The sequence below is a fragment of the Rutilus rutilus genome (genome assembly GCF_951802725.1).
Source record: "Rutilus rutilus genome assembly, chromosome: 7".
NCBI lineage: Eukaryota > Metazoa > Chordata > Actinopteri > Cypriniformes > Leuciscidae > Rutilus > Rutilus rutilus.
Window position 1 is genome coordinate 41,201,651 of NC_140221.1, and position 104,213 is coordinate 41,305,863.

Consider the following 104,213-nt stretch of genomic DNA (forward strand, 5'->3'; position numbering starts at 1 on the left):
GTGTTCTGTTAATGTCCCCCTGCTGGAGACTATGAAGAATATTCAATAATTCATACAGAAATGTGAATATATAAAATATGTTTTTTTTTTACCTTTTAAATACATTAGTTCAATTATTGCTTCCATTTCCAGAGCTCAAATAGATTTTTTAAAGAATGTTGAGTATTGTTGAGTATTACTAAATAAATAAGAAAAACTTTATTTATTTATTTATAAAATATTATTTTAATATATGAGTAATATATAAATAAACAAACATTATTCATACATAAAGTGTTTTTATTTGTTTGTTGATAGTTGTAAAAAAAAAAATCATTATTATTTTATCTTAATTGTTAATTTAACCCCCGGTTACACAGATGTGGTAAATGTAGTAAAATATTTTGGACAAAACTCGGGGCTTTTATTTTGACAAAACACGAACAACCCGGAAGTTAACATGCCTGAAGTAGTGGCTGCAGCATATACCGGTGTGTTATTATCTCGGTTATTGGTTTTATTAAGTTTATTTGTATTATTTTAGCTTTAGTTATTAACTTTGAAATAAGATATTTACTTTTGTTATTTCATTGTCAGGTCCCGTTGGTGTTTATGACAGATAAGTACAACCAGCAGCGATGAGGACTGTGTTTATGGTGGCCGAGAAGCCCTCTCTGGCTCAATCCATTGCCAAAATCCTCTCTAAAGGTGAGTCTGTATTATATTTATATACATTAAATCTACTGCACGTAATGATGCTACTGCATGCAGAATGGTTTGGTTTGGTTTGGTTTGGTAGTTGATTAATACAACAGCACCCTCATATCCTGTTTGATCTGATGAGTTACTCTTTCATTTATTAATGTTACGTCTAACGTTATACCTGTTTAACAAGTTGAGTAGTTAACATGACAAACACCTGCAATGTGAGATGCTTGACTAAAGCTGTTTGGAATAGCATGTTTCGTTTCTAATTCTTTTAAAATTATAATACATGCCGTTCTGGCCACATATTAATTTAGAGACTACTTTAAATATTTGTAATTTTATTAAACTCCAGGAAAAGCAGGGTGGATTTTTTTTTTTTAACATGAGTGTTTCTAAATAAATACGAATCTTTTTTTGGTACAAAACAAATAAAATACAATCTATTTATTCACATTTACAAGCATTCGGCAACTTAAGACATCAATATTGCAGTATATGCGTTGTGGTGGTAAGATAATAATCATTATTATTCAGTAGACTTCTTTGTGGTTGACATTCAATTAAAGTAAATTACACAATTATAATAATTGAAAAGGAATCTAGTGCATGAATTTTCAGACCCATCTCTAATTCTGTCTGGATGTTGCACATATACAGGCGATGTTGACATCCTCGAATTCCAGTGCGTAAGTTGGGCATCTTGGGTTTTTTCTGAGAAAGGGCATTTTGATTGCAATGGGGATGCTCTCCAGACTGGAAGAGCTGTCGACCCCCTTACAGGAGTGACTGTTCAGGCAGTTTGCTTCATAGATGATCTGTGGCACACGGTCCAGGTCGAGGTTCTCCCTGTTATTGGTGCAGAAGAATTTATGTTCATATATAGGCCTACCACATTTCAGTGTCTTTCAGATTACATTTTCTGCAATTTGATGCCAATTAGGACAAATATAGAGCGTCACATTCTGAATTGTAGCAAAATGTACACGATTGCATGCATGCATCCTGTATTATATACTTTCACTGTTATTGGCTATAAATCTGTATTTTAAAAGGGCTCAAACATCTGCTCAACTCACTCGTAGCTCCATGCGGCGACGCTGCGTTCGTTGATCCTGCTGGGCAGGCTGATGAGCTGTGTGTGGTACTCATTCAGCGTGGAGGAGCAGTAGGTGTGCTCCACACACTGGGCCGTGATCGGATTGCACTGGCTGGGGTCCAAGACCAGCAGGAAAATGCTCAGGAGTCCTAGAATCTGAGTGAGAGAATGAGAAGTAGGCATCAGCACCTATGAGTTTGCACCTGTCATGTGGGCTTCTTTATTTGTGTTTTGTGGATGATATTTGCACCAGCCATTAGCATATATTCAGTCCTTACATTGTGGACACCTTCTTAGATTGAAGCTAATGCCAAATTATACAGCCTACATTCACAGATCCAGTGCAATTTAGTGATGAATCTGAATCGTCAGTGATGAAGAATAAATGACTAGGCTTTAGTTTATTAAAACATTGTCATGGGCTATCGGTTATAGCAATTTTAGGTTTGTGGCTCTTTTTTAACCAATTTATAATACATTTATCGGCTAGCTTTCAGGCTTGAATCCCCATTTTTAGTTTAGCTATAGACCTAAATCGTCCAGGCCTCTTAAGATTAGCGGTATTGGCTGATAATTGTGCTAGCTTGGCCAATGACAGGTAAAATGTTAGTTCTTCCTTATGGTAAAACCAGAATCTATTAATAAATGATTTTACTCTGCAAGGATGCATTAAATCAATCAAAAGTGACTGTAAAGACATAATATGCTGTTTTCTATTCATCAAAGAATCCACAAATATATTTAGGAACACAACTGTTTCCTACATGTGATGAAATACATCAAATAAGCATATTACAATGATTTCTGAAGGATCATGTGACAGACTGGAGTAATGATGCATAAAATTTAGCTTTGCATCAGATTTTCTGTTATATTGTTGTTATTTTTGCTGTATTTTTAATCAGATAAATGCAGATTTGGTGAGAAAAAAAGAAATCTTACTGAAGTCTTGTGTGAATGGTGTTGGTGACTTACCTGTAGCTGTTGCATGCTGTATCGTGGGCGAACGGAAGAGAGGAGGGGAATGAGATGCTGGAGGCTTGCTGTTGCCTGCAGGGGTAAATCTGCTGGTCCAAATGTGTCCATCCCCTCGTTTCGGGCCTATATTTATGTGCCACAGTCTCAATGGAGACCTCCAAAGGACCGTAGCGTCAGCCGGTGCTCAAGGTTCATCATCAACATCATCATCATGCTTTTTTTTAGGCTCATTCACTCCGTCCGGATATGAGAGTTCAGCCTTGGGAACAACATCTCATTAGCTAACGGCGACCGTCGGCGTCATTCACGTTTGAGTCTGGTTGAGGACAAAATTTAAAAAAATGAATGAAAAGAATAATGCATAATCAGCTCTTTGCTCTCTCATTTCACTTTATGATGGATCGCTCAATGCCAGCACCAGATTCTCTCAGCCTGATTTCGTCAATGTCCACCATTAATGTTTATGTAAGAATGCTTATGCATTAGTCAAGCAGACTTTGACATTAGTCAATTAGACAATTACAGACTTTGGAAAGAGTCTCAATGCAAATATTCTGGGATCAATGGAATAAGCAAAGTGTAAGGTTGTGTTTGAATGATTACTTGAATTGAAGTGCACCTAAAGGTGTATCTTTAAGGTTAAGTGTTGTTTTTATGATAAAAAAACAACAACTTTTACTTTTATTCCAGTTAAATGTGCAATAAGCCATTTGCAATTGACAGGTGCAGTTAAGTCAAAAGTTGTATGAGCATTTCATTTATTTCCTTTTGTTTATAGGTAGCTGTTCAACCCGAAAAGGCCTGAATGGAGCGTGCTCAGTCCATGAGTACACAGGAAGCTTTGTGGGCCAAAATGTGAGGTTTAAGATGACGTCAGTGTGTGGACACGTCATGAGTCTGGACTTTATCGGCAAGTGTCTCGTCTTCAGTCGGGCTGCTTTTTAAAATGCTGGAAAATTCTGTAATGTGCAAGAGTCAAGACGATGCAAACTTGAGTGTGATTTTTCCCTATCCTTAATGTTTTACAGGAAAGTATAACAACTGGGATAAAGTCGATCCAGCTGAGTTGTTCAGCAAGGCTCCGACTGAGAAGAAGGAAGCAAACCCCAAACTAAATATGGTCAAATTCCTTCAGGTGGCTTTACCTTTCATTACCTGACTGCTTTTGGTGTATCTATTGTCTAAAAGAATTAAACATTCAGACAAACTGTATTTAAAGACTACATAAAATCAGCTTTATTTGCTGTTCCAAGCATGTTAAAGAAAGTATTCAATTTATATATTAAATAACATAGTATATATAGAATAAAATATGATTATCATGACATTCATCTTCCAAAATTCATTGCTTCTTCAATAATGTTTTTATTTAAATCTGTGACCCCTTCTAAAGCTTATTTTTTGTAAGAAGTCTCTTATGTTCACCAAGGCTACATTTATTCAATCAAAAATACATTAAAAACAGTAATATTGGGAAATATTATTACAAATTAAAATAATTGTTTTCTTTTTTTTTAATACATTTAAAAATGTAATTTATTCCTCTGATGCAAATCTGAATTTTCAGTGTCACATGATCATTCAGAAATCATTCTAATATGCTGATTTGATTATCATTATCAATGTTGAGAACAGTTTTTGCTGCTTAACATTTTTGTGGAAACAATGATACCATTCAAACATTTGTGGTCAAATTTAAAAAAAGAGAGAAATTAATACTTTTATTTTTCAAGGATGCATTAAATTGGCCAAGTGACAGAGAAGACATTTATAATGTTACAAAAGATTTCTGTTTAATACATGTTTTAATAAATCAATTTAATAAATGCTGTTCGTTGAACTTTCTATTCATCAAAGTATCCTAAGAAAAATATCACAATTTCCACACAAAAAAATGTTAACCAGCGCAACTGTTTTCAACATTGATAATTATAAGAAATGTTTCTTGAGCATAAAATCAGCATATTAAAATGATTTCTGAAGACTGGAGTGATGATACTAAAAATATATTCAAATAGAAAACCTTTATTTTAATTTGTAATAATATTTTGCAATATTATTGTTTTTACTGTATTTTCTATTAAATAAATGCAGCCTTGGTGAGCATAAGAGGCTTCTTTCAAAAACAGTTAAAAAAAAGGTATATTATGTTACATTACATTATATTATATTTTAAAAAGTCATATTTAAAATTCCTTCCATAAATTTTAAAATACCAAAGTTGCTGTTGTTGACAGGTTGAAGCAAAAGGTTGTGACTTTGTCGTCCTGTGGTTGGACTGTGACAAAGAAGGAGAGAACATTTGTTTTGAGGTGAGTCTGAATCGACAGAAAGAAAATACAACTAAAGTTTGTCCAGATAACTGGGGCTGAGGTGTTTGGCCTTGTTTTTTTTAGCGTGTTTTCTCCACTTGTGTGTGTTGTACCATATCAGGTGTTGGATGCCATTCAGCCTGGGATGAATAAGCCTTACGGTAATGAGCGCACAGTGTATCGGGCCAAGTTCAGCTCCATCACAGACACCGATATCTGTAACGCCATGGCTCGACTCGGAGAACCCAACAAGAACGAGGCTCTGTCCGTAGATGCTCGTCAGGAACTGGACCTCAGGATCGGGTGTGCTTTCACACGGTATGAAAGAGGTCATTTGGGTAGAGCAGACCTGCTTTGAATGTATATTTTTATACCAGGTCCGTTACAATGCAATCTTGTTTTGTGCAATATACACTGCTGTTGAATAGTTTGGGGTCTCTAGGGTTTTTGAAAATTCACTTATGCTCACCAATTCTTCTGTTATTTTAGCAAAAATATAGTAATATTGTGAAATATTATTACAATTTAAAAGAACTTTTTTTTTTTCTATTTTAGTATATTATTTCAAAATATACTGCTTAATATATTCTTGGAAGCCATGATAAAAAAAAAATCTGGATATTTCATGAATATATATAAATGAATAACAGCATTTATTTGAAATAGAAATCTTTTGTAACATTATAAATGACTTTACTGTCACTTTTGATCAATTTTATGCATCCTTGCTGAATAAAATGATTAATTTCTTTGATTTTTATTTATTACATTTTTTTTACTTACCCCAAAACTTTTGAACAGTAGTGCAAACTGTTCTGATGTCTGATTATTCAGTAGGTCATTTATCACACCTAACCATTGTCTCTGGATTTTAGTTTCCAAACCAAATACTTCCAGGGGAAATATGGGAATTTGGACTCCTCCTTGATTTCTTTCGGTCCCTGTCAGACTCCCACACTGGGGTTCTGTGTGGAACGTCACGACAAGATCCAGTCCTTCAAACCTGAAGCATACTGGGTCGTACAAGCAAAGGTAGGTTCTGGTCTTTACCACTTGAATGACAAAATCCAATTTTAGAAATTTGTTTACAGAATAGCTGTATATCATATCGCATTGCATACTTGCTTTTCTGTATTTTCCTTTTTTTTTTTTTGTGGTGCAAACAGGTTTTTAAAGGAAAGGACAGCCCACTCACCTTGGACTGGGACCGCGTTAGAGTTTTTGACCGAGATATTGGTCAAATGTTTGTCAACATGGCAAAGATTGCTAAGGAGGCTAAAGTATGTATTTGTATCTCAGTTATATGTCATTTCCTATTTCAGTGATGGCATATGTGCTAAAGCACTTCAAGTGTGACTGCATGAGTTACTATGTGTCTTTTCTTTGCAGGTTGAATCTGTGACTAAGAAAGAGAAAGCCAAGCAGAGACCTCTCGCATTGAATACAGTGGAGATGTTAAGAGTGGCCAGCTCTGCTTTGGGTGGGCTGCTTCCCTTGAGATATTAAATTTGCAAATCAAAAAGCATAAGAAATAGGGTTTGAATGAGGAAAGAAAGACCAAGCTTTACACAGACTTCTTAAAGGGATAGTTCACCCAAAAACAAAAGTTCTGTCATAATTTACTCACACTTCCAAGTTCCAAACCGGTATGAGTTTGTTTCATCTGCTGAACACAAAAGAAGATATTTTGAAGAATGTTGATGATAATCAAACATTTGACATTAGCCATTGACTTCCAAAGTAAGAAAAAAATACTATGGAAGTCAATGGCTGGTTACCAACATTCTTCAAAATATCTTCTGTGTTCAACAGAAGAAAGAAACTCGTACAGGTTTGGAACAATTTGAGGGTGAGTAAATGATAACAGAATTTTAATTTTGGGGTGAACTATCCCTTTAAGTGTATTCATCCAAGGAGGCAATAAAACCAACCAATACATTTTGGCAAGTAATGACTGGTCATTAAATTAAATTTAGATTATATGGTCAAGAACCTTATATGGTTAACTTTTTGGCAAATAAATAACGACAATTCTATAGCATTGTAGTATTATTCACAAAGGAATAATTAGACTGAAAATGGTAAACATTCTACCGTTAAAAAGTTTAGGGTCAAAGAAGTTTTTCAAACAGTAAAAACTGTAATATTGTGAAATACTGTATTATTATAATTTAAAATTGCTGTTACTACTGTTTTCTATATTAATATATTTTAAATGTAATTTATTCCTGTGATGCGAAGCTGAATTTTCAGCATCATTACTCCAGGCTTCAGTGTCACATGATCCTTCAGAAATCATTCTAATATGCAGATTTGCTGCTCAAGAAACATTTCTGATTATTATCAATGTTAAAACCATTTGTGTTGCCATTTATCTGTGTATTTCTCAGGAATGGGTCCCCAGCATACCATGCAGATAGCAGAGCGTCTCTACACACAGGGTTATATCAGCTATCCTCGCACAGAGACGACACATTACCCTGAAAACTTTGACCTGAAGGGCACCCTCAAACAACAGGCCAACAGCTCCTTCTGGGGTGATTCGGTGAGCTTGTGCCCTTTCCAACGCCCTGATGAGATCATCAAAAGAAGAACTATTTTTACACCTATTTGATAAGCTTTGTTTTGTGTCTGTAAAAAAAACTCTGAGCAATTAAATAAATAATTAAAAGTGATTAATATTGTCTTATATGTGTGTGTTTGTGTATACAGGTAAAAGCACTTCTCTCTGAGGGCATTAATAAGCCAAGGAAAGGATCGGACGCAGGAGACCATCCGCCAATCACACCCATGAGAGCCGCCTCTGAGAGCGAGCTGGGTACGACCGTCAGACTGCATATTTTCACATTTAATGTGTTACATCATGTGTGATATTGAAAGGTCAAGCAGAGAGATATTAGGGAACACAACCAGGTCATTCTATGATTCATATCTGGTGTTGCAGGGCAAGATCCATGATCCTGTTTCTAATTATTGAATAAAAGAAGAGAAAATATAGACTAAAATATCTTCATTTTAATTTGTCAAGTTGAGCTTAATTAGCTAAACACTACTGTTCAAAAGTTTGGGGTCAGTAAGGGTTTCTTTTTAAAGATATGAATACATTTTAGGATGCATTAAATTGATCAAAAGTGACAATAAATCTACTAAAATATTAAGCAGCACAGCTGTTTGCAACATTGATAATAATAAGAAATGTTTCTTAAGCAGCAAATCAGCATATTAGAAGGATTTCTGAAGGATCAGAAATCCTTCTAATCCTGAAAAAACTTCTGAATTTTTTTTTTTTTTTCACAATATTTAATTTTGTTAAAATAAATGCAAGCTTGGTGAGCATAAGAGACTTTTTTTTCAAAAACATTTTTCACAATCTTACCGACCCCAAACCTTTTAACGGTAGCGTAACTATGGCTGCGTCCGAAAGCGCATACTTTCTTGACTAGGTACTTATTTTGAATAAGTAATTACCTCACGTCTACTAAAAAAAGTATGCACTACATTTGCCATACTGTCATTATCATGTGACCTACAAGCATCAGTTACGTCGCTTCACTGTCAATCTTAAATCCTCTCCTGTGGCCTCATGGGATTGTAAATTGTCCATCTTAAGCACACTTCAGAATCTCGCTGGGAGATGTAGGTCATCCAGGAATTTTTCAGCCTATTTTAATGTGTACTGTGAATTCAGACTTCTTTATCACATACTGTTTTTCGGCTACTATATAGTAGGGAAGTATGTGATTTTGGATGCAGCCCGTGAATCTAATCATTGCAGAAACATCTTAACACTAGAATCCAATCTTTAAAAGATCTAAGACAACAGAGCTATAAAAGGCCATCTATCTTTTTTCCTCTGCAGGCAGCGATGGCTGGCGTCTGTATGATTACATCACACGGCACTTCATAGCGACGGTCAGCCCTGACTGTAAATACCTGCAGACCACGATTTCCTTCAGCATCGCCACAGAGAGCTTCACATGCAGCGGCAAGACGCTCATCTCTCCTGGTACGTGCATCATCAGATTAACTTTCTTTTTACTTTTGCCATTTTTTTTTTACATGATATTCTAGTGGAGAGGTGATACTTATTTATATCTCTCTCTATCTCAGGTTACACTGAAGTGATGCCCTGGCAAGGTATTCCGCTGGAAGAGGCCTTGCCGGTGTGTGAGAGAGGAGACACATTCACGGTGGACGAGATCAAACTACTGGAGAAACAGACCAATCCACCAGACTACCTCACTGAGGCCGAGCTCATCACACTCATGGAGAAACACGGCATTGGTGAGATCCGTTTCATTAATGCTTAATGCTTAACAGATGTTTTAGAAAACAAGCTCACAGAAGAGAGGAAAATTCACTTATTTACCTAATCCTCTTCATCCCGTGTGAGACATAAGGCCACAGAGTAAATTTAAACGGGTCATATCATGCATTTTATCCCTGACGTGCACTTTATTATATTCGTTTTTCACTCCCTCTTGGTCCGTTTATTGCCACTGTACACCTTTGGGTAACTTAAGTATCATAAACACACTGCTAAATTAATCACAGTTAATTTAAAATGCATAAAGAATTCACAGCACAATGAATTCTAAAAAGTGTTTTCAATCATTTTTATGCTGTCATTTCATTTTCACATCAAGGACTATTTTCACATTTCTTTTTTATCAATATGCTATTTTATATGTTTTTACAAGTTTTAGTGCATGAATGAATAAACATACAGTTTAAAATTTTGGGGTCGGTAAGATTTTAGTAAAAAGAAAAGTCTCTTGTCACCAAGGCTACATTTATTTGATCCAAAGTGCAGTTAACCACTAATATTGTGAAATATTTAGGGCTGTTGATTTAATGTGTTCATTTAGTTAATTAGTTTTGGGGAAGAAATAACACGTTAAAATTAACGGATTTAACACACCCGCCCCACCCAAGACCTACGTAAACTTTCATAAAGTTGATTAGTGACGAACATGATGCAGGGCAACAACTCACTACGTGATGTAGCCTATAGAATGCAGTTAGCCCCTAAAATTAAAGATAAGTCCCTGTATGAGTTGTTGTCTCATATTTATATCATGATATAGTTAAGCAATAGGTATCGCATGAGTAACGAGCACAATATTAGACGAGTGCTGTTTTTGTCCAGAATAGCATGCACACAAATGTGATGATTTTTTTACAACAGTTCAATGAATAAGAAGTTAAAGGGATAGTTCACCCAAAATTTGTAATTCTATCATCATTTACTCACTCTCAAGTTGTTCCAAACCTGTATGAATGTCTTTCTTCAGTTCAACACAAAAGAAAGATATTTCGAAGAATGTTTGTAACCAAACAGTTGACGGCACCGTTGACTTCCATAGTATTTTTTAGAAGTCAGTGGTGCCCCACAACTGTTTGGTTGTGTGAACTGTATTAAAAATGTTTTTCCCACTAGGTACGGATGCCAGTATCCCCGTCCACATTAACAACATCTGCCAGAGGAACTATGTGACGGTTGAAAGTGGCCGCAAACTCAAACCCACCAACCTGGGGATTGTTCTGGTTCACGGTTACTATAAGATTGGTAAGGGGAAAATTTTCAACCACAAGTATTTCATTAGTGTGTGTCAGTAGCCTAGTAGTTAAAAATTTGGCCTGGTAACTGAAACCCCAAAAGTGGCTGTTCATGAACGGGCACTTAAAGGGATACTCCACTTTTTTTGGAAATAGGCTCATTTTACAACTCCCCCAGAGTTAAACAATTAAACCGTTTTCGAATCCATTCAGCCGATCTCCGGGTCTGGCGGTACCACTTTTAGCATAGCTTAGCATAGATCATTGAATCGGACAGGACCATTAGCATCTCTCTCAAAAAAATGACCAAAGAGTTTCGATATTTTTCCTATTTAAAACTTGACTCTTCTGTAGTTACATCGTGTACTAAGACCGACGGAAAATGAAAAGTTGCGATTTTCTAGGCTGATATGGCTAGGAACTATACTCTCATTCCTGCGTAATAATCAAGAAACTTTGCTGCCGTACCATGAGTGCAGCAGGAGTAATGATATGACGCAGTGCCTGAAAATAGTCTACCCTATAGTCTACCGAGCTGGGGACTAATTTCAGGCGCTGCGTCATATCATTACGCCTGCTGCACTCATGGTACGGCAGCAAAGTTTCTTGATTATTGAGAGAGATGCTAATGGTCCTGTCCGATTCAATGATCTATGCTAAGCTATGCTAAAAGTGGTATCGCCAGACCCGGAGATTGGCTGAATGGATTCGAAAACGGTAAAACTCAACTGTTTAACTCTGGGGGAGTTGTAAAATTAGCCTATTTCCAAAAAAAGTGGAGTATCCCTTTAACAGAGATGAATCTGTAATAGGTGTGCAATAATTTACTTTGAAACAAAGCGTTGGATTAATGACTCATTTGTATTTGCTTATCCTTTTCCTTGTGCATTTGTGTGTGTGTGTTAGATGCAGATTTGGTTCTTCCCACAATCCGGAGTGCTGTGGAAAAGCAGCTCACTCTGATCGCTTTAGGAAAGGCAAACTTCCAACAGGTCTTACAGCATACTCTGGACATCTTCAAGAGGAAGTTCCACTACTTCGTGGACTCCATTGCAGGTAATGTCACATACATTGAACCTATGAAAAGAATTGAATTACTTTCTTATTTCGGTGTTAAATTAAAAATTTGTTCTGAGAGTGCTCTGTTCGGACAGGAAATTACGCATTCTGCGAAGCCCCTAAAGGGACATGGTGATGAAATAAAAATATGAGATGGGAAGAAAAAATATATTGCCATGCTTTTGCGTGCTCTCGCATTTTGAAAAAAAGTTGGGTAATTATATTGCATTATCATGGGGAATTGAAATTGCTTTTGAATGCATGCTCACTTTTTACTTTTCTAGTTCGCGATGACGTATACTCTGTGTATAGAGAGCGGTGGTACTGACCACACATTTTACAAGATAAGATATTTGTCAGTAATGTTCACGATCTGTTATGCATCATCCTGTCAGTCATATCTTCTTACTATCTTCAGTGATCAGTGAAATCATGATGTACTGTAATGTTGCCGACCACTGCAGCAAGTCTAACCACATCCCTTTAGTTATATTTTGTGCCTTTCCAAATTCAGATTTAGGCTTCGGGCACATACCTTAACGAGATGCTATTATAGTTTTTGAATTCATTTTTATTTTAGTTTTAGTTAAAGTAATTCTGTTGTGTTTTTGTCATTTTTACTAATATTCTTTTTGTAAATGTGACTAATTTGTGGATTTTTTTTCAGTTTTTGTTATTTTAGTACATCAAGTTGAACTAAATGGAAAAAAAAGAAATGTTGCCTCGGCAACTAGCTGAAATAAAAATTATTTTAATTTGTATTGGTTTAGTTTGTTAACTCTAATAACCCTGGTCTTGAACTGTTCTTTGATGCATTGAGACCCATTTTATTAGGGATTGGCTTAAACTGTTTCTCAATCTATTTAGATAAGTTAAAGGAATAGGTCGCTTAAAAATGATAATTCTGTCATTATTTACTCACCCTCAAATTGTTTCAAACCTGTATGAGTTTCTGAACACAAAGGAAGATATTTTGAAGAATGTCGGTAAACAGAAAGTTGATGGTCCCCATTGACTTCCATAAATGTATCTTCTTTTGTGTTCAGCAGAAGAAAGAAACTCATACAGGTTTTAAACAATTTTAGGGTGAGTAAATGATATAATTTTTATTTTTAAGTGAACTGTTCCTTTAAGGCCGCTCTGTGCCTTCTTAAAGTTTAGTTTAAATATGCAGTTTTTTTGCCTAAATTATGTTTGCTCTGAGGTTTTGCTAATTATTCACTCTTTAAATGTTTATTTAAAAGGCATGGATGAACTGATGGAGGTGTCCTTCTCTCCCATCGCTGCTACTGGGAAACCACTCTCTCGCTGCGGCAAATGCCGTCGCTTCATGAAGTACATCCAGGTGTGTAAGGACTCACACTGCCCTAACAGACTTAAAATGCTGGCTTTCTTATTCTAGAGATTTTAACATGTAAATGCATGCAATTGATCAAAAGTTACAGTAAAAATGTTTATAGTACTATTTATAATATGCTTATGAACTTTTTGTTCATCAGAGAATCCTGAAGAAAAAAAACATTAGCACAGTTTGCACAAAAATATGAAGCAGCACAGCAGTTTTTAACATTGATAATAATCAGATATTTTTCTTGAGCAGCAAATCAGAATATTAGAATGATTTCTGAAGGATCATGTGACACTGAAGACTATGGAAGCTTGTTTCCGCCACTGAATAATAAATAAATAATAATAATTGCGACTTTTTATCTCACAATTCTGACTTTTTTTCTCACAATTGCGATATATCAAGTCAGAATTGTGACTTTTTTTCTCAGAATTGCGAGATATAAAGTCAAGAATTGTGAGAAATAAAGTCGCAATTCTGAGAAATAAAGTCGCAATTGCAAGATATAAAGTCGCAATTGCGAGATATAAAGTCGCAATTCTGAGAAATAAAATCGCAATTCTGAGAAATAAAGTCGCAGTTGGGAGATATAAAGTCAGAATTGCATGATATAAAGTCGCAATTGCGTGTTATAAAGTCAGAATTGTGAGATATAAACTATTCTGAGGTAAAAAAAAAAAATGAATTGGACTGAATGAAATGAATTCCCCTTAGAATTGGACTTTATATCTCACAATTCTGAGAAAAGATGTCAGAATTGCGAGATAGGCTAAACTCGCAATTATGTGATATAAAGTCAGAATTGCGTGATATAAAGTCCCAATTGCGAGAAAAAAAGTCCGAATTCTGACTTTATAACACGCAATTGCGACTTTATATCTCGCAATTCTGACTTTATAACACGCAATTGCGACTTTATTTCACGCAATTCTGACTTTATATCTCACAATTCTGAGAAATAAAGTCAGAATTGCGAGATGTAAACTCGCAATTATGAGATTAAAAAGTCGCAATTATCTTTTTTTTTTTTTTTTTGTGGCGGAAACAAGCTTCCATAGAAGACTGGAGTAATGATGCTAAAAATTCAGCTTTGCGTCACAGGAATAAATAACATTTTAAAATATATTCGAATAGAAATCAGTCATTTCACAATATTACTGTTTTGCTGTTTTTGATCAAATAAATGCAGCCTTGGTGAGCAGAAAAGACTTCTTTCAAAAAGCGGTAACACTTTACAATAAGGTTTCATTAGTTAGCATTGGTTAACTACTTTAGTTAACATGAACTAAGAATGAACAATACTTCTATGGCATTTATTAATCTGTGTTAATGTTAATTTATTTATTTTTTTATACATTATTAAAATCAAAATTGTATTTGTTAACATTAGTTAATGCACTATGAACAAACAATGAATGACAGTATTTTTAAGTAACATTAACAAAAATGAATAAATACAGTAACAATTGTATTGCTCATTGTTAGTTCATGATAGTTATAACATTATAGTTAATAAAACATTAACTAATGTTAACAAAGAGACCTTATTATAAAGTGTCACCAAAAAATCTTACCGACTTTTGAATAGTAGTGTATGAATTTGGCTGATGTCATGAAAATCATAGTGCATCGAACTCTTTTAATTCAAAAGATCAAAGAAAAGCCCATTTCCCTTTGCATGACTCTTTTATGGTTTCATCTTTTTGTTTTCACAGTAGACAGATCATAACTAGCATGTACAGACATTGTGTTTTAGCTACTTTCTTTGCCAACATTGACCTTAGTTTGAACTGTGGACTGTAGGGTAAAATGGAAGAATGTTAGATATTTAACAAAACACGCTTGTCTCAATATGGTACAAAGTTCAGTTCTGCCCACTCAATTAAAGGATTGCAACACTATGTCTTGGGCTTTGATCCATGACCCTGACCCAAACTGATTGACCTATGTTAGCATTGTGACACATCACAGAGGGCTTTGGCCTTCTGATGACAAGCCTAAAACTTTGACCTCTCAACTACCACCACACCTTAGTTTCTAGTAACCATTTAACTCTACAGTTCACGAGTTTGGGTCGCTTTTTTATATTTTTATAACGTCTCATCCTCACCAAGGCTGCATTTATTTGATAAAAAAATACAGTAAATATTCTGAATAATATTACAATTTAAAATAACAGTTTTCTCTTATAATATATTTTAAATGTAATTTATTCCTGTGATGAAAAGCTGAATTTTCAGCATCATTACTCAGTGTCACATGATCCTTCAGAAATCATTCTGATTTGATGCTCAAGAAACATTTCTTATTATTATCAATGTTGAAAACAGTTGTGATACTGTGAAACAATGATACATTTTTTTCAGGATTCTCTAAATAGGACGTTCAAAAGAACAGCTTTGATTTGAAATAGAAATGTATAAATTATAAATGCCTTTATCAATTGAATGCATTCTTGCTGAATAACAGTATTTTATTGTAAGTATTTAATGCTTTGTACACCAAAAATACCTTGTTTAAAAATCTGACGTCAGGTTGAGAGGTCAGTGATGTTGAATATGCGCAGTGAGTAATGCAGCCAAACTTCAAGCTTTTCCATCCCAGAGCATTTACATCTACACTAACTTTGATCCTAATTACCATCCGTATAGCCGTTTGCGTAAATCACATGGTTTATATATTTTTCCGCTGTGACGCACTCTGGGCTTTTAGACAGACTCTCATCTCTCTCTCTTGTTCTCTCCGCCTATACCCGTGCACCTGAAAATGACCTTCAGCGAGGAAGCTTTTTATCTGAATGTTCTCCTGCGTCAATCTGAATGTGATATGACTCAAATTATTCATCAATGTCCCTCATCATTCAACTACAACCTTAGACTGTCTAATGTTCCCGTCAAATGGACTGCATGTCCAATGCTTGCATGCTGATTTTCTCGATCCAAATGTCCTGAATGAAGTCTTTACACAGTATAGAGGTTTTTGCTGCTGCTACTTCATTGTGGACAGTAAAATCTGTGGAAAATTAAGTTAGAAAAACTTAAATATATTGGTAAATCATGATGTAGTATCAAATGTGGTCTAAACTGTCATTTGTAATCACCCTAGGCTAAGCCCAGTCGTCTGCACTGCTCTCACTGCGACGAGACGTACAGTTTACCTCAGAACGGAGCCATTAAGCTGTACAAAGAGCTCAAGTGTCCTCTGGATGAGTTTGAGCTGGTGCTCTGGACCTCGGGGTCTCGTGGAAAAAGCTACCCTGTGTGTCCATACTGCTTTGGGAACCCTCCCTTCAGAGACATGAAGAAAGGTAGGAGAGACTAAAAAGCTCTGCTTCTCAAACCAAATTGTTTTTGGCTGGTTCTTCAGTTAGGATTCTTTCAAACATATATATATATATAAAAAATTCCCCCACATATTCAGTAATCAAGATCTGATTATGCCCTTGATAAACTTTTGTATTTTCATATAAAGTGATGAAGATATTTTTTTTACATACTGGTTGGATAAACAATCTTTCAAGTTAATGAAAATAAAAAGGAAGGGATTGGAGACGTTGCCGCAGTTCTTCTGTGTTTCTGTTTCTTCAAGTAATCCCACATGGACTCGATGTTTGTGAGATCGGATCTCCGTGTGTTGTAAAAATCATACTGGATTATACAATAATGGCAAAAGGAATGTTTGGAAATGTAAACTGATATTTCCTACTGACACACTACAGCAAAAGATATAAATAACTGGCTTAACTTTTTTTGGGTGAAAATACTAACGTGCCTAAGACTTTCACACAGTACTAATATATGTACAGGGTGGGCCATTTATATGGATAGACAGTAATAACATGGGAATGGTTGGTGATATTAAAGTCCTGTTTGTGGCTTCTAAATGGCCACCATGGTCACCACCCATCTTGAGGAGTTTGCCCCCTCACATATACTAATGTGCCACAAACAGGACTTTAATATCACCAACCATTCCCATGTTATTACGGTGTATCCATATAAATGGCCCACCCTGTATGTGTATATATATATATATATATATATATATATATATATATATATATATATATATATATATATATATATGTATATATATATGTGTGTATGTATATTTATTTATTTATTTTAATATAACATATACATTTTATATTATTAAAATATTGTGGTCAGTAGGATTTGTTTAAAATAAATGCATATTTTTAAAAAGAAATATCAAAAGTGATGGTAAAGACTTTTACAGTTTTACAAATGAAACAAAGAATTCTGAAAAACTGTATCACGGTTTCCACAACAATGTTAAGCAGTACAACTTATTTTTTTAACATTGATAATAATACAAATAAAAATGTTTTGCAGCAAATCAGCATATTAGAATGATTTCTGAAGGATCATGTGTCATTGAGTAATGATACTGAAAATTCAGCTTTGCATCACAGGAATAAAATACATTTGAAAATATATTCAAATAGCAAAAGCTTATTTTAAATTGTAATAATATTTTACAATATTACTGTTTTTGCTGTCATTTTTTATCAAATAAATGCAACCTTGGTGAACATAAGAGACTTCTTTTAAAAACATTCGAAAATCCTACTGACCCTAAACTTTTAAACAGTAGTGTATTTAAAATAAACACGTAAAATATAAAAATGTAAGCTTTTTATAAATTTATTATAGAGGTAAAGTAAAAACATCTGGGTGGGGGAAAGGTCCAAGATTCTTCTAGACTCCAAAAAATTCTGGCAAATGTAACCTTTTAACACTTGTGTTGAAACAAGAACAACACTCTTAAAAACAAGAAAAGATAAGAGTTCTCCTAAAAGAATAGCCCTTATGTAATTTCTCTTTTTCTTTCCCTCAGGGATGGGCTGTAACGAGTGCACCCACCCTTCCTGTCAGCACTCCCTCAACTCTCTTGGCATAGGTCAGTGCGTTGAATGTGAGACGGGTGTCCTGGTCTTCGATCCCACCTCGGGCCCAAAGTGGCGCATGGCCTGCAACAAATGCAACGTGGTGGTGCATTTCTTCGAGCACGCCCATAAAGTGCAGGTGTCCCAGGACAGCTGTGATTCCTGCGAAGCCTCTCTGGTTATAGTGGACTTCAACAAGACGCGCTCGCCATTGCCTGATGGTGAAACGCAGCACACTGGCTGCGTGTTTTGCGATCCTGTGTTCCAGGATCTGGTGGAGCTGAAACATGCGACCATGCGGCATCCCATGCACCGGGCCGGAGGAGCCCGCAGAGGGAGAGGGAAGGGGAGAGGGAGGAGGCCTATGGGGAGAGGGAATCCTAAAAAGCCTAAAGACAAAATGGCAGCCTTGGCAGCGTATTTTGTATAAACTGTTTTGTAAAGCTTATTTGTCTTGCAGGGGAAAATTAACGCCAGCTTAATTAGTCTCAATGTGCAAACTAAAAAGATGAAAATGGCAATAAAGTTTTTAGTTAAACAGAGTCTGTGATGTTTTGTGTGTGTGTGTCTGCTTATACAGTTATTTAGCAGTCGCTTTTATCCAAAGCGACTTAGTCACCATGAAATCAAAATTGACAAATCTTGTTTTTTATGGAATATTTCAGTGTTTATTATATATTATTTATCTATGCTCATCATAATTTTTTGATAATATTTAATCAACTTCCCCTCCCACTTGCAGCGACATCTCTTCTCTGATGACGTGTTTAGTGGTGCGAGGGCGGGACAACCTGTCACTCACATGAGATCCACCAATAGCAAACCACAACCATGATCCAGTCAATGCGTGATGGACTAAATCAAGTCCCGCCGCACATTCCCCCCCACCCTCGTTTCACTCAGATATATCAATATCTCAATAGATAAGAAAAGACTATTGCAACTTCCGTTGCATGCCGATTTTAAAAATAAAGTTGCGTAATTTATATTCAATGCATCATTTGAAAAACAAAATGATATTTAAACACCTTCCTCTGAATTGTCTATACATGTAGCTTCTTATTTTGGCCAACACACATCTATATGCAACAATATGCAACATTAATTTTATAGATAGAATATAAATCACTGTACATAAACTTCACCGAAACATATTAAACATGTTTTTTTTTAGAGTTTAATAAAACAAAAAGAGTAAAGGTGCCACTTTCACTTGTCTATCAATTTCATGTTTAGTAATAATATTACATTGAGTTTGAATTTGTTCATCTTAGTATATACAATGTAAATAATTTATGAAAAGCTTGTTGCTATTACAGAAATTACCTTCCATTTCTTTCCATATTGAGCAGTAGACCTTGGCTTATGAATATTAATTAAGTTAAGCGAATGACTGGACGCTCATTGGCTGGTCCGTTAAAGGGAATGTATTAATATTCATAAGATAGATTTATCTCCGCCCAGGCAGCCAACTCGATCTGACAACCAAACGGATTGACTTCGTCCAGTTCTAACAAGTCCTCACACGTCTGTTCTTATCATTTGTATATCGCCATGTTTGTACTTCCTCTCGGTCACAGGGACTTCCGCAGATGGACTGGCTTTTGTTGTGTAGTGGCTGAAAGGGCGTGCGTTCATGCACGAGCTCTTCAATACGCACTCGTCAGGGAAAAAGGGAGTGTCGACGCATAAAGCAACCGCAACCATCCGTAAAGGTAAATACAGCACGTTTATGCACGTCTATGTTCTCTTTTATGTTGTTAATTAGACTAACCAGTTCCTATTTGTAGTTGAAGGCCCGGTTGTTCTGCTTCCAAATGGCGACAGTACGTGCAATCTTTTTCGTAAGGAGTCATGTTTAAGTTAAACCATGAATCCTTGCAGTTGTGAACTAACCAAAGTTTCCTGCATGTAATGCACTGCAGTTTGCAAGAAGTTCAGTTTTGCTGAGTTTGTAATGTTTGTGCGAAAACGTGAAAATCTGGGGGTAGTATGAATTTAGTGTACTGCATACTGGATACATTCTGTGAGGTGTATCACAATGCATATGTTTCCTTTCGTTATTATGTAAATAATCATAAAGCATAAACTTAAAAAAGAAAAAAAAAAGTTTCTCTGTCAAACAGTTAACCCCTTCCCAAACCAACGCCATTGGTCGAGGATGACAGAGGGCCACTTCCGATTGTTCTGATTGGCTAACTGTCATTTATCTATATATTATTCTGTACTATTACCTTTAGCAACATAATTGCTTTTAGACCTGATAGAGGCAAGTACATTTACAAGTAGCCTAGGTGATTATGAATGGTTATATTGTGTTAATTTAATTTAATTTATTTATTTGATGTATAGAGTCAAACATCCAAGTTGCTTTGAACATCCCTGACTTCCTACCTTGGTAGAGGTTGCAATTCCATACAATGAGTTGTGCGAATCAAGGTGATGCTGCAAAGTTTCTCAAGAGTTTTCTGGAGGAGTTTCCAAACCCACTCGGCCCTGAAGACCCTCTCCCCGTCAGTCCGCTTAGCCGCAAAGTCTCTCTGCAGGAGGTGAAGGGAGAGAGTCTGGATCTTGGCCTCCGCCTGCTCTCAGACAGGTTTGTCATCTGAATGTCATCTAGGTCAGGGGTTTTCAATCTTTTAGATGCCATGGACACCCATGCGAGGGACCCCAATCCTATAATTTAAAACGCAGCTAAATATTTTCATGTATAAAGATGCCATTTATACTGTGAAAAATGTATATTATAAATATGTGTAAATATGTGTAAAACATTGTTTGGAAAATATTTAGTTTCTGTTATGTTACTGTACTGTACTGTTATATATTAATTATGTGAATAATTATCATTTTTTATTTTACTTTTTTTATTATTGATTGATTAAATACATATTTGAATCTTTAGTTAGATGTTGTTTTATTTTTTTAATTTTTTTTTCTAACCTTTCCACAATTTATTTTTTTAAATCTATTTATTTTGTTAGTTAGTTAGATGTTCTGTTTTATTATTATTATTATTATTATTAATAATTTGTTTTACAATGCTTTCCACAGACCCCCAGCACTCCCTTGCAGGCCCCCGAGGGTTCTCTAATATTTTTTTTATTTTAATATTTTATTTTAATCATGTTTAATTATTTTAATAATTGTATTTATTTATTTATTTAGATCTTCTGTTATATTATGTATTTCTTTATTTTTATACAGTTTTTCTCTAAATGCCCCCTTGTGGCCCCCTGATTGAAAACCCCTGATGTAGGTTTTTTGCATTTATATTTTCTGTTGGATGGCAGACTCTTCTCTCAGCTATGAATACGGCTTTATATTTGCTTTATATATGTCCTGAATTTACTTAATTTAAAAAAAAACATGCACAGGATTTTTAAAAGGCCCACAAGCAGGCCTGAAATGTTGCGCCACCTGTCCTCTTTAACCAGAGGAGCCTGTCATTCCTCTCATTCCTCTCATTCCTGTCTCTCTCTCCCACTTGCTTTCTCTCTGTAATTTGCGGACAGTATTTGTCCCAGATCAGCATGTTGCACTATGCATGAGCTGATTAAGAGATTTGGTGCTTTTTTCCCCCCCCCAGTGTACTATCGGTGGCTATCCAAGCATTAAGTGAAAGCGTTGGTGCAGAAGTTTTAAAGTTTAAATTAACAATGGAGTTTTTGTTGAATCTCTTTCTGTATCCTTTTCCCTCTCTCTCCCCTGACGCATTTCTCAGGGCAGACTTCCTGTCTGTGGAATCACTATTGTTATACCCACTTCCTGACATTTAGACTTCATTTCCTCTTTGTCGGAAGCTGTGCCGAATGTAGATGTCTGCACAGTGCAGATTTGTCAGGCTTAACCCTTTTCGTGATATGATATAGGTCAGAGATGCATGACGTTACCGCATTTCTTGTCAAGTAGGACAAAAGGGAGTTTCTTTTCTCACATCTTATGTCATTAGATAACATTTCACGCAGCCAAATGCTTCTCGTGTTGTGTTATGAGTGGGTGGTCGGGCCATTTGCCAATTGTAGCTCAAGCAGGCAAAGTGCTAAATCTAATCTAAAAACAGAGCAAATTCACTAGTGCAAGATGTGCTTTTTACTCCAGTTTGTGAGAATCCACAAGTATGATTTAGAGAAAAATGAACTTATCACATTTGTCAGTCAAATTTTTACTTTACCTAAGCATGCTCTGACCGTGTACACTGCTATTCAAATTATTATTATTTTTTCTCCAAAGAATATATACTTTTATTCGGGAAGGATTCATTAAATTAAATTGATCAAAAGTGACAGTAAAGGCATTTATAATGTTACAAATGAATCTATTCTACTTCAAATAAATGCTTTCTATTTATCAAAGGTTATCATTTTTTATCATGGTTTGTTTCAACAAAAATATTAAGCAGCACAGCTTTTTAATAATAAGAAATGCTTATAGAGCAGCAAATCAGCATATTAGAATGATTTCTGGAGGATCATGTGACACTGAAGACTGGAGTAATGATGCTGAAAAATTAAGATTTGCCATCAGATGAATAAATTACACTTTCTTATATTTAAATAGGATTCTGTTACTTTAAATTGTAATAATATTTCACAATATTACTGTCTTTTATTTTGATGAAATAAATGCAGCCTTGGTGAGCATGAGAGGCTTTTTTTTCAAAAAAATAAATAAAAATAGTTCCGACCTCAAACCTTTGAACGGTAATACAAGTTACTTGAGTGTGTGTGTTATTGTCACACTGGTGAGATTATTATTATTTTTTTTTAAAGAAATGCCCCATCCTGGCTGGCTGCAGCGATGTGCAATGCTGCTGTCACCGAATTGCTTAAAGATGACCTTTCACCTCACCACTGCCCCAAAGATCTTGAACAGCAACCGGAGGATGAACAGGGAGTTGTTTGTGAGTGATTCACTTGATTTGATTCTTGTTCTTTTCTGTTTATGACATTTTGGATTATTGTATTTTGTGTGTGTGATTGATGAATATTATTATATATATATATATACAGTTGTGGTCATAATTAGTGGCACCCATGGTAAATATAATCAAAAATGGCTGTAAATTTTTATTTTTTTATCTGCATTGTTTATCCTTTTGATCTTTCATTTAAAAAAAAAAAAGCAAAAATCTAACCTTTCATTGAAGTAAAAGAATTGAAAGTGGGGGGGAAATCACATTATGAAATAAATGTTTTTCTCCAAAACACATTGGCCACAATTATTGGCACCCTTTTATTAAATACTTTTTGCAATCTCTTTTTGCTAAGATAACAGCTCTGAGTCTTCTCCTATAATGCCTAACAATGCAGATTTATTTTTTACAGCCATTTTTGATCATATTTACCAGGGGTGCCATTAATTCTGACCACAACTGTATATATACATATACACACACAAATAAAAATATATACAAAAAAAAGAAGCAGCATATTTTGCCCCAAACTGAAGTCTTCAGAGGCCATGCATTATTATTTTTCCATCTTGACATGAAGTTATCTTTAGAAAACAAGATTGGACCTTTGAAACATAAACATCAGTGACTAATAGACAGCAAATCATAATCCAAATGAATTAATAAATATTAGTAATTTACAATAAAAATGTAAAGGTGCAGAAGCGATTTCTGAGAAATACTGTTGATATTTGAAATCAACCCGAACAAACACAATAACGAACCCCTTACTATAGCTAACATTACAACAACAGCAAAACCAATGTTACTCACGTATGGAGCAGAAACAACATAACCTCGCCGTCCGTTTTCAGGCCTTCACGCTTAGGTATTTTAGCGCTGGAATGCTTTTATTATATTAACACGGGTCCTAAAGCTCTTGCCTGATCATAACCCTTCTTTTCCCAGTGATATTCCTCTGACCTTTTCTCTTTTATAATGTCTCTCAGCCACCTCTCTTTCTACAGTCTTTCTTCAAATCAGAGTAATGAGAAGTGCCGTAAACCTGTCGCACAATTGTCCTTGACTTCTCTTATAAAACAGCTTCTTTTTTTTTTTGGTGTAAACTCTAAAAATAGATCAATCCAAAAAGAATGTTTAAGAGCAAACATGTTGAAGATTAGCCGATGGGCTGTCGATCTGTTAAATAATAAGCTATTTCCTCACAAAAGCGGTTTGTTCAGCGTAGTGAAGCCTCTCCTCCATTGACATCCATTAAAAAAATGTTTAGCTAGCTGACTTGCCTTCACAAGTGGCTTTGCTTGATCAACAGCATTTTTTCCAGAAATCGCTTACTGCACCTGTAATGCTCTCAGTGGCATCGTCGCCCTCTAGTGTTCAAACAAAAGTAGTACATGAAGGTGCAGTTTTTACATTAAGTTTGAAAACTCATCTCTCCTGGGTAAAGTTCATGCCTGTGTTGTTGACTCTTTACATTATTTCAGTCTGAATGTATGATTTCTAAACTTCTATTCAAACAGTGATGAGTGTATGTGTCTGTGTGACCCTTTAGTGTTGCAGTCTGAGCCACTACAGCGCCTCTTTATAAATAAACTGAGAGAGGTGTGTGTGGCCTGGCAGAAACAGCTGCCCAGTCCTGGTTCTTCCTCTTCACTGACACACAGCTGCTCTGTTCACGCCATTCGAAACACTCGCAGGAAGATGGAGGATCGTCACATGATCTTGAAAGAGTTTAACCAGCTTGTGGGATTGAAGGTGAGGCTACCACATATTTCCTCAAGACTTGAATGAATGAAGGAAGACCTGCATTGGGTAGATCAGTTGAAGGGGTGCATGGGTAGATATTTAACCAAACATGTGTTTACCATAATATACCATAACCAACCAATATGCATATTTCACTATTTTTAAAATGTATTTAGGTTTTTATTACAGTAATTTCAACATTCCCTTAGATTTGGATGGTACCTGAAATCTTAGTAAAGACAATCAACAATTGGATATATTGGCTGAAAGACAAATAAATAAATAAATAGGAGAAACAGAAATTACATCCATAATAGTAGTAACAAATATAAAATATTAAAAAAAGGACAAATAAGACATCAATTGTGGTAATTTGCTATTACAGTAATACAGCCTTTTTTGTAATTCAATAAACAATATAGTTGTATATTTATTACTCAGCCGTTTTTTTTATCAACAGAATCCTCAAGTATTTATCAGATTGGTCTTGTAATTAAAAATGTGTACCTTGAATATACTCTCTAAACTCTAAGTAATGGATTTCTTGCGAATATTTCTGAACTTTAGAGGCATATTTCACTATATAGGATGCAAAATGCTGTATGTACTATATATCTGAATATGCAGTATTCATAAGCTGAATACCGGGATAAGATTGGGAGTTAAAAAGTTTTCTATTTGGACTGACGTTTTAGGACATTTAAATAAAAAGGTGAAAGTAAATGGAGTCAATTTTTATTTAAAGGGATAGTTCACCCAAAAATGAAAATTCGATCATTATTTACTCACCCTTGTTGTTCCAAACCCGTATCAATCTCGTGCTGAACACAAAAGAAGATATTTTGAAGAATGTTGGTAATCAAACAGTTGCTGGTCCCATTGACTTCCATACTAGAAAAAAGTCAGTGGGGACCAGAAACTGTTTGATTACCAACATTCTTCAAAATATCTTCTTTTATGTTCAGCACGAGATTAATCCTCTTTTAGATGAATAGGTTTTGAACAACTTGAGGGTGAGTAAATGATAACAGAATCTTTAATGACTTTTCTGCTTGGACCAAAATTGCGTCTGAAGAATGACTCTGATTTCCGTTTCTCTTCTGTAGGACGGTGTAGATCGAGAGTATTACGCAGTGTTTGATGGACATGGAGGAGTGGATGCTGCCACATATGCTGCCACTCACCTGCATATCATCCTGAGCCAGCAGGAGGCGCTGAACAGCCATGCTGCCGCCGCCTTCAAAAGCAGCTTCACACAAACAGATGACATGTTCAAGATCAAAGCCAAGAGAGAGGCAAGAACAACCAAAAGATGCTTGCAATTTTCTCATTTTTATTGAAAATTATATTGTCAGCATACCAATTAGAGTGCATGTATATACCATTGCAAATCAGGTTTATTGGCAAAATATATAAATTTAAGTTTGAAATTTACAAATCAAACTAAAGTAACTGAAAACTTATTGAATGAGACCTTCAAAACAAAATTAGGAATCTTTAAAATAGCGTAAAAACATTTGACTTTTGAACCAGATGTGTAACGTATAAACGAATCGCCACTTTTAAACATGCGCTACTAAAAACAGTATCAGTTAGCTGACATTTGTGTTGGCTTTCTTCAGTGTACACTTGTTTTTTTTTTATCAGCCTACCTGCTTCTGAAAACACGGCACAATCAGTTTTAGCGGTTAGATTATCTTTCCCCTCACTTGTCAAGCTGGTGCATTCTGTGGAAATTCACGATGGAAAGAAATCTTTTCACACGTCTCCCACTTGTTAAGATGCAACCGTTATGTGTATCGAATGTTCCTACGCTGTAATAAATACAGATAAATATAGTCCATGTTCCCCCCTGTGGTTAAATATATGGTAAGAAAACGGAGCAATCTTGCTGCAAGTCTCTGTCTGCCTCCACAGGTACAGATATGAGTAAACGCTTTCTGTTTCACCGACACGGACAGTGCAAGTAAACAAGAATTCGTTTTACTGTTAATAATTGACATGCACTTGACAGTTTATATGGGCCAGTCAATACCACTCAATAAAACAAGTTATCTATTTTTTTATAAAAAATTTTAATTTTTGAAAGCCTTAAATTATACCAAATTAGTTGAATGAAGTGTCATGAAATGGTAAAAACGTAGTAGGTTTGTAGAGTAATTTAAATGAAAATAGTAAATTAATTATTTGGACCCATACATTTTTTTAAATTTTTTGTTTGCATTGTGAAATTATTGACATGAAAATTAAGCAATTAATTCTTGTCAAAATAATTAGTTAAAATATGAATCATTTGTTTGTTTTTTTAGTTTTATGAAAGAAAAATATTAAATTCTACAAATTATTTTTATTAAATTATATTTAATTCAATTCATTATTTTATTCAGTGCAGTTAATTTTTGTATAAAATATAACAATAAAATTAATTATGCGCTAATTATTTTATTTACATTTTAATGGAAAACTAAATTTATTTCATTTTAGTGCAGTTAATTTTGAACATAATAGCACAATTTAAAATATTTACATGACAGTACATGACTCGCAACAAAAATATATTGTAAAAATTTTCATTTATTATTTTATTACTTTTATCAATTCTATTAAATTCATTATTTAATTTAGTGCGGTTAATTTTTAACATAATAACAGAATAAAAATGTGATTTATTTGCTAAATATTGTAATTAGATTGAAGTTTTAATCGATTGACAGCACTAGTATTTGTAAATGGTGATAGTATTTGATTTGACTAAATTCAGTTTATGCTGATTTAAAAATACATTTAATCTCAGTACTGTATTTTACTGTATTACAGTAATTAGAATCATTATTATTAAAATAATAATAATGTGGCACACTCTCAGTGACCACAGGATGGCAAACTAAACATTGCTTTGTTTGTGTCTCCTTCAGCGTCTGCGCAGCGGCAGCACTGGTGTGGCTGTTTTACTGACCTCTGATCAGCTCACGGTCTCCTGGCTGGGCGACTCTCAAGCTATGCTGGTTCGACAGGGAGAACCAGTGGCCCTAATGGACCCGCACAAACCGGAGAGAGAGGTACGAGACACTACAAGCCACTGCTGACCAATAGAGACTGAACCACAGGGCCGTATCAGATGCTCGTCTGTTCTCTGTGAGCAGCTGAAATGTGAGACAGAGGAACTGACTGCTGACATGCTGAATCAATATTAGCGCTGTATGCTGCATACTTACTACAGCGACTGAATGCCAAAAGCACCAGAACGGTCTTTAGAGAGGCAGTGATTGACTTCAAATCCTTGTTTCTGAACATATTTTGCATGCAAAATAAGTATATAATTAGTTATACAAAAGATTAAGAGATTTGTAATTGGGTAAATACAGGGGTTTGCTTGTCCTACTTCATTATAGTATGTAAAAGCTCCAGTATTTTGACTGTTTGTGCTTCTGTGCAGGATGAGAAGAAAAGGATTGAGGATCTGGGTGGATGCATCGCTTTCATGGGTTGTTGGCGGGTAAATGGTACCTACGCCGTTTCCAGAGCAATAGGTGAATGTCTTAGTCTTAAAACAACAGCAAACCAAAAAAAACATTCGGATATTTCACACAGAATGTGTTTTTCCTTTCCATTCCACTGCACTAGTTTCAATGTAAACACACGCTAGTGAGCGTCTTTAACCGCTGTGCTTACATCTCGCGTCTTTTGCAGCATCTCTCTCATGACACACGGCGCTCAAGTTAAAAGTAGTTAAACTTATTTTTTTAAAACACGTCTCTAGATCTTGCGTTTTTCTTTTCTTTTTTTTCTCGTTCCACTTACTGATATTTGCAAGATACTTAAAAATTCAACAATGTGAATATTTCAGTGATTTTCATGTGCTTTTTATTTGTTAAGTGATAAGATGGACGCTTTAATGGTGTCTCTGATTTACATTTCAGTAGCAGAAAAGGAGACTTCATTTCAGTGTATCAATACAAAACTCAGATTCAATAATTGCTCAAAAATGTTCACGGAAATTATCTTTTTCATTTACTAAAGTGTGTTAATAAAATATATGTTGGTAAATATTACTGATTATTAAGATGCTGTGGGAAACAATTTGAATCTATTATTAAAAAAAAAAAGTAATTAAGTAATTCAGGGCAAATACATTAATATCAGGATAAATGGTGAAAAATATTAAGATATATTTTAGATTTATTTTATATTGTATTGTAAAATGTAATTTATTCCTGTGATGCAAAGCTGAATATTCAGCATCATTACTCCGGTCTTCAGTGTCACATGATCATTCAGAAATCATTCTAATATGATGATTTGCTGCTCTAGAGACATTTCTTATTATTCTTAATGTTAAAAACAGTTTGTCCTGCTTAATTATTTTTTGGCAACTGTAATAAAAAAAAAATCAGGATTCAATAGAACAACATTTATTTTGAAATATAATTCTTTTGTAACATTATAAATATCTTTACTGTAACTTTTGATGATTTGTTTTTTTAAAAGTCATACTGATCCCAAATCTGAACGATAGTGTACTGTATATATGTTATATATATAATGTATATTTTTAGCTGTATTACCCAGCTCTATTATAGCTAAATTGATTAATTTGCTGCTATTGTAAAAAGTGTCTACATTTTTGTTATAGTAATGTAGTAGTATTTATAAATATGTTTTTCTTATCCTCAAAAGGTGATTTTGATCAGAAGCCGTACGTCTCTAATGAAGCTGACAGCTCGTCGGTCCATCTGAACGGGGATGAAGACTACGTCCTCCTTGCCTGTGACGGCTTCTTTGACGTGGTTCGGCCTGGGGACGTCCCGGGGCTGGTCCTGGAAGCTCTGAGGGAGGGCAGAGGCTCGGGGGAGGACGTGGCCCAGAGTCTGGTGGCCCAGGCCAAAGCTGCTGGATCCAGTGATAACATCACAGTTCTTCTGGTGTTCCTGAAGGAGCCGCGGCAACTTTTGACCCGCGAGACGAGCTCGAGAACGGAGGAAGGAGGAGCTGTGGCTGCAGCCACGGTCATCTGAAGGGGGAAGAAATTATACATGATAGAAGCTGATGGTCTTTACACCATCTCGAATGATGTGAGTTGTTGAATTTGTAAAGAATATGCGATTGTTGAGGTCATCCAAAACGAGTCCATTCATGCATTCAGAAGAAAGCACTGAACGTCAGTGAAAGGCGTTTCCTCGTTTTTTTTTCAAGAATGTCTGATCCTTGGTCATTTATTAACTCTTTGTTGCTAAGTCTGAACTTGCCTTCATTTTTGTTTCCATTTTTTAACTATTTGCCTTGTTTTTACCAGCTTATATTTACATTCACTGGTGCTTAATATCTCAAACTATGTAAAACCTTTGAGACATGTAAAGAAAATGCGATCGGATCATTCGTTTGTTGGTTGCGCTCCCTATTTGATACGACTGTTACAACAGAGAGAAAACTAATGTGAATTAGTTTGTCTTAACAGATACAGTGTTGCATTGCGTTTCGGACCACATCGGCTTCGATAATGTAATAATCGCCCGTAAGGCCTTCAGCTCTTGACAGCAGATGTACTTATCCAGTGTTGTAGGTGGTTAGTATTTTTAAAACTGTTATTTATTTGAAAAAATATATATTTATGGCTGTACTGTACTGTGTAAACACGCTCTTTCATGTGCCAAAAATGTATTTACGAGTCTGACTTTGCCAAGATCGTCTCTCGGTTGCTGAAAGCTACTGCAGTTTTTTCTAAATGTACTTTAAACTTTTATTTATTCATATCATTTCCTTATATGTTTTGTTGCAGTGCCTTCTTTCCTTAAATATCAGTGTTAATACTGGCGTGTGTGTTGTATTATCATAGCCAGTCTTTGCAAACCACACGTCCTGCATGCTGCAAGTCGTCTCGCATTACAGCCACTCAATATTTTGAAAGCCTCGTGATGAGTAGCTGATATAGTAGCACAGTCACTATAATGTGATAAGGCCAAGAATATCGCTAACCTAACGTAGACCATATGAGGAAGGTGAAGACACAGTGATATGTTTGATTTGGTATTTGTATGGGGAAAATGTCTTGTTTGTCCCTAGTAGGTTCAGTCCTATCCTGTGCATTCGATATTTGAATAAAAAGACTGCTTGAGATTACCTTACAATGCACATTATTCAGCATATTTAAAAATTTCCAAAATGTAGACCACAATGAAGACCTGAGACCACAATGAAAATCTGGAATTTAAAATATTTACACTACCTTTTTTTTATTTTTAAAGTCTCTCATACTCACAAAGGATGCTTTTGTTTGATCAAAAATACAATAAACCAGTAATATTGTGAAATATTATTACAATTTAAAAAGAAAAATCTATTGTAATATATTTTAAAATGTAATTTATTCATGTGATGGCAATATACCTTTTTTTTACGTTTTAAAAGAACGGCATTTATTTGAAATTTGATTTCATAGACTGATGCTTTTGATCAATTTAATGCATCCTTGCTAAATAAAAATGTTAATTTCTTAAAACAATAAAATAAAAATCTTACTAACCCCAATTTTTTTTTTTTTTTTTTTTTTTTTTTTACATTTTTTAGGAATTTTAAACAAAGATAAGAAAATTTCGCTAGTGGTCTCAGACTTTAGGACCTCACTGTATATTGTAAATATGGTGTTAATTCCCCAATATTGACAAACAAATGAATTGCTCTTTCAGTTTAGATATAGGATGGTAATTCTGTAATATGTCTTTTTCTGTTTTGTTTTCCCCTTTGTATCAGTTTTGTAATTGTCAATGACTGTAAAAGCCAAAAATCTATGCATATAATCAGCACGGTGTTCATTAGGAAATGGGATGCGCCATCGATGGGGAATTTTGTAACACCACAGTGGTTAATTTGGCTATAGCTTTCCCGTATTTAAATGCGCAGTGCCTTGTTTTTGCTCAAAATGTCATCGTTCTGTCATCATTTACTCAGCCTAATGTTGGTCAAAACCTGTATCACTGTCTTTTTTTGTGTGTGTGTGTCTCACAAAAGAAGATATTTTGAAAAATGTTGGTTTGGACCCTATTGACTTTCATTGCATGGGCAGTTAAAACATTCTTCATAATATTTAGTCAATGATGTACTGTAAATGATGTCAGAATTTTCATTTTGAACTATTGCTTTTACATTCACAGTTAGTGCCAAATGAAATTGTTCATTCAAAATGTGCATTGATCTTAACCTCTAATGCATTTGTTGTACTTAGTAGTATTAATGTTGTATTTTTAAAGGGTTTGAGCACTGAACTAGGCAAAAAAAAAAAGATAAAGAAATCTTGACCGTATGCATCAGTAGATTTTGTGCTGATGTGCAATTTTATACAGACTTTTTGCCTGCATTTTTTTTTTTTTTTTACAGGACATTTTGTAATTGTTGCTGTTTGTATTTACTAAAAAGTGAACATGTACGTGATAAAGTGCCTTATCTCAATGTACTTTTTCAGAATCAGCTTTTAATCATTTTTGTACAGTCAACTTAACTGACAAACCTAAGGGATCAGACTGTTTTTGGACCTAACTTTGTCTCTTTACTGGCTAATGTTGTGTACAAGTAACGTTTCGTGAAGTTTTATACTGGATAAAATCATACCAATTCCACACTGAGTACACAGTACTACAGTGAATCGTGTAACTAAATGTTCTCGCATGGGGTAATGGTGATGTCAGCGACTCATTTTATGTCTGTTAAAACATAATAGCTGAATGTGCTGTCCTGTGGCATTTCCCTGCAATTCTGGGAAGCATCTCTTAAGCATCTTTTCATGGACTTGGAACCAATGATACAAACATTGGGCTTTAATCTCATATAATGTGAATAAAGTACTTTTCACATCTGTTTGGTGTCTGAATTTTTTCTCAGCATTTTCTTCTGTGACTGCACTAGTGGTTTACACACTTGACAGTTTTAGTTTAGCTGTCTCTAGTGTGGTTGGCACAAGTAAACCCTCTCAACTACAGTTTACCATGGTCTCCTTTCACAGGAGCTTACAGTCTCACAAGAAAACTTGATAGACTGATTTAAGATTTGCAGATATAGCAAATCTAGTACGCAGAGAAATGTACAAGCATGATTGTACAGTCAAAACAAAATGGCTACAGAGCAAAACTGAAATCTTATTGGCAAAAATGATTTATATGCTTTATGACCAAATTACAGCTCTCAAATCACCTAAATATAGGCTATCCTTTGAGTAGTGTTCAACAAATCACAAAACTCATGGTTCGGATCATATTACGGTTTTTGATTCAAATGCTGTACATTAAGGATTTGCATTTCATTCAACGCTAGACTTATTAATTTCACTTTTGATGTGAAAGGGTCTTCACATTTTTTGGTTATTAAAAACAAGCAAGCCCAGCCCAGGTGAGAAAAAGTAACAAAAGTAACGCAACACATTACTTTACATAAAAGTAACGAAGCACTTAGTTACTTTTTAGGGAGTAACGCAATATTGTAACGCATTACTTTTAAAAGTAACTTTCCCGAACACTGTTTATAAGTGCTTATGCTTAAACTGAACTCAATCCGTGTTACAAATACAGTCTCCACAACATGATAGATCTGTTTATAATTTCCTAATTAGTATATTCGTAATTTTGTAAAATCAGGATGATAAATCCCAATCCTCGCCTGACTTCGTAAATTAAGGCATCTTTAAAACCTCTTGAGAACTGAAGTGTAACTTCTATCTCTATGGTAACCACTCTCCGCTCCCTGTGCACACGTGATCTGCTCCGTTACTTCCTGCGGCAACACTCTCTCGCTCGCGCTACCTCTGCTCCTGCAGTCACAGTCAGTCTCACCACGCGCAGATTACTATCACTACATGCCAGTCAACAACGTTCCAGCCGTCCCTTTCCTTTCACTTTGACGCGAAGTCTTCGGTTTCGTTTAAACACGTCCGCTTATACTGCCTCTTGCCGTGTTTTATTCAACCGAGGAGCTTTTTCCTGATCTTTATAATCTGCTTTGGGTAAGAAAAGCGCGTTTGTTGTGCGTGTAAAGGCAGCCCAGTTTCTCAGAAATGGCGACAGCTGCGGTATCTGCCCCTGCTGGCGGCGGCCCGAACCCCGGATCCGGTGCCGAGTTGGTCCGCGGTCAAGCTTTCGATGTCGGGCCGCGTTACAGCAACCTCTCGTACATCGGAGAAGGTGCATACGGCATGGTTTGGTAAGATACGTTTATACTTGTAAACATGTTACCATTTGTTACCGTTGTTTTTTCCCGAGTAGCCTATTGTAATTATGTTTCGTTTTCTTACTTGGATTTGTTCATTCAATCACAGCGCTATGCACTTCTCTCGTTAACATGGACGTGCTGCTTTCGCTTGAAACCAGTTGCATGCACTTTTTTTCTTTTTTATGCTGGAGTTTTAAGCATTTTCCCCCTGAGTTGACTGAAAGAGACAAGTTCACACAGAGTCTGACATCTGTCAAAGCAGCTCTGATCATGCCGCTATTGGAAATTCATTATTCAGTCATTATGCATTGCACATTTAGTCTTTAGGCTGTTTTTTTCCCCCCTCTCTGTCAAAACGTATTTTCTTTTGTCTAACTATCTTTTTAATGGCATTGTAATTAAATTTAAATGTATTTCCCACTAAATTTAATATCACAATTGCTTTGCACTGATTTGCAGAAACGTGCATGTTATTTTATGCACTCGTGCTGGATCTGTGGGTCAGTTCCAGTCTGTAAATACAACAATATTAAGCAGTTTTAGCTAAAACCAGACATCAGGCATTGATTAAAACTTTATGGATGTATAGACGTGAAATTTGCGCAGTGCTTTTCCAGGAATGTCAAGGTGGCAGGGCTCTCCAGGGCGGCGTGGGCGCGGGCTCCCCAAGGTTGTGCAAAAGTGGTAGGAACAAGAGGCACTTGGATGCATTTCGCTGTTGGATCTGCCCACGAAAAACTGTTGAAATTGATAGTTCTTGAGTTGGACCTACTCTAACTTTAACCGTTGGCTAGGTATACTAGAGTGGATGAGCATCATTTTTTCCAAAAATAAATGCATCACCAGGTTCCCAAGACTTGGTGAATGTTACCTAATTTGTAAATCAAATATGCATACAGTGGTGTTGAAATTGTATAACAAAGGAGAATTGTCATGGTTCAGTTTCAAGTTAGCTTTGTTGCAGTTGAGAGACTGCTGGCTCAGATTTGCAGTCTGATCGCCCATCTGTTCTGGTGAGAGGAGTCCGTTGGCTAAACGAATGAGCTCATCGCTGGCAGGCCTAGTTTTGCTCTTCTCGCACGGATGAATGAATGGTTCACACCCACTTCCAACAGCTACAGACTAGAACAAGCCACCCTGGGTTGACTGTCATATGGACGTGTAGGCCTGTAACATGTTGTGCTGAACAGGCTGTAACAGTACTGAAGCCTTTATGCAGCCTTACTTTTGACTGACAACAACAGCCTTTGCAAAAGAGTTTGAGCTAAGAAGAATGTTGATTGATAATATAATTCAATACGATGTTATACTGGAGGAAAATAAATATGGGGATGAGGATATGAGGATAAACATGCATGATAGGCTTGCTGTCATTTATTAAGACAAGGTGTCTTAAATGTTGTACCCTTGCAAAAAAGTCTTTTTTTTTTCTCTACTTTTGTGTGTGTGTGTGTGTGTACATATATGTAGCCTAAACAACACACAAAAGGTTGTTGGGCAAGATTTGTGTTTTTGAAAAAAGTCTCTTACACTCACCCAGGCTGCATTTATTTGATAAAAATACAGTAAAAACAGTGATAGTGAAATATTATTACAATTGAAAATACGTTTTTATTTTTTAATATATTTTATTTATTCTTGTGATGCAAAGCTGAATTTTCAGCATCAATTTTTTTTTTTTTTTTTTGCTGACATCTGTTTTGAAGTACCATTAATATGAAGAGCTGCTAATGTCTACTCGGGTATAGACCTTTCAGAATAGACGCCATAATGAATTTATCACAATTGAAAACGAGTCTGTGAGGGAGAGACGTATAATGGCACGTCTTAGATCACGTAATTTTCACAGCTCACAACTTTTTTGTGAGTTTTTGTCTATTATTTTTTTTTTTTGGGGGGGAAAGACATTTTGTCAACTGAACAATAGCTATGTTAAACAACAGTACAATCCATGGAACGCACTGTATTCTATCCCTCACAGCCTTGTTTTCATTCCTGTCAAAAATTAAATAAGGCACTATACCCCTGACTAAGGTCTATAAGAGTCATAATATCCTTTGGTTCCCAGTGAGAGTGAATTTTAATTCAGTTAGTCAATTGAGGCGAACCCATTTTTGCCGTATGCTACAGATGCGGTTTCACTGTCCTTAAATGCTGCACTGCCGATTGGGAGCTCTGGATGTTCTAATGGATTTTGTCCATGAGGAAGCGTTTCGTGTGACCGCCATCCTGTCCTGTATTATGCAAAACAAGATATGCTGCTGCCAGTAATTTTGACGAGCCAGTAATGCAAGTCATAAACAATAGGCTGTCTGATCGCAATCAGACACCAAATCACCAATTTCCTTGAATGCTAGAATATGAACGTTTACAGTTGCAGGAGCATTGCAGCAGATATTCTAAACCGATGACGTCCGTGATCTTGGATCTGCTTTGTGTACCAGACTCGTTTGTAAACACGAAACCATTCCAGTAACTGCAACTGCGGGTCAGTTTCCTGCAATACCATCCACCGGCCCCGTCATTCGCTGAGAGGCCCCCTGTGATGTAATGGCTGGAGAATGTGGAGTTTAGCTGTGTTACTGAGGGAGGTTGGGAACATGCTGGGTTTCAGTTTTAAACCAGAGAGCGAGTGAATGAGAGAAGTGAGGGCAGGAAATGGAAGGGAAGGGGCGGGTAAGTGGATTTAGGAATGGAGAAAGTGAGGCGAAAGGCTGCAGTCCATTTTGTTGTTCTGCTGCACTGAAGCGGTGATTCCCGCAAATCTGCTTGTGTGTGTGTGTGTGTGTGTACACACACGCGCTTGTGCCCATTGTTTAACAGCGTCTAATTACTGGAGGTGACGTTCTCTGTAGATTCACATGACAAGTGTAATTAAGCTGTATTATCGAGACTTAAATACAGCTTTTAGTGTTTTGGGTATAAATGGACGAGATGTTAAATATATTCTTGATATTGAACACGTTGTCTTGCAGATTGAGGATTGGCATAATGTTTGTGCCTAAATCGCTGTAGCTTGCAAACTTTTTGCAGATCTTCAGTGTCTATGAAAGGGTCCATAGATGCTTTGAGATAATCAATTTCAAAGCATCACCAAATAATTTGATTATGCATGCCTAGCTAGGCTAGACCATAGGCTACATTCATAAGTAATAGATACTTAAAAAAACAATTATCTGGTAACACTTTATAATAAGGTCTCATTTGTTAGCATTAGTTAATGCATTAGCTAACATGAACTAACAACAAGCAATGTATTTTCACAACATTTATTCATCTTTGTTCAATTATCCAACTATCAATTCCCTATGGACATATTCAAGCTCCAGCCATTTGTGTTTCTCATCTGAGAAGCTGTTTCCATGCCACCTTTAATTTTAATGTTAACAGTTTTTTTTTTTTGCATTTTAAGAATGTATTAGTAAATGTTGATATTAAAGGTCCCGTTCTTCGTGATCCCATGTTTCAAACTTTAGTTAGTGTGTAATGTTGTTGTTAGAGTATAAATAATATCTGTAAAATTATAAAGCTCAAAGTGCCAAGCGAGATATTTTATTTAACAGAAGTCGCCTACAGCGAACGGCCGGTTTGGACTACATCCCTCTACTTCCTGCTTTAATGACATCAGTAGAACAGTTTTTTGACTAACCCCCGCCCACAGGAATACACAAAAAAGGGGGCGTGGTCTTGTTGCGCTCCCACGGAGAAGAGGAAGAGTTGCGTTTGTAGAATGTGTTTGTTGCCACTGTCGTCGTATTCCGGAGTCCAATCACCTTTGTTTGGCCTTCCCAGGGACGCTGTACTTAGAGTTCAATGGTTACAATTTATGCGCATTTGCATGCCAGTCTCCACGTTATGGTAAGAGGCGTGACCTTTCCGGGCAACGTGCGCTAAGCTGCTGTCGAATCACAACGTACATGAGCCGCTGGCACAATCAGAACTCGTTACGTATTTCTGAAGGAGGGACTTCATAGAACAAGGAAGTCATCAGCCCGTTCTTAGGACAGTGAAAACAGCGGTATACAGATAAGTAAATTGTGTGAAAAATACGGTGTTTTTTTACACGCGAAACATGAACACGTTATATTGCACACTGTAAACACAATCAAAGCTTCAAAAACACACGAAAAACGGGACCTTTAATAATAATAATAATAAAAGCTGTAGAAGTATTGTTCATTGTTAGGTGATGTTAACGAATGAAACATTATTGTGACCTTATGTGTTACCAATTATCTCTTAAACATTTCTGTTAAAAGTTTTCTGGTTTGATCACATATATTCCAGAGAGATGTTTTTGCCTTTGGCTCAAGTTTATGACTTGATGTAAGTTTGTTTTGAGAAATATATTTGCATCTTTCACCTAGATGACCGTATGAATTGTAAAAGAAAAATAGTGCCCCTTTCAGATGTACAAATTATTTACTGATATCTCTTATGTTATTGTATGTTTATTGTATGTCTGTTAAATGGCTGCATTTCAGTTCACCTGACCTTGATCAGATGCATTTATTTATTAGGGGCCGTTCAATTGATGCTTGTTGGCTGTTGGCTCTGAAGACTGCAGAGATTGTTGTGTGTGTTCTAATCCATTGACTTTGACTACAATATGTTTTTACTTGCCGGCTTAATTCTCAAAAAGTGTTGCGACACTTATGTGGTGTGCTGTTATTGCAGAAGTGGCTCTGTGGGTAGTGGCTCTAAACCACGAGGAGGAATGCTGCAGGATTGACTACCAGTTCCAGTTCCTCTGGGCATGACCCTGGCCTGCCTCTGTACTTCGTAGTTTTTCTCTGTGCTATGGTCATGACACTGAAGTAAAAGTGATTTGTTGATTACTTCACTTAGCATGCATACATTTGTGGAAAATACTGGAGGATAATGCTCTATTCTCAATTTTATTCTGCACGATAAGTTCACAGCATTTTTTTTTTTTTTTTTTTTTTCTACAAACGACTTTCACTGATGTCATAAAAGCATCCTTCCGCTAGTTGGGTGTCTTCTGGTTTATTTTGTGAAATTACTTTTGTGGTAGCACTCCAGGAATGAATGCTTTAAGTATTCACACTTTCAGTTTCCAGAGAAGAGCCCATAGATGCTTTGAAACATGTACTAATAGCACACAGAACATTCATAAGCAATTATGTTTAAGACAATTATCTGGTAACATTTTACAATAAGGTCTCATTAGTTAACATTAGTTCATGCATTAACTAACGTGAAGTAACAATGAGCAATATTTTTTACAGCATTTATTCATCTTTGTTAATGTTAGTTTCACTTTTTTTAACCTTTTCAAAATGTATTAGTAAATGTTGACAGTAACATAAACTAAGATTAATTAATAGTTCAATTCAATTCAAATTTATTTGTATAGCGCTTTTCACAATACATATTGTTTCAAAGCAGCTTTACAGAAAGTGCATTTCAGAAATGTACATAGAAAAATACAGTTAGTTAATCATGTATTAATTTAGGGCATAAACATATCGCCAGCATCGAGTTAACATGAATTAACAACAAACTATATTTCTACAATAGTGTAGAAATATAGTTTGTTGTTAATTCATGTTAACTGATGTTGTTAACAAATGAAACCTTATTGTGACTTTAGGTGATATCAGTCATCTCAGTTATATTGTGCTTTTAGTAATATAACTGCAGTTAGCTCTTCTGCTTATTAGGTGATTATACTAATTTTCCTACATTGTTTGAGGGTAAGAGTTTCCTGTAGCTGCGACCATTAACCGCGTCACTCCGGTCTGGTGTAAAGGCTTTTCTCTCTCTATGGCTGTTTGCTTTAGCAGGCTGGCTGACTCACTCATTCAGAGGCATGTTCTCTATAGCTGTAATAAATCGAGATCTGTGCCTTCATTGCAAATAGCACCACTTCATTCTTGTTCAAATTGCGAATAATAATTACTATATTGACTGTTTGTCCACTTGAGCTTGAGTTCAGTAAATGCAGTCTGTTTGTGCATGTCGAATTTCCTGTGATGAGAATCGAATATGTTTCTGTTTTTCTTTCTGCATAGGAATTATATATTAGATTTTAGCTGAGACGGGTCAAGAGAGTTTTTTATGACTTTAAAATAACAATTTCCGGAGCACCTGTTTCTTGGTCTGCCAACATATATTATATTATATTATTAACCTTAGGGCTGCACGATTAATTTGTGACCACCATTTCTGCTTCTCTCGATTATTCAAGCATAAAAGTCTTTGATATCTGCAAAACGTGAATCTCGACAATGTTTGCTATTGTAGTAAAATGCGCCTGAAGTTCTTTGCAGAATTAATACCTGTTGCACCATCTTGCCATAGCGCTTGTCTAAGACTAAATCTCACAGTTAAGATGGGTGTGTCTACTGCACACTGCCGACATGGGTAACTGACCTAACACTACATTTCTGTATGTAATTAGGAAGTATAAAATATATGAACATATCTGGGATTATTATTATGAGATTATTAACCGACTCGTTAGGTAACGTTTACTCATTGAAATCAGATGGTGCAGTGGCTTTGTTTATGATGTCATGAGCAAATTCAGTTCTTTTATTATTAGCAAATTTAAGTTTGTAAGTATCGTGAATGGAATCTCAACTATTACTGCCATAGAATGTGTCAGCGTGGTCATACACTGGGTGTAGTTGCACCTTGTTGTAGTTTTAGTTGGTGCAACAGGTGTAAATATTTATCGGAAGGCTGGACATAGCTAAGCCCAGTGTAGAGCTCAGCTTACACCAAACTTTTTTACGTCTAGCTGGTACGACCGGCCCCTGATCCTCAACTGATGCCATAAGTCATTTAGATTGTTTGCCAATTGGTAGGGTAATCAATTTTGGACAGAAAAACACACTTGACACATGAACAACTGATTTCAAGTTTAATTTTTTAATGCATTTTGGGAGATATTAAAGCCTAGCATGATTTGCACCAGGTTTGGATAGTCATATAGAGTGAGACAGAGCCCTCCACCCTTTTTCATCAGCGCTGGTTCCGGAGCTATAAGAGTTATAAGCCATGGATCAAGCCAATCAGCTACAAGGTGAATCACAACACTACAAACTTTGATTTGAAGCAAAACAGTTTTTGAAAATCAGACAAAAAGACAAAGGTTCAAGACTGTGTACTTAACGGCTTTAGTGAGGGAAAGAAGAACTACAGTCCCATGAAGCATTGCCCTAATCGAATTAAAAATGGAGAAATATAAAACTACTCATTTACAAATACTGATTGTGTATAAAAACAATGATAGACTATATTTTAAGTTTATTGCATATGTTGGTGAACACAACCCGATAAGTGCGTTTTAGCGAATCAGGGCGCCATATTCAGGTCAGGAGACAAGACTGCTTGTCATTTCGAAAAGACGAGCTAGCTGAGAGGAGTTAAGTCAAAGCTGACAAAAGTGATCGAGGATGGATAATTTCATTGAACTTGATGAACCCGTGATATCTTCTTCGGGGTGTAAAAGGAAAATAAAAGCTGAAACTTTTTCACGCAACCTTGCTAAAGCAGCACATTACAGTGGTGAGAGAAAAGCTCCCTGTGTTGTGTAATCACTACAACAAAGTTTATCAGGCCTCTATGTCAGCTGAGGAGATGAACGTTACAAAGATTAACCAAGTGTTTTATTATATATCGTAGCAATTACTTGGTTTTGTTTAACTCTGACACATGAAATGTGGAGTTATCTGCTTTTGCCAAAAAACTAACTTTTAATATATAAAAAAACATACTTTAACTTTAATTTTGTAACTAACCTGTATTTTTTTTAGTTATTATTACTTAATTAAAACAACTCAGCTGCAGTTATCTGTTTTTTGCAAATGAACTCTTCTGTTGTAAATGTCCCAAATGGGAGAGGGTGTGCAATTTTCAAAGAGTTTATTAAACGTATTTTTAATTACTAATTACTTAGTTAATTACTATATTTTGGTTGCATTTGTGAGGTAATAAAAATGTAACTGGTTGTGTAAACTAATATCTAAATATCGATCAATCAATCGATATAGTCCTGAATCGAATCGTAATCGTATCGCAGAATTTTTTGAGGTATCGACAAATATCGCATCGCTGGCTGAGAGAAGCGATATCATATCGTATCGTTATGAACTCTCTGATTTACACCCCTATACATACATACACATACATTTCAGTATTTAGAGAGCGTAGGGAGATCGATTCGATACGCCATTTGCAGTGCTTCATGGGAATGGGCAGAACATAAGAGCTATTTTGGAGTGTGATGCTTTTTCGACTCTGATTGGTGTAATTTTCTGTTACAGCGTCATGGATAATGCAGCTTTTCACCAGGAATTACAGCGTTAAACAATTATTTTAAAAATAAGCTGCAATAATGCAAGCTGATTGCTTTAGCAGAAGCAAATACCATTAACAACCTCGTATCTCACAGTAAATCTGTCTTTAAAGGTTTATAAGTTATCATTTAAAATCAATGTCCAATGAATGTTTTTACTTACTGAACCCAACTGTTGCACTCTGTTGTATGTCCAATAATTACACTTTCTTTAATGCACCCTTGTGTGTGCACAAATGCACGGACAAATATATTAGTCAATGCATGCACAAGCTCACACATGCCTGCATTTACACACATACACACGCACGCTGTTTGAGTGCAGGCTGTGTGGCTACTGCCTGGGCCGTGCCTCCATGCCAAACTCTGCCACGGTGCCAGTCTCCATGGCAACCCTTCTGCCAAGGACGTCAATCCGCCGTCACATGAACCAGTCTGACTGGGAGGAGTGTCAGAAGGAGCAGGCAAATGAGAGAGCGAAAGAAAGCAGAGAGGGAGAGCACTTAATGTTGTTCTTATTTGCATTGTTGGTTATTTTTGCAGACTTCGACAAGGCATGTCAAGAACATGCCCACATCAGGGTGGAAAATAACTTCTTGTTGCAAATCAAGATGGTTAATTTATTATTAGTCGTGTTTGCCAAATTTTGAAGGCAATCTTCTCTATTGGTATAACCATTAATAAACTTCTAGTAATGGCTTATAGTATAAACACTTAGGGCCAGATTTACTAACAGCTTGACACAGCACAAACCCTCTTTTGTCATTAAAAACTACTGTCAGGATTTACTAAAGACACACATTTGAAAAATGCGGACAGGTTTATTTTTGTGGCTGACGTTATTGTATATGCATTTCTAGGAGTTTCCCTTTCCGACGCAAAATGTATGGGAGGAAAGTATTTAAATGAATCATGCAAGGTGATTTACTAAGGTCTGCAGTTGTCAATTTTACTGGTATTTGCACCATTATTTACCGCCCCCAAAAAAAGCATATCTTAAACCAGATGCTAATTTGCGCTGGTCTTGGTAGATAGTCATTATGGAAATGACCCGACTGCATCGGTGTTCTTTATTTTGCACGTCGTCAGTGGATCACGCTCAGGACTTTCCACTCCCATCTGTGTTTTTATGGTTTTGCGCTCTCACTGTAATTTGCCCCGAGTGTTTAGTAAATCTGGCCCTTAATATAGAACCTTAAGGCCCGGTTTCACAGACAGGGCTTAGACTAAGCCAGGATTAGACCATAGATCAATTAGGACATTTAAGTAATTTTTATAAACATGCTTAGAAAAAAAAACATTACAGATGTGCATCTTAAAACTAAAAAGGCACTGATATATTTTTAAGATCAGTCAGTGCAAGTTTATTTCAGTGGAAACAGCTCAGACTTACATTTTAGTCTAGGACTAGTCTTAAGCCCTGTCTGTGAAACCAGGGGTATGTGTTCTGTCTGGCGCTTCATACCTTTTCCCATATGGGATTATTTTATGGATTTAGTTTTAATTAATTTATTTTGTTTTCATTTTATGCATTTGAAAATTTAAAAAAATGAAATAGCACGTAAAACATGAAAGTATTATGCAGTCTCCTTATATAAAAAAAACTTTTTGGAACTTCTTTGAAATTTGAATCAAGAACCCTAGGATTCTATTTAGAACCCCAGTGAACCTGTAGCATCGTGGTGATGACTTTTGCCCTGGCAACCTCCCCTCACATTTCCTTCTTCAAATGTAAAAAGCTAGTTTTTTGGCTAGTAAGGCCTGTTTGATCCGCTTGTTCAGTCTCCAAAGAATGGTGAAACCGTTCAACCTAGTTAATGTCTTTAAGATTTTTTGGTTTATAGAATGTGAAAAGCTTCTTATTGGCACAGCTGTAAATGTGCAGGCGTTCTGGGTTAGGAACAGAAAAGAAAGGATTATCCAGCCTTGTGGTGTCCCGGCCCCATTTCGACGTGCTTTAGAAGCGCCTTCACCCTCAGAAGGTGCATTGAAATAGAAGCATCTCTGTTTTCTTTAAGTATTTGAAGAAGCATGCTAAAAGGATCTTATGAATCCACAAATAGATATGTAAAACACATAGATAATGCCATATTGCATAACACATCTAAATGGGTGAATCTTATGAAACCGAGCATCTGTCTGGGTTATGTTTCACCCCAAAACCAAATGAAAGTAATTTTTAGGGTTTGGATACTATATGACGTTTTTTTTAATGACAGTTAAATATATACACTCCCAGTTCTCATTAATGTAATGCAAATTATCTCAGTACTGTAAGAAATAACTACATTAAAATAACTTCGTCATGTTATGGTAATTAAATTTTGGGGCAAAAAGTGTGATTTAATTATTTGTTGTTTTTATGATTATTGTTATTTATTAATTTATCCATTTATATTTTAATTTTGATAGGAATAAAGCACATTCCTCCCAGTTATCATTACCGTAATGCAACTTATCTCATTCTCATTACTCTAATGTGAAAAAAAAACCACATTAAATTATGAAGTATTTATGCATTGTTATATTTGTTGTACTGCATTTAACGTATGCTGATTTTATTAGAATAAAATATGGTTGAGAAAAACAACAACTTCTGAACCCGTTATGGTAATGAAAATTTAGGGTGAAAAAATGTTCAATACAAAACATTTAAATGGCCTATATATTTATTAAATTATTGTTTATTTAATTGCCTTAAGTAATATCCAAGTGTTTGTGCAGAGTGTTGAAGCTAAAGTACTAGCCGGCGCGATCAACTTGCATGTTTTCCTGATAACAGCGGAATTACTTAAAATACTCCATCATTTTTGGTCATACAGATGAGAGTAATAAATAATTCAAACCTGTAGAGGGTCTACTTTTATTTATATTTATTTACTTATATTTCTGCTGTCTCGATGCGCTGAACTGGAGCGCGTCACAAAAATGAACGGAAACTAGGCTACTTGCGTCACAAACATGAGAAATATAGGCCTATCTAAAGAAAACTTGAAATGTCTACTTTTGAACGAACCAATTCAAATGGAAAACAAATACTCTCTGATTATGGAATGTATAATATAATCCGTATGAAAGGTGCATTTCTCTCTAAAGGCTCGTCCACTATACTGCGGGGATGGCGAGTCAGCATCGTCAACTTCATCTTTGCAGCCGACACTGACTCAGAAAACACTAGTTTATTAAATCAATTAAATGTTTCCTTGCTATTTTTTTCCGACACATTTATAATCATCCGCTACTGTTGCCGGTGCTTTGTGACAAGCTATGCATTCGCTTGAGCTCAGAATAGGCATATTATGCCTATATTAAAGGTTTAGTATTCCTCCCCAGTATATATTTAAGTAATTAAATTAATATAAATGTGCAATCAGTTGACTAATGGTTTAAATGAATTACTACTAGTCGACTAGAAAAGTCTTAAGTCGGGGGTAGCCTTGGTATTTATGCAGTGTAATGTTTGTTGTACTGCCTTTAACGTCATCTGAAAAATATAAATAAAAAATATGATAAAAATATGAATTTTGTGCTTGTTTAACAATCACGATGAAGTCATGATGTAAATAATTGGAATGGTCAAATAATTTAATTAATTTAATTTAATTATTGTTGTTATGATTATTTTATTTTTTTTAATCTGAACTTGAAATGAGCTTTACCCAAATCACACAGTGTTCATAAGTTAAAACGGTTATACTAAAGCCTTTTTGAGTGGCTTTGCTTTGCCGTCTTGTCCAGTTGTTTCAAATAGACCTTCAGCTGCTCCTCAACCGAGGCTTTGTGCTGATTTTCAGTCTTCAAGATGTTCACATGCAGCAGTCATTCCCCTCCACAGTTTCCACGCAGACCCTGCTTTATTTATAGACATCTTTATTATTTGGTGGCATGACAGCACGCCATTGGAGCGTCTTTTTCCCCCTCCTCTTTCGCACCAAGGGTATCTGGCATTGTCAGAGCATTGTGTAAATTCACTACGAACGTTCAGCCTGTCTCCGCCCCCCTCCTTCACATTACCATGGCAACAGCCTGTTGCATAACTCCTAACCACAAAGTCTCGCCTGTCCGTCTCCGTGGAAACCATGCCTCTCTCCCTTTTTCTTGCTGTCTTGCTATGTCTCTCCATCTCTGCTTCTCTCTCTCTCTTCGATGGTCTTTCTTAACCTGTGTAATTTCTCCACTTTCTGCCCTTTAGAGTGTGGTGTGTACAGTGCCAGCCAGATGCTCGATCCGTGAACTTTACACTTGTCAAGATCGAAATCTGCGTCAACAACAAAAAAACTCCAGACATATTGAGCCGTTGTGTGAAAAATGCAAGTTTAAATGCAGCCGGTCCGGTCCGTCATAAATTTTGACCTGCTTGACCATGTTTCTGCTGTGCAAGAGAAAATGGTGCAGATGTTGCAGTATCGCTGCACCTGACACAGATTTAGCATTAACAATGTGTCAGCAGTGTGGAGAGTTCAGAGAAACCATCTGAATCAGGTCATGGTTACGATAAAGTTGAGATTACATCTTCAATTTCTTTGCATTCATGAAGCCCATGTGAGAAGAAGAGTGACGCACGCAAAGCCATGTTTAGCTAAAGGTTTGGGGTGATTGACAGGAAAATGAATTATTTATTTATTTTAACTATTAACTTTAAATAACTGTAATAAATGGTGTTTTTATATGGTCTAATTAAAAATGTTTTGATTAAAAAAGTTTTTTATTTTTTATAATTAAAATCCATCATTAATATTATCGTCATTATTCTTTTTGAAAACTTTAGTTAGTTAACTTAAGTCGTATTAAAACTGTCTTTGGAAATGTTTTTTAAACATTTGGGGGGGGGGTTTTGTGCAACTTCTCAAATGCTTAAAATATTAATATCCATCATTAAAAATATTAATATTCCTTTTGAAAACTTTTGAAAAAGTTACGTTTTTCTTTTATGTGAAGGTCACATTATGTTTTTGCAACTTCTTAAATGCTCAAAATATGAAAATGCGTCATTAGCATTATTTGACATTTTTAAAACATGATAAATCTAATCAAAGTATCTGTATCTGAATGTTTGGTTGACTTATCTATTAAACTTTAAAAAACATTTTTTTTTTTTATACATATGAAGGTCATAACTGTCTTGTAAGGTTTTTTTTTTTAAACCATGCTTTTGTTTTTGCTACTTCTGAAATGTTTAAAATATGAATCATCAAAAATATTTGTACTTAAAAAAAAAATCTATGATAAATCTAAACAAAGAGTGAAAAAATCATAAGCCATTTTTTAAATATGTATTGCGTGAAAATGATATTTTATTTTATTTATTTATTTATTTTACGTGTTTTGATCATTCTTCAATCCTTCAAACATAATTTCCACTACGACCCTTTGTCCACATTTACATTGTGTTTTAAAGAAACTTTTCTAAAGTTCTAAAAGTCCGCAGAAGTGCCCAAAATTGAAAAGTCCATCTACGTTCACATTGTCTTTTCCACTGTATTACACCTCTTATATTGTGTACTTGACACTTGGTGTCACTTGGTAAAAATGTCATATATTTTTTGTGCTGTAGTCTTTTATTCTTTGAGTGAGCTAAAGCCGGATTCACACTGTACTATTTGGGCCACGATTTGGCTGTCTGAGACAAATGTCGAGAATCCTAAAATATTCCCCGGATCCTAGGCCAAAATCTGCTGAAATTCTTGCAGCATCAGAAGTTTTGACCCACAGTCCTGCATTGTGACTTCTCCCTAAGAAAACCGTCAAATCATAAACCAGAACCTGATGATACAATTAGTGAAACAACAACAAACTTGCTCCACTTTGCTTTCTTTCTTCTTCCATTTTTCTTTTCAAGACAAGCCATGATCAAAATTAGTGATAGAGATTGTTTTTGTTTGCAAGCCACCATTTCTATGCCGAATGTAAATGCAGCTCACATCACTGAACATGTCATGGATTGATGTAAAACAGTGCGTACAGTCTGACATTAATGACATCTGTGATCCTACAGTGACATGGCTTACAGCGGGGATCATGTTCGTACAGTCTGACGAGCAACAGTCGTTAAGGACTGTTATAAATCGTACAGTGTGAACCCAGTTTAAGAGAAAAGATGCTTGATCTGAAGATGTCTCCTCTTTTGCTTCTTTTCAGCTCAGCGTATGATCGTGATAATAAAGTGCGTGTGGCGATAAAGAAGATCAGTCCTTTCGAGCACCAGACGTACTGTCAGCGCACACTCCGTGAGATTAAAATCCTGCTCCGCTTCAAGCACGAGAACATCATCAGCATCAATGACATCATCCGCACACCCACCATCGACCAGATGAAAGACGTGTATCCTTTTTATTGTAACCGGGAAATAAACAACGCTTTAGGATTTTGAAACAACTTTGCAATGCAGCATGAGCAAAAAAAGAGCAGCTGACTGTACAAGAGCATTGTCACTAATTTACTTATTTGATTATTTACTTAGAAATAGTGCTAACGCTTTACAATAAGGTTACATTAGTTAACTACATTAATAAAAATGAAATAATAATGAACTGCACTTCTACAGCATTTATTAATCTTTGTTAATGTTACTTTCAAAATTTAATAATACATTATTAAAATCAAATGTTGTATTTGTTAACAGTAGTTAATGCTGTTACATGAACAAACAATGAACAGCTGTGTTTTTTTTTATTTACTTAAGTTAACAAAGATTAACAAACAGTAACTAATGTATTGCTCATGGTTTGTTCATGTAAGTTAATACATTAACTAATGATAAAGGGATACTTTACCGATTAGCATTAAAGGGATACTCCACTTTTTTTGTAAATAGGCTCATTTTACAACTCCCCCAGAGTTAAACAGTTGAGTTTGACCGTTTTCGAATCCATTCAGCCGAACTCCGGGTCTGGCGGTACCACTTTTAGCATAGCTTAGCATAGATCATTGAATCGGACAAGACCATTAGCATCTCTCTCAAAAAAATGACCAAAGAGTTTGGATATTTTTCCTATTTAAAACTTGACTCTTCTGTAGTCACATCGTGTACTAAGGCCGACGGAAAATGAAAAGTTGCGATTTTCTAGGCTGATATGGCTAGGAACTATACTCTCATTCCTGCGTAATAATCAAGAAACTTTGCTGCCGTACCATGAGTGCAGCAGGAGTAATGATATGACGCAGCGCCTGAAAATAGCTCCCAGCTCGGTAACTTCCAACGTGACCGGGAAGTTTGTCTAACCTATTAGACCCATTTTCAGGCGCTGCGTCATATCATTACGCCTGCTGGACTCATGGTACGGCAGCAAAGTTTCTTGATTATTACGCAGGAATGAGAGTATACATTTTCTGTTTTTTCTCAGTCTAGAAGGCTCCAACTTCTAAAATAATTTCACATTTCTACTACAAAAATGACCCAATTTAAATACACAATCTTTCCAGCGGTGAAATATCCCTTTAACAAATGAGACCTTATTGCAAAGTGTTACCAATATTTCTAAGTAAATAATCAAATAAGTAAATGTGACGACGATCATGTGACTTCTTTGTACAGTCAGCTGCTCTTTTTTTTGTTCATGATCATTAGGTTTTATGTTTATCAGTTCAGATGTTGCCATCATTAAAGCAAAAAGAGACATATTAAGATGTATTTAAATTCTAATTCATTCAATTTTTCAGGTCAGCTTTTTAAATATACATGTTCAGGCTGAAAATACGGCCTCTGCCACAAACAACGATCTTTTCCAACTGTGTAGGCTGAGACAATGCAGAAATCTCTAGTAAAGAGTTAATTTTAGGGCCGAAATCAATAGTCGGTAGGCGTGTGGATAGTGAGAGTAGTTTTGTATGATCTAATCGCTGTGTTGTTCTTGTGTGATTCGCATCATGCCAGAGCTGCTGCTGAAGGGAGTAGAAACAAGATTTACCATTTTCTCTCTTGTGCTTCTGTGTTTCCTGCTGAAATTAATACAGAACATATCAAAAGGCTTGTGCTTTTTTGTTGTTGTGGTGGTTGTTGTTTTAAATGTCCAGGAGCTTTTAGTTTGTCAAAGCCTGAAATAAACAAAGATTTACTACTTATCATTGTTAGTAGGCATGGGAACTGAGAGCTGTTTAACTAAATCTGATTCTGTTCTATAAGACTGTTCCAGTTCTGTAGTGACTCCATTTACATGTTTGCACTTTTGAGGAATAAATCACATATAAAAAAAGGTCAAATTTTAGGATTAACTGGCGTTAATCACTAGCGTTCAAAAGATTTATATATATAAAAAAAAAAAAGTCTCTTATGCCCACCAAGGATGCATTTATTTGATCGAAAATAATATAGTAAAATATTATTACAATTTGAGTGTTTTATATTTTCACATATGGATAATATATTTTATGAATATTAATATACTGTATTTTTAAATCAAATGTATTCATGTGATCAAAGCTGAATTTTCAGCATCATTACTCTCCAGTGTCACATGATCCTTCAGAAATCATTCTAGTATGCTGATTTGATGCTCAAGAAACATTTCTTTTTATTATCAATGTTGAAATCAGTTGCGCTGCTTAATTCTTTAACTTTTTTTCAGGATTCTTTGATGAAGAACAAAATAACAGCATTTATTTGAAATAGAAATCTTTTGTAACATTAAATGCCTTTACTGTCACTTTTGATCAATTTAATGCATCCTTAAATCTATTCGTTTGTAAAAAAAAAAAAAAATTAACTGACTCCAAACTCTTGAACAGTAATGTAGATATCTGAAAGCGTATAGACATTGAATAAAACACTTTTAGATAGATGGGTCATTTCAGACTTAATCTGTAGAATTTGCGTATGGTGAAAGTAAGAACATGAATTATTTTGAAATCTGATTTAAAGTACAAAAAGGTTGAGAAGATTCTCACATTAAATGTAATGTGTTTCTTCAACTGGCTGCACATACTGAGATCTCCAGTCTAAGTGTGTGAATGTACCATAAGCTTTTATCAGCTCTTATATGCAACCTTTTCTGAACCCCAAGCTTTGCGTTTGACCTTGACATTGACAAACCATAGCTACATTGTACAGGATCTGATGGAGACAGACTTATATAAGCTGTTGAAGACGCAGCACTTGAGCAATGACCACATCTGTTACTTCCTGTACCAGATCTTGCGCGGCCTGAAGTACATCCACTCGGCAAACGTTCTCCACCGAGACCTGAAGCCATCTAACCTTTTGCTCAACACTACTTGTGACCTCAAGGTGAAGCACACTGCGTTTTTAAGCCATCATGCCATTTCAAACACATTTAAAGGTTGTGTGCCATTTCCGCGTCACCAAATGGAATTGAACAAATGTTTTCAGAACGCTACACCTGTCATTTGTACAAAAAAGCACATCATTTCCGTTTTACTAATATTATTTTCTATAAATATTAAATATGAAGGTATTCCATTTCACAAAACAGCTTGTCCATACAACATTTAAAAATGTAAATGGGATTAAATATTTGTATAATAAATGTAAATGAAATTTAAATTTGGATCATAATTTGTATAATAAATTGTATACGTTTATATGTAAAAAAAAAAAATTATTAACGTTATTTATGAGTGAGTCATTTTAGACTTTTCTACGGTTTCAGACATAGCCGTATAGTATGAGAAAGTAATTTAACAAAGGAAAAAATAACACCCTTAAACAGGGTTTGACATTAACTTGTTTGCTCACCAGCCACTGTGGCTAGTGGATTACAAAGTTACTAGCCACATTTTCACCGGCCACAATTTTGACATTATACCATGGGGAAAAATTGCCATACAGATATTTTTAACATTGTCTCATAATTCGGCAGCAGGTATTTTAGGCGGCTGTCGCTTTAAGACCCCGTTATACTGTTACACATGCGTTTTCTTTCTCACCTGTTCCATTCACATAAACATAACTGACTGTTTTCGTGAATACTCGCAAAGGCCAGCTTTTTGACATTGTTTTTGTGTGTATTTGACAGTTAAATCGCAATAAGCAGTGAAAACGAACTCAATTTAGTACTGAGACGCGGCTTTGTGTGCCGCATTTTGGGTGTGCGGGAATTAGTAAAATTATGTGCAATCTCACGCCCTGTTACACCAACAATATTCATCCAGAGCAAATTAAATGAGTGAGTGAAGGGAGGCGGGTTTATGTGTCAACTTTGCTGTCAGAGAGAATCATGAGAGAGCAAGAAAGCACAGCTGGTATTGTGCATCAATTCTGCGGAAAATGAGTATTAAGCGTTTCAGATATTTCAGTATCGAAAAATCTATATTTTTAAAACACTACATTGATTGCACTTACTTTATTTCAGATGCCTTTTAAAAGACGACAATTGAAAAAATGTATATATTCTATATAAAAATCAACCAGCTGTTTAGAGTTACACGCCACTGCTGAAATCCACCCACATTTGGCGGGTGTTAATGTCAAGCCCTGCCTTTAAACCTTTAACTGCATTGTCACCACGTCATACCATTATTGAATTAAATTCACAGCAGGCTCAGCTAGGATATCGATGGATATTCACATATGTCTGTAACCTCTTTGTTATTGCTTATTTGATCTTAGATCTGTGATTTTGGGCTCGCCCGGGTGGCCGATCCAGACCATGACCACACCGGCTTCCTGACGGAGTACGTAGCTACACGTTGGTACCGCGCACCAGAGATTATGCTCAATTCTAAGGTGAGGTGTTGTCTCAAGCGTTTGTTTGGTTGCTCTGTGCGACCGTCAGTCAGCAGTTTGGTGTTCGACCATTACATTCGTAAGAAATGAATTCAGGTTTCTGGCAATGTCTGTGTATTAATGACATGTTTGTATTCTCTCTCTGGAAGGATTACTCAATGTTCAAATCCTTAGTTAGAAGACATACCATTGTACATTTTAAGTTGGCGTTTATCTTTATATTTTCAGTTTTCATTTTAATTTAGGTTTCATTTTTTGTGATTTTTGTTATGTGCTTTTTTTGTCATTTTAATTAGTTTTTATATTACTATTTAGGTTTAACTTATTTGTAAGTTTTAATTGTTTTAATGTTTTTCAGTTAGTAATTTTAGTGTTTGAACTTAAACTTATTACAGTTACTTGCCAACACTTTACTATAAGGTTTAATTTGTTAACATTAGTTAACTACATTAGTTAACATAACAACACAGCATATCTTGGCACAATCTTAGCATTACTGATACACTTTAAAGATAAAAAGATGTATCTGTTAATATTAGTTAATGCACTAAGAACTAACATGAACATGAACATTTTTATTAACTAACATAAACAAAGGTTAATAAATGCTGTGAAAATAGTTTGTTCATTGTTCGTTCATGTTAGTTAATGCATTAACTAATGTTAACATATGAGACCGTATTGTAAAGTGTTACCATTTTACTTAAGATGTTTTACTTAGATTTGTTTTTTATTTAGTTAATGATTAAAACCCTGAATTTAAACAGATGTTTTTCATTTCTTATAAGAATAGTTCACGCAAAAATCTATGATTTTAAATATGGTACAATATGGTACACTTTTGTCTCTCTCTCTCTCTCAGGGTTACACTAAGTCCATTGATATATGGTCGGTTGGTTGTATTCTGGCTGAGATGCTTTCGAATAGACCCATCTTTCCTGGGAAACACTATCTGGACCAGCTTAACCACATCTTAGGTAAACATCCCGGTGGACTTTATATATTTCCCTGCATGCAGCCTTTGACGTCACAGCTCAGAATAGCCACTAGTAAAGGGTTTGGGTGTATGATGTCATTTTCCTGTAAGTATAGTGTCTTTAGTCACATGACATTTATAGCTGATTGAAACTCAAAAAGCTGTAGATTTCAAGTCACGTACTTCCAGAGCTGCATTGAGATGAATAGGAACTCTAACGGATAGGTTTCCTGGGTATTAAAGCATTTATAAACCTGTTGCCAACAAAGGAGATGCTTTAAGGCCTCCCTGTGGTAGAAATTGAGACTAAATATTAGTTTTATGCAATTATTATTATTATTATAATATTTTTCTTTATTTAATATTTTAAATAATAATAATTATGATATTTTTCTTAATTTTTTATTTAATACATTTAAATAATAATAATAATATTATTATTATTTTAAAGTCATATTGGTAAATTTGCAGTCCTATAGACAAGCACAGCAAACCTGGAACTAATTAAAAAATATTGCATTTTAAATCATAATCGCAATTTTTATCAAAAAAATTGCAATTCGATTTTTCCCCAAATCATGGAGATCTAATTATGAACTTTTCATGTGGATTGTTGATGTTTAGTTGAGTGCTTAAATCACATGGGACATATACTAAACTCTACATTGTGTAAACTGAAATCAAACTCTTCTTCTAAATATACTTAGAAGAATATACTTTTTATATATATTTTTCCCCACAGTTTTCATAAAGCTGTCCATCTGTAATGGAAAACATGCTCAAACTCACTCTGAATAATTGATACACATTGAGCGCTCTTCAAAAGCTCAGCATAGGCCATTCATCTCTGGGTTGAAACATGATGCATTGTGGTCAGTTTTGCATCGTAAGACCGAGATAAGCATTTGATGGTTATCGCCAAGAAGGCTTAATCATCATTTCCCTTGCAAGTTGAAGCACATCAGATGTCAGTCGTTTCCCTTCTCTTTATTTTTCCTTTCTCCGTCCGTTGCACGAGTTTAAAAACTCAGTGTTTCCTGTCAGAGATGCTGTTGATTTTGACCCTGCAACGAGCTGATAACGTTGTCCATGCTGCTACGTGTGTTTGAGGGTGTGTGTTGTCCCATAGTGATGGCTCCTGAAGAGACAGTCTGTGTAGTAACACTTTCTTCCATTAACATGTGTGTCTTTGAACCCGTCTGGCCTGTGTGAGCAGATGTTTCCCTGTTGATAGCGCTACTTATTTCCTCATTTAGATTGCGTGTGCACATTAGCTTGGCGCGCTGGGTTATTGTTGTACCGTCTTTCATTCTCTGAACACTTCTTTACTTGCATATATTCAAATTGGAGTCCACAGCAACCAAAAATAAGTGTCATCTTGTAGTTGGGTTATTAAATGTGCCATATTCTACAATTGTAGCATTTGTTGTTTAGTCATTTCAAATGAAATACTATAGGCTGTTTTTCTTACTGTACTTCAAAGATTTCCACATGCAAATGATCTCCTTTATGAGTGGCTAACCTCCTTGTTCTATAGTCACATTGTCGTCAATCACTGCTACTGAATAGTTATGTAAACATGAGCAGTTATATGTTAATGAGCTCATGGTTCTGATGTCAATACCATTTCAGAATGAACCATTTTTGCAGCTTAGTTTTCATAAATGGTCTGAGTGACTGGACTCGGGAAGTGGTTTTGTGAATGTTAGGTTGTTTAAATAGTAGGGGGAGAGCGGGGTAAGTTGTCACACGGGTAAGTTGTCACACTGTCCATAACTCCAACACTAGAGGCTCTATCTCAAAAATCAAATAGCCACTTTATGTGACTTCTTCTATAGTCAACTTCCTGTTCACATGTGGTCAAGATCACTGTAATCTGAGGTTAGCACAATTTTCTTATTTTTCTGCTTAAAAAGTAAAAAAAAATCACTTTACATTTTATGCAATACAACTTTGTTAGGTATGAATGTTTAAAATTATTATTTTGCACAAAATAGAGGAGACAGTAACGTGTCTTTTGGTACTTTAGCTAAAGTGATATGTTGAGCTAAACTTGAGATTTAGCCAACATTAGCTCACATGTCAATATGGGGCAAGTTGTCTCAATGACTTTGGGGCAAGTCGTCACATGTGACAACTTGCCCCTGTACAAATAAACACAGCCCCAGCACCAACCCTGTCCTGCCTAGCACGCCTATAACACGCCTAGCACGCCTATAACACATTTACATTTAGTCATTTAGCAGACGCTTTTGTCCTAAGCGACTTACAAATTAGGACTAATTTAAGCGAGTCATTGTGAAGAGGCAAAAAAAAAAACCACAAGAAGTGCTCAAAATACGAAGTTCAGGCATTGTTCAGAGTAGCATATGCGTAAAATGTGTAAAATGCAACAATTGGGCCCATGACGCTTGCACCTCAGGCCAGGCAATTTATGTGTGTCAGAATTGTGACTCTGGAGATAAGTCCGATTAGTCAGATACAGGGCATCTGTTTTGTTCAGAGGTTAAGTTAAGCAGGTTATCTGCAGCATTCCATTCAGTTATCAGGATCTATGTGCAAGCCATAGAACGATTGAGTTTAAAGTTCAAAGTAAAGTGGTTTTGCCACTTAATTGAAATGTGCATTATTTGGATTGAAATAATTGTTTTTCCAGGTTCTCCAGGCACGGATGTTTATATTTCCAGGTCTGTTTTGAGTTTAAAAGTTAAAATCAATATTCACAATTAAGTAGTTGTGTTCTTATTTTTTAGATAATCTAGTGTGACAACTTACCCACCGACGGGGCAAATTGTCACAAGTGCACACTCGCTATTCAACAGTCTACAACTCCGTAATGAGATAAGATATGAAGATGTTATGAATACAACATATGTGCCCAAGACTTCCTTCTTTCATTTGGTATGAGATTTATACCATTTTGATGTATGGTGCTCAGTAAATGTTAGACAGTGTGAAAAGTGTGACAACATACCCCGCTCTCCCCTACACTAAAAAAAAAAGTTTTTTAAAGGTAAAGGAATTAATACTTTTATAGCATTACATTGATCAAATTGACAGTAATATATTTTTATTTCAGATAAACGCTGTTCTTTTGAACTTTCCATTTATAAAAGAATCCTGAAAAAAAGTATATTACGTTTTCCACAAAAATATTAGGCAGCACAACTGTTTTCAACATTGATAATAATCGGAAATGTTTCTTGAGCAGCAAATAAGCATATTAGAATGATTTCTGTGACACTGAAGAAGACTGGAGTAATTATGATGCTGAAAAGTCAGCTTTGATCACAGGAATAAATTACATTCTTTTAAATTGTAATAATATTTCACAATATTACTATTTTTACTGTATGTTAGATCAAATAAATGCAGCCTTGGTGAGCAAAAGACACTTCTTTTTAAAAACACAAGATCTTACCAACGTTAGAGAATATCAAATTCATATTTCAAAAGACAAAGGATAATCTTTTTAAGAGTGATGTTGTAAAGTATAAAACTTGTGAAAGCTGCAGTTGTTTTAGCTGGCCAGGATGGCAAGGAATGATGCAACAAAACTAAGCACATCTGAAAGAAAGGAGTGCTTCCCCTTTTCTCTTTTGCTTTTATTCCCTTGAGCTCCTTGTTTATATTTTCATAATTTCTATACTCACTTTTGCTTTATCCTCTTGATTGCTTATCAGTTTTTTTCTTATGCCCTTTAGTCTAATCGGTTTTATTGGTCTTTTCTTTGTCCTGTAGGTATTTTGGGCTCCCCGACTCAGGAGGACCTGAACTGCATCATCAACATTAAGGCGAGGAATTACCTGCTGTCACTTCCTCTCCGCTGCAAAGTGCCCTGGAACCGCCTGTTTCCTAACGCAGATCCTAAAGGTCAGAGGTCACATCGACACACCTTGATTAAAGGAAACTAGTCCTCATATTTTGGAGGCAAAGCCACCTTAAATGCCAGTATGCATTGAATTTCTGGTTATAACAATTAAAAGCTTAGCAGAAGTGTGCTTAGTAACATCTTTTAAAAAATAAGTTTGTTTTTAATGAACTGGTGTGATATTTGGGTTTGTTTACTGTGTTAATATTTGGCTCTGTTTTCTTGTAGCGTTGGACCTGTTGGATAAGATGTTGACCTTTAACCCTCATAAGAGGATTGAGGTAGAGGAGGCACTTGCTCACCCGTACCTGGAACAGTACTATGACCCCTCAGATGAGGTCAGTTCACTACTACTTTTTCTTAATTCCAGCAGGATAACTCTTGATAATAGCAATTTATGTAAAACGTATGTAGGACAAAATATAGGCGCGAGCTTGTCGAGTGTATCACTTTTTCACAGACATCAGCGGAAAGTTTGTAGTTCAGTCGGATGTCAATGGCAAAGAAAGTTAAACGAGGAGGCATGTATTAACTTTAACTGACGGTAGAGAGAGAGCACTTCGGTTGCATGCTCTTTATTCCCGATCGTTCACTCAAGCACACGTGTGTCATTCGGATTAAAACAAAATTTTATGTGTAAGTAAAACATAAACCGTTGAGTTATTAATGTATAACCAGTGGTTCCCTACATTTATTACAGGACGTTTGCAGGTCAAAAACAGCTGTTTATTTTATTTCTATCCTTTCCTTGTTCTATTGTATTTATTTGTGCTATTTGTAATTGTATTATTTGTTCTTATTTTATTACTAAACATTTTAACTGCACTGAGTCCTCTAAATATGTGCTGTGCAATTAAATGAAAGATAAAATATGATAGAGCAACAGAAGGAACAGTTATAATTCGTTGCATTTTGTTACAACAGTGACCGTAACAAGCTCATACAGTACATTTTAGCAGGCTTCATTATGCATGAAAATAACTAAAGGAAATAAGTATTTTCTAAACAAACTAATATGATTGCAAAACCAATTAATATGATTCATATTCTTTTGGTTTCTCTAACTAATGTATTTAAAAATGACAAATGCAGGGAAAATACAAGTATCGGAAAGTACCAAAAATGAAAGTATTAGTATCTGAGTCGTTCTGGAAAAAGTGGTATCGGTGCATCCCTAGCAAGTACATAACAATATTAGTAAATAGTTATAGTAAAAATATGAATGTACAAATATTAAAAATGAAACGATCTGTTAATGGATTTAAAAGACTTTGGGATGGAATGGATAATTTTTTTCTTGTAGGCCTGTATTATTTTATGTTCTTATGTCTTATGTTAACATTTTTTTGATAATAACAAACCTTATTCGAATTTAGGCAAAATCGTGCAATATAATATAATAGTAGGCCTATAATATAGGTTAATAATCATTTCTTAATTCCGCAATTCTTTGTCATTCTTAATTCAAAATTAAATATAAATTTAGGTTACACTGTATTTTAAAGTGACGTAGTTACTTTGTACTTGAATAAGTACTGAGTAATATTAATTAACTACCTGTACTTACTATAGAGTTACGGTTAGTTACTCGGTTAGTTAATTATGCATAATTTACTGTTATTACTATAGAAAGTACATGTAGTAACGTGTAACTACGTCACCTTAAATAAAGTGTTACGTTAATTTATTATTAATATCAGGTTCTGATAATCCCAGGTTGTCATGGTCACACAGGTTTGTTTATGCATTAAACTCGTCAACATAGGATCTTGAGGCTATGACTTCACATCACGTGGCCACCACATAAGGATATCGTTACCTCGACAAAATGATCTCGTGGCTACGAGTTAATGACATTTACATATTATGTATACCTTGACATATTATGTTCCCACAGGTTAATATGTCGTGGCCACGACAAAACTTAAGTGAACCGAACATGTCCCCTACCGGTCACAGTTATTTTGGGATTCTGGGTGACTGACTTTAATAAAGTAAAGGATAAATGTAAAAACGTATATTCTGCTTGTCCTCTGCTTTCAAGAACACTAGTTTCATCATGGTCTCCGCTTTTTCATATCTTTTATGGTGATCAAAGGTTGAGCGTTTCTAACATAAGCACTATGAAGTGCACTTTATTAGCCACATGACCACATAACCTTTGACTATCTATAGGGTGTCTGTTAAGAAGCGATTGAATGCAAGATTACTGATGCTACCTTGTCATGTGTGATCAGTACATTTTCTGTATTTTTTGTGCCTTTTGCACAACAGCAGTTTTGTCGATGCTTATTGTGTCTATTACATCAATACATTACGAATGACATTGTTGCATGGAGTTAAGCACCCGCCCTATTGCACAAATAGCTACACTGAACACTGTACTTGATGAATATCATTTGCTATTTGTGTGTTGGACTTTATCGACCAACACTGAAAAACAGCTTTAGTGAATAATATTGTTGTACAGGTTTAAGCAAAAGAGTAGTGTTTAAAGCCTTTTATCCCATGATCCCATGCTTTATTTATTCCTCACAGCCTGTTGCTGAGGCTCCGTTTAAGTTTGAAATGGAGCTGGATGACTTGCCCAAAGAGACCTTGAAAGAGCTGATCTTTCAAGAAACTGCACGCTTTCAACTAGCCTTCAGACCATAGCCTATCGCTCAGGTAAACTGAATATTTGCTGAAGCCAAACGCTTGTGTTAAATGGACAAAAGAATCAATCACATAGTGAAAGAAAGAAGGATGAGAGTGTATTTTTGCATACCTGGAAAATAACTATGAACAAGTGCAAAGGATCCAATAATTTTGTGCTCTTTAAGAGGAATTTTCATTCTGTCTATTTCTAAACCCTTAAATGACTCGTAGCACACGTGTAAGACATTTGACATTTTTAGTTTTTTCATGAATAGAAAGTTTGTTTAAAGAGTGTTTATTTGAAATATAAATAATTCGTAACAATGTAAAATTTGTAAAAGTGTTTTGCCACTTTTTGATCAATTAAATGCATCCTTGCTGAGTTAAAAAAAAAAAAAAAAATCTTACTAAACACATTGATATTGTGATTAGAATAAAGAAATAAATGTGTGTGTCAGTAGCGTAAAGACGTGTAATGTTTCCGGATGACTCTCGGGAGGGAGCAGCTGTTCCGAGGTTGTTCCTTTTACACTTCCTGGATTACAAAACAGTGCCAAGAACATGAATATTATTAGTATGATTACTTGCATACTGACCCCAAACTTTTAAATATACTAGTGTACCTGCTAATGTGTTTTTATTTACTCTGAAAAGCCCATTTTTACTGTCTTTTGGCACTTTGCAAACATCAATTTTGGACCCCAGATGGAATTTGATTAACGCTTTATTTTACAGTGTCTTTGTCACACGTTACATGTAGAAATAACTATAAATTTGTACGTAATTACGTGCAACTAAACCTAAACCAAACCCTAACCCTTTAGTGAGTGCATGCTGTTAATTAATATTACTCGGTACTTAAATATATAATTACAGCTTAAAGTAAAGTGTAACCGGAACTATTTGCATTGTGTTTTGTTGCGACCATAACTAAACCTATTTTTTCTGTCTGTAGGTGTTGGTCTGGATTCGATCATGCTGATGCTTCTGTCTCCACACCACTGTGCGCTGTGGTCCTCTTTTGGTCTTCATCACCACCACCATCATCATCATCATTATCATCGTTATCTCCTTTTCCTAAACCCTAAAACTACAGGCAGCCTTCAAAGTTCATCTGACCCCATTTGAAAACATGGACTCCTGCTTTCTTCAAATCTCATGACAATGGAAGAAATGTGTAGAGCTTCTCTCACACTCTTCCTCTGCATCTCATCCTTCTCTCTTCATGCTTATCCGTGTGAAAGTGTGCCTGCGTGTGTGTTTATGGACCCATCTCGATTAACCCTTTTTCTCTCGGTCCTCTGATACATAAAAAGAAACGTCTATGATTGTGTTAGTGTCGTGCTTCTTTTTAGCCTCCTGTTAATATTTCCAACAAGCTGCTTTTCTAAGGTGTCTGTAAGCCATTTTGAAGTCCCACAGAGGTCAAACAGGGAGAGAACGAGGGCGCAGATCTCCTCTATTGTTATATATATATATATGCAGTGGACAAGCATTTATCCACATTGTGCATCGCCAATCTCCTCAAAGTGCACAGACTAGAGCTCTAAATTTGCCACGGTGTCTTTTTAACGCTTTAATATATTTTCATAAATGCAAAATGTATTTACTAATAACCCCTTAAAATGGCTTAAATCTTTCATTAATTTATCAAATTATTTTTTTGTACATTTTAACTCCTCCAATCAGTTATAGAATATATAAAAATATAAATTTGTACATTGATTCTCAATCATAAACCCTTAATCACTTTTAGAAAAGCGACTAATCTGTTAAATTTGCTTAAGAGCCAAAGAAAAAGGCCGCTTTGAAGATGTTACGACACCACTTGTGTCCAAAAGGTGACCACATTACCTGCAAAAAAAAAAAAAAAAGTAAAAGTAAAAGTGCTATGCAGGTGAATGTATTTCCCAAAATCCAGGTGTTTTTGAATCTAAAGATGCACGTAGGTCCATTTAGGAACTGGACTTTATCACTTAGCTAGGTTTAGAGGAACTTCTGCCAAGGGACGGAGAACAATCTCGTGTTTTTTCAGTCATAACTGGTAAATTTCGAATCGATGTCTTTATTATAAACGTACAGTGCCTGCTCTGCTCATCTGCATTCATCCTTTCTTTTTGTGTATTTCTTTGTCTTTTTGCTTTCCCTGTCCACCCCCCAGCCGCCTTGTATCAATAAGACTGTGCCCTTGCATGACTGTTAAAAAGCTTTCTATACAAAGAAAATGGAAGTGCCACACTGCTGGGGATTCCGCTATTGGACTCTCAGGTTTTTGTTATAACCTACCTTTTGTGGTCTCATATTTCCTATAATAGAGTATTATGAGTAAAAAAAAAAAAAAAAAAAAACGTTTAAAAAAACCACTCCTTTATTTTGCTTGTACATTTTGGTTGCACTTCTTTAAAAATCCATGTTCCTTTCAGTGTTAAAAAAAAAAAAAAAAAATCGAGATTAGCTTTTTAGATGACCTAAATCAGTCAGCTCAACCAGAACGTCAGGTTTAATTCCATATGGAAATTAGGGGACTCTAGCCATGGAAATGCACCTTTTATTAATCCATTTCAATCATAAGATATTTTCTGCTCGTCTGCTAGACCCAGACGAAATGAGAGAGAATGTCTACCTGGAAACTGTATGTGCTATGATGCAAACATTTGTGCAATTAGTGAGCGAGATAGCACTTGAACGTTTGTGAAAATGGAGCTCAGTCGATGTCTTAGATACTAAGTTATTGATACTGATGTGCGCACATGTGCATGGCTTTTGCGAAGTGTTTCTTTCCCACACTTGCTTCCTTTTTGGTTTACTAACTCCACGTTACTTTCGCCTAAAATATCTGGCAAGGGGCCACCTAGTGATCAAGGAGAGAATGGGCTATTATCTTAAATACATACATAAAAAAAATAAAATGTAAAAAAATTGCAAAACTCTGTAAGATAGCTTCTGCCGAATCAGTGTGCAGCCTGTCTGTTTCTGTGTGCCTTTATGAATCACGAAAACATTTATCGTGCAGCTTTGTTTTGTTGGGGATCAGTTGTGACTTTTTTTGCGGTATACTCTTGAACTTATATATATACATTTATATATATATATTTAAAAAACCTGTGAAAACCAAAAAAAAATAAAAATCTCAATTCTCTTTATGTAATTTTAAGTCCTATTTGTCACCTTTTGTGATTTTTGTGATTTGAGGAAGTATAAAGAAAAATAAATACACCTTTTATTTTTGCCCTACTTGGTTTGATCCTGTTGCATTTTGCCTTCAGTTCTTGAAAGTTCTGTGCAGAACTGTTTTTATTGTATAAAAAAAAAAAAAAGTGTCTAGTGATTTATTATTAATCTTGTAAAAAAAATGTCTCTGTGTATTAATCTCCTTTTTGTTAGCAATGGCCGACTCTTGTTGTGAATTTCACTTACAAGCTTCGAAACTCCCGGGATTCGGACCCTCGGATGAGTTTCAGAGGGTGTCAGTAAAGTCACTTGGGAAACTTGTGATTTACAAACATTTCAAAAATATATTAAAATCTTTTCAATCTATTGAAAAAGGTGACATTTGTGTCTCAAAGGCTTGTTTTTACTGCTCAAAAAGACAGCCAAGGTTCGTTACCGATTGTGATCTCTGCATCTGCCAAGTCATGTAACCTAGAAACAGCAGAATAAAACAAATTGTATTATATTTTTGCCTCATGTCTCCTTGATATTACTGCTAGTGTTTCATGTGTTGGACTGAGTATAGGCCAATCTTCAAGTCTACTACAAATGTGTTGAACATATCAGATACATCAGATGTTGTCACACTGGGAACCTGCAATCAGCCTTGACTCGAAAGTAATCTTGTATTCTGTATTAAATTTAAAAAAAGAATTCAGATTTGTTTTGGCTTTAGTACAATATCAAATAAAAGCAACTCATTTCGGAAACAAAGTATCTATATAGTATTTTTCTCGCACATTTTAAGCAGAGTATATATCCATGAAAATATATATTTAATTAAGGGGGTCCCTCACAAGGTGATCTTCATTTTTGAGTGTTTTGTTGTTGTTGCATTAATTATTCTGAAAATTACTATTAAAAAGGTCCCTGCTTCAACAGAAATGTCTCAGTCTAGATCAATCTAAATTTACACTGCAAAAGAGGCACAGAAGCACAACTGTTCTGGCATTAAGGTGTCTTTACACAGGCTTTTTTTTTGTAATGCTGCTTAGTCAGAGGTGGCATAAATGCATTTACATAGCAATTTCTTCAACTGTAAACTTTGACACTAGGGTCTGAGGTGGGTCAGAGCAGGCATAATTCGACAGCCTTAAAGGGATACTCCACTTTTTTTGGAAATAGGCTCATTTTACAACTCCCCCAGAGTTTTACCGTTTTCGAATCCATTCAGCCGATCTCCGGGTCTGGCGGTACCACTTTTAGCATAGCTTAGCATAGATCATTGAATCGGACAGGACCATTAGCATCTCTCTCAAAAAAATGACCAAAGAGTTTCGATATTTTTCCTATTTAAAACTTGACTCTTCTGTAGTTACATCGTGTACTAAGACCGACGGAAAATGAAAAGTTGCGATTTTCTAGGCTGATATGGCTAGGAACTATACTCTCATTCCTGCGTAATAATCAAGAAACTTTGCTGCAGTACCATGAGTCCAGCAGGCGTAATGATATGACGCAGCGCCTGAAAATAGGTCTAATAGGTTAGACAAACTTAGTCCCGGTCACGTTGGATGTTATCGAGCTGGAATTTTGAGGCGCTGCATCATATCATTACGCCTGCTATACTCATGGTACGGCAGCAAAGTTTCTTGATTATTACGCAGGAATGAGAGTATAGTTCCTAGCCATATCAGCCTAGAAAATTGCAACTTTTCATTTTCTGTCGGTCTTAGTACACGATGTAACTACAGAAGAGTCAAGTTTTAAATAGGAAAAATATCTAAACTCTTTGGTCATTTTTTTGAGAGAGATGCTAATGGTCCTGTCCGATTCAATGATCTATGCTAAGCTATGCTAAAAGTGGTACCGCCAGACCCGGAGTTCGGCTGAATGGATTCGAAAACGGTAAAACTCAACTGTTTAACTCTGGGGGAGTTGTAAAATGAGCCTATTTCCAAAAAAAAGTGGAGTATCCCTTTAAAGGGATAGTTCTCCCAAAAATGTAAAGTCTGTCATCATTTACTAACCTTCATGTTGTTCCAAACCCGTAAGACTTTCGTTTATCTTAGGAACACAAATTAAGATATTTTTAATGAAATGTTAGCTATTTCTGTCCCTCCATTGACAGCTACGCAACTACCACTTTGACGTATCAAAATGTTTACAAAGAGATCATAAAATGAATCCATATGAATTAAGCGGTTTAGTCCACATTTTCTGAAGACACGATCGCTTTAAATGATTAACAGATTGAATTTAGGCTTTTATTCACATATTGATCCGTGAACATGAACAGAAGCGCAACCGAACTTACTTGACGTGCGAACAAACCTCATTGGTTCTTGTGGATGCTCAAACGTGCTGCGTAACACGAGAATAAACCTCATTGGTTCTCACACGTTAGGCAAACATGCTTGAGCTTCTGTTTACCACAACTGATGTGTAAGTTGATGAATGTTTAATGTGAATAAAAGCTTAAATTCTATCTGTTCATCATATAAAGTGATCAAGTCTCTTCAGCAAATGTGGACTAAACTGCTTAATTCATAGTCTTACGATCTCTTTATGAACTTTATGAACCTGTATATTGTTCAGGTTGTCTGTAGGGCAGCAACATAATACTCTGATTCCATTGTGTTGTCTTGGTTGTCACGGCAACAGAAGTGCTTCTTTGCACCCTTGATTGAGTGAATAAGAAAAGATAAAGTGCAGTGATGTAATAAAACAAGCATGAGTGGCTGATTTGGTTCCTGTGAGAGCCTGCCATCCATGACAACCAGTGACAGCTTGATGAAAACTATTTAGACATTCGATCAAAATAAACGATTCTCTGCGTAAACCCACAGCTAACAGCGCTGTTGCTGTTCTTGATGACAAGCACACAGCAGGATAAATGCTTTCCTATGAGAATGTCTGAATGTGACATGCATTATAACATAATAATTAATCATACATGCTTAGATCCATATCCAACACTAATGCATGATGGCAGGGTCTTCATTTGAACCGTCAACTGTCAATAGGCAATTACAAATATAGGAGACTGGGGCAAGTTGGCACTTTTTTTGAGGGTTCATTAAGACACATCTGTCTTGACTACAAAAAAACGTATTGAAGACAGGAAAAAAGATGCTGTTCAATGAAAATGCCTCCTGTAAAACAGCAGTGCATGCTGTTGTCACAATTCATAAAAAAAAAAGGATTTTGTAAAACAGCGGGGCATGTTGTCACATTATGGGGTAAGTTCTCACAATGCAAATAATTATACATAATATCATTATATTATTTTTCCTCACACATTATAAGCAGGAGATGAACATACTATAGCTTCCTGTATATTTTATGAAGGGTGTCCCTTACAAGGGGATCTTTATTTTTGGCATAATAGTCTAAAATAGTCACTATTAAAAAGGTCCCTGCTTGAACAGAAATGTCTGTCTAGTTGTCCTTAATCAGTTCTTCAAGTAATGCTGTAAGCTAAAATAGTACTATATAATAATAATAATTATTATATTATTATTAATATAACTGTAATACGTTGCAGTTTAGCACAGTATTTTTGTGATCATAATGAAAATGTCTGTGGCGTTTGGAGCAATTGCAGTGTTGGTACATTAGATGGCGACAGAGTTTAACTATATTAATAATAAAGAATTGTTTTCATTCTACGTAGTTATACGTATTATTGACCGTAGTTTCTTAACTACAACTGCTGATGGAGAATGTAAGTTAGATTGGGTGAGAGGACCGTTTGCTTATTTTACGTATCGTTTATCATATTCCTATTCGAGACTGTAATCAAGAACTCTACTTCCATTTCGCCAAACAGTTTTATTTATAATTAAAAATAATCACTAGGGCGACATCATTATTATCGTTGCAAAAATATTTCCATTATAACTTATGACCTTGCTGTTTAATTTAAACGATAAATATAGCACCAACATCCGGGCCTTTGCACTGTTTACCTGAACCACGTGTTATGGCTTTAAGGACTGGAGCGCGCTGCCGTGCACGTGTCTCTGCAGTGAACGCGCATTATCGAAAACAAGCGAGATGCTGTGAGCGCGGGCTCTGTGTTTGTCTGGAGCGCGGAGCCTGCGGCGATTGGCTCTGTGAGCGATCTGTCTCAGCAGCTGATTGGTTGACACAAATAATTCTCAACCTGATTAGTTGTCATATTTGCGGAAGAGAATGCCGTCATGATTATCCTATGTATTCTCAAATATTTTCGAGGGAAACGTTCAAATTAAGCAAACGCAAATTAATCAAAACAACCAAGATGACGAGGTGTCTTTTAAAGTTCACAAATAATTCTACCCAGCGAGTCAGTAAGTGTACAAATACAGAAATGATTAAAGAAAGAAATACGGACATTTTATGAGAACATTCAGTGGTGACTTCACAAATTATCTTAAATAAATGACGCTTATTATAAATTTGTCTTATTATTTCCGACACACATAAATGTACTTGCTGTTACCTCAAATTCTCCCTAGCAGTAACAGTATAACTCTTTCTGAAAGTTTATTCAGAAATAAATCAGAAACTATCAAGATGCGAAATAAATATTAGTGAGCTTAACAAAGTAATTATTTTTATTAGGCCTATATATATAAGTATTTTCTCTTTTTTGCAGTATAGCTGATATTTAAATTTAAGTGAACCAACACATGCTTAAACTGATTCTTTTTAAATTAGTGTGATCATTTTCAATTAATCATAAATGGATAATTAGCCTACATACAGCAGTGAAAAAAACTACAGGCAACATTTTTTGCATTCTTTAAAATTGCAACTGCAACTGTATTTTTACATTCTTTAAAATTAAAATGGAGCTTTCGCAAATTATGATTTTTATTTTATAAAAAATTTTATTTAATTTTTAATGCATTTTTAAAAAGGTCGCGTGCTTGTTTAGCTTGCAAAATATTTGTGAATGAAGACGGGACACATGTAAATGTTAGTGAGCGTGGAGCGCACACTAATAGCGACCTCCGCCTCGTAGCCTACGTGATCGCATCACAGTCTCATTCAAAAAAAAAAAAAAAATTCCGCAGAGAAGAGTGTCGGAGCGAAAGAAATATGAACAGAAGACTCTAAACAACAACAACAACAACAACAGCATCTTGCACCGTCGTGACACATGCGGACACCACAGCAGTGCTCCTGAATGAGAAACCCTGCAGTGGGGAGAACAACTCATCCACGGCCACCTAAAAGGTATCGCATTTTGCGTCGCGCAACATTTGGCATGTTTTGTTTTTAAATTCGATGATATTTTCCAGTGCAAACACCCGAATGTGTGAGGTGCTTTAAGAGGACTCCATAAGTGCCTCAGCGAAGGTCACATTGGAGTGCTGTGTTTTTATATCCCTACAGCAGGCAGCAAGTTAAAACACGACGCTGTCAAGCGTAACACTCTGTATTTTTATTTCATATGGTGAGCTGGGTAATAATTGCCTTGAGTCAGTGTGAAAAGCTTTACTGTGGGTTACTATGGCGCGGAGTTATAAAATGGGACGCAGAATGAAAACATATGACATCATCAGGACAGTGGTGGCGACGCGACAGGCTTCCTTATTTACCCGAAGACTTGATAATATTCCACGAATTCACGCCTTCCTGTTCGCTTTTGAAACTATTGATGAGTATTGATTATCGTCGGAACTGCCTGTGTCAATAGGTAATGGGTTATTTATCTTTGAACAACGCACTGTCAGTGAATATGATGACTATGACATGCATGTCAATATAGTAAGGATAAGTTGTACCTTATGCATTGCATCTGCCGTTATAGTTGTGCACAGTTACTAGAACACTGGGTTGTTTTTTTGTGACCATCATTTATTTTTAGGCAGTCTCTTCACTTATTTATAAGGCGTAGCAGATGCTCTCTGACGCATAAAGATGGGGCCATTTCTTTAATGCTGTCAGGCTGTGAATCCCACCCTTACACAAGTCCCAAACCATTAATTAAGCAATATTGCTCTATGATGACTCTTGTCTTGACACGTTGACATGAATTGCATGTTTCACATGTGGACTTTGTGTGGGTGTATGTATCATAATAAAAAGGAATCAGTGACATTATAGGGCTCAAACTACAGACTATTCTAAGAACTATTCAATCAATTAATTTTTAAAATCTAAACATTTACATCTATTACACTTCGTTGAATTGTTCTTCATTGGGACATACAGCTCTCCATTTTGAGAGCTGCCTGGGGCCATAATGCAAAACATGGATACGATGAAGTCATCATCTTAACCTATATAATCGTTGAGTTGCATTGTATTTATTTACACATCCGGGATTATTTTCGCTTCTCTGATGGCCACGCCCTCGCAGCCCTGCAATTGGCTGCTTTACACGCCAGTAATGCGACGCCCCGCCCACTCACAAAGCAGCAAGTCTATCACACAAACACAAAGAGTGCAACAAAGACTAGAGAAATGTACAGCCTAACCGACACACAAAACTGTCAGATAGTCTCAGTTTGAGATCTCAGACGGAACCTGCACCGAGACAAGACAACCAGAACCAAAAATAAATAAATAAATATCACAAATCATACGTTGAGGGGAAAAAAAAATATCAGCTTCCCTATAGAAAATCTATGCCAAACTTCGCATTGAGATCCAGTTCAAGTGGTAAGTTGATGAGTTTCTGCTCATGTCAAACTAATATACTTTAACATTTGATATGTGAAAACAAGATTATTGTTTTAGAACGATTATTTGTATATGTACACAAGCTCAAAACATTTCCTTGTCTAAATCTCTCGTCTGCCTTTGAAAAAAATGTGGAGTTGGATGCATGCACGCGATTTGTAAGTTAATTGCACGGTACAAAAACACAAATATCGTATTTGGTTTGCATAAAGAATGACAATGTATCGTTGGCATTAGTGTTTGCAGATATCGAGACTCAAATTTGGTCTCTGTCACTGCGCTTCCTGGTTTTGTCAACGCACGAGCCTTTGTTTTGTATCCACGTTGGTCTCACGGTTTCTTTGTTGTTTGCTCTAAAGATCCCGCTGACAACAATCTATTTGCACCTTTTGTAACTGGTTGCCTTTTGTTGACGCACTGAATTGCTTTTATGAACATCTTGCTTTAGTTGTTTGTCACATGGAAGTAAAACAAAAGAGACAAATAGATGCGTATGCGGAATAAGTTGCACTGAATAAGTAACTTGCTTAGATTTATAAGTGATTAGTAGCTTAACGTGACTATTCGAGCTTTTAAATAGTTAGATTTGTTATAGCTGTTGTTTTTCTTAAGCCGTCATACTCATGATTAGCCTTATCCTGTCAGGTTAACACGCGCTCATGAGTCTCCTTTGTTTGTCTGCTGTTGATCTTCCTTCAGATCGACCGTCCTCTGGTTTTATTTCAAAACTTCAGCGCTTTTACAGGGTGAGAAGTTATAAACATATTATAACTGAACAGTTATAATCATATTTTTCGCTCAATTTCACAATGTTACAGATGTGTGTGTTCTTTCCAATTAACTTGTCTTTGTAAAAGCACGCTTGACGTGTAATTTGCGCAAGCACGTTAGTGCTTATTGTTGTGTTTAGGCTACTTTATAGTTCGTGCTAATTACATTAAATATAGGGAATAATCTCGATATTGTTTCGTGCATATTTATGTGATGAATAGATTTGTAAGATAAAATAAAAATAAAAATCAATCATACACTACAGAATATCTATAGATATAATGTTTACAGATAAAGTTCTCATTTCCACCGAGACGCGTGCCACATCGAGCGCTGCGCGAGCTCTTGTTATCGTCTTCGTGCACGCGCACAGTGTTGCCAACTCCGCTTATTATAAGCGACTTTGTGTGTTGTTGTTTTTTTAACGTAAAGTCGCTTTTAATTATAGGCCGTTTTGAGGACTTGTTAACATAATACAGTTGTATATTTGAGATTGATAACATCACAATGACGTATGATCGGCCACTAATAGCAGCAGATGTCAATTATTCCCACTTGCTGCACAAAGAATCCCAGTGTATTGTGTAATTATTGAACAGTTCCTCTTTCGTCGTCCGTGTCTGCTTTTCTCAGATTCTCTGTGTGCGTGTATGCACGAGTGAGATTTATTTATGGGGTCAGTTGTACTATGTAAAACATAGGAAAAGGATATGGTTCTCAAAAAGACATTTGAGCGTCAAAATTAATTTTGCATTGATAATGTATGTTTTATGCAAAACAAAAGCAGCATTTCTTCAAAAGGTTGCTTCTTCAGACTTATTTTGGGTAGGTAAGTCAGAGTGTGTTGCATGTTTTTAGCGAGATCTGGCAACCCATCGGCGCCAGAGCGCTTTGTTGGTCGGCATGTTTGGAGCTTCCTGTGCTATAGCGGAAGTGACTGTTTTCTTTAGCATACAGTGTTGTTGCCCCCTCATTAGCGCATTATACAGAGTTTCCTGTTATTTTCTGTTTGTCTGTGTGAACAGCATGGGAACTATGGGAATGATGAATGTCAAAAAGAGATGGTGTTTTAGAAAAGCCACATTAAAATCGGCCAGTGCCTTCAAGGGATAGTTCACCCAAAAATGAAAATTCTGCCATCATTTACACACCCTCAAATTGTTCCAAACCTGTATCCATTTCTTTCTTCTGCTGAACACAAAAGAAAATATTTTAAAGAATATGGGTAACCAAACAGTTGATGAGCCTCATTGGCCTCAATAGTAAGCAGGAAAAATTACTAGGGAAGTCAATGGGGTCCATCAACTGTTTGGTTATTGACATTTTTCAGAATATCTTTTGTTGTCAACAGAATAAAGAAATTCATACAGGTGAGTAAATTATGACAGAATTTTCATTTTTGGGTGAACTATCTCTTTAAGTGTGAAATGCCTTTAATTATTATAATTGCAGAAAAGTTCCATGATACAGTGGCATCACATGGCAATATGGTACTTTGAAAGCCATGTTCATGTACAAAGGTTTTGCGTGATAATCAAAGGAAGTGCTGTTGCTAAAATCATTGATGTATAAATAACCATCCACAATTAGTTCACTGCTTTAGTGTTATTTTGGCTTTGTAAAAAGGGGGCAGTCTGGTCTGGTAAATCAAGATGATTTGAATGTTATTGTGTTATAGATGAAGCGTTTCCCACAGTGGCAATAGAGCTTGGTCCTCTTGGTGCACAGGGCAACTAGCTGCCATTTTTGACATGCTTAAACAACTTGTCTAAATGTGAATGTTAAATATGTGGTGCTCGCTGGAGGGAAAACCTTTATTATTCACACTTCATCAGTCTCACAGGTTGATCAGGCTTAAGCTGTCAAGGGTGAAGAGGAAATTGTTTTCTTTTGCTTTTATCTGATTTGAGCTGCTCATTTGCATACTAATTTTTTGTTGTTGCCATTCTAGGACAAATTGTTCATGCTTAAAAGAAATAGTTAGTTCATACAGGTTGAGCATGGCGTTAGGAACACCAAGGACATGGGATTGATTCCTAATTTCCTAGGGAACGTATTGAATTGAAAATGCATACCTTAAATGACATGCAAGTCGCTTTGGATAAAAGTACCTGCTAAATCCCGAAATGCAAATGTAAGTTCAACCCAAAAATGGAAAACTTTGTCGTCATTTAATGGTTACTCTTTCCATGCAATTTTAAGCTTCAAATGGGATACAAGAGTGCCATAAAAGTATCATAAATGTGGACAATATAACTCGTGAACTATATTCAAAGTCATCTGAAGTCATAACGACCATCATTTTAAGTAGTTATTCATCCACCCTTTTAGTTACATTTTGTTTAAATGCACCGGATCAACTGAGTTAGACTAAATGAAGGGAATTCGGGATCAAGAGAACCAAATCAGTCCAATTCTTGAACGATTCCCTCAGACTGATTTTGTGAACTGGATCACTTGAGAGCCGACTCAAACGAATGTTTTTGTGAAGCTTACAACTACTTCTGTGGTGCTTTTGCTCTGGTTCACATTCATCGTAATTGCATGGAAAAGTAACCAGTGCAATTTCTCATTTTGTGTTCCACAGCAGAAAGACAGTCATAGGGTTTTGGAAAGACATGAGTTGAGTAAATGATGAAAATCATGAGGATTTTTGGGTCCTAAAGGTCAGTTTAAGATTACCCTATCTTTTTATAGCTTGGTAGAAGCCAATTAATAATGACTCTTGCCTTCTGTTTCCAGGTCGTATTTTCTCCTGTGGTGTCTGTGTGGAGCGTGCCACACACCCACTCCACAACAACGACGGCTTTTGCTTGCATCTTCCAGTGTTTCTTCTGTCAGCAAGTTCAGCAAAGCTGCAACTCGTCTAGTGCCAGCCCAGAAGAACCCAGTGAAGAGAACCACGACTGTGAGATGGTCAAAATGACAAAGTCAAAGACTTTCCAGGCCTACCTGCCCAACTGTCACCGAACCTACAGCTGCATCCACTGCCGGGCACATCTCGCCAATCACGATGAGCTCATCTCAAAGGTCAGTGGCGACTCTAATGGACTTGCAGGCAGTGTTGGGGAGTAACTAACTAAAAGTAGCGATGCTACTAAATTAACTACATTATTCAGCACTGTGATCATAGCCAGAGTATTGTGGCTTTTGCAGTTACCACGGGATTTCAAGAAACACGAGTTGAGAAGAACGGTCCTCACATAAAAATATTGATACCAAAATACTTAAAGGAAATGGTTAGTTCATACAAGTTGAGCATGGCGTCAGGAACACCAAGGACATGGGATTGATTCCTAGGTAACGCGTTGAATTGAAAGTGCATACCTTAAATGCCATGTAAGTTGCTTTGGATAAAAGATAAAAAAAATGATTTACCTAGTAATTTTACTTAATTTGAAAATAATAAACTTAGTGGGGGAAAATGACAGCTCTCATGTACATATGTATATGTGTGCGTAATAAACTAGATAACATTTTTCTGTTACCTTGCACGGCTTGCAGCATGCTGTAAGTCACGTCTGCTGTGCTTAGACGGTTTTTGTGTCTCCTGACAGCACCCATAATAGGTTTACCAGCCTAGCTGACGTACGGTTTTGTGTATGTATACTGCGATACCACAGCAGACACTTTGCATCTTGTTTGGTGGATTTAGCAGGATATGTTCACACATGAGGCACGTGCCACTCTCCCAGATGGCTAAGCTGTTAACGCTACTGCAAGAGATGATCCACTTCCCAGTATGCACAGCACCTGTCAGGATCAGTCGGACCCTCTTGTAGTTCTGGGAACAGGTGGTTTGGTTAACCTGTTTGATTTCTTGTTTTCCAGGCTAAAGGGATTTGAAAATTAGATTCTTAAGGCGAGACACTACAGGTGAATTGGGTAACATTTTTAACTAGCAGATATCACCGTGAAACATTCCCAGTTGATTACCTACATTAAGATGAGAAAAAAAATCTATTACAAGTTTTCTGTAATTTAATGTTTAAATATGCAAATTATGCATTATCTAATTAAATATGCGCTAATTTGCATATAAAAAAAAAAACGAAATCTGAGTATTGGATAAAGCCAGGTTCAAAATTCTTTTTTCATTGTGTTCACATATTAGATGGGAAAAAATTACAGAGGGATTTATGGATATCTACTTTTGTTATCCTGTAAATCAGAATATACTGTCAATGGCCTTAAAAATAGATTTTCGCCATGTTTTTTGGAATAAAATGTTATATAAATCAGGCTAGGAATTATATATTTACAAATCCCTCTGTAAATGTCTTCATAATATAACTAGGTACAAGACTGGAACGTTTGGTGTATACAGGTGCTACTGAAGTGGAGATTTCGGACTTGGAGTATGAGAGAAAAGTCATTTTGAGAAAACGGGCTTTAAAGATTTATATCAGCCAATGAGATTGCGCATTTAGAGTTAAATCCCCCCTTTTACTTTCACGATTGGTTGCTGATAACAAGGAAATTACCATATTTGGATCCGACAGCATTGTACAGGAGAGAGAGAGCTTTCTAACGGTGCATGTGATGACAGGGTGCAGGCAGCGATCGCGGAGCAGCGGGATGATTTACAACGCCAACTTTTGTTGAATTTAGGAGAAATCTACAGACGCAAACAGACAAAGTGTAGTAAAATAAAGACCTAAATGTGTATTTCTGACTTTTTTTCACCACAAGTCTGAAAGAAGACAAAAATCCCTAAATCTCAAAATTGACCAGTGAAAAAAAAGATGTTTTCGCCTGCCGTGTCTCGCCTTCAGATTACAATTACTCCTAAAGCCGGGATAGTTTAACCAAAAATGAAAATTCTGTCATAATTTATTCACCCTCAAGTTGTTCCAAACCTGTATGAGTTTCTTTGTTCTGCTGAACACAAAAGATTTGCTGATCTTTTGGAGAATGTCGATAAGCAAACAGCTGATGAGACCCATTGACTTCCGTAGTATTTTTATCTTTCCATACTATGGAAGTCAATGGGGCTCATCTACTGTTTGGTTACCCATATTCTTCAAAATATCTTTTGTGTTCAGCAGAAGAAAGAAATTCATAGAGGTCTGGAACAACTTGAGGGTGAATCAATTATGACAGAATGTTCATTTTTGGGTGAACTATCCCTTTAAGAAAATATCTGATAACTTTAGAAGTTTTCTGGAATCCCTTTTTGGAACATTCTTATGAACATTATCTAAAAAAAATTCTTAGCTTCTTAAGAAGAATTTCATGAATCCGTCCACAGTTCGATTTGCTTTCTCATTTTTATAAGAAAAGAAAAGGTCTAATTAAAATTTTTACAAACAAAAAGAAGCCACGTCACATAGCTGCTTTACGGGTCTGTTTGACGTGATGTTTTCATGAGTTGCCAAGTGATCCAGCAACTTTTTATTGATTATTTTGACCTGAGGAATGGAATGTTGGTTAACTTGTATTTCCATTACAGATTTAGAGACTGTTGTTGTTGTTGTTGTTGTTTTAAGGTCATAGATTATGTGGATATGCAGTCATGCAATCCTGTATTGTATTAAGATTACAAAGAGGTCAAGGCTAAATGTACATACAGTGTTTCCCAGAGGATTTTGTGAGAGTATGGGGACTGGACCTCTGTTCTTCTTGGGGGTCCGGGGCCACGGGCCCTCGTAAGAAAAAGTTTTTATTTGTAAATTAAATTCATCAATCTGGTGCACTTTGAGAGTTCAAAATTAAGAGCTCCAACCCGTGTTTAGGCTGCAAATTGAACACAGAAAATAGTCTGTGCATTGACTTTGACTGAACTTTAAAGGGTTAGTTCACCCAAAAATGAAAATTCTGTCAGTAATTACTCACCCTCATGTTGTTCCAACCATGTAAGACTTTCGTTCATCTTCGGAACACAAATTAAGATATTTTTGATGAAATCTGACAGAATTTTGACTTCTCCATAGGCTTCCAGTGTGACCGAAACTCACCGGCCCAGAATAGTTATTAAAACATCGTTAAAATAGTCCAAGTAACTACAGTGGCACTACATTAAGTTTATCATGCGACGAGAATACTTTTTGTGCACAAAAACAAACAAAAATAACGACTTTATTCCACTTTTCATTTCCTTCTCTCTGGGCCTCGTAGTGTTTTTGCGCTGCGCGTCTGTGTTGCACGTCATCACGCAACACACACATGACCGGCGCCGACCAATAGTGAGCCTACGTGGTGACGTGTAACACAGACGCGCTGCGCAAAAACACTACGCGAACCAACTAGAGGTCGAGAGAGAAGGAAATGAATAGTGGAATAAAGTCGTTATTTTTGTTTGTTTTTGCGCACAAAAAGTATTCTCGTCGCTTGATATACTTAAGATTGAGCCACTGGAGTCACTTGGACTATATTAACGATCTCTTTAATAACTTTTCTGGGCCAGCAAGTTTCGGTCACCTAGAAGCCTATGGAGGAGTGAAACATGGCTCAGATTTCATCAAAAATATCTTAATTTGTGTTCCGAAGATGAACGAAGGTCTTACGCGGTTGGAACAACATGAGGGTGAGTAATTACTGACAGAATTTTAATTTTTGGGTGAACTAACCCTTTAAAGGGGAATCAACCCTCTCTTTAGTCATGATGTAGTGTCTCGGTCTACATTACATTCACACTGGTGTTATAACAAGCCAAACAATTAGAATATAATAATAATAATGGTATATTATTATTATTATTCCTATGAGAGAAATAGCCTAAAACAAATGCAAATGAATATTTAATAAGTATATAATTTTACATTATGCTGCAGTAGGGAAATTAGAATACTGTTGTTGTCCTAACTTCTTCACTTGCAAGAGATAAACCCTTGAGCTTTTATTTTGACGGGAACTGCAGTTCTACCAAACTACCATTTCTGTGAAAACGGGGTTTACAAATGTGTCTCATTACAAATCTAGTGAAATGCTGTAATCATCTGCCCATAAAAATGTTGGAAATTATGCAGATGTGAAAATAACCGTTGCCCGCTACGTTCCCAAATGCATGCTAAACTCACATGTGGAGAGATGGAGTATTTTACTGTGAACTGAGCCATTCAGAGACACGGAAAACATCGGCTTCACTTTGAAACATACAGTGCAAACAGACTATATACTTATTAAATCAGTCTTTTTTGATATTAAGAAACACATTTCCATACAGTATATCTAAAATGCACTGTAGAAATGTATGAATCATATGACCACCAAGTTATGACTTGTAATGGTTGGTGATGCATTGGCAATCTGTATATAAATACACACAAAATCTAAAATAAGATCTGTGGAGAGCAGCAGTCCCTAATACCATGCCCTCTTTACACGCAGATTAATTGACTGACTGTACGCGCCCATGCCAGTTAGACGATCTTTTTTTGGGCACGAAGGTAGACCAGGGGCAAACTTCAGGACAAATAATGGAATTTCACAGTAAGCAAAACAAAATTCGTGTCAATCGGTTTCAGCTCAAGCTCCAGAATCTGTCAGAAAGTCTCTTTTCCTTCATCCAGCAGGCAAGGATGGTTTGTGTGTCCAAATAAAAGCATTAATGCTCTTAGCGCTTGGAAAACACCACATGCTCTGGGGAGGTGTGTCGCTCTGGTGAAGAGAGGTTTTGCTATATGAATGGATTCGCCTGCGACTTCCTTTCTCTATCTCATCTCCTCCATGCCAAGAATTACCTCTAAGCTGATTATGTCATTTCGTTGAGGGTGATAGTCTGGGTCCAGCACCTTTCTCCTGTAGCTACTCCAAATCTAAGGGCTCTTTTCATGGCACGCATCTGTATTTCATTAACAAATGGACCTGCTCAATGGCAGGTCGTATATTATGAAAGGTACTGTGAGGAGATTTTAAGGGCAAGAATTGACATTACACAACGAAAAGCTCAACAGATGTTCCTTACATATCCTGACATTTAGATGATGCCTAAAGATGGCTTTGTTAAAGATGACCCACATTATTTCAGAATGGAGGCCTTTGTTAGCGCTTAAAAGTGGAAAATGTTGTGGTTTTTTGTTTTAACTGTTAAAGCAGGCCAATTTGTTTATGACGTACTTTCACTCTTCCAGCATTGCTGAGACTTGCCGTGTCAGATATCTTTCTCAGTCTTCTCGTTGTTATCTTTCATTTAATGCAATCATTCTTGGCATTTAATTGCGGTGAATTCCCCATTGAAAGGATGCATAGCGTCCTACTTATGCATTTCTTTCATAAACTAGGAGGTGAGGATTGATATCTTGCATTATGCTATCACAAACCTGCCAAAAATTGGATCAACATTAGAAAGGATTAGCAGGCGTGACGCTAGCCAATAAAAAGCAGGACTTGCATGCTGAACTATTGGATTGGCATCAAACGTCACTGACGGAATGCGGACGGTATTGTGGAAAGGCTAAGCTAAGGCTTTGTCAGTAAGTCATCGTCAAGCACCCTTCTGACTCACAGATAGACACCCCATCTGCTCCGGAGATGGGACATTGGGTCGGATAGCACTACATACTTTAAGCAATCTAGTGTAAGTCTAAGTCCTTATATTGGGTGCCTCAAAAAAATTGTCCTTGGAAGATTTGCATACCTAATCTCTCTGCTCCAAAACCTAGTTTCCAGAATTATAATGCACCATGACCATAGGCATATTTTTCCTGAATAATGCTTCAGAACATTGGCAGCATTATTATTTTACCTTCTAAGATATGTTGTTTTGGTAATTTTTTAAAACTGCAGTGATTCAGCAAAGCAGATATTAATAGCTAATATCCAGGGGTTTAACAATATATCGTGTCACAATATTTCGCGATACAAAAATGCAACAATATGTATTGTGTATAGTTCACTCAAAATTAAAATTAGTGTGTGTGAAAAGTTTTTTAGTGTCAGTACTACATTACACTGCTATATATAATGTTGAATATAATGCAATGAGGGAATATTTGTGGGTCCTGATAATGCCACATGTCTTATGTGACCAGTAATAGTGGCCTACATTATTTTAAATATATGTAGTCATTGAAAGAGTATAAGCATATTTTATCATAAATAATTCTGTTTTCAGCTGTCCTGTGCATTGGGTTTCCAAGCCTATTCATTTCCACATCCAATTTAATATCAAATTTAGCATTTTAATCAACAGTTCATTTTTGTTAACCTTTATGATATCTCTTGAGTATCGCAATAATATCGTATCATGAGTTCGGTATCGTGATATGTATTGAATCGTGACATGAGGATACTGTTACACCCCAAAAAAAAAAAAAAAAATTATAAGAATTTGATGTACACATGTTACACATGTATATAAATATTTATTTACACTTATTTACATTTATATTATATATTTATTTGCCCAAAATTCACAAATAATATTTGAAAATAGAAAATGTATACCATATATTTACATGGCTATTGATAGATTTTGTAAGTAACACCAGGCAGAACGAGTTTTCGAAAACCGGTCAAAAATCATCATCAAAAACAATGCATTGCTCTATTATTTGTAATGAAGTTCCAAATGTACAGTAGGTTCGGGAGGAGCCTAAACATTCAGTCCTGTCAATCATCTTTACGAGCGTACTATATAAGCACGTCATCCCATTGACAAATTCTTCCAGCAGCCCTCCTCCTCCCCTTCTCCTCCAGTAAATTATCTCTATCCTCTTATGCACAATTCCATCATAAGGGGGTTTTAACTCAAGCCGGAGCTCAAGCCGAGCCTCAGGTTCGAGCTTCCACCAAGGACAGCAAGCCAAGTTAGTTTACTATTAACCTTTAAGACTGAATGGGCATGCGAACTAGTGAATTAAGTGATATATGATGTAGAAAGTGGGGTAGAAATGAACAAATCTCATTACTGCCAAATTATAATCCCAGAATGCATTATGTCAAATTTAGGGAATAAGTAAAACCGAGATGATGGATGGAGCAAGAAAAAAGTTGATTATAAATATATATTTTTTAATATGTATTTTAATGCTTATCAGAGTATTGTCCGATTAGAGAGATGCTTAGATAACAGTACAACTCTCCCATAAATAATACTTTTTTTGTGCGAAGTGTGGAGTTGCTGCCTGTGTAGGTTTATGAAGTTTCATCTTGGTTAGGATGCTACCCATGTTGGCGCCTTTATCTGGAAGTGTTATTTGATGGGTTGCAGGTTCTGATCCCTTTTCTGTAAATCTCCCCATTTCTCCTCCTCTGTAGTTAAAGTGAATTACCAAACCCCTACTATCAGATGTGCCTCATAACTGCTCCCACAATCACGTAGTGATTGAAAAGAATTAGAACAAACCCAGCATTGACTGCAGTTTGTCTCTGCGCCAGGTGCCTTTGATGAGAACAGTAAATGACCCACTTGTTCTGTTTTAACAACAGTAATCTCAGGTTACGTTAGCCGAAGAGTTTAAGGCCGGTGAGAGAGGGAGGAAAGTCAGCCAGTCAGTGCTGAGCAGATCTTCAGCCAATAGATAAATGAAGGCAGTAAAAGAATGGGTGGTTTTGTTTTCAAGCCAGGTGGAAAGTTTTAGCCTCACAATAAAATCAGCCTGCGTTGGAAGAACATTTAGCATAAAGACCTGAGAGATGTCTGTTTTTTGATGTTCCAAGGTTGTGGACGAAATATTCTGACTTGAAAATGTGTGGATGATACTGGTCGAAGTTTATAATGTGAGCATGAATCTATAAATTGATGCCATAAATCTAATAATTGGTATTTAAAGTGATAATACACATGCTCCAAATCTCCATTGATTAGAGTGCAGTGGTTATGAGATTTTCAAGTATGCGTGTCGTTTCAGTGCAAACTGAAGTATATGAAGCTCAACTGGCTTTATCTGTATGTCAGAATGCATTTAATTTTTCGTTCACACACACTACCATTCAAAAGTTTGGTATCGGCATGATTTTTGTAATGTTTTTGAGAGACGTGTCTCTTATGCTCACCAAGGCTGCTTTCTTTTTAGTAAAAAAAACAACAAAAAAACATTAAAAATAGTTATATTGTGAAATATTATTACAGTTTAAAATAACCCTTTTCTATGTGAATATGTTTTAAAATGTAATTTATTCCTGCAATCAAAGCTGAATTTTCAGCATCAGTCTTCAGTGTCACATGATCCTTCAGAAATCATTATAATGCTGATTTAGGGCTCTAGAAACATTTCTTAATATTATCAAGTTTGAAGTTAAAGAAATTTACAATAATGTTACAAAATATCTTTCCTGTCACCTTTGATCATTTGAATGCATCTTTGCAGAATAAAATAAAATCATGTAAAAAAACAACAACTTTTGAATGGTAGTGTATGTTTTATGCATTATTCCCTGTCTATATTCTAAACTGGCACACAGCTTATGTTACCATTTGATGTCTTAATAATATAGCTAGTTGGCACAGTTCAGATACTTGCTAAGAGATTGATTTAAATTGATGTGAATTGTCAATGTGACTACTAGTTAAAATGTAGGTATCACCTACTTTGGTCCGAGGCAATCACAGTTTGACATCTGAAAGTCAATTATGCCAAAGATATTTGTAAAATGAACAATGGCTTCAAAATGACTGTTAAAGTTAATTCTTGTATCTGTTTGAGCAGTTTGCTCACTGACCACTGGAGTCACTAAAATGAAAACACCGGCACAAGTATGCATAGCTTTGGTAGAAAGTTTTGAAAGTTTTTTTTTTTGTGTGTAAATCCTGATGAAGGAAATTGTATTACCCGTGGCAAAAGCCCCTTTTTTGTATATGCAGCTTTTATGCATTAGGCCCCACGGACCAAACCACCATTTTAAAATAATTGATCTACACTTCATTGCATCTGCAGATTAACCCAAATAGCCTTGGCCCTTGTCACAGGGAAAAAACATTAAAGTGTTCATTAATCGCTTTAAAAGAGAAATTTACCACGGGCAAATATTGAGCGAGTTGTCGAATCCCAGGGATCCCTTCTGTGTGGCCTGCTGTTATGGTTACAGTAGTTCAAAACCAAGCAACACTTACCAAGATATCCTCAAGGCATGTCAAAAACCTTAAAGAAACGAGTCCCTTGGAACGCTAGTCATTTCTGCTGCAAAAAAAGTAACTGTAATGAATGAATTATTAAGAGAAGCTCTGAAACAAAAGAGTAAATCTTAAACATTTCATACTCTGAAGCGGAAGCTTGTATAATACACTTTCTGTTAACAGTTGCTAATGTATCTCTTTGCTTATTTGCACTGAATGTTTCCTAGGACTGTAGCGTGCTGCTTTTGTAATTATGACTTAATAATAGAGGCAGATCTGTAATTAAATCTCGACGATCTGGCTTGAATGCATTCTCTTCCTCTTAAATGCACAGCTTTTGCCCCTCCTCTCGTTCCCATGTGCATTATGCACACACTGCCACTGTAACAACAGCCAGATTTACTCGTCCCACAATGTTAAACGACACAGTTGGGGGCCTTTCATTGTGTCAATGTCCCTATAAAATTACCCGTTTGCCTTCAGCGTGAGCTGGTTAGACACTCCTCTTAGAAGAGCACAGACAGCCGCTGTGGGCTTTAACGGTCTTTATTAGGCTTGTAGCTAAACTCAGGTCACCGGCAGTGGAAAAGTAAAGCCGATTCGCCCATGCCCCAGCTCCTGCGACCGAGGATGACAGCTGGTTACCAGGAGCACACTGGCCTAAATCCAACCACCTACACCAACAAGCATGCGCTGCTTTCGGAGAAAACTCATGGATGTACATATGTGGATAGTTTGTGTATGCATTGGTGGTGCATTATTTTAACCGTTTTAAGTTTTCCAAAAAAGCTTTCCTAATCTGCAAAGCGTTGCACTTGTTGTTGGTAATCCATATTTTTAGCTGGTTTGTCAGAGCACTCAGTGCTCCATCCATGAATACTTGTCTGCTTAACCTTTGCACACGACTTACTGCTAGAATATACATGCTGACTTTTTATGACTAAGTTCCCTTGTGTGTTTTTTCACAGTCTCCTCACTATATTCTCACCATCACTGAGTGCCGTTATTAGTGGTGTTTGCCAAGGAAAGTGTCACTTTAACTGTTGCTCATTGTGAATGTGAACATGTTAAAAAGAAGTGTTTTGAAATGTCTTGTAAAGTTGTTAAAAATCCTTTCTAAACTTAGCATTTTCAAATTAAAATCAATTAGTGTGATAATGGCTTTTTATCAGCCAGCGAAAAATCTATGTCGGACGGTCGACCACTAATAATAATTTGCCAAATAATATTTAAAGTAAGTTGTGTTGTTCCATATGAGAAGTATTTACATTTTATTTGTATGCTTGTTCATTGCTGCTTTTGCAGTGCTGTTTGTGTACGTGGCTGAAGTATTCTTGCCCTCATTAGACTAAACTCTATGATCTGTGTTATTAGGGAGTGGTAGATGCTAAACAGGTTAATGCTTTCAAAACCATCAGCAAAGAGAAGAAAGTGGCCAGAGAAGAGATTAAGGAGCCAGAGATACTGACAGAGAAGGAAGGAGGACGCAGACAGCTTTAAAAACACCTGACACTTAGGGGATTAGTTCAACCAAAAATGAAAGTTCTGACATCATTTACTTACAATCAGGGTTCTCAAGTTTTATCAAAAGCTTGGAGTGAGATCACATGCGGTTAGGGGAGGAGCCCTAATGGAGCCCCGCCCCCCCAATTTTACCCATTGTTCATAATTAACCAGCACAAATTGAAATTATAACAATTGGTAAATCTGATAAATGACAGAGCAATTCATTGCATCAAATATACTCTTTAATGTTATATTTCAAAATTACAAATATACAAAAATATAACAAATTGCTCCAAATATAGTTTGGAAAAACAAATATTTTTGCATTTTGAATGTGTCTAACTTAGTCGAAATGGTATAATGATTTATTGTGTGGTGGGACATTGTGAACAAATTACATATTAGAGTATTAAGGTGTGTGTGTATGTGTGTGTGTGTACACAAGAGTTTATGAAATGTGTTTTGTGTTGAAGAAATACATCTTCATTCCTTCCCATACCCACTAACATTTCCCTTAGTTTCAGATAACGTAAGCTAGCCAAACTGAGCCAAAGCTTCTGGCCTGGTTGCAAAGTAGTTGTAGAGTTTTTGACTGCATCAATAATAATGTATACGTTGGGCTATATATTAAATGTTCTAGCCTAAAAATGTTAGACACGCTTTCTTCCAACTTACCTTCTCCATCACGACGTGTGTTTACGTGATGTTGTTGGTTACCTAGTAACGTACGGTGGCCGAGAATGTTCCGTCAACTTCCGTGTGTTCGCGCATCTATGTTGCCTAGTAACGAACGCAATCTGACCGAGATACGTGCTGGCGGCAGGAAACTTCACTTTGCGTGCCTACGCCTCGAATACAACGTTATATATAAAGCTTGCAGGACAACTTGGTTGGCATTGCCTTTTCAGCGTGAGAAATACACGGTGTGGCGTGTGAACTGGTTGAATTGCGTGTGTCTCACGGCCAATGCGTGAGACTTGAGAACCCTGCTTACAATCATGTTGCTCCAAACTTTCTAGACTCCTGTGGAAGACAAAAGAAGATCTTTTTAGTGGTATGCTGATCATTCCTCGTAGTTACACTGAATGGAAATGGAGATATCAAGCTTATAGTGACTTGTACGCTATTTAAATTTTTTTTAAATCATATCTTTTTGTGAGTTCGGAGGCGTTATGCCCATTCAAACTGAGGCACGTGTCCCCTTAGATTTCTGAGCCCAAATGGATTTTAATGCAGCTTCCAAAAGACAAAAAAAAATAATATTTTTTAATATGATAATTAACCCTTTGAAGTGTGCGATCACACCGGTGTGATTGGAACGCTCAGTGCGTCACATGATCAACTGCTAAATTAAAATCTGCGTTCACACATTGGCTGCTGAACCAGAGACAGACATACTCGGTGCTTGTCGTCATATTACACAATTGTTCAGTGTTTTCAACCACATAATGTTTATTTCATGTTTCTGACATTTTATTAATAAATTAATAAAAAATATAAATTTTATCTATGGAAGTGGCAATAATCAATAATCACCCCTGAACTAAATGAACCGATTCTTTGAAAAGATCTGACTGAAAGAGATTTGTTCACAAATGACTACTTCTTTCATAAATTATAATGAACATGCCAAGGAAGTACAGCAGATTTCAAGGTTTTTGTTCTGAAATGTAGGAATCTGAGTCTTATGGATCACTTATGATGTGTTTTAATTAATTTATTTGTATTATTTATTTCATTTCATGTATTTATGTGCCATTTTTGGACTTGACAGATGTGATTATTTTAAAAAGAGTGGCCAGGACATTCTTCAAAGTTTCACCTTTTTGTGTTCCTCAAATTAAAATAAAAGAAAAGAAAAGAAAGACAGCCATACAGGTTTGGACCAACATGAGTAAATGATGACGGGACTTTTCATTTTTGGGTGAACTATATCATTGAACACTGAATGGAAACCAAACAGAAGCGACCCCCCATTCAGTGTAGCTTTATCTCCATTTTCATGAGGAGGAATAAAAGCACCTCTGTTCCTTCACTGTCTGTTAGTCAGCTCAATGTGTGGAGCTTATTATGTAGAGTGTCATAAGCCCACATACACACACATTTTCTAAAGAGAAACACTGTTTCATACTTGCACACACATATGCTAAGAACCATTTATCAAATGCACATGTTGGCCTGTGACCAGAACTTGGCTGTCAGAACACCGTGTATTTCAGACAGACTTTCCATGAACACACACACACACACATGAACAAACATAGACAGAGCACCATAACGCCCACACGCACTCTCTTTTAATGCCTCTTAGTGAATCTTTCATGGAAAACCATGTGCGAGTCCGATGCATCTGTGAGTGTGCGAGAACTCTGATCTGAACATTATCATTCATACATAACATTATATTTCTCTTTTTGTCTCTCTAGTCATTCCAAGGCAGCCAGGGACGAGCCTACCTCTTTAATTCAGTGTAAGTAATTATCTCATTCACATCAACAATTTATAGCATTTTCTTGTTGTGAATTAAGACGATACACTATTGTTTAAAAGGTTGGGGTCAGTAAATGTTTTTTTTTTGGTTTTTTTTAGAAATAATTCAGCAAGGATGCATCAAAAATGACAGTAACGACATTTATAATGGCAAAGGATTTATATTTAATTAAAAAACATTAAGCAGACATTGACAGTACGACAATTTTTAACATTGATAATAACAGGAAATGTTTCTTGAGCATCAAATCATCATATTAGTATGATTTCTGAAGGATCATGTGACACTGAAGACTGGAGTAATGATGCTGAAAATTCAGCTTTGCATCACAGGAATAAATTATATATTTTTAAATATATTCAAATAGAAAACAGCTATTTTAAATTCTAATAAAATACAACATATTTCATATTATATACTATACTATATTTTTGATCAAATAGATGCAGCCTTGGTGAGCGTAAGGGACTTCTTTCAAAAACATTAAAAAAATCATTCTGATCCCAAACTTTTGAACGGTAGTGTATATAAGGGAGAATGTTTCTGGATGTTATTGCAAAATAAACCCAGATGGAGTGCAAAGCAGAGGGGTCTTATATCACCCAGACGGGGTTTATTTTGCGAAAATGACCGTTTGACTGCACATTATCCCTTATATCTCTGTCTGAGACTCATAGAGGAATGGCTATAGCTGTTTTGCATATTAAAAAGAGCTGTAGGCCTAAACATAGCACTGCTATCTAATGATGCGAGTTGATGATTCATCATATTTCAGCATTGCGCTACCAGTGTGTTTAAGCTAGCGCTCTGGTGTGTGTGAGATATTACGATGATAAAGTCGAGGTTGACTGTTCGTGTTAGTGACCTGTGACATTCCTCAGGCAATTCACAGACTGAACAGCAAGAGCACAAGTGTTAAACACTGCCAGTGCAAAAATATAGAGACTGCTGTCATCACACGTGGAAGTTTCGGCTTCTAATGTAAACGCAAGAAAGATTATTTTGTTAAGAGAGCTTTGGTTGTCCCTTGACATATTCTGAATGCTGTATTGAACTGAATAATACAGTATTTACCTATACAGACTTTATGAAATTGTATGTGAGAATTGCATTGCAACAAATTTAGTCGGCTGCAAAATTAGATCACTCGTGTGAAAAAAGCTTGTTTATGCACGTCTCAGTATTTACAGATATATCATACACTACTGTTCAAAAGCTCAGGAAGATTTCAGTAAAAAACTAAAATTCAAGAAATTAATAGTTTTATTTTGCGAGAATGGGTTAAATGAACCGAAAGTGACAGTAAAGACATTTATAATGTTCCAAATGATTTCTATTTGTACTAAATGGTGTTCTTTTGAACTTTCTATTCATCAATGAATAAATAAAAAAAAATCAGAAATTGAATTTTCAAATTTTCAAAAATTGATTGTAATAATAGGACATTTTCCTGAGCAGCAAATCAGCATCACAGGAATAAATTACATTTTAAAATGTTAAAGTAAAAGTTATATTAAATTGTAATAATATTTCACAAAATGTTACTGTATTTTTGATCAAATAAATGCAGCATTGGTGAACACAAGAGAATTCTTTCAAAAAAATCTTACCAACCCTAAACTTTTGAATGGTAGTTTATTATTCATTATGTATTTAAATAAGTTTTGACTATAACATCAAAGCCAGCTCATTATGCATCTGATCCCCACCCGCTAATTTAAATAATCTTTTGCGTCTAAATTTGTAACTTTACTAACATTGAGCCCCATTAAAGACGAGCAGAACTGTGTAAATCATTTGTAAATCTATTCTTATGTCATTTGCATTTAATTGAATGCCTCAGTTTGTGTATGTATGGTTTGGCAAACTTCTTGTTCTTAGTCTTTTTTTAAATGCCAGTGGATTTATATTACAATCAAATGTGGCAAAGTTACCCTAGCTGTATCCAAGTCTCGTTTCACTGTGATGCTGCATGGCCGTTGGTCTCTTCACATCTGCTGTAGTACTGCTTCTGACCTACTTAGTGGTCATCCAGTAAAGATTACCCACAATGACTTTCAGGAAACAGGTCAGTCACATGAATCATCATTTTGACCACTGATTAACCTCTTTTCCCTCAGTGTGAATGTCGGTTGTGGTCCAGCGGAGGAGAGGGTTCTCCTGACAGGTTTACATGCCGTGGCAGACATCTACTGTGAAAATTGTAAAACCACTCTGGGCTGGAAATACGTAAGTTGACTCTCCTTCCAATACACACAAATTATAGACTATTATTTTAAACTCCTGCATTTCTTTTCCTTGCATCACAATACAAGCTGCTTTTTGTTTCAAGGTGTTGCACTTAGCTGATATGTGCTTGTCAGAGAGCTTGTTCTGCAGTTGCAGTGACAGCAGTTGGCAAATCTGAGCTGTGTGGGTTTCTTTATTTTTGTCTACTGATATCCTGTTACTTAGCTGGGCTCCAGTGACCAGAATTAACATGCCCTTGCATTGACTTCTCGATGCAGTCCAGCACAGATATAGCTCTATATATGTCTTTATTCACAGCTCAATTACGGCCCCACTTTGATGCTGTAAGTGTTCACGCTGTTGTGTTTTCATATGCAATCTTTACAGCAGACACTTAATAGATCAGTACCAATAACACTTCATAATAACCTTCATTGATAAATCCTTAAACAGACACTCAGATCTCAGATCAGACAGATCTCATAATATAATGCTCGCACATGTGATGTGCATTTAAAATAGTTTGAAATATCATGAAAATAATACTTTTATTCAGCAAGGACACATTGCATTAGTCAAACAGTAAAGACATTTATGTAATAAATTACATTTTAGAATGTAGAGATAGACAGATAGAAAACAGCTATTTTAAATTAATAATCTTAAGTAGTAATATTTCACAATATTAGTGTTTTTACTGTATTTTTGATCAAATAAATGAATGTAAATCTAACCAACAGTATGTAACTAAATGCGAAATATGGTAATGTAAATTTGGACTTTAAATGCAAAATATGTAATCAAGTTGTCAAATATATTCCAACCTATTCAAAATGCCTTCCCTAATTGGATGTTAATGTGAGAAAAAGCAAAGGTGTATGTATCTCTGCTTTGGAAAGCATTGGTATATTGTTAATAAATTTGTTTTTTTGTAATCTATTAATCATTTCACCTAAAACTAACGATAAAAAGAAAGCTCAGTTTTTGTAGATGGCGGGTATTGAGGCTTTATTTAGTTCTCTTCCTGATTAAACAGGAGCTCTAATCGTGTCTCGGGATTGGTTAAGAGGGATTTTACATCATGACTCAATCTTGTTAGTCTTCAGGTCTCCACATGTTTGATTACAGAGCCTTCAGATTGAAGTCACTCCGGAACACTGATCACAGACCAGTTTTTCTTAGCTTTTTCATCATCATCTGATGAGAACCTCTCTGGAACAGCTCTTATTTCAGGAAGCTGCAAGTGTAGAGTTATCATCCTGAGGCCGATTTCAGTCCAGATGAGTAATGGACATGTGTGAGAGGAGGTTCAAAAGGGGTTAAAAAGACGATAATTTCAGCATACAAGTTTATAACATTGTCCCCCCCATTTATTATTATTTTATAGTCACATTGATATATATTCAGAAATGTTTTGCCCACATTGTGTAGCCCTACAAACAAGTACAGTAAGCCTGGAGCTTATTTTTTATTTGTTGAAAAATTAGCATTTTAAAACACACATTGCTTTAAAACAGCAATTCGATGATTATAATCTTTTTTTTTTACAAAAGTTGCAGCATTTTTGATCATTTTCTCAAAACTTTCAAGACCCTCAAAATATTCTGTTGTATAAATATCTAAACATACAACATATCAACAGATATGTTTGACAGATTCAGAACGATAATCAAATACCTCTTCATTGGGTCCAACATTTCATTAAGTAACTTATGGCAGTTTTGATTTATATGCCGTTTAATGTTTGTTGATCATGTTAGCTTGCATTCTGTGTGCGTAAGCAATGCTTCTTCCATCGCTTGTTTCTGCTGCTGCTTCTTCGCTTGTTTTTCGATCCCGAGATCCTTTACTCTTTCAGAAGATGTGTAATAGCGCCCCCTATGGTATAACAGTGAAAACATGGATTGCCGGAAAATTCCGTCAGTGGTGGGGGACAGAGTTAAGAGCATGAAAAAGTGGACAAAAATATTTTCTGCTTTTTTTTTGGTTGTAACATTTGTCTGTTTTTGTCTCTGTTACAGGAGCATGCATTTGAGAGCAGTCAGAAATACAAAGAAGGCAAATTCATCATCGAGCTGGCTCACATGATCAAAGATAATGGCTGGGAGTGACCTCGGCCTACTTCCTCTCTCTGCTCAGTGACCTTTGGGCTGCTCTGTTGTGGACTTTGCCGAGTGACACCACCACACGCACACGTACACAAACGAAAATAAAACGCACAGACACGCGCGCGCGCACACACACGCCAACGTCAACCATGACACATCTTGACTGGGTCATCACAAAACTCAAAGACAGAGTGACGGAAAGGGTGTCAAAGACATCTGCGGTCACTGAAAGACCTTTTCGGAGATGTACATGTCAACACTTTGGGATCCGAACCTTCTCCTTTCCTGTTGGACTCAGTTTCCGCCCCATTAACTGGTTTCGGTGTGCTCGGCCCTCCTCGTAAGCTGTCGACAGTATCCAGAAGACAGTCTCATTTTTTTCGTTCAACATCCTCCGCTCTTTTTGTGAATAAGCGGGAGGTGTGCGCTCTAGTGTGTATACTTTCTTTTCGACGGGAATCTGGAGTCCTCCCTGGTGGACTGATGTTACTGGTTAGCATTTTTCTCCTTCTCTGAGTCCGACCCGTTCCGACTGTCTTTCCGTTCACGTTGGGGTGGCGACCGACACGATTGACATACGTTAGAGGCTATGTAGCAGTATATTTCGGATGGGGTGGGCGTTCAGCATTGCAGTGGCATAGCATTTTTTTTTTGTATTTATGATCTCCCTTGCGTTTTAACCGTTTTATTTCCGAATCGAAATGTTTCTTTTCTTCCTCGGATGACTTCACTGTGCAATTCGCGGGACACTCTGGTACAGCAGTAGCGTCTGACCCCTGCAGGAGCTTTAGTTGCCTCTGGTGCTTTTGGTGAGATCACACAAACACGCGTCTTTGAGTTGGCATTTGTGGCAGGTTCCATTTTTGCAACCGTACTATATACGAGAGGAAAAACACAAGACGAGCTACAGCCGGTTGGATGCACTGGACATTAGGGGAAAACTGAAACTAGCGTCCTCCTCGGAACAATGTTTGCATTACGTTTTCATCCCCCTTCACGCCAAATGATTTTACAAAACTATTGTTGTTGATATTACAATCATGTGTATGTTCATTGCTATGTGTAATTTATGTGTTAAACCACATGTTAGGACATGCACACGCATGTTAGCTCTGTGTGTTTTACGCATTATGTTTATGGCATACTTGAATGCAGTTACTTTGTTTGCACTTTGCAGAGGCCTTGTTCATGGGTTTAGAGGCAAAAGTCTGTCCATTGAATGGCCTTTTTTCATTGATAATAATCGAATGATTGTATGAGATGCTTTGAATGATTTGCAGGGTTGGGTGGTTGCTGGCTTGATCATCTCCCTCTCGTTTCAAACACACAAAATCTGCTGCTTTCGCTTTCTTCCGCAGGCTGGCAGACCTGTCCGCTACGCTCACAATTCGTTCAATTTGAAAGCGGTCTCAAATTTAACAGTCAGACACCATTCAAAGTGACGTCACGTGATTCTTTTGCTGCTAATAGAGATAAATGCAATCCAGAGCTTTCACTTTTAAACCTTCTGCACTTTACCCGGACTGTCTGAGAGCATGCGAGCCCATGCGTTCCTTTTGTAGCTTTTCTCCAAGTCTTTGCCTCTAAGCAGCATGAATCTTGTGCCTCTTCAAAAGATAAAAAAAAAAAAGAAATCTCCCTCTCCTGTTGTTGTGCGGCGCATGACTCCCGAGAACCCAGCACATCTACTAGAAGCAGGAGCTCGAACTCGAAAAACGACACGAACTTGGAAACGAACCTCACAGAACCTCTGTCCGCTCGAAAGTCTATACCGAAGCATAATATAATCCAGTATTTTTTCATAGTTCTATGTCAAAGCTAGAGATGTTATGAAACAGTGGTTGTATCCTGCAAAGTATATAAAAGGGGGGCGGGGTGGTTAGAGCGGGAGGGGGGCGGAGCTTACTTCCCGTAGAGGTAAAGAGGGGAATTTAATGTAGATTTCTATCAAGTATAACTATGTATAATGAACGAGATATCGAGGTTTTGTCGTGCTTATGGGCGGGTGGGACGGCGGGCAATAGTAGAACGAGTGGCGAACCCTCAGTCGGGGTTCGTCACCGATAAGGTCAGTCAGGTCACGTGACCTTTGAATCAGTCAAAGACAATGCAAACAAAATAGTTGTAGATATATCTTACTTGAAAGATGATACAGAGTTACAGACAATACATTGTCCCTCTCACACAGTTTTGTACATAAAGTAACATATTTAAGGTTTTATACATATTTCTACTGGGTTAGTTTCTCTACTTCCCCGACTTGAAGCACTTTTGTTCACTGTACCTTTGGCTTTATATGTGTGTGTGTGAATGACGACAGAGCGAGTGTGAGTGTGTGTGTGTGTGGATGCATGTATGCGTGTTCCCTTACTTTCCTCACTTTATTTGTAGCCGTTTTTGCTGTTGTTCACTAGTTCCCTCTGTGCTGTTTCCTTTATTACACTTCTTTTGCTGTATCACAGCGTGTTTTGATGTGTGCTCTCTTAGCTTGATGATAATAAGCTTTGTTTTTTTTGTTTTGTTTTTATATATTAAAGTTGATTTTCATCCTTTGATAGTTTCCTGTTGAGAGCCTAATAGCAGAAAGTCTGCTGGTCGTGTTTTAGCATCATGGTCAGCGGTGAGCTGGATTCACCTGCCGAAATTTCACAATAGAAACGCCGAACCCAGACCGTTTAACAAAAAAACACACAAAAAAAACAGCTTTCCCTAAGACTTTCCGAATCAGAACTAGATCCAAACCAGTGTCACTGTCAGTGTGCAGTCTGTGCACCAAAAATTATGAAACCTTTCAGCCGAGAGCGTCGTTTTTAACATATAGAACCAATCTGGAAACTGAATCACTTGGTCAAACCAAAAAGTGAATTTGTGGCCTCTCTGAATACCAAGTGGGAAATTAATACTTGTTAGGTTTTTTTTTTTTAATTGTTACTTGTCTTTTACAGCAACATATTGAGGTGTTGGCGGTAGAAAAGATTGTTTACTTCCCTTTTTTGCTGTTTCTTTTGGTGACACTGGTTTCAAACATTTCTAGAGCTGTTCATTTGAGATTTGTCATTCAAATGACATCTAGTTTAGGCGACAGTGGTATGCAAAGGAAACGATTGTATAAGTTTGCAGAGTTCTTTTCTTAGGACTGTTAAAATATAAGGTCTAAAGCATGTTGTGTTTATAATGGCTATATTAAGTCGTGCCTGGTTTTCTTTCTTTTTTTCTTCAATGCAAAAAAAAAGCTTTTTTCTTCTTTTTACTTGATTACATTGCTTTGCATTCTGTCCTAGTAAAGAGAAAAGTCACATTTGTCTGTTTTCACTGTATTGTAGACTATCCGATATCACAATAAAGCTTAAATGGTATTGTGGATTTGTTGGATTTTTTTTTTTTTTTGATTTAATGTCTTAAAAAATAATCACACGTATCCTTCAGCTGTCCTTCGTAAAACTGATCAAAAAGCATTTTCTAGTCGTATTTATTCTCCTGTTGATCAGACGTCCTCACTGGAGTGTTTTTGGTCTATTGACACTCACCAGCTTTGCATGTTGGCTTAAAATTCAAAAGTCGTGGCATTAAAGCAATGCGTTGTCAGAAACATTAGCAAATGCTTTTATCACTTCTGAGTCTCGTTGCCCATTTGCATTTGACTATTGCTGATATGCAGTTTCTGTAATATCTGATATCACAAAGGTCTAGATTTATATCATAATCTATTATGCAGGCTATTAAATAATTGAGCTTCAGTTTCATTTAACTTGGAATATTCCATTAATAGCATATATTTAGTTTATAAATGCATTTACAAAGTCTATGGGTGATTGTAGCATAGTGGACGGATTGACAGATTTTTTAACATTTTTAAGTAACATTTTTTAATTTTAAGTAAATTAGTGATGTATGCATAGTCACCAGTCACCAGTCACCAGACTTACCAGTCAGGGATCACTGGTGATCCCAGATTATTTTAGTTCAAAATATGTTTGAGCTTATATATCTCAATATTAATAACAGTCTGGTTAATTTTGAGTCTTGAACTATAAACTCTCAAGTGTTGGCTTTCTAAATGTATGTGTGTTATGTTTCTATTCAGAATTACTTATGAGCAGTAACCTTTTTATTTTGGGCATTTCATGTATGCAGCACTTGCCAAAATTGGGGGTGATGGGGAAGGGGTTAAGTGAAAGTTTCCATGTTTAATAGATTGTTTTGTGCATGTCGGCATGAATTGAAGGAATGGATTCTATCACACATTTCTCATACTGACAAATGCTTTAGTGCAACACTCTTAGCAAACAATGGCATAATGGGGTTCTATATATAACCAGCGTTTTACTGATGTTTGGATGTTTTACAGGTTACTTTTTTTTTTCTAATGATAGAGTATGTTTATGAGCTTTAATTCAAATTCAAATAAATAAAAACTAAATCCATGATGGGAACCCCAATTGTATATTAAGTGCCTGACAGAAGCCTTTAAGTTTCCATATAAGCCATTTTCTTCTTTCCTCTTTTAAACATTTATTGTCGACCTATAGACTTCAATGGTGCATTTCCTTTCAAATCTTTTCTGTTTTTATAAATTCAGGCACAAGTTGAAATTACTTAACTGTGGTAATCAACAGCATTGCCTTTAATGTTGATAGGTTATATTGAAGTAAAAGCATCTATCAGATATCGAAGTTGGGTTGTACACTAAGGAAAATAAAGCATTTAATGATGTTTAGTCAGACCAGTAAAGAAGAGTTTTTACGTTAAGGTCCTTTGACCTGAAACCCAAGTCAGTCAGTGTGGACTATACGTCTGTATTCACACTAGACCTGTTTAGATCCTCAGGCTAATAAGCATATGTGTAATGATTAAGCTTGAAATGTACAATCACTGAAGTAATTATTCTGTAATCAAGGGAATCCTCCACCACTAATGTCAAAACTGAATCTCTACTGCATATGCAAACTTAAGTCACTATATCTTTGCATATTCCTGCTGAGGCAATTTTTGTTCTTTTGCAACATAATTGTTTTTTATTTTGAAAAGCAACATTGGAAAACTGAAACAGATTCAGACCTGTGTTGAGAGCAAATCATGCAAAACCACCCAGGTAAAAAATGTTTGAGCCAGTATCAGTACTAAACATATGCACACAACATTTGAAAGCCAGTGTGTTTTTTTTTTTTTTTTTTTTTAATGCATGGTTAATATCACTTTATCATAAGAAAACAGAACTTCTCTCTTTATGTGTTTTTTCTCCTTTTATCATCAAGAAGCATCTGCTCTGAAAGTTCGAGGTTGGCTGAACATCAGCCATGTTCAACACAATAGTATTCATGTCTAGGCCTACTAATTTGTACGTCAAGACGGCAAGAGTTCAGTCATTTGGCAATGGCTCCATTATGTTCCATTTACTTGGGAAAATATTGTCCTGATCTGACATAGGTATTCAGTTAAAGGGATACTCCACTTTTTTCGGAAATATGCTCATTTTACATCTCCCCCAGAGTTAAACAGTTGAGTTTTACCGTTTTAGAATCCATTCAGCCGAACTCCGGGTCTGACGGTACCACTTTTAGCATAGCTTAGCACAGATCATTGATTCTGATGAGTCCAGTAGCATTTCTTTCAAAATGACCAAAGAGTTTCAATATTTTTCCTATTTAAAACTTGACTCTTCTGTAGTTAAACCGTGTACTAAGATCGACGGAAAATTAAAAGTTGTCATTTTCTAAGCCTATATGACTAGGAACTACTCTCATTCCGGCGTAATAATCAAGGAACTGTGCGGCTGTACCATGGGTGCAGCAGGCGTAGTGATATGACGCAGCGCCTGAAAATAGGTCTAATAGACCTTATGTAGCTCCGCCCCTTTTCAGCGCTGCGCTCATTGTCTTTTGACTTCCGGTCTGTATTTTCACAGCGTTTTGCGTGTTTATTAATGAACGGCTCGTTTTAAAATCTTCCCGGTCGATTTACATTTGTTAAGTCATCTGCTTTAAACATTACAGTCCTCATGATAACTTTCGTTAACTTTACATTAAGTAAATCCACTTAAAAAGCTAATTACTCCTGGACAGAAATGCCATATAAATATACAGAGCGACCGCAAAACGGAAGTTAAAAGACAATATTCCAAAGATGGTGGCGCCCTTGTTTCTCTGGTGCATAAGGTCTATAGGTTAGACAAACTTAGTCCCGGTCACGTTGGAAGAAGTTACCGAGCTGGGGACTATTTTTAGGTGCTGCGTCATATCACTACGCCTGCTGCACCCATGGTACAGCCGCACAGTTCCTTGATTATTACGCTGGAATGAGAGTAGTTCCTAGTCATATAGGCTTAGAAAATGACAACTTTTCATTTTCCGTCGATCTTAGTACACGGTTTAACTACAGAAGAGTCAAGTTTTAAATAGGAAAAATATTGAAACTCTTTGGTCATTTTGAAAGAAATGCTACTGGACTCATCAGAATCAATGATCTGTGCTAAGCTATGCTAAAAGTGGTACCGTCAGACCCGGAGTTCGGCTGAATGGATTCTAAAACGGTAAAACTCATCTGTTTAACTCTGGGGGAGTTGTAAAATGAGCTTATTTCCAAAAAAAGTGGAGTATCCCTTTAACAGCCGAACACGACAATCAAGTGTGTAAATACGGTCAAGTGACACACTAACGAAGAGCACAGGAGTAAGAGGTCTGGAGGTCGCCTTTGTCTTATCAATGGCTGGCATGACTCCAGATGGGGAACAAAGACCAGCGACGGCCGTTGAATAAGGTGCCTGGATAAACCAGATAAGATGTGATTTTCTCTCCCTCGCCACTGAGGACGTTCAACCTCACTCCCTTTTTTTTTGTGCTAAGAATATTCTGTGGTTTCCTAGCGACCGGCGCTTTATAGAGGCCGTTTAAGTGTTTTTAGTTACTGACTAACAGATTTGCCAGTCTTTAAATAAAGACAGATGAAGAGTTGCATGAGTAACTTAATCAAAACAATGGCTTAATGTAGTCTGTACACTCGTTTTGTGGCTAAAACTTAAGTAAATGTTTAGTATCCATATGCATTGTGTGGGTAATGAAAGGCCTGTTTTTATAGTCTTAATATATTAGGGTGTTTACGCCGAATTTAAATAAGGCCATTCTTTGTGCGTGCGAGAGAGTTTTCTGTCTCTATGTACCAGGTGTGACATGATCTCCCTGCTTCCAATTTCAGCTTTGAATGATTTATTTCCAGGACCATGTGCGAACACTCACGCACGCATTAACATGCACTCTAATGCATAATTATTACGTGTCTACGAGAAAGATGCTTTTCCTGCTGCCAGCAAACAGAGCACAATTGAGTAAGGGTGAGAAGGTGGATTTTTTAAATATATATAGCGACTCTATAAAACATCGTCAGAGATCATGATTTGATTAGTTCTAGCCTAGCGGTTGCATTAGCTACAATGACTTATCATCGTGAAAAAGCAACCATTAGATTGTGTTGCCTTGCTACGCAGGGTGCTGTTTCCATGGTAACCTTCAAATACCAAAATAATGGCCAAATTTCTTTAGGTAATCCAGAAGGGACTGCCATTTTTGCTTCGGGAAAACAACAACAACAAAGTTCATAAATGTGTTGGATGTCTCCTTCACTAATGTTCTGAGCTGCTGTATCCATAGAAATAGTCTTATCTCTAAAAAAAAAAAAAAATTGTTTGTAAAAGCATTTAGATGATAATCAGACACATGAAGCTCATATTTTTAATGGCATTTATTCAGTAAAAATGTTTATTATTTGACCGCAAAATGTTCTAAATCATTTTGGGGTGGGACTACTTTTCTTGGCGGGTTAATTTCTAATGTGATGGAGTTTGCTCCATGTAAACCGTATTTTTGGGATAGTTCGATTTTTGCTAGTATTCATGCTATCTTGTGAATAAATTTGTCATATTTTCATACTGATCTGTCATTTCATAAAATAAAAATTCAAACAAGATGTAGTATGAGTTTATTAGTACGAAAAGGTAGGCCTGAAAATGAACCATGGTTTTACTACAAATAAAGCCAAAAAACATTGCCACGATGTTATTCACTCATAGTTTATTCACTCATGGTTCCATTTCAAAAGGCCAATTTAGACTTTACAGCTCAAATATCAAAAATATTTGACAAAAATTCAAGGTTCACATTTCCGAGATAACTGACATCATGTTACAAATCCTGTAAATGTATAGCTGAAGTGATATTAAACCCAGAATATAATAAGAGAACCAGAATGCATGTAGTTTCTGTTTTGAAAGAGCATTAAACATCACTCGTGAGGATTTTGATGACACAGGTTCACTAAAATATCCCGTTAGATGTCCTGTGATTGGACAGCATTGTTCATTGCTCTGACGTCAGTGTTTTTTCCGCTCTTCTCGTTCTCACAGTGGCCGATTCATTTTAAAGCAGGTTCACTAAAAGCAACAAGAGTTTTGGTTTTATAACACTGCCTGGTTTGTGTGGTAATGGTCTGAAAGAGAACCATTCACATTCATTTACTGACTGACAAATGTTCTCATCACACCCTCTATTCTTTCAGATTTCCCCGTTTGCCCCAGTGTTACTAAACTGGAAAGGAAATTATGATTTTTCTGGCACAAGCTCAATCCACTGTGATTATTTTTCTTGAAGTGCGCTGCATTACATCACCAACTTTGTTGCGTAACAAGACAGAAGAGACATATGACTAGTTCCTTGTTGTTTGGATTCCCATTGAAAAGATTCTCAACTTTCTTCTATACAGCAATGAGATGCATAGAAAGTTACCAGATCTCTTCAGAAGACGTGGATCAACTTATTGTGACAAACAAACCAAAGCAAGCAAGTCATAGAGGAACAACATGAGGGTGAGTAAAAAAAATGACACAATATGTATTTTGGGGGTAAAATCTCACTTTAAGTGAGATTCTCAGATTTATTTTTACTGGGAAAAGATGTCAGTATTCTGAATAATGTCTTAAATTATGCTCAGATTTGCCAAGATAACATGATTTCAAAATGAACTCAGATATTTATCATCAAATTCCTCCAAGACCAAATTATCTGAAGTGTGCAAGTCACAATTCAAGTCTCATTTGTATGCCTCTGATGAACTTTTAATACTTCTAATGATCACTATTAAGCACTGAGGAAAGGGTGTCCTGTGTGTTAGTGTAAGTTCACCCGTACAGGCCTGCACACAGAGCTGAAGGTCACCGCAAAAACAATCAATGAAACATTGTCCGCCAAATCAATACAGCATTGACACTGTACATAATACACTCGTTACACACAACAGCAAAGACTGTCACATCAACACCACTGCGTCAAATGTCACGTTACCGTAAACAATAGAGTTGCTTCCTGAAAACCTATAGATTGTAGGTGTTGAAACATGAGCATGTGCGAGACTGACACGTGTCTCTCTTACCTCTGTGTTCTCCACAAATGCCTGCAGCTAAAAAATACTCTTTAAAGGGATAGTTCACCCCATCATTTACTCATCCTCATGTCGTTGTTCAACACAACTGATGTGTGAGTAGATCAATGTTTATATGTGAATAAAAGCCTTAATTCAGTCTGTTCATCATATGGAGCGATCTGGACGTATAAATCAGGACTAAATCGCTCGATTCATATGGATTAGTTTTATGTCTCTTTATGAACTTTTTGAAGCATTACATTGGTAGTTGCGTAGCTGTCAATGGAGGAACAGAAATCGCTCAGATTTAAAAAGTTTAAAAATCTTCATTTGTGTTTCGAAGATGAACGAGCGTCTTACGGGTTTGGAACGGCATGGGGGTTAGTAAAAGATGACCGAATTCTTAGGTGAACTGACCCTTTAATACAGGTATGGAGTTGGCAACATATGGCAAGCTGGCAACATACTTTTCCTTCTTTTTTACTTCCATCAGCCTTTTTAAGCAACCAATAATTTGCTTTTTAGAGACATGACACACATGACATTTGATTTTCTCTCCATGACTCTAAAGACACACTGATATGCTCCTCAATTACAATAGACACATTTAATTGGTTTTGACCCAAATCTGGATTTTCTCATGGCATGCATCTTTCATAAGATAAATAAATGTGTGTTTTTTTTCCCCCTCCACAGATAAACTTGCCCTATGGCAACTCTTTATCACAGTGGAATATCTTCATTGGTAATTTTATAGACTGTGGCATCAATTATATTAATTTATTTATTTATGTGTTTATAGTAATTATGAATAAATTATGATTTATGTTTTGAGTGTTCAGAAGAGGGGGAAATTCATATTTCTTTCTCTCTCACACACACACACCTCTCTTAAATAAAATAAAAAATAAAAAAACTTTTTACTTTTGTAAGTGCAGTAATAAAAACATTATGTAACAAATATTCCTTTGTTAGACCAATGAGTATTAGAGGGTTAACAGCTCAACTAGATTACCTGCGTCACTGGCTAAATCATTTAACAAAGCCATAATCTTCCTTTTTATAAAGGTAGATGGAAGTAATGTTGACGTTCACTGAAAACCGATAATTTACCCAGAATCCCAGACACTGACATCAAGTCCATTTTCTCACATGAAGACATTATAAATGACAAAATCTGCATAAACGGCCACTCTAGATCCACTGGTGCTACAACAGTTTTCTGGTAAATCATTAAATGTCACGTACCATTAACGTAAAAGAAAATGCTCCCTTCTAGACCCAAGGGATTCATAATGACATGCTTGCGTATTTATTTTTCTCCATCTTGAATGTTTTTTTCTTCCACTAGCTTTGTGCACTTCCTCAAACGTTGTGTGTGTGTGTGTGTGTTGTCCTCATGAAACTTGCCCTCCACATCCTCTCAGATTAAGATCTTAATTAGTGCCATGTATGCCTAAATAAAGTGTGTGCCTCTATTCTTGAGAATATGCGCTGAGAGGTTGAGCGTGCAGTCGTTTCTACATAGATGCTAATGAATACAGTTGTTCCAAATGTGCATGAAGGTCAAAGAGATGAATGGCTTAGCTTAACACACACACACACACACACACACACACACATTCTTGTACATCTATCTTTATGAGGACATTCATTGACACAATGCAATCTCTGGCCGCTTACCCTAACCTTACCCATCACAACTAAGTGCCTAACCCGAACCCTGACCCTAAACCTACCCTTAACCTAATTATAACCTTATCCCTATAAAACCAAGTCTTGACCCTCAAACAGGCCTTTAAAGGGCTCTCAGAAAGTGAGGACCGGCCAAAATGTCCTCACTTTACTCTTTGTCCTCACTCCAATGGTCTAAAACTCAAACTGGTCCTCACAAAGATAGTTGTACAAGTACACACACACACACACACACACACACACACACACAGTTTGGATTTAAATAGGCAAATGCTTCTGTCTAGTCTATGATTGGATCATTATTGCAGTGATTATTTTGTTAATGTGTGTAGCTTTTCATTTCTCAAACAACTATGTAGGAAGACACGTCATGGCCATATTCCAGGATGTCAACAGCAAGATTCATCAGGCTCAAATTGTGAAAGAATGTTTGGGAGGGAGCATGAAGAATCGTTGAGTCCAGACCTTAAGTTCATTGAAAGTCTTTGGGATCAAAGAGTCTTTTGACCAAAAATTGGAAATAAATGTTTTTCAAGAGGAACATACATTTTTGGTTATGATCTTGTATTGACAATGTAAGAGTCGAGGACCCTGTAAAGTCTTCTTTTTTTTCGGTGTGTGTGTGTATATATACATATATCACAGTGTTTACCATTTTTATCAGAAATCAGCCTACAAATTGTTTACTTATGGTTATCTTCACTCTTAAAAAAAAAAGGTTGTTTATTGGCATTGTTGGTTCCATTAAGAACCTTTAACATCCACGGAACCTTTCCATTGCACAAAAGGTTCTTTATAGAATTAAATTGTTCTTCACACTTAGAAAATAATTATTCTTTTAAAAACTGTTCACTGAAAGGTTTTTTAGGGAACCGGAAATGGATATTGTAGGGCATCGCTGCGAAACCCCCCTTTTAGAACCTTTACTTGTCAAAAAGCTGATTAATTTTACATTAATAAAAAGAGAGACATACATACATATAGACATACATCCTGCTTAATGTTCATCCTATCATGCGGGCTTACATAACATCTAATTTGAATATGCATGTATTCAGTGTTCTGTCAGCTGAATTATCCAGATAACAACAGTAAAACAATTGAACAGTTTGTACTTCTATTCTCCAGCCTCACTTTCATTCTCTTCAAATTAAATACATGTACCCTGACTGAAGTCCACAATAACAGTGACGCAGATACATTTAATATAATGTTTCCTTCCCTCGTATACGAGTGAAACTGTCTGCTCCATTACTTGTCTCCTAAGGTGCATTCACATCAACAGACATCTGCAGTGACAAGGCAACCAAAAGCCATTTATTTTCAGTGAGAACAACCAGTTCTGCTGAGACGATTACAGGGATGACACGATAGGGCATCTTCAGAAAAATTGTACAATTTGTGCTTTATGCAATTAATAAGCGACACAGTGGGAGTGAAGTTGATGTCAGAGAGACAGAGAAGTTAATGTTACTGTGAGCATTTTCCTCAGTTCTTTATGATTTACTCTATCGTTCAAAATGCTGGGAATGGTAAGATTAGTTTTTCTGAAGGACACATTCAATGAATCGAAAGTGACAGTAAAGTCATTTATAATGTTACAAAAGATTTATATTTCAAATGCTGTTCTTTTGAACTTTCTATTCATCAAAGAATCCTGGAAAAATGGATCACGGTTTCCAACAAAAATATTACGCAGCAAAACTGTTAACATTGATGATAAGAAATGTTTCTTTAGCAGCAAAGCAACATATTAGAATGATTTGCGAAGGATCATCCGACACACGGATATTTCTGTGATGGTCAATTTTAAACTATATTAAAAGAGAAAATAGTTATTTTTAAATTGCAATAATATTTCACAGTACTGTATTTTGTTTAAATAAA

The 104,213-nt window shown here is 36.1% G+C and overlaps 5 protein-coding genes across 9 annotated transcripts; 4 read left to right on the forward strand and 1 right to left on the reverse strand.

The window, feature by feature from the left end:
• The first annotated feature begins 419 nt into the window (after positions 1-419).
• Positions 420-18,490, forward strand: top3b (DNA topoisomerase III beta). The gene is made up of 18 exons (XM_084413453.1): positions 420-470; positions 577-687; positions 3,540-3,671; positions 3,790-3,896; positions 4,999-5,073; positions 5,195-5,391; positions 5,949-6,105; positions 6,240-6,353; positions 6,463-6,553; positions 7,464-7,618; positions 7,786-7,891; positions 8,933-9,079; positions 9,184-9,357; positions 10,514-10,642; positions 11,539-11,688; positions 12,936-13,036; positions 16,145-16,346; positions 17,900-18,490. The coding sequence occupies exons 2-18, from the start codon at positions 618-620 to the stop codon at positions 18,376-18,378; spliced, it is 2,586 nt and encodes an 861-aa protein (XP_084269579.1). The 5' UTR covers positions 420-470; positions 577-617; the 3' UTR covers positions 18,379-18,490.
• LOC311293294 (interleukin-25) lies at positions 1,219-2,081 on the reverse strand. Its single transcript, XM_084413454.1, has 2 exons — positions 1,764-2,081; positions 1,219-1,533 (listed from the first exon to the last, which is right to left on the reverse strand). Exons 1-2 carry the CDS (start codon positions 1,964-1,966, stop codon positions 1,314-1,316), a joined length of 423 nt encoding a protein of 140 aa, XP_084269580.1. The 5' UTR covers positions 1,967-2,081; the 3' UTR covers positions 1,219-1,313.
• Positions 18,491-19,518: 1,028 nt separating the features above from the next.
• ppm1f (protein phosphatase, Mg2+/Mn2+ dependent, 1F) lies at positions 19,519-30,725 on the forward strand. Its single transcript, XM_084413631.1, has 8 exons — positions 19,519-19,663; positions 20,301-20,544; positions 22,721-22,851; positions 24,416-24,618; positions 25,716-25,904; positions 27,525-27,668; positions 28,046-28,139; positions 29,287-30,725. The coding sequence occupies exons 2-8, from the start codon at positions 20,369-20,371 to the stop codon at positions 29,622-29,624; spliced, it is 1,275 nt and encodes a 424-aa protein (XP_084269757.1). The 5' UTR covers positions 19,519-19,663; positions 20,301-20,368; the 3' UTR covers positions 29,625-30,725.
• Positions 30,726-33,338: 2,613 nt separating this feature from the next.
• mapk1 (mitogen-activated protein kinase 1) lies at positions 33,339-62,640 on the forward strand. The gene is made up of 9 exons (XM_084415326.1): positions 33,339-33,792; positions 48,266-48,448; positions 51,161-51,350; positions 52,692-52,808; positions 53,671-53,785; positions 57,526-57,657; positions 57,884-57,993; positions 60,194-60,322; positions 61,248-62,640. The coding sequence occupies exons 1-8, from the start codon at positions 33,647-33,649 to the stop codon at positions 60,308-60,310; spliced, it is 1,110 nt and encodes a 369-aa protein (XP_084271452.1). The 5' UTR covers positions 33,339-33,646; the 3' UTR covers positions 60,311-60,322; positions 61,248-62,640.
• A 5,752-nt stretch (positions 62,641-68,392) lies between these two features.
• On the forward strand, positions 68,393-94,586 carry ypel1 (yippee-like 1). Of its 5 annotated transcripts, none has more exons than XM_084413976.1 (6): positions 68,400-68,668; positions 73,479-73,557; positions 73,634-73,921; positions 86,822-86,865; positions 89,007-89,115; positions 91,137-94,586. In XM_084413976.1, the coding sequence occupies exons 3-6, from the start codon at positions 73,805-73,807 to the stop codon at positions 91,224-91,226; spliced, it is 360 nt and encodes a 119-aa protein (XP_084270102.1). In that variant the 5' UTR covers positions 68,400-68,668; positions 73,479-73,557; positions 73,634-73,804; the 3' UTR covers positions 91,227-94,586. The 5 variants fall into 5 exon arrangements, with proteins under 5 accessions (XP_084270104.1, XP_084270102.1, XP_084270100.1 ...); XM_084413975.1 differs by lacking the exon at positions 68,400-68,668 and adding an exon at positions 69,886-70,099; XM_084413977.1 differs by lacking the exon at positions 68,400-68,668 and adding an exon at positions 70,395-70,866.
• The last annotated feature ends 9,627 nt before the right edge of the window (positions 94,587-104,213 follow it).

Coding starts and splice junctions, on each gene's coding strand:
- ppm1f (XM_084413631.1), top strand. CDS start 20,369: ATGAGTTGTGCGAATCAAGGTGATGCTGCAAAGTTTCTCAAGAGTTTT. Junction 24,619..25,715: donor ACCAGCTTGTGGGATTGAAG/GTGAGGCTACCA, acceptor TCTCTTCTGTAG/GACGGTGTAGATCGAGAGTA. Junction 27,669..28,045: donor CGCACAAACCGGAGAGAGAG/GTACGAGACACT, acceptor GCTTCTGTGCAG/GATGAGAAGAAAAGGATTGA.
- ypel1 (XM_084413978.1), top strand. CDS start 73,805: ATGGTCAAAATGACAAAGTCAAAGACTTTCCAGGCCTACCTGCCCAAC. Junction 86,866..89,006: donor GCCTACCTCTTTAATTCAGT/GTAAGTAATTAT, acceptor CTTTTCCCTCAG/TGTGAATGTCGGTTGTGGTC. Junction 89,116..91,136: donor CCACTCTGGGCTGGAAATAC/GTAAGTTGACTC, acceptor TCTCTGTTACAG/GAGCATGCATTTGAGAGCAG.
- mapk1 (XM_084415326.1), top strand. CDS start 33,647: ATGGCGACAGCTGCGGTATCTGCCCCTGCTGGCGGCGGCCCGAACCCC. Junction 33,793..48,265: donor GGTGCATACGGCATGGTTTG/GTAAGATACGTT, acceptor GCTTCTTTTCAG/CTCAGCGTATGATCGTGATA. Junction 53,786..57,525: donor CCAGCTTAACCACATCTTAG/GTAAACATCCCG, acceptor TTTGTCCTGTAG/GTATTTTGGGCTCCCCGACT.
- top3b (XM_084413453.1), top strand. CDS start 618: ATGAGGACTGTGTTTATGGTGGCCGAGAAGCCCTCTCTGGCTCAATCC. Junction 688..3,539: donor TGCCAAAATCCTCTCTAAAG/GTGAGTCTGTAT, acceptor TTTTGTTTATAG/GTAGCTGTTCAACCCGAAAA. Junction 9,358..10,513: donor CATGGAGAAACACGGCATTG/GTGAGATCCGTT, acceptor TTTTCCCACTAG/GTACGGATGCCAGTATCCCC.
- LOC311293294 (XM_084413454.1), bottom strand. CDS start 1,966: ATGCCTACTTCTCATTCTCTCACTCAGATTCTAGGACTCCTGAGCATT. Junction 1,534..1,763: donor GTCGCCGCATGGAGCTACGA/GTGAGTTGAGCA, acceptor CACCAATAACAG/GGAGAACCTCGACCTGGACC.